The sequence below is a fragment of the Myxine glutinosa genome, unplaced genomic scaffold, assembly GCF_964187855.1.
Source record: "Myxine glutinosa unplaced genomic scaffold, kmMyxGlut1.1 SCAFFOLD_781, whole genome shotgun sequence".
NCBI classification, from domain to species: Eukaryota; Metazoa; Chordata; class Myxini; order Myxiniformes; family Myxinidae; genus Myxine; species Myxine glutinosa.
This window is the reverse complement of record NW_027616876.1, coordinates 30,714-174,892: the sequence shown is the minus strand read 5'-3', so window position 1 is coordinate 174,892 and position 144,179 is coordinate 30,714. Positions and strand designations below refer to the sequence as shown.

At 39.0% G+C, this 144,179-nt stretch overlaps 1 protein-coding gene and 1 pseudogene across 1 annotated transcript; one reads left to right on the top strand and one right to left on the bottom strand.

Annotated features, from left to right (window-relative positions):
• LOC144889098 (uncharacterized) overlaps positions 1–7,552 on the bottom strand; it is a 7,562-nt pseudogene extending 10 nt beyond the window's left edge.
• Positions 7,553–24,428: 16,876 nt separating this feature from the next.
• On the top strand, positions 24,429–86,525 carry LOC144889097 (chloride intracellular channel protein 4-like). The gene is made up of 8 exons (XM_078768967.1): positions 24,429–24,553; positions 24,678–24,748; positions 25,174–25,263; positions 25,453–25,457; positions 32,206–32,321; positions 37,716–37,841; positions 85,381–85,487; positions 86,338–86,525. The coding sequence occupies exons 1-8, from the start codon at positions 24,429–24,431 to the stop codon at positions 86,523–86,525; spliced, it is 828 nt and encodes a 275-aa protein (XP_078625093.1).
• The last annotated feature ends 57,654 nt before the right edge of the window (positions 86,526–144,179 follow it).

Genomic DNA, 144,179 nt, shown 5'->3' with positions numbered 1-144,179 from the left:
AGGAAGTTTGTGCATGAGCCATTGTTCCAAAACTCCTTATTCACTGAAATATCTACCAGCCGAGCTTTTATGGAACATCTTACGAACAATGGGATTAATAAAGTGCACGATCTTATGGAGCTATCCTTGAAGCGATGGTTGTCTGCCAGCACTGTTTCTGAAAAAATTGGCTTGCGTTCAATTAGAATAGTGAGCAGGGTCATAAATATTGTATCCCAGACTTTGTTAGATTTAAATATTGGGTGGAATGGGGTAAATGAGGAAGTAGATTTTCGTTTAACCTTCCCTGAACTCTCAGTCACTGCCCAGGAACAACATGGTGTGTTTTCCTCCAACAGCGAAGAATCCGGTGTGTTCCACATCATGGGGAAAAGGGCAATGTACAGAATTTGTCTGGAGGTGTACTTACCGGGCTGTGCAGCACCCTTAAGAAACAAGTGGAAAGAGCTTTTACCTTCAGGAGCATTTCTCACTCCAAATTGGGATGAAATGTACAGGTGTCCGACTGTCGGACGAACAGGAGACCTAAATTGGAGCCTGGTCCATCACGCCCTGGCCACACTGGTGTTAGTTCAGAAGTTTAACCCTGCTGTGTCTAATTTATGTCCTTTTTGTGGTAATGTTGAACCTTTGTATCATGTGTTTATTGAGTGCATGAGATTGTCATCTCTGTTTCTGTATCTGAGCCGAATCTTTTGCAAATTCAAAATTGTTTTTTTCTGTTACAATCTTTGTTTACGGATTTGCATGTAATACGAGGAAAAACTCTGTGATTTTGCTTTTGAATTTTTTGCTTGGAATTGCTAAGCGTGCAATTTATAAAACCAGAAAAGCGAGATTAGGTAGTGGAAATAATGAAAATGCACTTTTTTGTTTTATCCGGATGGTGTCAGCACGTATAAAGCTCGAACATGCTTATCATGTAAACATGGGGAACCTTCTTGTGTTTGAAGAGTTATGGGGCAGGGGGGGGGGGGGGTGTTTTGTGCAAATGCATTGGAAATGAGGTTGTGATTTGTATGTAAATTGGAGGTTGAATACTTTTCATTTTATACTTTTATAACAAAAAGACACCAAAGTAAAGTCTCTCTCCCTCTCTCGCCCTTTTTCCTGTTCATTTTTTCCCCTACTTGTGTCCACCTGTGGCCATCTATCACCTTGCTTTCAATGACCTTTGCAAGCAAATTTTTATCTTTATCATTTTCTGTTTATTTTAACAATGAAACATTGAAAAACAAAACAACTTTTAGTCAACTCGTGTTTTCTCAAAAATGAAAAATCTCATTGCCTCGCTCTTGTATGTTTCTGTCTGATGTGTGCAGGTTCACTCGCTTCCCAAATTCATTATCTGAGGAATCGTCCAGAAAGAGAGTTGTGGTTTCCCATGAAGCAGGTGAGCGGAAGTTGGTTTCAGCCTCAGTGTGATGTTTATGACGTGGTTTGAAATATAACACAAAGAATTGCACTCAAAATTGTAAAATCTCAACAACCACAATCTGTGTTCATGTTTGAATATTTCATCTCCTCCCTCCAGATGGCTGATGCTTTTGAGTACATGCACTCCCGGAACGTTGTGCACAGGGATATAAAGGTAACCAACTGCACCAGTGCAGACCGTGATACGTTCTGCGTAACACTGCAATGAAAACCATTTTTGGTGCACCAAAGGAAGGAATGGGAGTGGGAAGTGGAGGGGGCAGGAAAGAACAAAATTCATATTGTTGGGTAAAACCTACAATGGAGGGAAAGAGGGGCGGGATCTGTCACATATGGACCCTTTTGTGTTCATTACATAATGATTTAAACTTCAAATATAAATAGAAAGTAAGAAATCAAAATTTAATACTCATTCCAGCTCGGTTGTAGTCTGTGAAAAAGTTGGAATTTGTTTTTAATTTTGATATCTCTACTATTTACCGCGACATTGTGAAGATGTTGTTGCACATTTCCTCCTGGAAGGTTGCCCATTTCTCGGATACTGATTACAACAACAACAACATGCATTTGAAGGCCATTTTCCCTGCGAGAGCGGGGGTTAGCCTTGCGGTCCCAATGACAATCTTCTCCATTTTGCCCTATTTTCTGCATCTCTCTTTGTTAACCCCCTTGTCCGCATTTCTTCTTCCACCATCTTCAACCAAGTCTTTCTCGGTCTGCCCCGTCCTCTACTTCCTTCTACATTCATTTCCATCACTCTTCTCAACCAGTCACTTTTATCCTTCCTCAACACTAGACCAAACCACCTCAACCTGTTCCTCTTCACAGCATCAATCACAGGTTCTATTCCCATCATCTTTCGCAATTCATCATTTGTCTGCCTCTCTCTCAACGATACTCCGCACATCCACCGAACCATTCGCATTTCCATCCTTTCCAGCCTTCGTTGCTGCTCTACGTTCATTACCCATGTCTCGCTCCCATAAATCATAACACTTCTCACACATGCAGCATACACCTTTCCCTTCAGCTTCAACGACACTCCCCTCCTTGTCAGCACGCCACTCAGTTCCCGAAACTTCTTCCATGCACATCTCACTCTTGCAACCGTTGCCGAGTCTGATCCACCTTCTCCATTCAGCATGTCTCCGAGGTAGCAAAATGTTTTCACACCTTCCAGCTTCACGCCGTCTCCAAGATCCAAATCAACATTTCCTCCATCTGCAGCTCCCTCTGTGCACACCTTACATTTGAATGTAGCTGCCACACTGGTTAATGACCCTCTCAGACCACTACATTTTTGATGAACCCACTCAGCGCACATTGTACATTGAATGGAGTTCACTCCGACACCCTTCCTGCACACAGCACATGGCCACTTCCCAGTTCTTTCCACCTCACCACATGCTTTACCACTTGCCATCACCTTCGTCTTTCCGATATTCACCTTCAGACCTTTTGTCTCCATACATCCTTCCACTTGTTCATCTTTTCCTTCAGTCCATCCATACTTTCCGCAATCAACACCAGATCATCTGCATACAACAACTCCCACGGTAAACCCTCCTTTACATTCTGAGCCAGCACCTCCATCACAGCTACAAATAGTAGTGGACTTAGTACCGGCCCCTGATGCACTCCCACCTTCACCTCAAACTCACCACTGTTCCCGTCCTTCGTCCTTACAGCTGTGCGCGCTCTTTTGTACATTGCCATCACTACTCTGGTCAACCATTCCTCCACTCCTAACTTCCTCAATGCCCATGTCAATACTTTGCGTGGAACCCTATCGAATGCTTTCTCCAGATCAACAAACCCAAGAAACAACTTCTTCCTCTTCTCCATGTACTTCTCCTGCAACTGCCTCACAATAAAGAGCGCGTCTGTCGTTCCTCTTCCTGGCATAAATCCAAACTGCATTTCATCGATCTTCACCTTCTTCCTTATCCTCCTCTCCAACACCCTTTCCAATACCTTCATTCCATGCTCCAATAACTTTATCGCTCGGTACGAGCCACACTCCAGCGGGTCACCTTTCCCCTTGTATAGAGGGACGAGGATACTCAGTTCCCAATCCACTGGAATGCGGCCTTCTTTCACCACCAGATTACAGATCTCTGTAATTCTCTTCACACCCCAACTTCCTGCTGCCTTCAACATATCTCCCACAACTTCCGTCGGCCCTCCCGCTTTTCTACTCTTCATTGCTTTTGTCGCTTCCTCAACTTCCTTCTCGGTTATCTTCTCTGCCGGTCCTAAAACTGGGTTACTCTCTATGTTGCCAGCCCATTCATTCTCTGTATTCAACAGCATTTCCATATATCTTTTCCATCTTCCTTTAATTCCATCTGTGTCCACAACGATTTGTCCCACTTCATCCTTCAAGCAACTCACCCCCATCACATCACACCTCTCTTTCGCTATCTGCTTTGCAATCCTGAATACCGCTCTCTGACCCTCTTCCGAATCCAAGCGTTCTCCGATCATTTTCCTACGTTCCTCCTGCACCTTTGCTACCTCTTTCTTTGCAGCCTTCTTGGCTGCCTGATAACTTTCATGCTCGTTCTCGTTCCAAGCGCCGCTTCCCCAATGTCCTTCTGCACGCTGCAGTTCTCGGCAATGCGTGCCGCGCGCTCGCGCTTTGTAAGCTGGTTGCCACAACGCGTCTCTCCCTATCGTACTCAACTCTCGTACCAGTCCTTCTGAATGCGCTCTTTATACCACGAAGTTCTTCTGGCCAGTCCTCATATAATGAGTGCAGTTGCGTCAGTCCTTTTGAGGGCTTTGTGTCCGCGCTTTTATAAGCCAAGCCAGCGAATGCTCTCGAAGCCCCAACCACGCCCGGTCAGGCGATCTCCCCTCAGCCCTGGTTGGCTGGTGAGGGCTTACCGGCTCCGCCTTGATGGCTGCTTGACGTGGCCGCACCTCTATCCTTGCACTCCGCCCCCTTTTTCCGGGCTTCACCTCGTGGCGTTTGGGCTGCTTTGAGCGAGCCCAAGGGCAGCGAAGGCTGCTGGCCAAGGAGCGTAACAAATTGGGAGGGCCGATGGGGTATAGACTGAAGAGCGGTATAGCTCAGTGGCGTCGCTTGGAGTGAGGCTGCCAAAATGAACGAAAGGGGCCTACTCTTATTTGTTTGACACAACGCAGATGCAACTACTGGACATGGCCTTATCTAAACACATACTAAGAAATAACTACCGTCCTAATGTGACCTACGTGTTGCTTGTGGCCTATCTATGGCGTGCAACCTTTAACCTTTAATGATGTTATTTGTGTGGGTTCTCAAAACCGCAACAGTAGGTTTAATTCAGTTTTGATCTCTGGCAACACCAGTAAGAAATAATCAAGCATTGTATCAGTATTTCATAATCATGGGAGTAGCAATTAATAGCAATTAGTGCAAGCAAGCCTGGATCATCTAGATATACGCACCATTTGAGTATACACTATCACACAGAATAAATGCCACAGGAATGTCTCGGAGCGATGTTCGTCCGAGTTCATATAGAAGCCTCTCAGTGGTTGGAGACAGCATAACACCTTTGTTCAACTTAGACACAATTTCATTACATTCTCCCCGCCGTTAAAACTACACTTCCGCTAAGGCAGAAATCAAGCTAGCAGCACATAGTAGCAGAGTAATATCAGTGAGCAGCAGTTTCCAGTCCATGTCAGTCAGACCCAACCATAGTGATCAGGGCAGCGAATCTCTCTCCCGGCACGGGTCCGGTAACTACCGGGTACTACATCCCCAAGACCGGAGACCCCCGCGTCAGAGTAGCCGCCTAAATCGGGTGATGGCGGTGGCCCCACCAGGCTAGCCGGATCGGGTGCATGTAGCGGCGAGGAAACCGGCAGATACTCCATAGGCTGCTCAATGGGCGGATCAACGGAATCGTAAGCTGGTTTGTCAACTTCCCCGCATGGGGCCGGGTGGCGTACTGAGACCGTCGACTCCCGTCCATTGGGCAACAACACACGAGCGTGCTCGGGGTTAGCTTGGAGAACTTGCACCTTATCTACCAGCAGGTCATATTTACTCATGCGAACTGCCCATTTGAGAAAAGCCGGTCCCGGCTCAGCAAGCCAACCCGGTAAAGGTCGGGCACTACCCGAATACCTCGGGTAATGAAACATCCGTTGCTAGGGAGTTTGATTGGTAGCAGTACACAATAAAGTCCTGATAGAGTTTAATGCCCCGGGTAGTGACCAAGCCCATTTGTCTAGTCCTCGGCCGCGACTTAAGACTCAGAGTAACTGCCCTCCATATAATGCCATTAAAGCGTTTGACCTGTCCATTCGCCTGTGGCCTATACAGAGTAGTATAGCTTGAAGCGACATTATGCTGGAGCAAGAAGTTCCTCACGTCCTGGGACAAGAACACCGCCCCTCGATCGGTATGCACATAGGCCGGATTCCCATACATAGAAAACAAGTTCTGCAAGCACCGGATAACCGTAGCAGCCGACATATCTCCGCACGGGAAAGCAAAAGGGAATCTAGAGAACTCATCAACGATCGTGAGTAGATAACGAGAATTACTCGAAGCCGGTGACGCCGGCAGTGGTCCTTTGAAATCCATCGCCAATCTCTCCGACGGCCTGGTGGCTTGGACTAGCGTGCCCATAGGAGGGTTGTAGAAGCGAGGTTTGAGTTCAGCGCATACGGAACAAGTGCGACAGAGCTGACGAATATCCTCAACGGAATAGGGCAAGTTACGACTGCGCACGTAATGAGCGAAACGCGTCACACCGGGATGGAACAAGGTGTCATGAAGAACGCGCAGGTCCTCAACAGATGTGAGGCTCGCACACATCGCCGGCCGCGATAAAGCATCGGCAACAAGGTTATCCCGCCCTGGGCGATATTTGGTTGTGTAGCAGAAATCGGTGAGCTCGATCCGCCAGCGAGTGATTTTCTCATTCTTAATGCGTTGAGCATGCTGTGTGTCGTACATAAATGCAACGCTCTTTTGATCTGTGATAATTTGGAAACATCGTCCAAGCAAATAGGGACGCCAACGCCTGATCGACTCAACGATGGCATACGCCTCCTTTTCGACTGACGAATGTCGCTGTTCCACGGAGGAGAGAGTCCTTGAAAAGAAGGCCACAGGGCGCCCCCCTTGAGAGAGCGTCGCAGCTATCGCATGATCCGACGCATCGCTTTCCAAAACAAAGGATTTATTTTCGTCAATCATCGACACAGCGGCGCCAGCGATGTCAGACTTAAGGCCATGAAAAGCGGCCTTGGCAGCGAGACTCATGGGGAACGCATCGCAGTCCACAAGTGGGCAGAGCTTCGCGGAAAATGTTTGAACCCACTTGGAATAATGAGCAAACAGCCCGAGAGCACGCTTCAAGGAAGCACGATCGCAGGGCGGGGCCATGTCGAGCAAGGGTCGCAGATGCTCCTTATCCGGAGCAACAGAGCCATGGGTCACGGTGTACCCCAGGAGATCTATCGTGCGAGCAGAGTAGTGACATTTAGCCTCATTCATAGTCAAGTGATACCTGTGCGGTGTGCGCAACCTCGAGGAAGCGCTTCAGATTAGCATCATGATGTTCTTTGTCATACCCGCAAACCGTGAGATTATCCAGCTAAACAAAGACATCGGTTAAGTTCTCCTTAGCGATGAGGTCATCCATAGCCCTTTGAAAACACGCAACTCCATTCGTGACCCCGAAAGGTAGCCGGGTGAACTGGTACAACCTCTGGCCTAATTTGAACACAGTATAGATGCGATAGGCCGCAGAGATGGGGATCTGATGATACGCACTACGTAGATCGAGAGTGCTATAGACCGAATACTGTGCCACCTGTCGAACCAGGGAGTCCATTCCCGGGAGTGGGTAGGCATCCAATTGGGTAAACCGATTAATCGTCTGCAAATAGTCGATTACCATGCGTTTGCGATGTGATTCGGTCCGAACCACCAGAACCTGGTCCCTCCAAGGCGACCGACTAGGTTCTATGATACCTTCCTTTAGTAGCTGCACAGTCTCTTCCGCAATGAATTGCATGTCAGCTCGTGAGTAGCGTCGTGATTTAACCGCAACAGGTGTACAGTCTGTGGTCATATTGGGAAACAGCGACAGTGGCTCAATTTCCATCACTGCAAGAGCACACACAGCAAGAGTATCAGTACCACCAAATTCCATTTCCAAGTGCCCATGTCGCTAGAGAAAATCATGTCCTAACAAAACTGCATATAATGCTGGTAAGACCATTAAATGCACATCCGGAAACATTCGACCCTTAATGACAAACTTCAGTCGATATTCCCCCTTTGTGCTAAGCCATAGCCCCTGAGAAGCCATGAAGATTCTGAGTCTTGTCCCAAGAATCGGCCATCCATGTCTCTGTACAAGTCGAACATCTACATAACTATCAGTGGATCCCGTGTCAATTAAAGCATTTGCAAAAAATTCCTTCAATCATGAGTGGGATAATCGTGCGGGCCAGGCCAGTGGCCCTGTAGATGTCGAATCGTCGAGGGGAGGTGCGCGAGCCTCGCGTGTGGATCCGATGCCAGCTAATGTCTTCCGTGCCGTTGAATTTGCTTGTAGGCCAGTCCTGCCGCCTCCAGAGGGCGCTCGTGCCACCCACGAAGATCCCAGCCTTCGTGCAGTCAAAGTCGATTGGAGGTCGATCGTGCCGCCTCCAGAGGGCGCTCGTGCCACGTGCGGAGTTTCAAAGCCAGCGTTCACCGATCGGGTGGCCGATCCCGGAAGTTGGCTGGGCATCGAAAGAATTCGTGTCAAGGACGGTCGTGCTGCATACTGAAGTGATCGCGACACTTGTTTAGTCGGCGCGGCGAGTCTCATCAAGGTCGAGCGCTCAGCTCGGGGCCCACGGAGGGCGAGGCGCGCCAGGCGCCGTTCGTACTGCGGGCGCAGAGATAAGCACATTCAGCGCCCGAGTGAGCTCGCCGGCCTTGTGATGCTCGACAAACTTTAGCAAAGTGACCCGTCTTTGCGTACAAATGACACTTTGCTTCCTTAGCCGGACAAACTGACCTGAGATGGTTCCGGTTCCTGCAGAAATAGCACTTAGCGTTACTTCCTGGCTTGGGTCCGGCAGCAGCTGCCGCCGTCAAACCCGGATCGGGATCCTCGAAGGTATCCGTTGTCCCCGATTCCGGTGGAGGTGCCGGTGCTGCATCCTCAAACTCGGCGGTAGCTCTCCCCCGATAGATCTCCTGGGGTACCCTCTCCCCTCCCCTCTCCCGCTTTTCCTCCTCCTCTCTCCCTCTCCCTCCCTCTACCTCTCTCTCCCTCTCTCACCTTCTCTCCCTCTCCCTCCCTCTCTCTCCCTCTCTCCTTCTTTTTTTCTCTCTCTCTCTCTCTCTCTCTCTCTCTCTCTCTCTCTCTCCTCTCTCTACGCGTCTGCTACGCTGTGTGCTTCATACCTATGTACAGCTTGCACCTAACTGGGAGCAAGTCCAAGCAGACAACGAACAAGGTGCTTCTCCTGCTACCTTTCCTGAAGTTATTTGCAAGTTTTCTCTTGCCAACTCTCCTCCGTGTACCCCCTTTAGCATAGGATTCAATGGGTTTCCTAAACAAAAAGACCTCTATTTGGGTTGCGTAAGTTTCCTTTTGCAAGGGCAAATGACACAGCCGAGGGTTCGATGGAGAGACCTCTTACCTTGTTCCCCCCCATATTTTCCTAATTGGAAAGGATTCTATCATCCTCCTGTGCCGCCACGACATGGTGACCTCCAATGGAGACTTGCACACTGGATCCTCCCCTCTAACCACTTGCTGCACCGCTTCTCAAGTCTCCTAGCAGATGAATGTCCCTTTTGTAAAAGGCCTGAAAACCTCTTTCATATTTATGTTGAATGTCAACGGTTGGCTCCTTTATTTATCTTTCTTAAGAATTGTTTTGGCAGGATTGGCTTGGTTTTCAACACTTGTGTTTTCATTTATGGCTTAGACATCTCACACAAGAATATGAATGATGTGTTAGGTAATTTCCTGCTTGCACAGGCAAAAATGGCAGTGTATAAATCAAGAAAAAGAAAAGTTGATGATCTTGGAGCTAATGAGGAAAATGCCTTGTTCTTGTTTAAAAATCTTGTGACGAGCCGTGTAAAGTTAGACTTTGCCTTTTTCTCCATAACAGGAAGGCTGCCACAGTTTGAGACCAAATGGTGCGTGAAAGAAGTCATTTGTAAAATCCTGGAGAAACGTTTATTGTTTTGTGAAATGTTTTGTGCATAATTTTACTGTATTAATATTTTTTGTTTGTTTCTCTGCTTGAAATGAGAATGTGACCCCTATTTGGGGGTTTTATTTTTCTATTTTTATAATAAAAAGATACAAAAGTCTCTCTCTCTCTCTCTCTTTCTCTTTCTCTTTCTCTCTCTCTCTCTCTCTCTCTCTCTCTCTTTCTCTTTCTCTCTCTCTCTCTCTCTCTCTCTCTCTCTCTCTCTCTCTCTTTCTCTTTCTCTCTCTCTCTCTCTCTCTCTCTCTCTCTCGCCCCCTGCTGGTCGTTGGTGAGTCGTGCGTGGGTGTGACAATCATGGCTGCTGTGTGTGAGGAGCTGTGAGTACTGTGTTGTGTTGTTTGCCTTTCCCATCCCCCATTTCACTCCCTCTGTGTCCTTGTACGTGCTTGTGAAGTTTTCCCCGTGTTTTTCCTTCTTTGTTGAGACAAGAGAGAGAAAGAGAGCGCGCACGGTGAGTTTGGTGCGAGTCCTAAAGAACCTTGTGTTCTTCGGGCCTGTGCTCTGTTTGCCGTGTTCTTCATCATCGTCGTTTATCGGCTCCCTTATTCTATTTCTTTTCATTTTACCTTCGCCTGCAGGTTTTGCTCGCGACAGGTTCTCTTTTATATTATTTCGAAACCGTTTCTTTAGTTTCATTTATTTTTTAGCTATGGCGAACGTTCGTTTGCACAATAGCAGGTATGAGTCATTGACTCGCAAACACGGGCTTATTGCTTGCCCGCCTGACGGAGTGAGCGTCGAGGACGTGGTAACCAGTATTGGTAACATTGTCGGCCTGGATAATGTCCTCGCTGCCTCCAGGATGAACCACAGAATTGTGGTTTTTGTATCAAAGGAACACCTCGTTAATGAGGTGGTGGAACACGGTTTGTCCTTATCCCAGGGCATTTATTTAAGTGTTAGTCCGATGGACACACCGGCGGTCCGAATCATTTTGTCGAACTTACCGCCGTTTATAAAGAGCGAGCACATTGTCTCTTCGCTTAATCGTTTCGGCACCGTCGTGTCCCGGATATCGATGATCCCCCTGCGACTTCGAGCAGACGCCTCGCTCCGACACATCATGACCTTCCGGCGTCATTGTTATATTATCCTCAAAGACAATGCTCAGACGCTTAATGCGACCATGACGCTGTCGCTCAATGGTCATAACTATCAAATATATGTGTCGACCGAAACGACGACCTGTTTCATTTGCGGGCAACACGGACATGTTAAAGGTGCCTGCACGAAGGTAACTGTCCCCGTGGGCACGCCTAAACAGGCGGCACCTGGTAATGCTGTGGACGATCAGCCGTCCACATCGGCGGCAGCAGCGAGAGATACCTGCACGAAGGTAACTGTCCCCGTGGGCACGCCTAAACAGGCGGCACCTGGTAATGCTGTGGACAATCAGCCGTCGACATCGACAGCAGCAGTGAGGGATTCCTCCGTGAATGATGAAGGTTTCACTGTTGTTACTGCTCGGAAGAAGCACAAACGGCCGAACGTTAATGACGAAGCAGCAACGAGGGATTCAAAAAAGATTGTGTTGACTGGAAGCGACAATGGACCCCTCACTGAGGTGGCTCCTTGTGTTACCGGCATAGCCTTACACAATAGATTTGCATCTTTAACTCCTGATGATGATAAAGAATTAATGAATCAGAGTGAAAGAGCTGCTTGTGATGACAATAATGGACCTACAGAGCCCATTTTAGCCTCCGCCTCTGCGGGGCGTGAGGAACCTGAGGAGGTCGTGCCTCAGAATGGCCTGGGCTGTGCGGACATGGAATGCACAGTTTCTGTCTGTGCGGGGCATGAGGCACCTGAAGAGGTCGTGCCTCAGAATGCCCCGGGCTGTGCTGACATAGAATGTACAGTCTCTGTCTGTGCGGGGCGTGAGGCACCTGAGGAGGTCGTGCCTCAGAATGTCCAGGGCTGTGCGGAATGTACAGTTTCTGTCCGTGCGGGGCGTGAGGAACCTGAGGAGGTCGTGCCTCAGAATGTCCTGGGCTGCGCAGACATGGAATGCGCAGTTTCTGTATCAGCTGGGCATGACGCACCTGAGGAGGTTGTGCCTCAGGATGTCCCAGGCTGTGCCCTCAAGACATATACAAGTTCTGTCATTGAAACGCCTCATATAATTCCGGAGCGTGGCATGACCATAGCGGGTCATGAAGAGGTGAATCTCGCAACACCTGTTGCATCATTGTCTGATTTGCAGACGTGTCCAAAACCTGCAGACATTCAGGGGATGGCACGCACAGCATCTGCTGCACCGGCACCTGCTTTATCGTTAGAGGGTGAGACTCACGCTGATCAATTGGACTATGACTCCGATGGAGCCTCATCCCTCACGTCTGGCATCAGCATCGAGGCTTGGAACGAAGTGTTGTTGTCTCATGGGCCGGAGGGTGACCCGGGCATCACACCTGCAGAAATTCTAAAATTCCTGAAAGACACTTTTCGGAAGAGGCGAGTAAAGGTGAAAGATTTCTTTCCAGACCTAAAAATCTTCATAACATCCGCGAAATATCTCGTCCTGAAGTCCAGCCAGTTCGGAGTTGGGGAACGAGAAGTATTCCGCCTCAAGAAGTACATCGTCAAAGCGAAGGAAGAGCTACAAGTAGACCAACCTTCCGCTATATAACCCCTTCCCCTTCTTCTTCACATGACCTTTTCTGTAGCTACCTTGAATATCAATGGGGGGCGGTCCCCATTGCGCAAGACCCAGGTGAAATTACTCACTGAGGAAAAGCATATTGATGTCATGCTTTTACAGGAGACGAGATGCAGTCCTTCGTGCGAAAGCCAATGGCGAAGGTTGATGAACGGCCAATGGTTTTTCAGTAGCTTGGCTTGCCCTAGAGCCGGGGTAGCTATATTCTTCTCATCTTCTTTTTTCCTCCAAACTGACATTGTTTTTGAAGACATAATTAAGGGGTATCTAATTTCTGTGTCTTTCACCTTCAATGGTTACAGGCACACACTTTTTAATGTCTACTCACCCAGTGACAGCACTGACAGGGTCACCTTCTTCACACAGTTAGAAACATCACTCACTCATGCAGATTTTAATAATCTTGTTTGCTTGAGTGGGGATTTTAATTGTACTCTAGACTCTGCCATGGACCGGAACGCTAAAGAACCTCATCTAGCTAGTACCATCCCACTGGCAAGGGTTTTATCTAAATTCTCTTTCGTTGATGCGTGGAGACTTCACAACCCCCTCATACGCCAGTATACATGGTGTCGCTGTCTTGACGGTCGGCTTTCCTTCGCTCGGCTAGATCGTGTTTACATAAATAGTAACTTTCTTAACATGATGGGCAATGTGCAAATTTTACCAATCGGTTTCTCCGATCATCACATGGTCACCTTTTCTCTTCTCTCTCCGATACGGAACTATGGAGCTGCACATTGGATTTTTAATGTGGACCTTTTAGAGGATCAAGCTTTCCTTAAAGCCTTCCGGGTTTTCTGGGGTACACTGCTTTTGCGGAAACCTTCTTTTTCTTCCCTCAATCAATGGTGGGATAATGCCAAGGTGCAAATTAAAACCTTTTGTCAGCAGTATAGATTCTTTTGTACAAAAGATGAGTCTCTCTTTAAAAGTGTTATTGAAAAAGAAATTTTAGCTTTGCAAAGCCATCTGTCACCTTCCAACACAATGGAAACGAATCTTTCATTGGCCAAAAAGAAAGCTATTCTCAACAGGCTATGTGTAAAACAAGCTAGAGGTGCCATGGTTCGTCTCCGTGTGGAGAATTTGCGTCATCTGGACGTGCCTTCTAGTTTCTTCTTTCGACTTGAACACACTTCAAAGGGTAGCGAGCAGCTCACCTTGTTACGGACTGTGCAGGGCAATATGATAAAGGATCACAAGGGCATTAGAACCCTGGTTAAAGATTACTTCTCTGATCTGTATTGTAGGAAAGACATTGATGACGAAATGGTGCATTCTTTAACCGCGTCCTTGCCCACCTTGTCAGCTACTGCACGTCAAGAGCTGGACAGAAAGATAACTATGGAGGAACTGTTTGTTGCACTACAAGCCTTGCCGAATGGAAAAGCCTCTGGCTTGGATGGACTCCCCGTAGAGTTCTACAAAGCTTTCTGGGATCTCTTTGGGACGGAACTATTGGAAATATTTTCTGACAGTTTACGACTCAACCAACTGCCACTCAGCTGCCGTAGAGCGGTGCTTGCCCTAATACCCAAGAAGGGAGATCTGCATCGGGTGGAAAATTGGCGTCCGATATCCTTGCTATGCGTGGATTATAAAATCTTTTCCAAGGCTCTCACCAACCGGCTCAGAGTCGTGATTGGGGAGATCATACACCCAGATCAATCTTACTGTGTCCCTAAAAGGTCAATTCACGACAGTATCTTTATTGTACGTGACATGATTGATATCTGCTCTCTCGAACAAAGAAATGTTGGTCTGGTGTTCCTCGATCAAGAAAAGGCCTTCGATGCCATCGATCACTTTTATCTTTTCTCTGTTTTACGGGGGTTTGGTTTTGGTGAATTTTTTATCTCTCACGTACAGCTACTGTATAATAACATTTTTAGTTTAGCAAAAGTTAACAACATTTTATGTCAGCCTTTCCCGGCTAGTAGAGGCATTCGTCAAGGTTGCCCTCTTTCCGGCCTCCTGTACTCCCTCGCGATTGAGCCTTTGCTCGTTCGTTTGCGCGCACATCTTCCCGGTTTCGTTCCTCAACCAACTGCGAACCCGTTCAAGGTGATTGCTTATGCAGACGATCTTTGTGCAATCGTTCACTCGGATGAGGACGTCTTGGCCTTGGTCCAATGCGTCCATGAATTCAGTTTGGCAAGTTCGGCAAAAGTGAATTGGAAAAAGAGCAGAGCTCTCTACCTTGGTCCGCAAAATGGCGCCACTCCTCCGACTCTGCCGGAGCAACTCGAATGGGCATGGGATGGCGTTCTTTACCTTGGTGTCTTTCTTGGTACCGAAAACTTCATTTTGAGAAACTGGGAATCTCTCATAATTAAAACTGAGAGGCGGCTGCTAAAATGGAAGGGCTTACTCTGCCAACTCTCCTATCGGGGCCGAACCCTCATTATAAATAACCTTGCAGCATCGATGCTTTGGCACGTTTTTATGGCACTGCAGCCCCCGGATTTTATTCTTAAAAAACTGCAATCTATTTTTATTGACTTCTTTTGGGGGGGGAAGCACTGGCTCAAACCTGGTGTGTTAAACCTACCCGTTGCTGAAGGAGGACAGGGTCTGATTGCCATTACCAGTAAAGTTATGGCTTTTCGCCTCCTGTCGCTTCGTCGACTGCTGTACACAGACGTCCCGTGGAAGGCATTGGCTCACTGCCTGCTTCGGCAGGCAGGGAGACTCGGCTACGATCAGGAGCTGTTCCTTATTGGCAGCAAGAAAGTCGATATGGCATCAGTCCCCCTGTTCTACAGGAGTGTGCTGGAGGCATGGCAGGCGGTTACCGTTCGCCGTGATAACAGTAATTATTCTCTTGAAATGTTCTTAAACGAGCCAATTTTTTTAAACCCCATTTTTGAAGGGGTCTGCAGTGATCGTACTTTTATGCAAAAGTTTATTGATGCTGGATGCACCAAGGTTAAAGATTTTAGAACCCCTCCTCCTTACAAGTGGAAACCAGCTGCTGACGTCGCTGTTGCCACTGGAGTTAGGTCCATTCGGGTCATTGGGAGGATATTCTCTGTGATTCTGCGCTTTTTCAAGCAAACCAAGCTAAAATGGGCTCCACAGGTGGAAGCTGGCCCTCTCTCATCCCAACAACCCTTTCCAGAGCTTTTGCTTCTTTTTCAAGGTTTCACCTCCTTTAAGTTGATGGAAAAATCCTCTGTTTATGGCATGTGTGTCAAAACCCTTGTTTCTGATAGACCTGCAGAACCACAAGCGCACTGGAGGAGAATGCTCCAGACTACTCATTCTACTTCGATAAACTGGCTTGTTATGTACAAGGTACCCATTGCCAAACGCTCCGGAGACTTGCAGTGGCGATTGGCACATCACATTTTACCCTCAAACGTTTTGATACACCGAATGTGTCCACATGTCCTTGAAAAGTGCCCTTTTTGTGATGCCCAGGAAACTCTTTTTCATGCCTTTGTTGGATGCCCAAGATTGACACCACTTTTTACTGTTTTATCGCATGTCATTCAAGGGTTGGGGTTGGTTTTTACACACTGTGTTTTTATATTTGGTTTTAGTATTAAACCCAGATGTAGGCACGAATGTTTTTTAGCCAACTTTTTAATTTCTGAGGCAAAACTTGCTATATATGTGTCCAGGAAAAGGAAAATCCGGAACAGTGTTGTTCCAGTGGATGACGCTGTAGTCTTTCTTAGGTCATTGGTGTCGTCTCGGCTGAACCTGGAATTGTCTTTTGATAACTGTGGGGACTTCCAGAAACGATGGTGTGTTCGGCGTTCCTTGTGCAGTTTAACTGACGGAGTCCTTACATTAAACTTGTAATATAGCATTGCTCTCTTATTTGGTGTAATGTGAAATGCTTCGAAATGGTACCTTTTTATGACTGTATATATCAACTTTATTTGCTGTCTGTTTTGATTTGTAACCATGGTTTTCTTTTTCTCACTGTCTGTATTTGTAGAAATGCTCTCATGACCTGTAAATATTTTTTTTTGTTTTACCTGTCTGCATTGGTGGAAAAGGTTTTTTCCTTCAAAAAAAGGAATGACATCTCTCTGTCTCTCTCTCTCTCTCTCTCCCTCTCTCTCTCTCTCTCTCCCTCTCTCTCTCTCCCTCTCTCTCTCTCTCTCTCTCCCTTTCTCCCTCTCTCTCCCTCTCTCAATGTTTCGCTTAATTTAATTAAACGCTTAATTTTGCTCTTGATGTGGTCATAGCTCTTGCATGAGCATTTCCTTTGAAATTGTTTGTGGTTTTGTTTGTGTCTTCACCTTTGGTTTGTAAAATTTTTATACTTGCTGGTTTCCTTTAAATATCCTTTGCTCCTTTTGGTGAATTCATGATCCTTACGAAATGTTTCTTTAAACTGGTTGCTTTGCTTACAACCGCTTTGTGGAATTGCTTGTATTTTTATAATAAAAGGGCACAAAAGTCTCTCTCTCTCTCTCTCTTTCTCTTTCTCTTTCTCTTTCTCTTTCTCTTTCTCTTTCTCTCTCTCTCTCTCATTCTCTCATTCTCTCATTCTCTCATTCTCTCATTCTCTCATTCTCTCATTCTCTCTCTCTCTCTCTCTCTCTCTCTCTCTCTCTCTCTCTCTCTCTCTCTCTCGCGCCCCCTGCTGGCCGTTCGTGTGTTGGGCGTGGCAAGATGGCGTGCACTGGTGTTCGTGTGCTGTAGCTCCGTGCTTGTGTTGTGTTGTCCCCCTCCCCCCCCCCCCCATTCCTTCCTTTCCTATCGCGCCTTTGTCGTGTCCTTCTTTACCACCTGTGCCCCTTTCCCTCCCTTGAGACAGAGAGAGTGAGAGAAGAGCCCAAAGGTGAGAGCAGGCCCGTTCGGTTCAGTTTACCTGCTCCGTCGGTGCTGTTTACCTTACTCGCGTCGTGTGAACTTTATTATTCATTATTTCATTTTCGACTTTATTTATTTTGTGTCCTTTCCGCCTGGTCAAGGTGGAAAGGTGAGACATCGCCGTTATGGCGAGTGTTCGTGCACGGCAGGAAGGGTTTGAAACCCTAACAAGGAAGCATGCTTTTGTGTGTGTCCCTCCCGAAGGTGTTCCTACCGAGGACATTATCCTAGCTGTAGGGAATGTTATCGGCGATGAAAATGTCCGCGCCGCGTCGCGGATGAACCAAAAGTTTGTTGTTTTCGTGTCGGACGAGAAGTTCGTGCATGATGTTGTTAGTACCGGTCTGTCATTGAAAGGTGGGCAGTTCGTCATGGTTTCCCCGATGGACACACCGGCGATTAAAGTTATTATTTCAAATGTCGCTCCGTTTATCACAGATGATAAATTAATGGCTGTTCTGACCCGGTATGGAACTGTTGTTTCCCGAATCTCGATGATTCCCCTGGGATGTCGGGATGAACGAATGAAACATGTTATGAGTTTCCGGAGACAAGTATTCATGGTGCTTCCTGATCGCGGAGACGATACAGGACTAAACATCTCGTTTAAAATTTCGGTAAATGATCGTCAATATCAAATGTACGCTTCGTCAGGCACCTTAACGTGCTTCCTTTGTGGAGCCTTCGGACACGTTAAAAGGTTTTGTCCCAAAGCATCTTGTACGAAGTGCGGCAAATTGGGACACACCAATGTGGGCTGTAAAAAAGAAAACGCCCCGACCGTGCTTCCTCATGCCTCGACCGTGCTTCCTCGCGCCTCGACCGTGCTTCCTCACGCCTCGACCGTGCTTCCCCACGCCTCGACCGTGCTTCCTCACGCCTCGACCGTGCTCCCCGACGCTCAAACCGTGCTCCCCGACGCTCAAACCGTGCTTCCTGGCGCTCAAACCGTGCTACCTGAAGCCCCGACCGTGCTTCCCGACGCCCCGACTGTGCTTCCTGATGTCCCAACTGTGCTTCCCGAGGTCCCGACTACGCTTCCCGAAGCCCCAACCGTGCTACCTGAATCCCCAACCGTGCTACCCGAAGCCCCAACCGTGCTTCCCGAAGCCCCGACTGTGCTTCCCGACGCCACGACTGTGCTTCCCGACGCCCCGACCGTGCTTCCCGACGCCCCGGTGCTACCCAAACCCAGTGAGATGGCACTTGGTGATGCTAGTACTGCTGACGAACCCATGAATGAAGAACTTGTCATACTGACCAAAAAACGGAAAGCACCACTAACAAATAGCCCCGATGGTGCGATAAAGAAGGCTGTCTTGGGCAGAGACACTGCCTCTGCAAAAGAGGGCAAAACGTTTACAGCAAACGAAAATATCGAACGCCAAAGTGGTAAAAAAGATGTTACTGATTTCCCAAGCTCTGAGAATAAAGCCGACATTGATCCGAACAATGCGGCCATTTTTGAGCCTGAACGCGAAGCCCCACCGGTCCCCCCTCCAGTAGCTGAGCGGACTGGTGACCAAACAAATTGCTCTGTCTCACAAACAGAAATCGTAACCCCGGCTACGCAGAGATCTGCAGCCATTTGCCAAAACACACATAAAGAAAGTAAGCACCAGTCTGCTCGTGAGTGTGTACCAGAGTACCCAACGAAATCTCAGGAGATGCCTCCAGAGGAGCTCGTGAGAGCTGCAAGTAAGGCCCAAGATCCAGGTGGGACATTATCAGACCTGTCAGAGTCTGAGGACGAGGTGGAAGTGACTGAGCTGTCACAGTCATCAGCATCTCAGTCACAGATACCCCCCCAACACATCGTGTCGTTTCTAGCCGAAACGTACAGACAGCGTAACATAGTCATTAAAGACCATTTTGACGATTTGGCTGCATTCATCCACACTGCAAAATCCATAATTAAGACGCCTGAACAATTTGACCTGAATAAGTCACAATACCACAGGTTAAGAAAATTCATCACACGTGCAGGTGTAGAGTGTTCCCAGCCACAGGCTGATTTCATCAATACAGGATGAAAACTATAAAACTCGCAACCTTAAATATTAACGGTGGTGGTGCTAGACACCTCCGCCAGGTTCAAGTAAAAAACATATTTCAACGGAAAAAGGTGGATGTGATCTTACTTCAAGAAACTCACATCACACCAAATGTGGAACATAACTGGCATCAACTTTTCAAGAGCCAATGCTATTTCAGCAATTTATCAGCTTCATCTGCTGGAATCGGCTTCTTGCTGAAGCCAGGCCTCGTGTGTGAGTCATGCCATTTTCAGGAGGTAATAAATGGTCGGCTTAGCTCTCTCAAACTAGTAAGCCATAACTTCCATTACACCATTTTTAATGTGTATGCGCCAAGTGATAGCGTAGAGCGTAAGTCCTTCTTCACCGCAATGATAAATCACTTAAGATCAGTTGATTTTGATCATTGTGTGTGTGTCGGAGGTGATTTCAATTGCACCTTCGACCCATCGGTTGACAGAAATTCTGCCGAACCCCATCCTGAGTCCCATGTACACTTATCCAATTTTTTTAGCACAATGGGCCTCGTTGATGTTTGGCGGTTGCACCACCCAAGCACATCCCAGTACACCTGGTGTCGATGCGCCAATAGTCGAGTATCCTTGGCAAGGCTTGACAGATGGTACATCAACGTACCCTTTAAAAATACTGCGGTTTCTTCAAATATTTTTCCTTCCGTGTTTTCAGACCATCATATGGTAACCCTAAACCTTTCCTTTCCTCAACCCGCAAGTAGGAGCGCTTATTGGAAGTTTAATGTTAGACTTCTAGAAGATGGTATGTTTAAGGAAGCCTTTCGTGTTTTCTGGGCAAGTCTAGTAGCAAAGAAATCTTCCTTTTCTTCATCCAGCATATGGTGGGATAACATGAAATCTCAAATTCGGGTTTTTTGTCAATGTTTCCAATCACACAGCACAAACGACAAGCACATTACAATGGCCCGGTTGGAATTGGATATTCTATATTTGGAGAATAAATTGGCTCATGAAAACAATGACGCCAATTACCGGTTATTGCTTGTAAAGAAAGCTCTTTTAAGGGAGTTAGTTCAAGAGAAAGCAGCCGGAACATTAATTAGACTTAGAATACAGAATGTAAAGTTATCAGACACCCCAAACAAGTCTTTCTTTCATTTAGAATCCTTAAGCAAGCCATCACGGCTAATCTCTTCTGTTTTGGACTCAAGAGGCAACGTTGTTGTCAACGAGGATGATGTTAGAATAAACATTATTGAATTCTTTACAAAACTTTTTGAGGAGCAGACTGTTTGTAATGATACAATGATGGATTTAACCTCTCACCTCCCCTCCCTAACTGAGGCTCAACGGTTGGAGCTTGACCTACCAATCACCCTCCTTGAGCTAACCTGTGCTCTTGCTGCCATGGATTCAGGGAAAGCTCCGGGTATTGACGGTCTACCTCCCGAATTCTTTCTGACATTTTGGGACCTTTTAGGCCCTGAGTTGCTGAATGTTTTGGACACTTCTATACAGACTGGTATAATGCCGCTGAGTCTAAGAAGAGCCGTAGTGTGCTTGCTCCCGAAAACAGAAGATCCCCGACTTTTGGTGAACTGGCGACCGATCTCCCTGCTGTGCACGGACTACAAGCTTTTTTCAAAAGTACTAGCTAATCGACTAAAAAAGGTTATTGGTGATCTAGTACTGCCAGAACAGAGTTACTGTGTTCCTGGAAGATCCATCCATGATAATATTTCTTTAATCAGAGATCTCATTGATGGTAACCGTGTTAAAGAAGACTTTGGAATGATGTCGCTTGATCTTGAAAAGGCATTTGACAGTATCGACCATAAGTTTATGCATCATGTGTTACAGGCATGCGGCCTCGGAGCAAACTTTCGTTCCTACATTTCCTTGCTATACACGGATGTATTTAGTTTAATTAAGATTAATAATGTGCTGGCTCCCCCCATCAAGGTTCGGAGAGGGGTCCGGCAAGGGTGCCCAGTCTCTGGTTTATTGTTTGCTCTTTCTTTAGAGCCTCTTCTCAATCTACTGAGAAAGAAGATTTCTGGAATAGCACTCACTCCCATGAGTGCACCGCTAACCCTATGTGCTTATGCGGATGACGTCTGCATCTTTGTAAAAGATAAGGATGATATTGATATCGTTGTTGAGTGCCTGTCAAAGTTTCACGCTGCCTCCTCTTTAAAAATCAATTGGAACAAGAGCAAGACGTTATGGATACCCTCCCTTTATCGCAACCTTCTTCAGCCTGTACCACAGCCGCCCCCATCCCTCCCCGCAGGGTTGCTGTGGGGAAGTGAGGGAATTAAGTACTTGGGCATATTCCTTGGTTCCCCACAGTATGCTCAAAGAAATTGGGACGGGGTAATTGAGCAAGTGGGAGAAAGATTGAACCGATGGAAAAGGGTTTTACCTCATTTGTCCTTCAAGGGCCGTGTGCTAGTGATCAACAACTTAGTTGCCACAATGTTGTGGCATAGGTTCATCTGCCTGCAACCGCCGGAGGCCCTACTCAAAGCACTCCAGGGCAAACTGGTGGACTTCTTCTGGGGAGGCTACCACTGGCTACGACCCGATGTGATATGTCGCCCCTCGGCTGAGGGTGGCCACAACCTCGTCGACATCAAAGCCCGCCTAATGGCCTTCCGGCTGCGGTCCATTCAACGTCTCCTCTACATGGAACATCTGCCAGGCCGGCTCCCTGCACGCCTTGTACTGCAGCGAGCGGGTAGGCTCGGGTACGGGTTTGAACTCTTTCAAATGAACCTCCAGCATGTCGACATATCGGTTCTCCCTGCTTTTTACCAAAGCCTCTTAAATGCCTGGCAGAGCCTTTCTGTGAGTCGTCAGGCGGACACATATGTAACGAAAATGCTGGCACACGAGCCTTTGTTCTATAACCCTCTCTTTCCCGACATTCCAAAGAGTCGAGATTTTTGCCAACACTTTATAGCAGCTGGTATTGTGAAGGTGCGGCATCTCTGACATGACTCAGGGTATGGTTGGAAATCCGTAAGTGAAATCGCCGACCTGACAGGGATTTGGTCCCATAGGATGATTGCAAAAATTTTGAGGAAAATGATTCAGTTGGGACGGCAACTTGGCCTAACTTGGACTCGAGGTACAGGAGAAGATCTAAATGAGCCGACAGTGCCTAAATTAATTGTTGAACCCATTCAAAACGATTTGCCCCCTGTTAGCGATGGGTCAAAGCTTTTCCAGACAATGGACAGCAAGGGCATCTACAAGATGTGCCTCAAGTTGTTAAATGGGAACCCTTCGTTAAATGGAGTTACCCGATGGAAAGGATTGTTACCCGGAGGACCCCCCTCCGAACCTATCTGGGAAGCCATGTACAGTGAGCCCACATCCAAAAGAACAGGTGATCTCCAGTGGCGTTTGGCCCACTGGATTGTTCCCTCTAACACGTTTATTAGACATTTTTCTCCTGTATCTGTTTGTTGTCCCTTCTGTACAGTCAATGAGGACTTGTTTCACGCATTCATAGACTGTATCCGATTATTTCCTTTGTTTCATTGGTTGAATTACATTGCACATGAAATGCATGTTACCTTTTCTTTGAGAAGTTTCGTCTTTGGTTTTGCCCCTAAACAGAATCCTGCATCTAAACTGTTTAGTTTCCTAATAGCAACTGCGAAGCTTGCTGTTTATTTAACAAGAAAAGACAAACTATCTGGCAAACCGATAGAGCACTGCAATATCATGTCGTGTTTGAATGCATTAATCTCAGCAAGATTGAAACTGGAATTTACCCTGTCCAACGAGTCCGGAAATTTTCATAACTTTGTTGATACTTGGTGTGTTGGTGGGTTTTGTGAGGTTAAAGAAAATGAATTTAGAATACTGTTGTGAAATACTGATTGTTTTTTATTTGATGATCATTGGGTGCTTCTTCTTTTTCTTTTTTTCTTTTTGTTGGCATTATTGATTTTATTGCAAAACGTGTATATTGTTACTTTTATATTTTTGTAATAAAAGGACTAAAAAGTCAAAGTCTCTCTCTCTCTCTCTCTCACTCCTCTCTCCCTCCCTCCCACCCCTCTCTCTCCTTCTCTCCCTCTCTCCCACCTCTCTCTCTCTCATTCTCTCTCTCTCTCTCTCTCATTCTCTCTCTCTCTCTCTCTCTCACTCCTCTCTCCCTCTCTCCCACCCCTCTATCTCCTTCTCTCCCTCTCTCCCACCTCTCTGTCTCTGTCTCTGTCCCACCCCTCCTTCCCTCTTTATCTCTCTCTATCTCTCTCTCTCTCTCTCTCTCTCTCTCTCTCTCTCTCACTCTCACTCTCTCTCTCTCTCTCTCTCTCTCTCTCTCTCTCTCTCTCTCTCTCTCTCTCACGGAGGACGTGTTCCACGCCTTCATTAATTGTGTGAGATTGGTTCCTTTGTTTCGGTGCTTTAATCTTGTGGCACACAGAATGAGGGTTGTTTTCTCGTTGCGTTCTTTTATTTTCGGCTTTAATGCCAAGTCAAGCAAGGAGAATATGTTAATGAGGTTTCTGGTCGCAACAGCCAAGCTGGCAATATATCTCTCAAGAAGGGAGAAATTGAACGGAAAACCTGCCGGGGAATGCAATGTAATGTTGTTTTTCAATGCCCTTGTGTCAGCAAGACTTAAACTAGAGTTTTTTTTCTATAAGGATGCAAACAATCTTGAGGAATTCACCAATACTTGGTGTCATGAAGGGTTGTGTGAGGTTCGTGAGAACCAACTGGTAATATTTTTGTAGGTTGTATAAAGTTAATGTTTTAATTTGGCAAATTGTGTGCCGTGATATTTGTGTAACCCTTTCATTTCATTGCTTTTTCTTGCATTTATGATTGGTGTAAAGATATGAATAACAATTTTTTTGTATTATTTTGATAATAAAAGGACTCAAAAGTCTCTCTCTCTCTCTCTCTCACTCTCACTCTCACTCTCTCTCTCTCTCTCTCTCTCTCTCTCTCACTCTCTCACTCTCTCACTCTCTCACTCTCTCACTCTCTCTCTCTCTCTCTCTCTCTCTCTCTCTCTCTCACACTCTCTCTCTCTCTCTCTCACTCTCACTCTCACTCTCACACTCACACTCTCACACTCTCACTCTCACTCTCTCTCTCTCTCTCACCCATATCAAGCCAATGAATCCTTTGTCACCCCTGTGTGAAGCGGGGCCATCGCCGTGAAATATAAAACACACAGGAAATGGTACATTGTACCGAGGCGCGGCGGTGATGGTCATGGTTAACCCTTGGCCATCCAAAGATCCCTGGAGGGTTAAACAGCACGGTGAAGTCTGCATGGCCGTTTTGTACGTTGCTCTTGTGGGGATGGTAGCCTTCGTGAGGATGGTCACTGTGGAAATGTAACTCATTGATTAGAACTGGTAAATCATTGATTGGAACTGGTAACGAGGAAGAACCAACGACTTGAAATGAATGTCAGGAATGTGCACGAAAGTAGTAATGACTTGTTCACCCTGGTCACAGCCCCAGGCTAGAGCACTCTCCTATTGTAAGGCAAATAGAATTCACAGCAGGAGGGGAGCGAGTTGGTGCCAGTAAGGCGAGCGGGGATGACAGAGCAACCTTTCAGCGGAGAAGGATTAACTCAAGCGTGCCGATATAAACCAGAACAGACTTTGATTCAGGAGCACTTGTCCTCAGAAGCCCTGCCCGACGAACGAACGAATAACCAACGAGTACGGCGCTACGGAGAAACATCGGCTGAGAAAGAGGGACTATGCGGATAGAGCTATCTGGTCCATTGAGTTAACGGTAGTTATTAGTATTTGAATGAATGTGAACAACTAGTTAATAAAGTCTGGATCTTTGTAAACCTGTTTTCCGGTCATTGGTCTTGAGTCCCAAACCACTTCCACGACAATATGGAGGCACCGCTGGCATCAATTGGACACAAAACAAGATCTTTAAAAGGTAAGTGTGTCTTGTTTTTGTCCAGTATGATTTCCGAACCTGGGAATAGTTTTTGTACATACATGGTGGAGGGACATGGTGTGGGGCTTCCTTGCGCACCGATGCCTGCGATATAGGTGGTGTAACGAAGTCACGGATGGTAAAATGTAACATCGACAAACGATTGTAGCTATTATTCGATGTTTTTTCTAAATGATTTCTGTGAATAACGTATTTTTTTGCACTGTCTAAATAAAATGCGCCAGGTCGGCGCTGGTCATTAAGGGCCTTACTGTGACCTGGGAGCAAACGGGGGCATGAGTGCACCATGCGACCATTTTGCTTCCAGGTCGTGTAAGGCCGGTACACTCATTTACATACCCGTACACGTGTAAAGTAGTTTACACTTGTTTTTTTGCACTTGCTCAAAGCACGCGACTTGCTCGGCGTGCGACAGGGAGCAGGGAAATGGAGTTATATTTATATATAATATATATATTTTCCCCTCATTCCAATTTATGGTATTGCAACAAAACGGCTTATATCTTTGGAACGGCTGGTCGGATGTAGACAAATTAAACGGAATTGTGTAGGACGAAAGCCGTGGGTCCAAAGTAAAAAAAAAAAAAAAAAAAAAAAAAAGGGGGGGGTGGAGGAGAGGGAAAATTTTCGCCAATTTTTTCCCACCATTTTATAACACCTAAAAATCGTTCTGATCAACATATAAATTAATGACAGACAACGCCATCTCATGCCGGTCCAGAATTATTATGAAAGATGGCGATTGGATGAAAATTGCATAACTGACACTCCCTCACTGTCCACCTCATTGTCCCTCATGTCCATTCGGCTACCTGTCTCTTGCTCCCAGCTCCTTCCCCCCTCCCTCTAGTTCCCATTGGCGGACGTTTTGCGAGAAGCAAAGCGTTTTGCAGGAAGCTTCCAGGAAGCAAAACCAGTGCTGTTGTTTTTTGATGAAATTTGTCAGACAGATAGCATGGGTTGTTGTGGTTGGGTCGATTTTACGAAATGAACGTTCTTTGAACAAATTAAATGGTGAATCGGATGAAAATTGAGGATTTTTGAACTTGCTGTTGGAACTTGTTGGAACTTGTTGTTGGAACTTGTTGTTGGAACTTGTTGTTGGAACTTGTTGTTGGAACTTGCTGTTGGAACTTGTTGTTGGAACTTGCTGTTGGAACTTGTTGTTGGAACTTGTTGTTGGAACTTGCTGTTGGAACTTGCTGTTGGAACTTGTTGTTGGAACTTGTTGTTGGAACTTGTTGTTGGAACTTGTTGGAACTTGTTGTTGGAACTTGTTGTTGGAACATGCCGTTGGAACTTGTTGTTGGAACTTGTTGTTGGAACTTGTTGTTGGAACTTGCTGTTGGAACTTGTTGTTGGAACTTGTTGTTGGAACTTGTTGTTGGAACTTGCTGTTGGAACTTGTTGTTGGAACTTGTTGTTGGAACTTGTTGTTGGAACTTGTTGTTGGAACTTGCTGTTGGAACTTGTTGTTGGAACTTGTTGTTGGAACTTGTTGTTGGAACTTGCTGTTGGAACTTGTTGTTGGAACTTGTTGTTGGAACTTGTTGTTGGAACTTGTTGTTGGAACTTGTTGTTGGAACATGCCGTTGGAACTTGTTGTTGGAACTTGTTGTTGGAACTTGTTGTTGGAACTTGCTGTTGTAACTTGTTGTTGGAACTTGTTGTTGGAACTTGTTGTTGGAACTTGTTGTTGGAACTTGCTGTTGGAACTTGTTGCTGGAACTTGTTGTTGGAACTTGTTGTTGGAACTTGTTGTTGGAACTTGTTGTTGGAACTTGCTGTTGGAACTTGTTGTTGGAACTTGTTGTTGGAACTTGTTGTTGGAACTTGTTGTTGGAACATGCCGTTGGAACTTGTTGTTGGAACTTGTTGTTGGAACTTGTTGTTGGAACATGCCGTTGGAACTTGTTGTTGGAACTTGATGTTGGAACTTGTTGTTGGAACTTGTTGTTGGAACTTGCTGTTAGAACTTGCTGTTGGAACTTGTTGTTGGAACTTGTTGTTGGAACTTGCTGTTGGAACTTGTTGTTGGAACTTGTTGTTGGAACTTGTTGTTGGAACTTGTTGTTGGAACTTGTTGTTGGAACATGCCGTTGGAACTTGTTGTTGGAACTTGCTGTGGAACTTGTTGTTGGAACTTGTTGTTGGAACTTGTTGTTGGAACTTGTTGTTGGAACGTTTTGGGAACATTCAAAGTTGGGTTTTGCTAATGTTTCCACAACGTCGCTACAACGTTTCACTTTCGTTGTTGCAACGTTTTGCTCCAACGTTTTGGGAACATTCAAATGTTGGGTTTTGCTAACGTTTCCACAACGTCGCTACAACGTTTCACTTTCGTTGTTGCAACGTTTTGCTCCAACGTTTTGGGAACATTCAAATGTTGGGTTTTGCTAACGTTTCCACAACGTCGCTACAACGTTTCACTTTCGTTGTTGCAACGTTTTGCTCCAACGTTTTGGGAACATTCAAATGTTGGGTTTTGCTAACATTTCCACAACGTCGCTACAACGTTTCACTTTCGTTGTTGCAACGTTTTGCTCCAACGTTTTGGGAACATTCAAATGTTGGGTTTTGCTAACGTTTCCACAACGTCGCTACAACGTTTCACTTTCATTGTTGCAACGTTTTGGGAACACTCAAATGTTAAGTGAATCGGATGAGAATTCACGAGTTATTTAATTATTAGAAATTAATGAAGTACTTATTTAATTAATTACATTTTTTCTCTTCTGACCATGAACTTGGTGTCGACCTGCAGGCCAAACCGTTGGTCAGATGAGCTTGATACCCTGACCAATCATCGTAAGTCACTTGATTGGATGCATATATTAATTATGACATCATAAGTCACGTGACATGGCGGCCATGGTGGATTTCTTGAAAACCTTTAAAATGCATCCCTGCGTTCATTTTCCGATCAATTGAGTTGAAATTTTGAACAATCGGATCTGCACTGTCGTTGTTAACGACTCTGGCATGCACCCGTCCAATCAGGATGGAGCGGTATGGTCCCCGGATCATCACTGCCCGCAGTTTGAATTCGTTTTACTTTTACATTTCACTCTTTCTGTTCATTGTTGTTGTGGTCATACAATTTTTTGAAGACATGCACATGTCATGATATAGGAAATGTTTGTTCTGTTGAACGGAAGAAATGTTTATGGGTAATTTAATTCAATGTGGTAGGTGGGCAACACCACAAAGCATACCTCTTTTAAGGTGTGTATAAACCCTGGAACATTCCAGCAATCAATACGATGCTAAAATGGTGTAATTTAATTAAATGTGGTAATTTAATTCAATGTGGTAGGTGGGCAACACCACAAAGCATACCTCTTTTAAGGTGTGTATAAACCCTGGAACATTCCAGCAATCAATACGATGCTGAAATGGTGTAATTTAATTCAATGTGGTAATTTAATTAAATGTGGTAGGTGGGCAACACCACAAAGCATACCTCTTTTAAGCTGTGCATAAACCCTGGAACATTTCAGCAATCATGACGATTTTCTCATGTCACCTGAAATGGTGTAATATTGTGTAATATGGTCGACCTTGGGTTTGTTTGGGTTTGTTGTTTATTTTTGTGGGTATATATTTTTGTATATTTTGTATATATTTTCACGACAAATTCCAGTTAACATCCTGCAAAATTTGCTCGTTTTTCTGGCCGAATCGAAATTGCGTTGAGTTCCTATGGCATGCGCCATTAAAAGCGCCGTGTAATGGTTGAGCTCCCTTTATTTCGTTTTGGTCACGCGAATGAGCAGACAAAATGACGAATGCTGCGGCTGGAGCAGTAGAAGCGATTTTTCTTTTAATTGTTTAATGATTATTCGATATTGTTATGACTTATTGTCAATAGGAATACTAAGTGGTCAGGAGGTAGCCTTTTGCTATGTACAGTTTATTTATTGTTGAGTATACCACATAGCTGTGGTGATAAAGGAAATGTTTGTTTTTCAAATAGATGATTATGATATGACCATGATTATAAAATCATGATGATTATTATGAATGATATCATAGGGTTCCGATGCAGAATGATTGCACGAACTTGGGAAAGAACTTTCAAGCCCTATGGGATAAATTGGGTATTACAAGTGATGGAGTTTCAAAATTTAGCATGATTGAAGGAATTTGACAGTCCCATTTCAGGAGTTTTACGAAATGTATATTGCCAAGAGATTTTGGGTACTATTAAAAGAAAAATGATGAGATCTTTTTCCCAAAGAACTTTAATATCTGCCATCCATTTTGGCTGTCTCACGAATGAAGGATGAGTTGCCTTTAGTGGTTGCAAAGAAAATTTGTGGAGACCAGACAAAATGGGAAAATATGTCAGATATGACCCTAGGACAGAACAGTGATTCGTCAATTGACATGAGGTATGAACTAGAGGTGACGACCGATGATCTTCAATCTCAGTCAATAGATGGACCTGTCCTGACATCATTGGGGAAAGGGCTTATGCAAGGAGTCATCCAAAATGATTAATTTGATTTATTGATGAATATTGAGAAATTAATTGAAATTGAATAATTGAATTAAACTGAATAAATTTAATTGAATAAATTTAACTGAATAAATTGAACTGAATAAATTTAATTGAATGAATTTAATTGAATAAATTGAACTGAATAAATTGAATTGAATATATTGATTGTTTGATTGATGAAAATGCGGCCTCAAGAAAGAAGTTTTGATATCTTTGTGAGATATTATCAATGTGAAGACAACCTTGGAAAATTGAGCAAGGTGGTGAGTTTATATATAGATATATATGTGCGGTTACCATTGTGTGATTTCCCCTTCAACAGAGCGGACACCTGAGGATTCACCCATTTCATACTGACCCTCTGGCTCATCTGCAAATACTGATCTGTGAGATTGGATTGTGCAAAAGCCACAGGTGAGAGAGATTCTCTGGAAATCACCGTTTGAACAGGTGGAGAGATCCTTCCTGGAGGTACGAGTGAAGCTTTAGAGGAACAAGCTACAACACATCCAACGCTACTTTGATAAAAGGCAGAATGGGAAATGGAACCTGCAAGAATACACAAGGACAACCAGAGATTCCACAAAAAGGTACTTGTACATATCATATGTATGACCGTTATGGTGCCGAAGCTATAAGGCAGGTCGAGAATTGGTATTTGTGGACAAAGGGAAATGCTGAGGAGTTTCCAAGAGATGGTACATTTGAGCGAAGTCGATTGGAAAGATTGGGACAAAGATTGAAAGCCAGGGAGAGACAGAATCTAACGGTAGACTGGCTTGCATTCCATCTTTGGGATGGTGAATCCAGACAACGGGAACAGCAAGAACGGATAACGGATCTAGAATTTAAAATAAAAAGGATACAGGATACAGTGGAGGAGACAAATGCACAACTGCCCTCGAAATTAGGAATGAAAATGACAGTTGTCCCATCTGATTTCCAGTTGTCTCCCCAAAAAGGACGATACAGAGAATTTTTTCGTGTTTCAGGAGATAACGAGAGATTGCAGTGGCAACTCAGGGATGTAGAGATGCAGCCCAGCAATACAAGTGCACAGGTGCACAGACCAGGCAACGACAGAAACCGGTGTTTCAAGTGTGGACGGATGGGACATTGGAAAAGAGGATGTCCGTATTCCAAAAGGAAGACAAGTTCATAGGGTAAACCAAGATCAAGGGTACCAGTGCTGACCGATACCTCAGACAACGATTAGGCCTTCATTGCGACAAATCCCAAATGACGATTGGCCTCAACAAATTAGATTACTGGACAAACATGAATAACTGTCGATGATTCTTGTGTCTGAAAAGTTTTCGGAGCAAGAATTATTCATTTTTTCTTTTGCTTGTAAGCAAATTGATAATTAATTGATCAAATGCTGAAATTGGATCTTTTATGTTGGGCACAAAATTTTAAATTTACAAAGTTTGGAACAATTGCTTTGCAATTTTTTTTTGGCAAACCAAGTGACAAGAGTCACATGATGATCAGGTGGGAATTTCGGACTATTGTTCCGCACGATTGATAGGTCAGTAGTCGACTGACATACAAATGGGTGGGTAGTCAAATTTGGATAAATTATTGTGGAAACTGAAAGGGTGTTTTTCAATGTGACATCATAGGGGTTTTCTAAGAATAGACTTTTAGTCTATTTGTGTATTAGCATTTTAAATTTGATGGACAAATTTTATGAAATTGAAATAAAATTGACACCCATCTTGATCTGTAAATAATGGTTCCAACGCAAACAAATATGCATAATGCATGTGTGTGTGTGTTTTTATGTATCAATCTTACAAGATTGTTGACACCGACAGTGTGCCTTGTCTGAAAATAGATAGTTCCATGTGGATGGGATCACATATCGAGAGAATTCGTAAAATAAAATAGAAATATAATTTGATTATGAACATTATCATTTTTGTCAAGGGAGATGGAATATAAAAAAATTTGATTTGCTGAGTTATGAGCAGCCATTCATTGATAGTAAATTCATTGATAGTAAAAATTGGGAGTAATCTTGAGATTCCATTTTGATAGAATTTATATGAGAATCAAAGCTATTTATGGATATGAGCTTCATAAAAATGTGGGAGTACACAATTAGCCAAATTTGGGAGAGGTCTTACACTGACTTCCCAGAGTACTCTGCTCATGGATTTTTATATATATAAACTTGAATTTTATCAGCATATAAATTGTGCTGTATGTATGGATGTGTATTAGGCATAGATGATATGGGAAAATAGTAAAGAAAATTTTGCTGGTTTGAACTATTGTGAGTTTTGAGTTCTGGAGTTCAAACAAAGTCACTGGTTAACAGATGAGAAAGGATAGTAAATAAATTATTCGATGCTGGGTAAATTAAGTACGATATTACTAAGACTTATGAGAGCTATTGTTCTTCCTTGCAGCAGTGGAAAATTATTGAAAAATTAGATCCAACATAATGAATCTATAAATGAATGTGATAGGGATAATATCCTCAATTTGTACTAATTATTTGATTCTGGGTAAAGGAATTAATTTATCATAGTGGATTGTTAACAGCAGCCTGAAAATGTCCTGAGAGTGCATCCATGTAATCAGAAATCCCAGATTTGTTTTTACAAACAACATTTTGGTAGAGGTCTTGTGTGGACGAGCACTTCCTTGGTAGATAAAAAACGGTACTGCATGCTGGCAGCCACTTTTGCGGCCAGTTAGGCCAAACAAATTGAGAGGATATTGTAGTTAAATACGTAAGTTACACATGGCTATTTGTAAAAAGGAAATTTGTTGAGATGGGAAACATTTTTCGAAAGTTTATTAAAGTGTTATAATATGGCATGTGGCAAGGCAAACTATTGGATGGGAAAATTAGATCTGGTTATAGAATAAATTTATTGACCCCTTGAAGATAATTATTGGAATCATTGTTTCACTGGCATTTTTGTTCACATTGGAAATAGTTTGGTAGAGCTTTGGTTAAAACCTTTGGTTGTGGTATCTTGGAACAAATTGATAAACCATAGGAGATTGATAAGAATAGGAACAAATATGGACCCAAAATAGAAAGTTGGATTCATGCCTCTCATTGCAAGCAAGCACATGGGGCTAAGATGGACGATCCCACAGAAAATGAGGCTGCACCTAGCAGCCTAGCAGAACATTCAGTGGCGGATAAATGATAGTCGTGATTTACATTCATTTGAATTACATTTTAACACCTCTTGCATTGATAAACATTACATTTTCAACATTTAATATTCCGACTTGAATTAGGGAAGATAGTGACATTTATTTGCCTACATGACATACCATTATCTACTGATATTAGCGCAACATGAGGGATAATGTATCACAACTACACTCATGATTAGGGGATTTAGTTCGACCACGGGAGATAGGGGGATCAGGGTAAGACAAATAATCTGATTTATGTTACATATTAAGGGATTTTCTTTATTTACCTTTTAGGAAGCTTGTTAGTTTGGTATATAATGTTGAATGTCATCGACATATAATTATGTCATAGGTATGAATATATACAAGGAGTAGCAGACTTGTTTGTGGGTTTAGTAGTTATATTGGCAATTGTTTTAGTGGTGGCTTGCTTGAAAGCCTTAGTGACGGTGTGTTTGAATAAGGTAACCAACAACACGATGATAACGCATGAAGTTACAAATGAGGAAAGAAATGTGGAACCAGAAAAGGTAGACTTTTATGGCGACATAAATACTGAGATTAAAAGATTAAATCAAGTGATGTTGCAAATGAATACAGTAGAATTAAGATAATGGCATAACGACAATGTTATGAGTTGTGTCAATTACAAGACCAGTGAACTCATATCACCACGACTGACACACTGTTAGAAAAGAAAAAAAAAAAGGGAAAAGAAAAAGTGGAGAGGAATTATGGTAATAATACATTATGCTTAATTTGTTGGTTTGGGAAAATTGTTGTTGGGAATTAGATATTCCCGTTTGTGATTGTAATCATATACAATTTATTTTCTTAGAGTAGTGCTAAAATACCTGCATGAGTTAATTTTTGAACTATATTAACCTGAAAGCATTTGTGGATGCTATTCTTAGTTTAGTAGTGAAATACATACCTGATTGAATATTATTTGTGTGACGCATATAAATGAATATAACTTTTAAATGTTTTAAGGAAAAACAACAAATTGTTGAATGTGAAACTGTCGGAAGACATACATGATTATGCTGATTTCATGGTAAGATGTACCCTGTCTGATTCAGTGTGTGTGGAAAGCAGATTCAGATGTGACTGAGCATAAGGATAAGACGAGATCACATTTTGAAGGGAGTGCTAACGGAAGTGGGAAGAAGTTCGAGAAAGAAAATTTGTGGCTAAAATGAAGTTAATCGCGGCATACACCCTCTTTCTCAAAGAATGATGAAGACATTCTCCCATGTAACTTGGAGATGGATGCTTACCTTCACCAAGGAAATTTATGTGACCATTTGCCTGGATCACACTGCAACATATGAAAGGAAGGCGATCACTTACTCTTGCTTGAAGGCTTCGAACATTCATCACATCAGAAGTTGCAGGACAACGACATTTTACCTGCAACCTCTGTGAAATGCGGGGACATATGTTATTACTTCACCAACTTCCGGGGAACCAGCATGGAGCTGCAAACAAACGGCTGTGCCCTTGTCACAACAGCTGTGCGCGATTCTGCTGGTTGCTCCTGGTATGGACCATGAATGACCTGAACACCATGGTCCAAACATCATTGTGGATGCATCCGGCATCCCTGTTCCACATCTTGCTGGCCAATCAACGTCACACCAATACTTGCTGCCCACTCACAATGAGGGAGGAGGCAAGTCGACTACAACTGGGCAAGGGCCTTGTTCAGGAAATTACTATGCTACAGCAAGAGTGGCAAGAATGCTACATGGAGAGCAGGGTCAGTCTATGACTCCGTGCAGTTATTACAACAGCAAGACCCTACACGAAGTAGTGCAGGTGCTATGAAGACATTAGGAGAAAATGTTTCATACCTGGATTCAAACACAAGTGATCAGCCCTTCCTTTCAAACAAAGAGTCAACATTTGTGTAGAGGCAAACATTTTTGCCAGATGTTGCAGATGCTTTACAAAACTTGAAGATGAAGTGAAATTGTTGTATCTTGGTGATGGTGAAGTGTTGTTTTGAAAAGATATTTGTGATGCAAATGCAATAGATCGAACAATATGGAAGGAGTCAATGACCAACGAAATGTTTTGTGATTCTTGCAGGAGGACGGTGTATGCCTAAGGGAAGTGGATTACCAAAGTTATGGTTTGAATACTTGTATTGATATTTACTTGTAGTGATTGATTATTTACTTATACTTGTATTGATGTTTACATGGAGTGATTGATTCTTTACTTATATTGATGTTTAGATTAATGGTTAATATAAACAAAAACAAAAAGATGAGGGAATTGTGGAAATGTAACTCATTGATTAGAACTGGTAACTCATTGATTGGAACTGGTAACGAGGAAGAACCAACGACTTGAAATGAATGTCAGGAATGTGCACGAAAGTAGTAATGACTTGTTCACCTGGTCACAGCCCCAGGCTAGAGCACTCTCCTATTGTAAGGCAAATATAACTCACAGCAGGAGGGGAGCGAGTTGGTGCCAGTAAGGCGAGCGGGATGACGGAGCAACCTTTCAGCGGAGAAGGGATTAACTCAAGTGTGCCGATATAAACCAGAACAGACTTTGATTCAGGAGCACTTGTCCTCAGAAGCCCTGCCCGACGAACGAACGAATACCAACGAGTACGGCGCTACGGAGAAACATCGGCTGAGAAAGAGGGACTATGCGGATAGAGCTATCTGGTCCATTGAGTTAACGGTAGTTATTAGTATTTGAATGAAGTGAACAACTAGTTAATAAAGTCTGGATCTTTGTAAACCTGTTTTCCGGTCATTGGTCTTGAGTCCCAAACCACTTCCACGACATCACCCTGGAGGTAGAAATCTAACCAGCGATATTCATTTTGAGGCCACTCTAGTTAGACCTTTGCGATTATTGTCAGTTGTTCCTCCCTGTTTATAAGCTATAATTCTGCACAGTGCACTTTATTCTTCCAAAACTAAACCATAAGAGTGTATTTTTAAGTGACATCATAATTTTGTTGCACACTGTGGCGTGTGGCAGTTGAGTGGTCATTATATGTAATTCATCCTGTATTATTATGTTTATTGTCAGTATTTTTGTTTTGGCATAAGTGTTTTCTTCTGCAGGAGAATGGACTTTTAAAAATACAATACTGTTGTGAATTTTGGGGTAGAGTAATATATAGATCAGGTAGATCTGTGTCGATATCATGCTCCCGATTGTTGTGAAGAAGATCAAGCATTTTGATGTACATAAGTAGAGGACTTGTCTAGCCCGGATGTCGGATTAAGCTCGTACATTTGTGGTCATACAAGGATGGCCTCGTGTTCACTCGAGTAGGGATTATGCTAATTCCCCTGTGTGTGAGACCTTGTGATTTATCCATTGTCCCTTATGGCACTGCACCAACAGACACTAGGTATGCCCAATAGCAGCACACACACTAATACAATTCCCCCCACAATAAAACTCACCGGAAGTGCAGGCAGGAAGCGCCCACGCATTGCGCCAACATGGCGATAAAACATTGAGCAAGCAGGCAATAGACATGCCCAGAGGGCAGCTATTGGACGAGACACCACTAATAGGGAGACGAGGCAGGATGAAGCCCGCCGATTGGTAGAGGGTGGGGCAAGAAGCTTCCCTCTGATTGGTGGAAGGAAGGCTGAGAAGGAAGCCGAGGACCGATTGGCTTTATTTTTTATAATTATTATTTTATTTTTTGGGGGAAAATCTTTTTTTTCAACTTAAGTTTTCAACTTCAATTGTTTATAAAATGTGATATCACGTATATTACAAATACATTTGAATATTGAATATTTTGAATTATTGTTTGAATTATGATTGGTTTAAACCATGACAAAACGGCAACTCGGGTACAGTCATTTGTCTATATATCTACACATCTGGGCAGTGTCTGTGTTCTCACTTAACGACTCCCTAAAACTTTTGTTTCCATGGTTGTGAAGTGTTTTTAATAACGTTGTGGTGGTTTTGAATCATGTGGTGGTGAGGTATTTTGAATTGTGTGGTGGTGAGGTGTTTTTAAATGACGTGGTGGTGAGGTGTTATTAAATCACATGGTGGTGAGGTGTTTTTAAATCACATGGTGGTGAGGTGTTTTGAATTACGTGGTGGTGAGGTATTTATAATTACGAGGTGGTGAGTTGTTTTGAATTATGTGGTGGTGAGGTGTTTATAATCACGTGGTGGTGAGGTGTTTTTAAATCACATGGTGGTGAGGTGTTTTGAATTACGTGGTGGTGAGGTATTTATAATTACGTGGTGGTGAGGTGTTTTGAATTATGTGGTGGTGAGGTGTTTATAATTATGTGGTGGTGAGGTGTTTATAATTATGTGGTGGTGAGGTGTTTTTAATTATGTGGTGGTGAGGTGTTTTGAATTATGTGGTGGTGAGGTGTTTTTAATTATGTGGTGGTGAGGTGTTTTTAATTATGTGGTGGTGAAGTGTTTTTAATTATGTGGTGGTGAGGTGTTTTGAATTACGTGGTGGTGAAGTATTTATAATTACATGGTTGTGAGGTGTTTTTAATTATGTGGTGGTGAGGTATTTATAATTACGTGGTGGTGAGGAGTTTATAATCACGTGGTGGTGAGGTGTTTTTAAATCACATGGTGGTGAGGTGTTTTTAAATCACATGGTGGTGAGGTGTTTTTTAATTATGTGGTGGTGAGGTGTTTTTCTGCATGGTGTGTCTCACAGCATGGATGTGTGTATTTTCTGAACATGACGAGCACATCTCAACTTTAATGTTCCACTTTGTTATTGAACGACCAATTCAGTTTTGAGCTTTACCCATTGAAATTTGTCATCAAGGGAAGAAGGGATGTGTGTGGGGACAAAGCAAAAAAATAAATAAATAATTGCTCTAGAGATTTCAAAACTGTTTTTTTAATTACTCTTCCAGAAAATCTGCTAATCTTGCCAACTTAGCACCTGGTACCCAGCCACCTTTCCTGACCTTCAATGGTGGAGTCAAAACAGACACACTCAAGATTGAAGAGTTCCTTGAAGATATCCTTTGCCCTCCAAGGTTTGTTTGTCTCTGTCTCTGTCTCTGTCTCTCTCTCTCTGTAACATACCTGCTTGAATGTTTGGCTACCATGGTGTATTCCCTTATGGAGAATGCAACAACTTTCATAAACAATGCAATGGAAGCAGTTATGTCGAGCATATATGACAGCAGTCAGTCATACATGCCTGGCATCGTATGAAGTAATTTGAGCAATACGTAACTTTAGCATCCTAGTTATGATAACACTTCAAAGTCGAGATACAAAGACTACACAACATGTAACATGAATTTATTCATTGTAATATCAATGTTATTATTACTCCCGCCAGGGAGTAATGCATTCGATCGTGTCCGTGTCCGTGTGTGCGTGTGTGTGTTCGTGTGTTTGTGAACAAGATATCTGCAAAGGTTCTGAACTGATTTGGATGAAAGTTGGTGGGATGATTGCCCTTGGGATAAGAAAGAATTGATTAGTTTTTGGTGAAGCTCAGGATATTATTCCGGATCCAGGAATTTTTTGAAGGATTGTTTACCATTGGAAGACAGGGCTCATTTTTTTTTAACATTATCAGTAGTGTATATATGTTGCTTCTGGGACACTCTCATTTTCCCATTGACTTACATGTTAATTTTTCCCCTCCCTCATTGCCCCTAAACACCTCTATTTCTCTCACCCTGTTCTTTACGAACCTTCTCACCTTTTGACATGTTATCCTTATTCATTAGACCACTTAAACAATGGTCCTTCTGTGTGAACCTGTGATCCTTCTGACCTTATGGACCTTTTAACCTTTTACTCTTAATATCATCTGGTGAATCATCTTTGGCCCACTCAAACAACGACCCTACAAATATTTGTTTATGTGTGGGAAATAATTTAATTCTCCTACAACTCTCCTCACCGTCTAATACATTAACAAAAAATATGTTTGAGTTTGGTTCTTTCTCAAGATATTTTAACTGAGCTAAGATAAAATGGTAAACCTCCCTCAATGTTCTTGTTTGAGCACCTCCAGTGCCACACACTTTTTGGTAGGCTCTGCCCACTTTTTGTTAAGCCCCGTCCACTTTTTGGTAAGCCACGCCCACTTTTTGTTAGGCCACGCCCACTTTTACTAAGCCCCGCCCACTTTTGTGAAGCCCCGCCCACTTTTTGCTAAGCCCCACCCACTTTATAAACTCTTCAGCATTGTATCATTTCCAGGTAATACATTACATCATTTTCAGGGAATTTCCATCACATCATTTCCAGTTAAGACACGCCCAGGGAATTTCCACAGGAAATGACACACCCAGTCCTTATAAAAGGCACCGACCACACAGGCTTTTTCAAACACGCTTTCTGCTTCACTTGAGAATGGACTACTATGCCGAAATGGAATGGGATAACTTTGCTATTCCTTGGAGTCCTACTACCTGTGTAGAACTCAACCTTCAGATTGATGAACTGGACTCGAACCTCTTATCAATGGAGGTAAGTTTGTTTATTTATTTATTTATTTATTTATTTAATTAATTATTAATTTAATTATTTATTTTAATTTTTTTTTTTTTTAGATGAGACTCGTGTAAGAGTTAACAAAGTTTATTTTAATATTCATAGAGCTTGATTTATACAAATAAAAATATTGTATTAAATTAATACATTGTTATTTTCTTTCACAGGAAATTGTATCTGAGATACGAAATGAAAATTCTGCTTTTAACACAACTTGGGATGAAGTTATTTTTTTGTTTGAAGACATTTTGAACAACCAAGACCCCCAGAACGAGTTCTACCTTGATGACCCAGCCAAAGAGTTATACCTTGGAGATCCACAAAATCCTGAAAAAGAGTTTTACCATGATGATACTTGTTGTGAGTTATCAAAACAAAACCCAATGAACAAGTTCTACCTTGATGAGCCAGAATACAAGTCATACATTGGAGACCCACAAATTTCTGAAAATTGGGAATGGGGAGTTCTCCCTGATGGTCCGCAGTTATACTATGTGAGACACATCATAGAAACCCTAAAAAATTGGGCAAGGAGAGTTCTCCCTGATGGTCCGCAGTTATACTATGTGAGACACATCATAGAAACCCTAAAAAATTGGGAAACGGGAATTCTCCCTGATGGTCCGCAGTTATACTATGTGAGACACATCATAGAAACCCTAAAAAATTGGGCAAGGAGAGTTCTCCCTGATGGTCCGCAGTTATACTATGTGAGACACATCATAGAAACCCTAAAAAATTGGGAAACGGGAATTCTCCCTGATGGTCCGCAGTTATACTATGTGAGACACATCATAGAAACCCTAAAAAATTGGGCAAGGAGAGTTCTCCCTGATGGTCCGCAGTTATACTATGTGAGACACATCATAGAAACCCTAAAAAATTGGGAAAGGGAAGTTTTCCCTGATGGTCCGCAGTTATACTATGTGAGACTTATCACGGAAACCCCCAATATTTCTGAAAATTGTGGTTCTACCTTGGGGACTTGGAAAGATGGTTATATTTTTGGAGACTCGGAATGGGGGTTTTGTTTTGATGACTCGGAATGTGATACCTATCTTGGAGGCTCAACAGGAATGTGGTTATACCTTGGGAACTTGGAAAGTTGGTTTTATTTTGGAGACTCTACCTGTGGGGTCCATCTTGGAGACTCTTTGGATTCTAAAGCAATGAACAATGTTATTTGTTTAATGACGCTTGATTTAAGCAATATCAAGAAAGTTCGAGGAAGAAAATGCTGGAAAATTCTTTCTTCCCATTTCTACTTCTTCAAACTTGAAAGCCTTGAAAGACAGAATTGGAAGAAGAGGAAAAAAAAAAAATGAAATACATATTTTTTAAAAAGAAGAAAAAAAAGATTAGGTTAGTGTTTGGGTGGGATTTTGAATGTGAGGGTTAGGGATGGGGTTGGGTTAGGGATGGGGTTGGGTTAGGGTTGGGATTTTGAATGTGAGGGTTAGGGTTGGGGTTGGGTTAGGGATGGGGTTGGGTTAGGGTTGGGATTTTGAATGTGAGGGTTCGGGTTGGGGTTGGGTTAGGGATGGGATTGGGTTAGGGTTGGGATTTTGAATGTGAGGGTTAGGGATGGGTTGGGGTTGGGTTAGGGATGGGGTTGGATTAGGGATGGGGTTGGGTTGGGGATGGGGTTGGGTTAGGGATGGGGTTGGGTTAGGGATGGGGTTGGGTTAGGGATGGGGTTGGGTTAGGTATGGGGTTGGGTTGGGGATGGGTTGGGTTGGGGATGGGGTTGGGTTAGGGATGGGGTTGGGTTTGGGATGGGGTTGGGTTGGGGATGGGTTTGGGTTAGGGATGGGGTTGGGTTAGGGATGGGGTTGGGTTAGGGTTTGTATATTATTATGACTCACTCACACATTCACAAAAGTTAAGCCCCAACTGGAAAGTTGAGGGATTCTGTGTTTGGGGTTCACAGATTTAAAAACGTATCCCCATTATACACACACAAAAGTTAAGCCCCAACTGAAAAGTTGTGGGATTCTGTGTTTGGGGTTCACAGATTTAAAAACGTATCCCCATTATACACACACAAAAGTTAAGCCCCAACTGAAACGTTGTGGGATTCTGTGTTTGGGGTTCACAGATTTAAAAACGTATCCCCATTATACACACACAAAAGTTAAGCCCCAACTAAAAAGTTGTGGGATTCTGTGTTTGGGGTTCACAGATTTAAAAACGTATCCCCATTATACACACACAAAAGTTAAGCCCCAACTAAAAAGTTGTGGGATTCTGTGTTTGGGGTTCACAGATTTAAAAACGTATCCCCATTACATTTTATTTATTTATTTATTATTTTCAAGGGTATTATCTGCTTACTTGTGTTTTTTGTAATTCTTGCGAGTAAAATGAACCCAAGATTTCTTCTCCATTTAAATCATATAATTTGTAGGTCCAAGGGTTTGTAGCCATTACATCAACGATTTTAAATAATTCATTAGTCCATCTCTTTGTATAACCTTTCTCAAAATGGCTTTTCCATTTGTATATTCTTACAATATCACCAACTTTGAACTTGGGCTTTCTCAAATTAATCTCCTTTTCATATTCTAATTTTGTAAATGTTTCTGATGGTTTTGATTTTGTTGATGAATGAACTGTATTATTGTAATTATCTACAATATCCTGAATTAAATACACCCATTTTTGAGAACCGAGTTGTGTGAATTTTTTATATAATTTCTCTTTTAAAGTACGATTAAAACGCTCAATAACAACTGCCTTTCCTTCATTAAAGGTGCTGTATAATTTAATACCCTTCCCCTTAAGAAATTTCATGAATATTTTGTTATAGAACTCTGTTCCCTCATCAGTCCATAACTTCTTTGGTTTCCTTTTATCCCGATCAAATATTAGCTTAAAGGATAACATTAAAGTATCACCCCTTTTATTTTTTAAAGGGACAACCCAGGCAAATCTACTCCTCAAATCAATAACGGTTAAAGCATACCTGTATCCCCTGTCATTATTCAATTCAATTAAATCAGCGGACCATATGTGGTCGGTGTATTTAGAATAAACCTTCCTTCTTTTAAACTTTGTGATTATAGGTTTGTGTAATTCTTCAGCCAAAAGCTCCTCAGTCTTGATGACATCATTAGAGCCTAATAGTTTTTTGAGGAATAACCAAGACCAAGTTTCAATTTAGCATTTATCAAATTTCTCACAATAAACCTATCAACTTTCTCTCTCAACGTTGGATTTTGTATCAAAGACAAATTATACAACATTTCGCTGTCGGCTTTATGTTTTTCAGTCAACGTAGTGGTTTTCCCATAAGCAATATCATGCTTCATACACACTTCGTCAACCCTATTTGTAGGTTTAGACCAAGGTTTAGGATTGTCAGCCTCATCTAATCTTTTATCCAAGTTTGTTCCTGGACCACAGAAAGAATACCCTGGAAGGTGTAATTCCCCTGGAATTCCAGTTGTTGTAAATTTACTTCCTGACAGAAACTTTTGTATGTCTCCTCCTCTTTTAGGAGAGATGAATTGGCACTTTTTAGAGCCACATACTTGACATATTCCTTTTTGATAAACTCTATTATTTTTAGCTTTAACATAAGAGATATTTTTAGATTTAGTTTTCTTTTTACATTTGAGACAATAACTCATATTTATTTATCAGAAAAATTCCGACAGAGTATCAAAACCTTTTTGGTTTTCAACATATACATTTCAATCTTTATTTTTAAAACATAAAGAATCCTAAGGAATGCCTTCACTCTCTCCTCCATTTATTTACAAATAAAAACTAACTAAAGTCAATGACACCAACATCATCAATCACATAATCTTTTCCTTCTTCTTCTTCTTCACCACTTTCTCGTTTAAATCTCCTCCCTGAAATTGAAGACATTGACGTTGTTATTTTTGAAACCATTATCTTCATAAGAGTTGTTAATTCTTTAATTTCCTCTTCGGTGCGTTGAGATTGATTTATTTGCTGTAATACACTCAATCTTTTACGAATCTCACTGATTTCCATCTTTTTATATTTTTCCTCCCTCTCTCTTTGCTCCCTTTCCTCCCTCTCCTCCTCCTTTTTCTCCCTTTCCTCCTTCTCCTTTTTCTCTCTTTCCTCCTTCTCTTCTTTAACTCCTTCCTCATTTATCTTAGCAATTTTTGATATCAATATTTTCACAGCATTCATTCTTTCTTTATTTTCCTCTTCGGTGAGTTGAGATTGATCTTCTTGCTGTAATACATCCACTCTTTTTTGAATCGCTCTGATTTCCATCTCCCTCTCCTCCCTCTCTCTTTGCTCCCTCTCCTCCTTCTCTCTTTTCTCTCTTTTCTCCTTCTCTTCTTCAACTCCTTCCTCATCCCTTGCTACCCTTGAGTTTAAACCCCAAAGAATATTATACATATACTCATCTGGATTTTGAGATATTCTTGTATCTATAATTATTTTTCTCATAATAGGATACCAATAAGATTTGTTGACGATTTCTAAAAGAGTTTTATATTTCATAACTTTGAGAAGTTCATTTTTATTTAATACTTTAAACAAGTCTCTATTTGTGGGTTTAACAATATCAGTATAAGGCCAGTTTTTTATGACAAAATTCCCATGTATATGCTCCAAATCATAAGGTATGTAATACCGAGCACCCTTTTCTTGTAGGTATCCTTGAATACAAAAATTATAATTCTCTTGTAGTCTTCTTCCTGCCATTTATGCATCAGAAATATATGTGAGATTTATATTATGACAGGTAATACCACCCCATCTTCCCACTACCAAATCGGTTTGTATTCCTCGGCTTTCTATCCTTATCTCATGACCTTCCTTCTTTGTCATGCTAACCATCGCTATACTATCATATATTTTTCTTTTCTTAAAACCATGTATTTGTTGTTTATTAATTGTACTTCCACATAAATCCTTATCCTCACCAAGTGGATAATATTCTTCTTTACGAGACTGATTCAAATCATGTAGGTCTTCTATGTTTATTGAAAAAGACCAATTATACCCTAAATCAGGCATATCATACCCCCATTTATTAATTCGCATATTAACTATATGTCCTTCTTTATAAAATTCAATTGTAAGCAGGTAGTTAAATTCAATGAGGAAAGGTGTATGGTCAGTATAACCAGGTGTTGTGGTTGTAAATTTTACTTGTTTAACAAAACGTGCTGTTTTCTTTAAAAATATATATTGTGATAAATCACTTAATCTAATTAAGTCATTCGCATCTGTAGGGTTTGGATAATTGATTAATTTATAAGTATTCTTCATATTAATATTTTTACTTACACTATATTTTTGTCGTTCAGCCTGTGCCTTTGTATAATAATTTGATAAATCAATATCCTGAGAGGATTTTCCAAAGATAGAACCATCTTTTCCAACATAAGTCATTTATATTAGATTAAAAATGATATCATTAAAATTTTCATTAATGTTGAGTTGAAATAATACATATAAACATAATTGACCACAACATTTAGAATTAATTTCTTGAACTTGAAATGTTTGATAAACACCATTCTGTAAGAATTGTATTACTTCAACAGGTGGTGGCATACCATAACTATCAAAATAATATTTATCCTGACTATTATGAATACAAACCCAATGAGAACCATTCTGTGTGTCTAAATTCATAATAATATTCTTTGTATTCTTATTTATATGTATTAATTCATCTCTCATACAAATAACCACATTATCAATTTTTAGTGTTTTACAATACTTAGCTAGTTCTATATTTGACGTTGTATTCTTTCCAAATTGTTTAAACCATTTATCCATTTATTTATGAGAAAGATACAATCCATTACCCTGTTTAGTTAGTTTAACACCCGCTTGAGCGATAGAGGAAAGCATATCTCCAACCAACAATCTAGCTTTATCAGGTAGACTTTCAAGTTTTTGAGCAAAATCTACAATTACACCACTTCCACTAATTTGTTTCTCCAACTCCTTGTTATGTCTTTCCAATTCTTTTTGAGCTTTTAGTTGTGCCTTCCTTTTGTTAGCAGTTTTTACCGCTGCTGAAATACCACCAGTCAATGCTCCCGCCGCACTTAAACCAGCAAATAAAGGAATTAGAAACGGGAGAAATCCTCCTCTTGACTCGTCTATTGAATATTTCTTTAACATAGGTTTCGTCATTTTAATTTTAAGTGATCCAACATCATTTAGTGTTTTTACTTGTGTGTGTGTGAGTAAAACATCAATTCTTACAGCTCCTTTTCTTTGAATTGTATTAACATTAATAATACAAGGCTTTTGATTTTGAATACAAGATGTTAATTTATTAAGATTGATTTGATTAACATATACCCCAACCATTTATTTATGAGAAAAAACCTATGTGATATTAATCATAACACCATTATCTGTATTAATCTGTAATTCTGTTTCCTCCAAAAGCAAACAATATGCATTAACCTCTTCACTCTCCCCTCTTTCAATGTATAGAGAAGTATCCACTCGATTAGACTTTATAGTTTCCTTTTGAGAACTCAGGTCAATTGCGTAGATTGTATAAAGTTTTTGAAACGCAACCATATCCAAAATAGGATCATTATTACCATTACTTTCACACACCTTTTAGTAGGACTTGTAGGCTTCCGCATAATCATTTTTTTCCCAATCAATTTCCAATCTATCTCGCGGATAAAATGTGCCATCAAGAGAAACCCGAAGTTGTTTCACCTTAGCATTATCACTCAGGGCATTATTCTTATTAGTACCGTCCTCTCCATCTGGTTTTTTAAAAATGAGCCAGAGGTATCGTGGCTTTCCTTGAAGAACACCCAAATTCCAAGTGTAGGTAGTGTGTTCCAGTTTAATGAGTTGGCATCTTCTTTTAAGGTATGATACATTTAGCGGTTTCTTTGAGTTAAGTCTTCTATTTAACATCTCTTCCGTTTTAAGATTAGGAGTATATTCACTGATATACCAACACAAATCATTTATAACAAATTTATTATTTTCTCCAAAAGCATTTTCAACCCCAAAAAGCAACCTATTTACATTATCATTCCTTTGTAGTTGAAATCTAATTTTAAGACCATACAAAACTTTGTCATAATCACAAAATCCAAATATACCTTTCAGAGGTACTGCTACGGTAAAACTATTCTCTGGTTTTGTGTCATCATTATACATTGCCTTCCTTTGACTATAACCAGGGTCTGTGTTTGTACCCGTTGACATATCAGGAATAAAACCTTCAACAGCTCCCTTACCCATTCTATCACCAAACGAATATAGTGTAAATTTCATCATTTCAGATGTAGCAGAGACATAATCAACCGCTTCAACCTCTTGTGTTCCAATATACAGGCGAACACTATCAAACATTTTCCAGAAGAAATCATTTACGAGTGTAGCATTAGTATTATTCGCAGCCTTAGTGAATTTAAATTTACACAGCAAGAAACTATCAGCTATATTCAAGTAAGTTTGTTGATTATTTATTTCAAAACTTTTTGTTCCGTTTGAATTCCAGTCTGTTCCTGTTATAGCATTTACCTTAAAATAGTCTTCCTTTTTCGTGGAGTTTGAAATGATAATTGTATCATCCAAATCATAGATACTATCAATCGCTTCCATACTTGTATTTATATAGTATTAAAATCGTTGAAACCCTGACCCAAGTATTTTAATGATTTTTTGTCGTTCTTGTGAAGATAGTTGAGTTTTACCTTTTTTTATTTCTTTGATTGCTTGTAATTTATGAGACTCCTTTTGAGCATCTTTTATACTCTTTATAGCACCCGCAATGGAGCCCACGGCAGAAGCAGTTGAACCAATTAGGTCTTTATGTTTAAGGATGGTTGAACCAATACCCATTAGAGTATCAATTATCCCATCTCCTTTATTTCGAAATTGATGACCTACACCTCGTTGTCTCTTAGGTTTATAGTATCCTTTACCCACATACCTTGTATGGTATGGTGAAAGGTACATGCCCTCCCCTGTAATTATTTTATATTTTCCCAACTCATGTTTTCTCACAATAACCATTATTTATTTATTGAAAAACTTCACGTAGGTGAATTCTGATGGATATAATTTCATCATTAAAGGATATCATACGATTATCTTGGTCGGTTATCCTAAAACTTACTCTGTATATGGTTTTTCCTGACACAGGTAAATAGACAAGATTTTTTGGTTCCATATTAAATTTATAACCAATCGGGGTTGAGTATGCACTGAATGAAAATATTGTATTTGTTCTTATTCCATCGTTATAAGCACCATCAATCAAATCACAATGAATTAATACTGAATTTATACCGGAGGATATTTGGATAACATTATCACTGTAAAACGTCCCGTTATTTTCAATCTTTTTTGAAGAGAAACCCAATAGCTCTCTAAACGAATTTTCAATCGTGAAATCAACTTTATAATTATTTTTAAGTTTAATAGTTGATTTTGAAGTGTGTTTTTGAATATCTATTACAATATTTTTTGGTTCATCACCTTTTTCTTTCATAAGGCGAGAGACTTCTGAAGATATTTGAGAAATCTCGTAAGCTCCAGGTGAAACGGTTATAGTTTTATATCCACTTCCTGGATTATAACTAAACTTGTTGTTTTTCTCTGTGATATTAAACAAGGTATTATAAGTTTCCATCGACAATAAAGATGCCTCATATGAGGTAAGGGGGTCAAGTTGTAGTGGGTAAGGGAATGAAGCTGTGTAATCGCTCGTTGTGAAATTAAAACTAAGAATTGTGCTTCTCATCTTATTTAATATCTAATAAAATATCTTTGTATTGACATTTATTAATTATTTTCATATTCATCAACTGATCTAAAATGGCTGAGGATTCATTAAAACAATTGTTGTTTCCAGCCTTCTTACTACCTAACAACAATAATAGCCTATTAACTAATTGTGATGGGTCATTTGGAAGAAAACTAACACCTGAACCAAGTTTACTTAAAGCATCAATAATATGTTTCTCCTTCTCATTCTTCTTACTTTTACCAGCAACAGAAACTCCATAATCAAGTGCATTTAACAACTCAATATATACCCTATCTTCCTCTCTTTCCATATCAAGTGGTTCCTCAAAATATTTTGAACCGCTGAATCCAGGGTTTGTTAGAAGAAACATTAATCTTGGAGTTAATTTAACATTTGGTTGAGTAGAACTCAAGAACATCAATTCATCATTAAATATCAATACCTTTTCTTTCACAAGATGAAACACTGCTGGTTCTTCTGTTGGAATGAGACCTGCTCTGGTTTTTGAACCCGCCGAATATTCATTGTTTTGAAGAGCTTCGACAACATAATTAGGGGGTTGATTTACCTCCTCAAGTTTCCGAAATAATCCCTCGTCATCATATTCTAATTCACCAAGTTCTTGTTTTGTTATCTGACTAAAATCTTTGAGCATTTGAAGTTTTTTCGGAGTAAATTCTACCGTGGGAACTGTAGGTGAGTGTTGAGTTTTCAAAAGTGGTTTAAAGAATTTCTCTTGTTTTCTTTCAAAGGCTTCTTCACCAGTTAGTTTCTGTCTCCGTTTCTTCTTTATCTCTTCCTGTTGCTTTACAACTTTTGAAACCAACTCTTGATGTTCTTTAAACTTTCTTGCTCTTTCTTCGGTATTCATTTTCTGTATTTATTTATTGAAAAATATCATTTAGTATCTCATCTTGTTTCACAACAATATATTTATATTTTCCAATCGTGTGTTTCATATAATTTTCAAATTCTTTTTTACTACATAACGTAGAGCAATTATCTCTCCAAAAATTATTTACATCTATTGAATTTAACTTAAATAAAATAAAAGTATTGGCATTGTTTTCTTATTGAGCGTCGAGGGAGTTGAAAATATGATTGACTAAGATATATACAATTACAAGAAGAATGTCTCCCTCTTGTATAGTAGCTATCCATTACTGTTTGGTTTCTCTCATTAACACAATCATCAAAGATGACGAGGTTCTTTTTTGATTTATCTAAATCTTGAGGTGAAGGTATATCATCCGTATTATCACTGAGAATACAAGTTATGGGTTTCGATTTTGATTTCTGTGTATCACAAAATAATTGTATTATATCTTCAATATTATAATCATTCAGTTTGTTTTGAAGTTTAAATAAACCGATAATGTCTTCCTTTTTAAGACCTGCATTAAAACCCTGTGAGAGTAGTTGATACTCGGGTTGAAAACTTGACTTTGTAAAAATTATTAAATTATCATAATCTAAAAAATTAGGACCAAGGAGCATCTTTAAAAGTAAACAGGTTTTCCCACATCCGCTTGAACCAACTATTAGACATCTCAATGAATTTGGAATGTTTTTATGGTTATTAAATTTTATCTTATTTTCCCAAACGGGTAAAAAATCATTCATTTATATATTTGGAAAACAAGTCATCTAACTTTTTTTGAGCTATTTTAGAAACTCTATATTTTATCCTGAGTTCGTGTTTAATTTCAAAATAATTCATTATTTTATTTATATAGTATCTTGTATTAACATTTCCATTAAAATTATTTTGAATAATAAATATCATTAAACCCTTATACATTTTCTCAATACAAATAGTCTCTTCCCTTGAAAGAAATGGTGTATTATCATCACAATACTTAACATTCATCTCTCTTATTAATCTTGTAAAGTAATTCATTTTTGGTTCTAATTTAAAAGAGTTATATATTTTTTTATATTTTTTATTATCATTAATTAAAATTAAATCACAGAATAAACATTGTTTATATGAATCCTCATCATTAAGCCCCACTCTATCACAAGCCGGACAATTCTCTAATTTATCATATGGAGAGTCTGGAAATTCTAAATATCCTTCAGAACTTATCATATTTATGTGGTAAATTTTTACTTAAACTAAATGCAAGTTTATTCATTAATAAATACAATGTTTCAAAGCACAAAAGACAAATTTCAATCAATCTCTACTTCGGTGGAAGATATAGAAAAATATGTCAAAGATGTTAAATTGAACAAAGATAAATATGGAAATTTTTGGGTAAAACCAGTTATGGAAAATAACATGAGCCCCTCTATTTCATTTAAAGGAAGAGCTCTAACTATACCTGGAAAGACATCCATCTATCTATAATTCCAGTAATCTCTGTACGTCTGTACGTCTGTACGTTTGTCTGTGACCGCTGTTTCTCGACAACCACGGGTCCGATATACTTTTAACTTGCCAGGTATATTGCTGGGGACCCGAGGATGTGCCTTTTCAAGGTTTCATATTAATCGGACAATTACTTACCGAGCTATGTCCAAAAAACGATTCAACCAATCAGAGAGCAGCGAACGATCGCGTGTGCCGAACGTGGCGGGCACACTCTGCCTCGGATGGCACATTTGAGAGCGTATTCATTTATTTCACGTTTGCAAACTATGTTGGCGTTAAACTATGTTTTACAACTAATAAAAACGAATTTGCGATTCATTCGCTTTCCTGCGCGTTTGTGCACGCGATGGCGATTTCTTTACCAAACTCCGGAAGCCGTTCGCTTTGGACCAAACCATTGCATGTAAATAGAGGGGGGGGATTGTCACCACTCGCAAGCCGTTCGCTTTGGACCAAACCATTTCATGTAAATAGAGGGGGGGGATATAATTTTAGATATAGATATAGTACGGGCATGCCCTAGTTAAAGTAAATCTAACAAAAGTTTCTCCTCTACTCCTGGCAATTTATTCAAAGCTTGAAAAAGTGATTGACCACGATACTTTGAAAAAGAATGATAAGACCATCAACAATACTCGTGGAGAAATTTGTATTTACTTTAATAATCCAAAGGGTGTAGATCTAAGTAAAATGAATGATGTTAATATTTCTGGTGAAATGTCATTTCGTTCTATGATAGTTAGAGATTATTTAAAGATAACTTTTGATATTAAAAATGTAGAGATTGAATCCGTTAATGAAAGAAAGTATATTGGTATAGATGGAAAGGTTTTTTCTGCTAATTAAATATGAGTCATTACAGCAGTGAAGATTTTACTATTTCATTGAACTCGGACGATAGTGATGATAGTATTTCATTGAACTCGGACGATGGTGATGATAGTATTTCATTGAACACAGATGATAGTTATGATACTAATAGTTTGTGCTCAAATGATAGTTATGAGAGTAGCTTTATTGATGACTCTGAGTATGATTCTGAGTATTCATGTGATAGTTATGACTTAGATGATTCTGAGTGAAAAAGTGTTTTAGTTGAAGCACAGCGATATATATAAAACGGAGCTGTAAAGCTCAAAAGTGTTTTATTTTAAGCACAGCGATATATATAAAACACCACGTTTTCTCACGCTATAAATATGGTTTATTGTGATACTTGCGAGAAGGAAGTAAAATATTATAAACAACATATTCTCACCGCAAAACATACATACAACATTCTTAACAAACTTTCCCCTCTTCCACCTAAAACAAAACATTGTAAGGTCTGTAAAACAACCATCCTCAAGAAGGGGTTTAAAGCCCATCTTAAAACTAACAAACACTTGTCAAAATTGTTTACTATTAAAAATACTGATGGTGCTTTCAAAAGACATATCAGGATTCGAATCTTTAACTTCAAACCTCCCGAACCAAAGTCTATAGTTGATGCTGTTGAAATAGTCAAACCTGCTGTTCAAACATTGATTGAAAAAACACTGAAAGAAATGAAACCACTTAAATTTTATATGGGGGTAAAATTAGAAATGACAAAGGATAAAGGAGTTATAGATACACCATACATGAGAACTGAGCCACACTTTATATCTTCATATCAAGATTTTAAAACATCAGGAGTCTATGATGAACTTATTAAACAAGAGCAAGATGTGGATAATTCAATCGTAGGAAGTGGATTCAATATAGGAAAAATTATTTACATAGACATTCATATTCTTAAATCAGATCCTCTAAAAGCTTCTTCTTACATTGATTTACCCAGTGTTATCAAAAATAGAAAAGCAGTTATCAATATCAAAAATAAAGACAATAAATGTTTTCTCTGGTCTATTTTAGCACACTTACATCCTCCACATTTTCATGATGAAAGAGTATCTCATTATAAAAAATATGAGAATACATTAAATACGAAAGATCTAAAGTTTCCGATGACTTTAAATGATATTCCTAAATTTGAAAAGATGAATAATTTATCAGTTAATGTTTATGGTCTAACAGAAACAAACAACATTCAGGTTTTAAAGCTTTCTGACAATTGTAAACAAACTCATATTAATCTTCTATATTTTAATTCAGAGGAAAATTCACATTATACATACATCAAAGATATTGCTAAATTAATAAAACCACAAGTATGTAAAAGAACAAATAAAATATATATTTGTATGCGTTGTCTTAACTTCTTCCATACACAAGAAAGATTAGATAAACATTCAAATTATTGTGGTGAACATAAATCAACGGTAATCAACATGCCTAAAAAAGACTCAAAGATCACATTCAAAGATGAAAAGAAAACAATAAAACATCCATTTGTTATATATGCTGATTTTGAAAGTATTTTAGAAAAAATTGATACTGCTTCTCCAGATCCAAAAGAATCATACACAAATAAATATCAAAAACATACTCCTTGTGGTTTTTGTTATTATATCAAATCATCCGTTGGTGATAAATATAACAAGTTAGAGATGTATAGAGGCTCAAATACCCCAGAGGAGTTTGTGAAACGACTAGAAAAAGACTGTGTTCGATTAACCAAGATAATGAGAGAAACCAATAAACCAATGTCCTTAACAAGTAAAGAAAAAAGGGAATTTATAAAAAACAATGTCTGTCATATTTGTGAGGAGAAAATTGGTAAAGGTCTAAAGGTTAGAGACCATTGTCATCTCACTGGTAAATATAGAGGTCCGGCTCATCAAAGTTGTAATATTAATTATCAACTCCCCTCTTTCATTCCTGTCTTTCTTCATAACAACGCTCATTATGATACACATCTATTTATCAAGGAACTCTCAAAGACTTCTGGAAGTATCTCAGCAATTCCAAACACGGATCAGAAATACATTTCATTCACAAAAACAATTCACACATCTCCTATTACTCATATCAGATTTCTTGATACATTTAAATTCATGGCAAGTCCATTGGCTAACTTGGTTCAAAATCTAAAAGAGTTTCCATGTCTTTCAGAGTATTTTTTAGATAAAGATTTTCTAACACAAAAGGGAATTTACCCCTATGACTATATGGACTCATTTGAGAGATTCAATGAAACACAACTTCCTTTAAAAGAAAATTTCTATAACAAATTAAATAATAGTCATATATCTGATAAAGATTATGTACACGCACAAAATGTTTGGAAAAAATATAACATTAAGAATCTTGGTGAGTATCACGATTTGTACCTCAAAACTGATGTGCTTTTGTTGGCTGATGTGTTTGAGGCTTTCAGAACAATCTGTCATTCTGGATATGGATTGGATCCTGCTCACTATTACACTGCTCCTGGATTGGCTTGGAGCGCGATGTTAAAAATGACAAAACAAGCTTTGGATTTGATAACCGATGTTGATATGCTTTTGATGATTGAAAAGGCAAAGAGAGGAGGAATTTCACAAGTCTGTTCAAAGAGATATGCTAAAGCAAATAACAAGTACATTCCAAATTATGATCCATCGGTAGAGAGCTCCTACTTGATGTATTATGATGCGAACAACCTGTATGGCTGGGCAATGTCTCAGGCTCTTCCTTATGGAAAACTTAGATGGGTAAAGGAAAAAGATTACAAAAAGGTTTTACAAGATGTATGTATCTCTACACAAAAAGAATTGGATGATTCAAAGGTTGGTTATTATTTTGAGGTCGATTTGAAATATCCAGAGGAACTTCATAACCTACACAAAGATCTCCCATTTGCTTGTGAAAAGGAAAGTCCAAAGAAGGAGTGGTTAAGTGATTATCAACAATCATTTAATATAGATGAATCAACAGAAAAATTACTTACTACATTATATAACAAGAAAAATTATGTTCTACACCAAAGAAATTTGCGACAATATTTATCAAAAGGTCTAAGAGTAGAGAAGATCCATAGGGTTCTAAAGTTCAATCAAAGTCATTGGTTGAAGGGGTACATTGATTTTAATACACAAAGAAGAACAGAGTCAAAAACAGATTTTGAGAAAGACTTTTATAAATTGATGAATAATGCGGTCTTTGGTAAGACCATGGAGAATGTGAGGAAAAGACAAAATATCAGACTATCAACATCTTGGGAACAAGCATCAAAATTAATTAATAGACCGAGTTTTACTAGAGCTGAGGTCTTTACTGAGAACTTTTGTGCGATCCATTTGATTAAAGAGAGTATTGAAATGAACAAACCTATTTATATTGGAACATCAATTCTTGATTTATCAAAGTCATTAATGTATGATTACTTTTATAATAACTTGAGGAAGAAATATCAAAATGATGTTAATCTACTTTATATGGATACAGATAGTTTTATTTTGCAAATTAATACTGATGATGTTTATTCAGACATGAAAAAGGACATTAATATCTATGACACTAGTAATTACAATCCAGAGAGTGAGTTGTTCTCTTCTAAAAATAAAAAGGTGATTGGAAAGTTTAAGGATGAATTAGGAGGAAATGTCATGAGTGAATTTGTGGGATTGAGGTCTAAGGCTTATGCTTATAAATACATTGTGAATAACGTTGAAAAAACTGATAAGAAGTTAAAAGGCATAAAGAAAAATGTCATTAAAGAAACAATAAACTTTAAGGATTATTATAACTGTTTAACAACAAAGAAAGAAGAGTTTAGAAAGATTAATGGAATAAGAAGTTATAAACATAGATTATATTCAGAAGAGGTGAATAAGAAAGCATTGGGGGCTTTTGATGATAAGAGGTTTATTTTAGAAAATGGAATTGATAGTCTCCCTTATGGTTATATAAGTATATAAGTGATAAGTTAAAAAGGGGGGTTAGGGATTTTAACGGGCTACCGCCGCCTTTTTACTATTATATAAATGATAGAACCAAGTACCAACCAGACTAAAGAGTGGAGGTGTAATCAACCTTGGTATATAAATGGTAAACATAACGAATGTGAAAAATATCAAATAGGTATAATTGAAAAGACAACTGGTAAAAAAATTTACAAAACAAATAAGAGAATTAATTTAAATACCGGTGAATTGGGTAAAAAAGATGGAAATATTTTTGAGTGGACGGAAAACTTTGATGGTTGCCAGGAAAATATATACTTTAATTTAAAAATGGTATGTGGCACTGGAGGCGCTCAAACAAGAACATTGAGGGAGGTTTACCATTTTATCTTAGCTCAGTTAAAATATCTTGAGAAAGAACCAAACTCAAACATATTGTTTGTTAATGTATTAGACGGTGAGGAGAGTTGTAGGAGAATTAAATTATTTCCCACACATAAACAAATATTTGTAGGGTCGTTGTTTGAGTGGGCCAAAGATGATTCACCAGATGATATTAAGAGTAAAAGGTTAAAAGGTCCATAAGGTCAGAAGGATCACAGGTTCACACAGAAGGACCATTGTTTAAGTGGTCTAATGAATAAGGATAACATGTCAAAAGGTGAGAAGGTTCGTAAAGAACAGGGTGAGAGAAATAGAGGTGTTTAGGGGCAATGAGGGAGGGGAGAAATTAACATGTAAGTCAATGGGAAAATGAGAGTGTCCCAGAAGCAACATATATACACTACTATTATCTTCTATATATTCTATATTTAACATTGTGATATGAAAATAGTTTTCATATTTGTTGTAAATGTCGTTTAAACTCGTGGTTACGCATTAGAGCGGTGTATTTTGTTAGCAGCGTCGTCTTCAAGGTTCTTTTTTTTTCTTTTCTAATAAAGACATATTCTGTCATTTTAAAACCACCAAAGTGTGTATTAGGTTTCCCCGTTTCATAAAATGTATCGTTTGATACGTATAATGCTTTAAAACTGTTTTTTTTAACCTCAGAAGAGATATCAACATTTATCTCAGCGAATTTCATTCACGGTGTCAGTATTTGATGAACTTATAAAGACTTAGTTCCAGATTTGTCAATGGCTGAGGTATATTAACAAACGAATAAAACAGATTTGGCAAAATTCCAACTCTTTTTTAAAAGATCGCATATTCACCCAGGGTTGTTAGAGGCTGAAGAAGAAGGAACCTCGCATGGCCTTCCCAGGCCAAAGAAATCATTCTGGTTCTGGCTCTGCGGTTTTCGGGTTTATTACTCCTGCCAGGGAGTAACGCATTCGATCCTGTCCGTCCGTGTGTGTGTGTGTTTGTGTGTTTGTGAACAAGATATCTGGAAAAGTTCTGAACGGATTTGGATGAAAGTTGGTGGGATGATTGCCCTTGGGATAAGGAAGAATTGATTAGTTTTTGGTGAAGCTCAGGATATTATTCCGGATCCAGGAATTTTTTTGGGAAATATTTTTTTCTGTTTTACTGCATTAAAGCTTTTATTCTTATTCTTAAATGATGTTTTTCTCCTCTAATCCCGAGATATATCAAAACAAATTCTCTGACCATTAGGGCTTACTTTCTTTTTCATTTATTGTTTTGGGGAGAGGGGATGTTAGACAAAACGTATTGTTGCGGATCTCGGATTACGGCGCTCCCCTTACCGAGGGGGGTTTAATCCCCTCGTCTATTAAGCTGGCCGTCCGAGTCCTAGAAGATATCGCGCTCCTTTGCGGGGTTGAGGTTGATCAGGGTGACTGGTCAACGGGTTCCCAGATACCTTTGCCGACCTCTTCGCAAAGCAGGGCGATACTTCTGCTCGAGCCACGGACAAGATGGAAGATTGCCGAGTGGTTTAGCAATCCGAAGCTCGAGCCGTTAGCAATAAAATTAACCCGATCCTGAGCGTTGGCCAAATCGTGCCATGTATATCAATGGAGAAATCACTAAAGCGACTGGATGAGAGGAAACCCAAAAGAATAAGAAGGAAGAACACAGGTTTATTAATTATGTACAAAACCAAGGAAGAAACAAAAGGTAAGACTGTACAGGAAGAGGAAGAAGCAGATACACAGGGCAATCCTTAAACACTCTTATTTTATCACACGCCCAGTACAGTACAAACACACTTACACGAATGGGGAATAGCAGGGATGAAAGTTCCAGGCGATGGGGTCCGGTCCAGGCTCCGGATCCGCTGCAAAGAATGGCAGGCAGCTTCGCGTGTCGTAGGCGCGCGACTGGACCTTATAATTATGCGAGGGACTGGGACGCCACGTACATAATCTTCGTGCCAACTCTCTCTCGCCCAACGTTCATCTCAGAGGGTACCCTCGCGCAGATCGCTCAATGCAGTGACAATCAATCGAGTGCTCCCCACGCAGTTAGTTCACAATTACCTCCCCTCGCGCAGTCCATCAAAGGGCTTGGCGCTCGCACTTATATGATCGCGCGTTGAAATCAAGCTGCCCTCATAGGGCTACGCCCACTAACGAGCTCACCTCAGCCCTGGTTGGCTGGTGGGGGCTTACCGGCCACACCCTGGTGGTGAGTTGACGTGGCCACACCTCGTTCTTGCCGCTCCGCCCCCTTCTTCTCCAAGCCTGACCTCATGTTCAATGGCATTTGGAGCCAGCGCTAAGGCAGCGATGACGGCTCAATGCAGCGAACGCTGCTAACCCAGCCACGTGATAATTTGGAGAGAGAGAGAGAGAGTGCATAATGAGCGAAATGGGGCCTATCTTATTTGATTAATGCAATGCAGATTCAACTATTGGGAACAGATCCTTAACTAGAACAAATACTAATGAGATAACTAAAGAAGAAGCCTATGGTGTCCTTCGTGTTGCAATATGACCTAACTAGGGTGCGACCTTTGACCTTTACACAAAAATGGGAATATTTACAGGGGATTATTTATAAGGGATATTACAATATTTACAAAGTGGAGGGTTCTAAAAACCACAACACTGCACCCTCATTACCTCCAGGGCCGTCCCGGCCCGACAGAACTTTAACTTAGTGTGACACTCAGGTGTGGTAACCCTCTACTATTAACTTCACCCTGAGTGCGACATTTTTAAAAACAACTAAGTATGTCCCGCCTGCTGCATTGCATTCTGTCTATCAGACTCATGCCCACAGAATAACAGAATCACGGAATTAATTTTCAAACTACACATTGACGGTGGGGAGCATTATTTACAAAGACACTAGTTGGTATTTACACGCGAACCCAGGACCTGTGTTTTTGGAAACAAAAAGAAGATCTTTTGAGAAGAGGAAAGGCATACACCGCACTGCACCGATACCACCAGCACCAATAAGCACCAAAGCACCAAAATGCCAAAAAGCACCATCCGGTGCACAGTCATCACAGTTCAAATAATAATCAGCAGATGACGTGCGATGTCTTCTCTGCTGGGCCGATGTTTTTGGCTGCTGGGCCGATGTTCCTGGACGACTTCTTGCTTGCTGCCTAGTTGGTACTAAAAAGAAGGCACAAAACATGTCCATTTCTTTAATTATGGCCAGCAGGGGCCAACTAAGGTGGTCCACCTGCATGGCTTAGGTGCCACCTTTACCGTGGTCCGCAAGCAAGCTCTCCCTGGCCACAATAGCCGGTCCCCAGCAGAGGTGCCAGGCCCCAAAATGTGGGGTCCATGAATGTGGTACTTGGCCACAGACCTGTGGTCCATATGGTGGTGCTTGGCCACAACAACGTGCGGTCCATACGTGTGGTACCGGTCCAGGCAGGCAGCAGTGAGGGCGCGGGCACACAACTGCGACACCTGCACACTTTCCCCTCTGCACACAAAGACCACGGTCCATGAGTGAGGAAAGACGACAGAGCAGGGTTAGTGGGGTGCAAGGGCGCAAGAGTACACATCAACACAAGGTAATGCAGAGGTGAGGTGCGCAGGAGAGCGAGCCGAGAAAGCTCGTCCCTACCATACGTTCCCCCCCTGTCACCTAATCTACCCTTGCCCTTACCCCGTATTTACACAATTTACAAATTCGTCGCTACGTCTTGTCTTCCCCATATCTCCCCTCTATACCAAATTCGTCATCAATCCCAATTTCTCATTAATCCCTCTATTCCAAATTTACCATCAATCTCTCATAAGGAGGAAGAGATGGAACAATGAGCAATGTCACACCCACGTCATGATGCGTCTTACATACCAGACATTTGCACAAACCGGTGGTGGGGAGTCCTGTCACCCTGGTGAGTGGATGCAGATGGTGCCAAGAGACTTCCAATCCTAACTACCTTCTAAATGACTTTAAAACTTTTACTCTAGCCGGGTACTTTCCCTGCAAAACCATTGGCCATTTTACACTATGTGGTTCTAAGAACCGAACTCCCATTGACCAAACTGTGGTGCTCACCAATTTGGGGTCTCACTCCCCCGATCCTACTCCCTGTGCCCTCACACAATTTCAGGGCTGGGTCATGTGGCGCTCCCAGCAGGTCTGCTCACCTGCATACCTCCGCCACTGTAGTTGTCTCCCGAGCTTACCTGCTCCTTACCCTAACCTACATGGGGAAGGCCCTCTGGCACTCTCACCCCACTACCGCCCTCTCTGGCGTCGGGCTACCCGGGTCCGTCCTCCGGATCCTCAGGCCCCATTGAACTCTACTGGCTCCCAGAGCCTACCTGCGGCCTCACCTGGCCGACAGACTAACAGTGGCGGAGTGCCCATTTAACCATACGTACTAACAGGCCACACGCCCAGCCAATTTACTCCACTAATGCACCCCTCAAAGCAGTACTCTGCTTCTCTCGCACCACAGATGTCAATATCCAACCACAATTTACCTACTCCCTCTACCTACTTTTAAACTACCCTCCCCGGGTATTCGTGAAGGGGTCCATCTTCCCACATCCACTCTTCCGCACCATGCACTCCACTCCACATATTCCACACTACTCACTCCACACCATCGATTCCATACTCCATTTATTCCATACCATCTATTCCATACAACCATTCTCCATACACCTGTACTTTCACTTGCACACCTTGTGCACACACACCTGGTGGCACTTGCACCCTCCTTTCCTCCAGGCACATTCACTCAATCCAAGCAATGACACACATCTCTCACGAGCATTGCCTCACTTCATCACCCTCACCACAAACACACAGCATCATCTAAGCTGACTACTCCCTTCTGAAACTCGTGCTCCCCATCTTCCCTTATACTAATCACTCCCTCATCGTTATCATCCAAACTAAGCTATTCTGCGTCCCCACTACAGGTATAAATGTCGCTACTTAAAGCTACAGTTACCTATTGTCAGCTATTTCCCGAATCATTCACCTAACCCTCCCGGGCTAGTTTACACAGCCAATCCCCATAAAAATATAGCTCCTTTGCCCCAGGCGTGTGAGGGATGGTAGGGATATCACCCCCCGACACTGGATATCAATTTCCAACCATCACTATTCCGAATTTCGAATCACTAGTAATTTCAAGCCAATTCCCTATCAATTCCAAACAATAACACCATCATCATCACAGTCCGCTATATCTGAGCCTCCTCGGTATGTCCATGCATTCTTTACAGCTCGGCTTCGCAAAGCTGAGCAATGCATGCGGGTGGTTTGGGTCTACTGTAGGTTGAGTCCGTCCGGCATTCGATTCAGGGGAGGAGGTTTCGTCGGGCCAAGGCTCAAGGCACCATCCCGGTGCAAGGCTTTGTGCTGCCACGCGCGATGGCCCAGCCTTCCCCGGGTGGAGCGCCACCACCACAAGGGGGCGCCGCGCCGGCCCCTCCTACCTCCCCTCAAATCGGGCCGCCCGCTTTGCCTGGCAAAGCGCGGAACCGACCGTGCAGGGCAGGGCCCGGCGCGGATCGCGCACGGCGGTTCTTTTGAAACCGCCGTGATTACGACCCTCGCCGGTTCCCCCAGTACACAACGAACACCGTGCACCGAGGGCTCGCGTCGGCTATACGTCGGCCTAAACGCTGTCCCGGTCAACGTCGATGCTTGACTTGCATGCTCACATGCATACGCGACCCCTTTTACAATCACACATCCAGGTGTCTCCATACACTCCGTACATTTCGTCACCGCCCTCTCTCTCCGTGCACACCACCCAGGCACACTCATTCCGCTCACAGACTCCATTCCACACCTCTCCTCCGTTACGTCCTCCGTAACACTCGTGGGTGTGCACTCTTACCACTCACTCGTGGGTGTGCACTCTTACCACTCACTCGTGGGTGTGCACTCTTACCACACTCACGGTGTGCACTCTTACTCTTGCACATACCCACTCACGCGCTCTGATGTGCCCTCCCGCACATGCGCCACAACCAACTCAGGTGTGCGTTCTCGCACACCCGCCACAACCAACGCACCCTCTGTATCACAATCACTCCCACTATCACACTCTGCCGTGCATTCTCCCTCGCACTCGGTATCACACTTGCGCTTCGGCGCCGTTCGCACACGCGCGCCATTGCCATTCATAACGCGCACCACGGACCTTTTACGAGCTCCCGGGTTACGCCTGCACCCCAAGCACGCGAAAATTGTTTTTGCACCAAACACAACCCGACTCACCTGGGCGCTTCCTCTTCTTTGTTCCTCCACCACCTGCAAACTTTCATTGGGGTTAATAAGCACGGCATCATGATGCGAACATGGACCTTGGGCACATTCCATTTCTCCCTGTCGCGAGTGCTTTTCTACGTCCGGCGTCTTTTCTAACCCAATTTCCACTATTTCTTTTCCAATTTGAATTAATTATTTTTCCTTGTGAAGCCCGACGACCGCTGGCGCGCTTACAATTTTTTCTACTTCGGCGGTCGCCGGCTTCCCCATACCCCAGGTCGCGATCTCTATCCCGGTCATTTTAACTGCGCTCTGCTCTGCCTCGCTCAACCCCGCGCTCCTCGAGTCGCGTTACCTCGCTGCGTACCGATGCGCCTCTCCCGCCTGCCATGTGGTCTCGGTTCTCCCCACATTTTTGTATGCGGTCACTCATTCTGTTTCCAAACCCCTCAATTTAGTTTCCTAATCCCCCCAATCTGCTTCCTAATCCCCCCAATTTGCTTCCTAATCCCCCCAATTTGCTTCCTAATCCCCCCAATTTGCTTCCCAAATCATTTTTTAGTCTGCCAATTTGGTCTGCCATATCATTCCTCAATTCATTTCTCAATCCCATATTCCCCATTTGTATGGCTGCATGAATCTGCGCCATGAGGTCCTGCACATTCATCCCCCCGATTTGTGCAGCGGGCGCGGCCCTCGTTGCCACGTGTGAGGCGTCGCCATCTTGTGCACCTGCAACCCCCGCTACCGCACCTTCTTTGCTTTCCTCCTGCATTACTCCCACCTCTTCCCTGGGGTCCTGGGTCGATTCTACCTCCTCATTCTCCCCTACCGGCATCCAATCGCCTTGATTATCCATGGCACGACCTTAATTTGGGTTTTAAAAATAATTTTGGCCTCTCCTAATTTTTTCGACCAAATTTTTTAGATGAATTAAAAACTGTGGTTCGGGTCCAATCCCACTCCCCGACACCAATTGTTGCGGATCTCGGATTACGGCGCCCCCCTTACCGAGGGATGTTTAATCCCCTCGTCTTTTAAGCTGGCCGTCCGAGTCCTAGAAGATATCGCGCTCCTTTGCGGGGTTGAGGTTGACCAGGGTGACTGGTCAACGGGTTCCCAGATACCTTTACCAAACTCTCTGCAAAGCAGGGCGATACTTCTGCTCGAGCCACGGACAAGATGGAAGATTGCCGAGCGGTTTAGCAATCCGAGGCTCGAGCCGTTAGCAATAAAACAAACCCGTTCCTGAGCGTTGGCCAAATCGTGCCACGTATATCAATGGAGAAATCACTAAAGCGACCGGATGAGAGGAAACCCAAAAGAATAAGAAGGAAGAACACAGGTTTATTAATTATGTACAAAACCAAAACCAAGGAAGAAACGAAAGGTAAGACTGTACAGGAAGAGGAAGAAGCAGATACACAGGGCAATCCTTAAACACTCTTATTTTATCACATGCCCAGGACAGTACAAACACACTTACACGAATGGGGAATAGCAGGGATGAAAGGTCCAGGTGATGGGGTCCGGTCCAGGCTCCGGATCCGCCGCAAAGAATGGCAGGCAGCTTCGCGTGTCGTTGGCGCACGACCGGACCTTATAATTATGCGAGGGACTGGGATGCTGCGTACATAATCTTCGGGCCAACTCTCTCTCGCCCAACGTTCGTCTCAGAGGGTACCCTCACGCAGATCGCTCAATGCAGTGACAATCAATTGAGCGCTCCCCGCGCAGTTCGTTCACAATGACCTCCCCTCGCGCAGTCCGTCAAAGGGCTTGGCGCTCGTGCTTATATGATCGCACGTTGAAATCAAGCCGCCTTCATAGGGCTACGCCCACTAACGAGCTCACCTCAGCCCTGGTTGGCTGGTGGGGGCTTACCTGCCACGCCCTGGTGGTGAGTTGACGTGGCCACACCTCGTTCTTGCCGCTCCGCCCCTTTCTTCTCCAAGCCTGACCTCGTGTTCAATGGCGTTTGGAGCCAGCGCTGAGGCAGCGATGATGGCTCAATGCAGCGAATGCTGCTAACCCAGCCACATGATAATTTGGAGAGAGAGAGAGAGTGCATAATGAGCGAAATGGGCCTATCTTATTTGATTAATGCAACGCAGATTCAACTATTGGGAACAGATCCTTAACTAGAACACACACTAATGAGATAACTAAAGAAGAAGCCTATGGTGTCCTACGTGTTGCAATATGACCGAGCTAGGGTGCGACCTCTGACCTTTACACAAAAATGGGAATATTTACAGGGGATTATTTATAAGGGATATTACAATATTTACAAAGTGGAGGGTTCTAAAAACCACAACAGTATTATTCCAACTAAACCCACGGCGGGAATATGCGCTCTACTGAGTGGCGTTCTAGTTTACCAATGGATTTGAAAATGCTACTTGTTGCTTACTTGCTTGATGCTCAGCATTTAAAAAGGATATAGCATGGACAAACAGCCATCGGTTGGCAACCCTTGTGCAGGTGCTGATGGCCTTCTCCTGCAATGAAGTTCCTTTTGTCAGGGATCATATTATTATATAATTATGGCCACTGTCTCCCAACCATCTCTATAATAATAAAAGATAAAGTGTGCATGTGTATCAGTGTGTCTCCTCCATAACTCCAAAACCATGAAACCTAGCGGCCCCAAGCTTTGCATGCATATGAACGGACCTCCCCGGGAGTGCAGGAATGAAAACCGGATGTATGGGTGAATTTAAACACACCTTTTGAAGATAATCAGCGAGATGATCATCATCAAAATACAAAAGAAATCCTTACCAGGATTGCGGTGCGCCATCTTGGTCAGTCTACTGTCACCTCGCAGGAGTCTTAAGCCGCCATTTTGTTGCAGGCCTTTTTTCATGCCTGGTGGAACTGGTTGGGCGCATTTGGTATTCTTTAATTAAATTTATTTAATAAACATTTTTTTCATCTTTTTGTGCGATCTGCTTTCATTATATATAGATACCGATTTTAAAAAACCCCAAAATGCCCAACATCGAATCAAACCTCATGTTCGGAACTCTGCCATGTTGGTTCTAGCTGTGAACACATTTTGTGAGCTCTGTGGCTTGATAAATATTTGAATTTAATTCACCAATTTACCACTTGAATTTCACTTTTAAAGAACTCGAGAGATAAACCTTTTTGGTTGTTGTTTTGGTATACTTTGTGCCTTGCCTTTCTCTTGCTGTTCGGTCCGTGCAGCAATGCAATGGAACTTGAAACAGGCCACAACGGTTTCTGAATGATAAAGCACTCAAAATTTATTTTTGCAATGAAAGCAATATGGAGGTTACATATTGAATAAGATCCTGGGTGCATGGTGGGTATCCTTGAATATGTTGGGTAGAGATTGAATAAGATCCTGGGTGCGTGATGGGTATCCTTCATTATGTAGGGGAGAGATTGAATAAGATCCTGGGTACATGATGGGTATCCTTCATTATGTAGGGTAGAGATTGAATAAGATCCTGGGTGCATGATGGGTATCCTTGATTATGTAGGGAAGAGATTGAATAAGATCCTGGGTACGTGATGTGTATCCTTCATTATGTAGGGTAGAGATTGAATAAGATCCTGGGTGCGTGATGGGTATCCTTGATTATGTAGGGTAAAGATTGAATAAGATCCTGGGGACGTGATGGGTATCCTTCATGATGTAGGGAAGCGATTGAATAAGATCCTGGGTGCATGATGGGTATCCTTGATTATGTAGGGTAGAGATTGAATAAGATCCTGGGTACGTGATGGGTATCCTTCATTATGTAGGGTAGAGATTGAATAAGATCCTGGGTACATGATGGGTATCCTTCATTATGTAGGGTAGAGATTGAATAAGATCCTGGGTGCATGATGGGTATCCTTGATTATGTAGGGAAGAGATTGAATAAGATCCTGGGTACGTGATGTGTATCCTTCATTATGTAAGGTAGAGATTGAATAAGATCCTGGGTGCGTGATGGGTATCCTTGATTATGTAGGGTAAAGATTGAATAAGATCCTGGGGACGTGATGGGTATCCTTCATGATGTAGGGAAGCGATTGAATAAGATCCTGGGTGCATGATGGGTATCCTTGATTATGTAGGGTAGAGATTGAATAAGATCCTGGGTACGTGATGGGTATCCTTCATTATGTAGGGTAGAGATTGAATAAGATCCTGGGTATGTGATGAGTATCCTTGATTATGTAGGGTAGAGATTGAATAAGATCCTGGGTGCGTGATGGGTATCCTTGATTATGTAGGGTAGAGATTGAATAAGTCCAGGTTTACGTGATGGGTATCCTTCATTATGTAGGGTAGAGGATTGAATCAGAGCCTGGGTGCGTGATGGGTATCCTTGATTATGTGGGGAAGAGATTGAGTAAGTCCAGGTTTATGTGATGGGTATCCTTGATTATGTCGGGTATATATTGAATAAGTCCAGGTTTATGTGATGGGTATCCTTTATTATGTTGGGAAGAGATTGAATAAGTCCAGGTTGATGTGATGGGTATCCTTGATTATGTCGGGTAGATATTGAATAAGTCCAGGTTTACGTGATGGGTATCCTTGATTATGTGGGGAAGAGATTGAATAAGTCCAGGTTGATGTGATGGGTATCCTTGATTATGTCGGGTAGATATTGAATAAGTCCAGGTTTACATGATGGGTATCCTTGATGATGTTGGGAAGAGATTGAATAAGATCCTGGGTGCGTGATGGGTATCCTTGATTATGTAGGGTAAAGATTGAATAAGATCCTGGGGACGTGATGGGTATCCTTGATGATGTTGGGAAGAGATTGAATAAGATCCTGGGTGCGTGATGGGTATCCTTGATGATGTTGGGAAGAGATTGAATAAGATCCTGGGTGCGTGATGGGTATCCTTGATTATGTGGGGAAGAGATTGAGTAAGTCCAGGTTTATGTGATGGGTATCCTTGATTATGTCGGGTAGATATTGAATAAGTCCAGGTTTACGTGATGGGTATCCTTGATTATGTCGGGTAGATATTGAATAAGTCCAGGTTTACATGATGGGTATCCTTGATGATGTTGGGAAGAGATTGAATAAGATCCTGGGTGCGTGATGAGTAGTGTAATAATGTTGCTTCTGGGACACCTCCGTTTAACATGTGAAATCCCTATCTAATGTCATTTACCCCCTTGTCTTTTTCAAAAATCATAAACACCTCTATTTCTCCCACCCTCATCTTTATGAACCTTTTGTCTGTAGTACCTATCCTTAATGTTGTTCATTAGACCACTCAAACACTACAAATATTTGTTTTCTCTTATAGACCTATCATCCTTCTTCTACATATCATCTGGCAGATTAATCTTTGACCCACTCAAACATTGACCCATTCACTTCCATATTAATTCTTTCCCTCCCTCATTGCCCCTAAACACCTATATTTCTCTCACCCTGTTCTTTACGAACCTTCTAACCTTTTGACATGTTATCCTTATTCATTAGACCACTTAAACACCTGTGATCCTTCTGACCTCATGGACCTTTTAACCTTTTACTCTTAATATCATCTGGTGAATATAACCCACTCAAACAACGACCCTACAAATATTTGTTTATGCGTGGGAAATAATTTAATTCTCCTACAACTCTCTTCACCATCTAATATATTAACAAAAAATATGTTTGAGTTTGGTTCTTTATTAAGATATTTTAACTGAGCTAAGATAAAATGGTAAACCTCCCTCAATGTTCTTGCTTGAGCGCCTCCAGTGCCACATACCATTTTTTGGTAAGCTCCGCCCACTTTTTGGTAAACCACGCCCATTTTTTACTAAGCCCCGCCCACTTTTTGTTAAGCCACACCCACTTTTTACTAAGCCCCGCCCACTTTTGCTAAGCTCCTCCCACTTTTGCTAAGTCCCACCCACTTTATAAACTCTTCAGCATTGTATCATTTCCAGGTAATACATTACATCATTTTCAGGGAATTTCCATCACATCATTTCCAGTTAAGACACGCCCAGGGAATTTCCACAGGAAGACACACCCAGTCCTTATAAAAGGCACCGACCACACAGGCTTTTTCAAACACGCTTTCTGCTTCACTTGAGAATGGACTACTATGCCGAAATGGAATGGGATAACTTTGCTATTCCATGGAGTCCTACTACCTGTGTAGAACTCAACCTTCAGATTGATGAACTGGACTCGAACCTCTTATCAATGGAGGTAAGTTTGTTTATTTATTTATTTATTTATTTAATTTTTTTTTTTATTTTTATTTTTTTTTAAGATGAGACTCGTGTAAGAGTTAACAAAGTTTATTTTAATATTCATAGAGCTTGATTTATACAAATAAAAAATATTGTATTAAATTAATACATTGTTATTTTCTTTCACAGGAAATTGTATCTGAGATACGAAATGAAAATTCTGCTTTTAACACAACTTGGGATGAAGTTATTTTTTTGTTTGAAGACATTTTGAACAACCAAGACCCCCAGAACGAGTTCTACCTTGATGACCCAGCCAAAGAGTTATACCTTGGAGATCCACAAAATCCTGAAAAAGAGTTTTACCATGATGATACTTGTTGTGAGTTATCAAAACAAAACCCACTGAACAAGTTCTACCTTGATGAGCCAGAATACAAGTCATACATTGGAGACCCACAAATTTCTGAAAATTGGGAAAGGAGAGTTCTCCCTGATGGTCCGCAGTTATACTATGTGAGACACATCATAGAAACCCTAAAAAATTGGGCAAGGAGAGTTCTCCCTGATGGTCCGCAGTTATACTATGTGAGACACATCATAGAAACCCTAAAAAATTGGGCAAGGAGAGTTCTCCCTGATGGTCCGCAGTTATACTATGTGAGACACATCATAGAAACCCTAAAAAATTGGGCAAGGAGAGTTCTCCCTGATGGTCCGCAGTTATACTATGTGAGACACATCATAGAAACCCTAAAAAATTGTGAAATGGGAATTCTCCCTGATGGTCCGCAGTTATACTATGTGAGACACATCATAGAAACCCTAAAAAATTGGGAAAGGGAAGTTTTCCCTGATGGTCCGCAGTTATACTATGTGAGACTTATCACGGAAACCCCCAATATTTCTGAAAATTGTGGTTTTACCTTGGGGACTTGGAAAGATGGTTATATTTTTGGAGACTCGGAATGGGGGTTTTGTTTTGATGACTCGGAATGTGATACCTATCTTGGAGGCTCAACAGGAATGTGGTTATACCTTGGGAACTTGGAAAGTTGGTTTTATTTTGGAGACTCTACCTGTGGGGTTCCTCTTGGAGACTCTTTGGATTCTAAAGCAATGAACAATGTTCTTTATTTAATGACGCTTGATTTAAGCAATATCAAGAAAGTTCGAGGAAGAAAATGCTGGAAAATTCTTTCTTCCCATTTCTACTTCTTCAAACTTAAAAGCCTTGAAAGACAGAATTGGAGGAAGAGGAAAAAAAAAAAAAGAAATACGTATTTAAAAAAGAAGAAAAGAAAGATTATGTTAGGGTTTGGGTGGGATTTTGAATGTGAGGGTTAGGGATGGGGTTGGGTTAGGGTTGGGATTTTGAATGTGAGGGTTAGGGTTGGGGTTGGGTTAGGGATGGGGTTGGGTTAGGGATGGGGTTGGGTTAGGGATGGGTTGGGTTAGGGTTGGGATTTTGAATGTGAGGGTTAGGGTTGGGGTTGGGTTAGGGATGGGATTGGGTTAGGGTTGGGATTTTGAATGTGAGGGTTAGGGATGGGTTGGGTTAGGGATGGGGTTGGGTTAGGGATGGGGTTGGGTTAGGGTTGGGGTTGGGTTAGGGATGGGGTTGGGTTAGGGATGGGGTTGGGTTAGGGATGGGGTTGGGTTAGGGATGGGGTTGGGTTAGGGATGGGGTTGGGTTAGGGATGGGTTGGGTTAGGGATGGGTTTGGGTTAGGGATGGGGTTGGGTTAGGGCTTGGGTTGGGTTAGGGTTTGTATATTATTATGACTCACTCGCACATACACACACACACAAAAGTTAAGCCCCAACTAAAAAGTTGTGGGATTCTGTGTTTGGGGTTCACAGATTTAAAAACGTATCCCCATTATACACACACAAAAGTTAAGCCCCAACTAAAAAGTTGTGGGATTCTGTGTTTGGGGTTCACAGATTTAAAAACGTATCCCCATTATACACACACAAAAGTTAAGCCCCAACTAAAAAGTTGTGGGATTCTGTGTTTGGGGTTCACAGATTTAAAAACGTATCCCCATTATACACACACAAAAGTTAAGCCCCAACTAAAAAGTTGTGGGATTCTGTGTTTGGGGTTCACAGATTTAAAAACGTATCCCCATTATACACACACAAAAGTTAAGCCCCAACTAAAAAGTTGTGGGATTCTGTGTTTGGGGTTCACAGATTTAAAAACGTATCCCCATTATACACACACAAAAGTTAAGCCCCAACTAAAAAGTTGTGGGATTCTGTGTTTGGGGTTCACAGATTTAAAAACGTATCCCCATTATACACACACAAAAGTTAAGCCCCAACTAAAAAGTTGTGGGATTCTGTGTTTGGGGTTCACAGATTTAAAAACGTATCCCCATTACATTTTATTTATTTATTTATTATTTTCAAGGGTATTATCTGCTTACTTGTGTTTTTTGTAATTCTTGTGAGTAAAATGAACCCAAGATTTCTTCTCCATTTAAATCATATAATTTGTAGGTCCAAGGGACTGTATCCATTACATCAATGATTTTAAATAATTCACGAGTCCATTTTTGTGTATAACCTTTCTCAAAATGACTTTTCCATTTGTATATTCTTACAATATCACCAACTTTAAACTTGGGCTTTCTCAAATTAAACTCCTTTTCATATTCTAATTTTGTAAATGTTTCTGATGGTTTTGATTGTGTTGATGAATGAACTGTATTATTGTAATTATCTACAATATCCTGAATTAAATACACCCATTTTTGAGAACCGAGTTGTGTGAATTTTTTATATAATTTCTCTTTTAAAGTACGATTAAAACGCTCAATAACAACTGCCTTTCCTTCATTAAAGGTGCTGTATAATTTAATACCCTTCCCCTTAAGAAATTTCATGAATATTTTGTTATAGAACTCTGTTCCCTCATCAGTCCATAACTTCTTTGGTTTCCTTTTATCCCGATCAAATATTCGCTTAAAGGCTAACATTAAAGTATCACCCCTTTTATTTTTTAAAGGGACAACCCAGGCAAATCTACTCCTCAAATCAATAACGGTTAAAGCATACCTGTATCCCCTGTCATTATTCAATTCAATTAAATCAGCGGACCATATGTGGTCAGTGTATTTAGAATAAACCTTCCTTCTTTTAAACTTTGTGATTATAGGTTTGTGTAATTCTTCAGCCAAAAGCTCCTCAGTCTTGATGACATCATTAGAGCCTAATAGTTTTTTGAGGAATAACCAAGACCAAGTTTCAATTTAGCATTTATCAAATTTCTCACAATAAACCTATCAACTTTCTCTCTCAACGTTGGATTTTGTATCAAAGACAAATTATACAACATTTCGCTGTCGGCTTTATGTTTTTCAGTCAACGTAGTGGTTTTCCCATAAGCAATATCATGCTTCATACACACTTCGTCAACCCTATTTGTAGGTTTAGACCAAGGTTTAGGATTGTCAGCCTCATCTAATCTTTTATCCAAGTTTGTTCCTGGACCACAGAAAGAATACCCTGGAAGGTGTAATTCCCCTGGAATTCCAGTTGTTGTAGATTTACTTCCTGACAGAAACTTTTGTATGTCTCCTCCTCTTTTAGGAGAGATGAATTGGCACTTTTTAGAGCCACATACTTGACATATTCCTTTTTGATAAACTCTATTATTTTTAGCTTTAACATAAGAGATATTTTTAGATTTAGTTTTCTTTTTACATTTGAGACAATAACTCATATTTATTTATCAGAAAAATTCCGACAGAGTATCAAAACCTTTTTGGTTTTCAACATATACATTTCAATCTTTATTTTTAAAACATAAAGAATCCTAAGGAATGCCTTCACTCTCTCCTCCATTTATTTACAAATAAAAACTAACTAAAGTCAATGACACCAACATCATCAATCACATAATCTTTTCCTTCTTCTTCTTCTTCTTCTTCACCACTTTCTCGTTTAAATCTCCTCCCTGAAATTGAAGACATTGACGTTCTTATTTTTGAAACCATTATCTTCATAAGAGTTGTTAATTCTTTAATTTCCTCTTCGGTGCGTTGAGATTGATTTATTTGCTTTAATACACTCAATCTTTTATGAATCTCAATGATTTCCATCTTTTTATATTTTTCCTCCCTCTCTCTTTGCTCCCTCTCCTCCTCCTCCATTTTCTCCCTCTCCTCCTTCTCCTTTTTCTCCCTTTTCTCCCTTTCCTCCTTCTCCCTTTTCTCCCTTTCCTCCTTCTCATTTTTCTCCCTCTCCTCCTTCTCCTCCTTTTTCTCCCTCTCCTCCTTCTCCTCCCTCTCCCTTTCCTCCTTCTCCTTTTTCTCTCTTTCCTCCTTCTCTTCTTCAACTCCTTCCTCATCCCTTGCTACCCTTGAGTTTGAACCCCAAAGAATATTATACATATACTCATCTGGATTTTGAGATATTCTTGTATCTATAATTATTTTTCTCATAATAGGATACCAATAAGATTTGTTGACGATTTCTAAAAGAGTTTTATATTTCATAACTTTGAGAAGTTCATTTTTATTTAATATTTTAAACAAGTCTCTATTTGTGGGTTTAACAATATCAGTATAAGGCCAGTTTTTAATGACAAAATTCCCATGTATATGCTCCAAATCATAAGGTATGTAATACCGAGCACCCTTTTCTTGTAGGTATCCTTGAATACAAAAATTATAATTCTCTTGTAGTCTTCTTCCTGCCATTTATGTATCAGAAATATATGTGAGATTAATATTATGACAGGTAATACCACCCCATCTTCCCACTACCAAATCGGTTTGTATTCCTCGGCTTTCTATCCTTATCTCATTACCTTCCTTCTTTGTCATGCGAACCATCGCTATACTATCATATATTTTTCTTTTCTTAAAATCACGTATTTGTTGTTTACTAATTGTACTTCCACATAAATCCTTATCCTCACCAAGTGGATAATATTCTTCTTTACGAGACTGATTTAAATCATGTAGGTCTTCTATGTTTATTGAAAAAGACCAATTATACCCTAAATCAGGCATATCATACCCCCATTTATTAATTCGCATATTAACTAAATGTCCTTCTTTATAAAATTCAATTGTAAGCAGGTAGTTAAATTCAATGAGGAAAGGTGTATGGTCAGTATAACCAGGTGTTGTGGTTGTAAATTTTACTTCTTTCACAAAACGTGCTGTTTTCTTTAAAAATATATATTGTGATAAATCACTTAATCTAATTAAGTCATTCGCATCTGTAGGGTTTGGATAATTGATTAATTTATAAGTATTCTTCATATTAATATTTTTACTTACACTATATTTTTGTCGTTCAGCCTGTGCCTTTGTATAATAATTTGATAAATCAATATCCTGAGAGGATTTTCCAAAGATAGAACCATCTTTTCCAACATAAGTCATTTATATTAGATTAAAAATGATATCATAAAAATTTTCATTATTGTTGAGTTGAAATAATACATATAAACATAATTGACCACAACATTTAGAATTAATTTCTTGAACTTGAAATGTTTGATAAACACCATTCTGTAAGAATTGTATTACTTCAACAGGTGGTGGCATACCATAACTATCAAAATAATATTTATCCTGACTATTATGAATACAAACCCAATGAGAACCATTCTGTGTGTCTAAATTCATAATAATATTCTTTGTATTCTTATTTATATGTATTAATTCATCTCTCATACAGATTACCACATTATCAATTTTTAGTGTTTTACAATACTTGGCTAGTTCTATATTTGACGTTGTATTCTTTCCAAATTGTTTAAACCATTTATCCATTTATTTATGAGAAAGATACAATCCATTACCCCGTTTAGTTAGTTTAACACCCGCTTGAGCGATAGAGGAAAGCATATCTCCAACCAACAATCTAGCTTTATCAGGTAGACTTTCAAGTTTTTGAGCAAAATCTACAATTACACCACTTCCACTAATTTGTTTCTCCAACTCCTTGTTATGTCTTTCCAATTCTTTTTGAGCTTTTAGTTGTGCCTTCCTTTCGTTAGCAGTTTTTACCGCTGCTGAAATACCACCAGTCAATGCTCCCGCCACACTTAAACCAGCAAATAAAGGAATTAGAAACGGGAGAAATCCTCCTCTTGACTCGTCTATTGAATATTTCTTTAACATAGGTTTCGTCATTTTAATTTTAAGTGATCCAACATCATTTAGTGTTTTTACTTGTGTGTGTGTGAGTAAAACATCAATTCTTACAGCTCCTTTTCTTTGAATTGTATTAACATTAATAATACAAGGCTTTTGATTTTGAATACAAGATGTTAATTTATTAAGATTGATTTGATTAACATATACCCCTACCATTTATTTATGAGAAAAAACCTATGTGATATTAATCATAACACCATTATCTGTATTAATCTGTAATTCTGTTTCCTCCAAAAGCAAACAATAAGCATCAACTTCTTCATTCTCCCCTCTTTCAATGTATAGAGAAGTATCCACTCGATTAGACTTTATAGTTTCCTTTTGAGAACTCAGGTCAATTGCGTAGATTGTATATAAACCTTTAAATGCAACCATATCCAAAATAGGATCATTATTACCATTACTTTCACACACTTTTTGGTAGGACTTGTAGGCTTCCGCATAATCATTTTTTTCCCAATCAATTTCCAATCTATCTCGCGGATAAAATGTGCCATCAAGAGAAACCCGAAGTTGTTTCACCTTAGCATTATCACTCAGCGCATTATTCTTATTAGTACCCTCCTCTCCATCTGGTTTTTTAAAAATGAGCCATAGGTATCGTGGCTTTCCTTCAAGAACACCCAAATTCCAAGTGTAGGTAGTGTGTTCCAGTTTAACGTGTTGACATCTTCTTTTAAGGTATGATACATTTAGCGGTTTCTTTGAGTTAAGTCTTCTATTTAACATCTCCTCCGTTTTAAGATTAGGAGTATATTCATTGATATACCAACACAAATCATTAATAACAAATTTATTATTGTCGCCAAAAGCATTTTCAGCCCCAAAAAGCAATCTATTTACATTATCATTCCTTTGTAGTTGAAATCTAATTTTAAGACCATACAAAACTTTATCATAATCACAAAATCCAAATATACCTTTAAGAGGTACTGCTACGGTAAAACTATTCTCAGCTTTTGCGTCATCATTATACATTGACTTCCTTTGACTATAACCAGGGTCTGTGTTTGTTCCCGTTGACATATCAGGAATAAAGCCTTCAACAGCTCCCTTACCCATTCTATCACCAAACGAATATAGTGTAAATTTCATCATTTCAGATGTAGCAGAGACATAATCAACCGCTTCAACCTCTTGTGTTCCAATATACAGGCGAACACTGTCAAACATTTTCCAGAAGAAATCATTTACGAGTGTAGCATTAGTATTATTCGCAGCCTTAGTGAATTTAAATTTACACAGCAAGAAACTATCAGCTATATTCAAGTAAGTTTGTTGATTATTTATTTCAAAACTTTTTGTTCCGTTTGAATTCCAGTCGGTTCCTGTAATAGCATTTACCTTAAAATAGTCTTCCTTTTTAGTAGAGTTTGAAATGATAATCGTATCATCCAAATCATAGATACTATCAATCGCTTCCATACTTGTATTTATATAGTATTAAAATTGTTGAAACCCTGACCCAAGTATTTGAATGATTTTTTGTCGTTCTTGTGAAGATAGTTGAGTTTTACCTTTTTTAATTTCTTTGATTGCTTGTAATTTATGGGACTCCTTTTGAGCATCTTTTATACTCTTTACAACACCTGCTACATTTCCCATGAGAGAAGCAGTTGAACCAATTAGGTCTTTATGTTTAAGAATGGTTGAACCAATACCCATTAGAGTATCAATTATCCCATCTCCTTTATTTCGAAATTGATGACCCACACCCCGTTGTCTCTTAGGTTTATAATATCCTTTACCCACATACCTTGTATAGTCTGGTGAAAGGAACATGCCCTCCCCTGTAATTATTTTATATTTTCCCAACTCGTGTTTTCTTACAATAACCATTATTTATTTATTGAAAAACTTCACGTAGGTGAATTCTGATGGATATAATTTCATCATAAAAGGATATCATACGATTATCTTGGTCGGTTATCCTAAAATTTACTCTGTATATGGTTTTTCCTGACACAGGTAAATAGACAAGATTTTTTGGTTCCATATTAAATTTATAACCAATCGGGGTTGAGTATGCACTGAATGAAAATATTGTATTTGTTCTTATTCCATCGTTATAAGCACCATCAATCAAATCACAATGAATTAATACTGAATTTATACCGGAGGATATTTGGATAACATTATCACTGTAAAACGTCCCGTTATTTTCAATCTTTTTTGAAGAGAAACCCAATAGCTCTCTGAACGAATTTTCAATCGTGAAATCAACTTTATAATTATTTTTCAGTTTAATAGTTGATTTTGAAGTGTGTGTTTGAATATCTATTACAATATTTTTTGGTTCATCACCTTTTTCTTTCATAAGGCGAGAGACTTCTGAAGATATTTGAGAAATCTCGTAAGCTCCAGGTGAAACAGTTATAGTTTTGTAGGCAGTGCCTGGATTATAACTAAACTTGTTGTTTTTCTCTGTGATATTAAAAAGGGTATTGTAAGTTTCCATTGACAACAAAGATGCCTCATATGAGGTAAGGGGGTCAAGTTGTAGTGGGTAAGGGAATGAAGCTGTGTAATCGCTCGTTGTGAAATTAAAACTAAGAATTGTGCTTCTCATCTTATTTAATATCTAATAAAATATCTTTGTATTGACATTTATTAATTATTTTCATGTTCATCAACTGATCTAAAATGGCTGAGGATTCATTAAAACAATTGTTGTTTCCAGCCTTCTTACTACCTAATAACAATAATAGCCTATTAACTAATTGTGATGGGTCATTTGGAAGAAAACTAACACCCGAACCAAGCTTACTTAAAGCATCAATAATATGTTTCTCCTTCTCATTCTTCTTACTTTTACCAGCAACAGAAACTCCATAATCAAGTGTATTTAACAACTCAATATATACCCTATCTTCCTCTCTTTCCATATCAAGTGGTTCCTCAAAATATTTTGAACCGCTGAATCCGGGGTTTGTTAGAAGAAACATTAATCTTGGAGTTAATTTAACATTTGGTTGAGTAGAACTCAAGAACATCAATTCATCATTAAATATCAATACCTTTTCTTCCACAAGATGAAACACTGCTGGTTCTTCTGTTGGAATGAGACCTGCTCTGGTTTTTGAACCCGCAGAATATTCATTGTTTTGAAGAGCTTCCACAACAGAATTAGGGGGTTGATTTACCTGCTCAAGTTTCCGAAATAATCCCTCGTCATCATATTCTAATTCACCAAGTTCTTGTTTTGTTATCTGACTAAAATCTTTGAGCATTTGAAGTTTTTTCGGAGTAAATTCTACCGTGGGAACTGTAGGGTGTTGAGTTTTCAAAAGTGGTTTAAAGAATTTCTCTTGTTTTCTTTCAAAGGCTTCTTCACCAGTTAGTTTCTGTCTCCGTTTCTTCTTTATCTCTTCCTGTTGTTTAACAACTTTTGAAACTAATTGTTGATGTTCCTTAAACTTTCTTTCTCTTTCTTCAGTATTCATTTTCTGTATTTATTTATTGAAAAATATCATTTAGTATCTCATCTTGTTTCACAACAATATATTTATATTTTCCAATCGTGTGTTTCATATAATTTTCAAATTCTTTTTTACTACATAACGTAGAGCAATTATCTCTCCAAAAATTATTTACATCTATTGAATTTAACTTAAATAAAATAAAAGTATTGGCATTGTTTCTTATTGAGCGTCGAGGGAGTTGAAAATATGATTGACTAAGATATATACAATTACAAGAAGAATGTCTCCCTCTTATATAGTAGCTATCCATTACTGTTTGGTTTCTCTCATTAACACAATCATCAAAGATGACAAGGTTCTTTTTTGATTTATCTAAATCTTGAGGTGAAGGTATATCATCTGTATTATCACTGAGAATACAAGTTATGGGTTTCGATTTTGATTTCTGTGTATCACAAAATAATTGTATTATATCATCAATATTATAATCATTTAGTTTGTTTTGAAGTTTAAATAAACCGATAATGTCTTCCTTTTTAAGACCCGCATTAAAACCCTGTGAGAGTAGTTGATACTCGGGTTGAAAACTTGACTTTGTAAAAATTATTAAATTATCATAATCTAAAAAATTAGAACCAAGGAGCATCTTTAAAAGTAAACAGGTTTTTCCACATCCGCTTGAACCAACTATTAGACATCTCAATGAATTTGGAATGTTTTTATGGTTATTAAATTTTATCTTATTTTCCCAAACGGGTAAAAAATCATTCATTTATATATTTGGAAAACAAGTTATCCAACTTTTTTTGAGCTATTTGAGAAACTCTATATTTTATCCTGAGTTCGGGTTTAATTTCAAAATAATCCATTATTTTATTTATATAGTATCTTGTATTAACATTTCCATTAAAATTATTTTGAATAATAAATATCATTAAACCCTTATACATTTCCTCAATACAATTAGTCTCTTCCCTTGAAAGAAATGGTGTATTATCATCACAATACTTAACATTCATCTCTCTTATTAATCTTGTAAAGTAATTCATTTTTGGTTCTAATTTAAAAGAGTTATATATTTTTTTATATTTCTTATTATCATTAATTAAAATTAAATCACAGAAAATACATTGTTTATATGAATCCTCATCATTAAGCCCCACTCTATCACAAGCCGGACAATTCTCTAATTTATCATATGGAGAGTCTGGAAATTCTAAATATCCTTCAGAACTTATCATATTTATGTGGTAAATTTTTACTTAAACTAAACGCAAGTTTATTCATTAATAAATACAATGTTTCAAAGCACAAAAGACAAATTTCAATCAATCTCTACTTCGGTGGAAGATATAGAAAAATATGTCAAAGATGTTAAATTGAACAAAGATAAATATGGAAATTTTTGGGTAAAACCAGTTATGGAAAATAACATGAGCCCCTCTATTTCATTTAAAGGAAGAGCTCTAACTATACCTGGAAAGACATCCATTAAAGTAAATCTAACAAAAGTTTCTCCTCTACTCCTGGCAATTTATTCAAAGCTTGAAAAAGTGATTGACCACGATACTTTGAAAAAGAATGATAAGACCATTAATAATTCTAGAGGAGACATTTGTATTTTCTTTAATAATCCAAAGGGTGTAGATCTAAGTAAAATGAATGATGTTAATATTTCTGGTGAAATGTCATTTCGTTCTATGATAGTTAGAGATTATTTAAAGATAACTTTTGATATAAAAATTGTAGAGATTGAATCTGTTAATGAAAGAAAGTATATAGATATTGATGGGAATATTTTTCTTGCTAATTAAATATGAGTCAATACAGCAGTGAAGATTTTACTATTTCATTGAACTCAGACGATAGTGATGATAGTATTTCATTGAACTTGGACGATGGTGATGATAGTATTTCATTGAACACAGATGATAGTTATGATACTAATAGTTTGTGCTCAAATGATAGTTATGAGAGTAGCTTTATTGATGACTCTGAGTATGATTCTGAGTATTCATGTGATAGTTATGACTTAGATGATTCTGAGTGAAAAAGTGTTTTAGTTTAAGCACAGCGATATATATAAAACGGAGCTGTAAAGCTCAAAAGTGTTTTATTTTAAGCACAGTGATATATATAAAACACCACGTTTTCTCACGCTATAAATATGGTTTATTGTGATACTTGCGAGAAGGAAGTAAAATATTATAAACAACATATTCTCACCGCAAAACATACATACAACATTTTAAACAAACTTTCCCCTCTTCCACCTGAAACAAAACACTGTTCTACATGTAATAAAAATATCCTCAAGAAAGGCTTCAAAATACATCTTAAAACAAATCTACATTTATCAAATTTTATCACAACTAAAAACTCTGATGGAGCATTCAAAGGACATATTAAAATAAGAGTCTTTAACTTCAAACCTCCTGAACCAGAGTCTATAGTTGATGCTGTAGAAATAGTTAAACCTGCTGTTCAAACGTTGATTGAAAAAACACTAAAGGAAATGAAACCACTTAAATTTTATATGGGAGTAAAATTAGAAATGACAAAGGATGAAGGAGTTATAGATGCACCATACATGAGAACTGAGCCACACTTTATATCTTCATATCAAGATTTTAAAACATCAGGAGTCTATGATGAACTTATTAAACAAGAGCAAGATGTGGATAATTCAATCGTAGGAAGTGGATTCAATATAGGAAAAATTATTTACATAGACATTCATATTCTTAAATCAGATCCTCTAAAAGCTTCTTCTTACATTGATTTACCCAGTGTTATCAAAAATAGAAAAGCAGTTATCAATATCAAAAATAAAGACAATAAATGTTTTCTCTGGTCTATTTTAGCACACTTACATCCTCCACATTTTCATGATGAAAGAGTATCTCATTATAAAAAATATGAGAATACATTAAATACGAAAGATCTAAAGTTTCCGATGACTTTAAATGATATTCCTAAATTTGAAAAGATGAATAATTTATCAGTTAATGTTTATGGTCTAACAGAAACAAACAACATTCAGGTTTTAAAGCTTTCTGACAATTGTAAACAAACTCATATTAATCTTCTATATTTTAATTCAGACGAAAATTCACATTATACATACATCAAAGATATTGCTAAATTAATAAAACCACAAGTCTGTAAGAGAACAAATAAAATATATATTTGTTTGCGTTGTCTTAACTTCTTCAATTCACAAGAAAGATTAGATAAACATTCAAATTATTGTGGCGAACATAAATCAACGGTAATCAATATGCCTAAAGAAGGCTCAAAGATCACATTCAAAGATGAAAATAAAAAGATCAAACATCCATTTGTTATATATGCTGATTTTGAAAGTATTTTAGAAAAAATTGATACTGCTTCTCAAGATCCAAAAGAATCATACACAAATAAATATCAAAAACATACTCCTTGTGGTTTTTGTTATTATATCAAATCATCCGTTGGTGATAAATATAACAAGTTAGAGATGTATAGAGGCTCAAATACCCCAGAGGAGTTTGTGAAACGACTAGAAAAAGACTGTGTTCGATTAACCAAGATAATGAGAGAAACCAATAAACCAATGTCCTTAACAAGTAAAGAAAAAAGGGAATTTATAAAAAACAATGTCTGTCATATTTGTGAGGAGAAAATTGGTAAAGGTCTAAAGGTTAGAGACCATTGTCATCTCACTGGTAAATATAGAGGTCCGGCTCATCAAAGTTGTAATATTAATTATCAACTCCCCTCTTTCATTCCTGTCTTTCTTCATAACAACGCTCATTATGATACACATCTATTTATCAAGGAACTCTCAAAGACTTCTGGAAGTATCTCAGCAATTCCAAACACGGATCAGAAATACATTTCATTCACAAAAACAATTCACACATCTCCTATTACTCATATCAGATTTCTTGATACATTTAAATTCATGGCAAGTCCATTGGTTAACTTGGTTCAAAATCTAAAAGAGTTTCCATGTCTTTCAGAGTATTTTTTAGATAAAGATTTTCTAACACAAAAGGGAATTTACCCCTATGACTATATGGACTCATTTGAGAGATTCAATGAAACACAACTTCCTTCAAAAGAAAATTTCTATAACAAATTAAATAATAGTCATATATCTGATAAAGATTATGTACACGCACAAAATGTTTGGGAAAAATATAACATCAAGAATCTTGGCGAGTATCACGATTTGTATCTCAAAACTGATGTGCTTTTATTGGCCGATGTATTTGAAGCCTTTAGATCTGTTTGTCGCACTGGATATGGATTGGATCCTGCTCACTACTACACAGCACCTGGATTGGCCTGGAGTGCGATGTTGAAAATGACAAAACAAGATTTGGATTTGATAACCGATGTTGATATGCTTTTGATGATTGAAAAGGCAAAAAGAGGTGGAATTTCACAAGTCTGCTCGAGTAGATACGCAAAAGCAAATAACAAATATCTTCCAAATTATGATCCAACGAAAGAGAGTTCTTACTTGATGTACTATGACGCGAACAACCTGTATGGCTGGGCAATGTCTCAGGCTCTTCCTTATGGAAAACTTAGATGGGTAAAGGAAAAAGACTACAAAAACGTTTTACAAGATGTATGTATCTCTACACAAAAAGAATTGGATGAAGAAAAAGTTGGTTATTATTTTGAAATTGATTTAAAATATCCAGAGGAACTCCATAACCTACACAAAGATCTCCCATTTGCTTGTGAGAAAGCAAGTCCAAAGAAAGAATGGTTGAGTGATTATCAACGATCGTTTGATATAGGTGAATCAACAGAAAAATTACTTACTACATTATATAACAAGAAAAATTATGTTCTACACCAAAGAAATTTGCGACAATATTTATCAAAAGGTCTAAGAGTAGAGAAGATCCATAGGGTTCTAAAGTTCAATCAAAGTCATTGGTTAAAGGGGTACATTGATTTTAATACACAAAGAAGAACAGAGTCAAAAACAGATTTTGAGAAAGACTTTTATAAATTGATGAATAATGCGGTCTTTGGTAAGACTATGGAGAATGTGAGGAAAAGACAAAATATCAGACTATCAACATCTTGGGAACAAGCATCAAAATTAATTAATAGACCGAGTTTTACTCGAGCTGAGGTCTTTACTGAGAACTTTTGTGCGATCCATTTGATTAAAGAGAGTATTGAAATGAACAAACCTATTTATATTGGAACAACAATTCTTGATTTATCAAAGTCATTAATGTATGATTACTTTTATAATAACTTGAGGAAGAAATATCAAAATGATGTTAATCTACTTTATATGGATACAGATAGTTTTATTTTGAAAATTAATACCAACGATGTTTATTCAGACATGAAAAGAGACATTAATATCTATGACACGAGTAATTACAGTCCAGAGAGTGAGTTGTTCTCTTCTAAAAATAAAAAGGTGATTGGAAAGTTCAAGGATGAATTAGGAGGAAATGTTATGAGTGAATTTGTGGGATTGAGGTCAAAGGCTTATGCTTATAAATACATTGTGAATAACGTTGAAAAGACTGATAAGAAGTTAAAAGGTGTAAAGAAAAATGTTATTAAAGAAACAATAAACTTTAAGGATTATTATAACTGTTTAACAACAAAGAAAGAAGAGTTTAGAAAGATTAATGGAATAAGAAGTTATAAACATCAATTATATTCAGAAGAGATAAATAAGAAAGCATTGGGGGCTTTTGATGATAAGAGGTTTATTTTAGAAAATGGAATTGATAGTCTCCCTTATGGTTATATAAGTATATAAGTGATAAGATATATATATAAGTGATAAGATATATATATAAGTGATAAGATATACATAAGTGATAAGATATATATAAGTGATAAGATATATATAAGTGATAAGTTAAAAAGGGGGGGGGTTGGGGATTTTAACGGGCTACCGCCGCCTTTTTTACTATTATATAAATGATAGAACCAAGTATCAACCAGACTAAAGAGTGGAGGTGTAATCAACCTTGGTATATAAATGGAAAACATAATGAATGTGAAAAATATCAAATAGGTATAATTGAAAAGGCAACTGGTAAAAAAGTTCACAAAACAAATAAGAGAATTAATTTAAATACCGGTGAATTGGGTAAAAAAGATGGAAATATTTTTGAGTGGACGGAAAACTTTGATGGTTGTCAGGAAAATATATACTTTAATTTAAAAATGGTATGTGGCACTGGAGGCGCTCAAGCAAGAACATTGAGGGAGGTTTACCATTTTATCTTAGCTCAGTTAAAATATCTTAATAAAGAACCAAACTCAAACATATTTTTTGTTAATATATTAGATGGTGAAGAGAGTTGTAGGAGAATTAAATTATTTCCCACGCATAAACAAATATTTGTAGGGTCGTTGTTTGAGTGGGTTATATTCACCAGATGATATTAAGAGTAAAAGGTTAAAAGGTCCATGAGGTCAGAAGGATCACAGGTGTTTAAGTGGTCTAATGAATAAGGATAACATGTCAAAAGGTTAGAAGGTTCGTAAAGAACAGGGTGAGAGAAATATAGGTGTTTAGGGGCAATGAGGGAGGGAAAGAATTAATATGGAAGTGAATGGGTCAATGTTTGAGTGGGTCAAAGATTAATCTGCCAGATGATATGTAGAAGAAGGATGATAGGTCTATAAGAGAAAACAAATATTTGTAGTGTTTGAGTGGTCTAATGAACAACATTAAGGATAGGTACTACAGACAAAAGGTTCATAAAGATGAGGGTGGGAGAAATAGAGGTGTTTATGATTTTTGAAAAAGACAAGGGGGTAAATGACATTAGATAGGGATTTCACATGTTAAACGGAGGTGTCCCAGAAGCAACATTATTACACTACTGTGATGGGTATCCTTGATTATGTGGGGAAGAGATTGAGTAAGTCCAGGTTTATGTGATGGGTATCCTTGATTATGTCGGGAATGTATTGAATAAGTCCAGGTTTACGTGATGGGTATCCTTGATTATGTGGGGAAGAGATTGAGTAAGTCCAGGTTTATGTGATGGGTATCCTTTATTATGTTGGGAAGAGATTGAATAAGTCCAGGTTGATGTGATGGGTATCCTTGATTATGTTGGGAAGATATTGAATAAGTCCAGGTTTACGTGATGGGTATCCTTGATTATGTCGGGTAGATATTGAATAAGTCCAGGTTTACGTGATGGGTATCCTTGATTATGTGGGGAAGAGATTGAATAAGTCCAGGTTGATGTGATGGGTATCCTTGATTATGTCGGGTAGATATTGAATATTGTCGCCACTCTACCACTGGAGTGCCTTCGTCCCCTGTTTGATGGCATTCTCCCATTTCCAGATAGATTTAAGTGCATGATTCTTTGGTGAGGATGGAAAAGTTGATGGTGGAAAGTTAGATCCGCTGTCGTGAAAAATCTTTTTCCCCACTCTGTTTTTCCACTTTTATTTTATATATATCTTTCTTCCTCATTTTCCTCCTCTCTCTCTCTCTCTCTCTCCCCTTCACATTTCTCCTTTCTGTTCTCTCCTATTTTAAATATCTATTATATTTTAATTGTTTTAGTTTATTTATTTATCATATCTATATTTCCCCCCCCCCCCCACCCCCCAAACAGCCCTGCTATAAAAAAAATTACCTTTCGTTTTTATTTAGCATTTTCAAAAACACTCAAATTAACTGCACATGTCTCTGCCTTTCACAACCCTGTTTTCCTTCAAGGTATCCCAAGCTGGCGGTGCAGTACCCAGGATCAAACTCTGCAGGTCGTGACATCTTCTCAAGATTTTCGGCATACATTCGGAACACCAGCCTGGCGAGCAATGCTGGTACAAACATTCCAGCAAACACCTCAATCCATTTATAGATGTGTATCTTATAGATAAAGCTCCATGACATAACCACTCACTCACTGATATAAATGTTTAGTGCCTTCTAGATGGGCTAGAAAGTATAAATTTCACATACTGATGTAACTCCAAAACACAATTCCAGGAGAAAAAATCACAAAACTCCATAAATGAAAATATCCGTAAATACAAATTGGCCAGTCGAGCTTCGCTCCCTCGGCTGGGAGAGTGGTGGACCTGGGACTGTGCGAGTTGTGCGTACCTCAGCCGGGAGAAAGGAGTTTGTGGGGAGGGAGAGTGGGACTTGGATTGTACACACAGTTTTTAAAGAGTACGAGTACTGCTCACGCATTCTTCAATTAATTGATTTATTTATTGAATAATTCAAGCAAAAGCCACTTTTATGTAGATTATGTGCAATGGATGTCTCTGTGTCTTTAACTGACAGCAACTAAGCCAAAAGTGCACTTTATCTTTAATATCTGCTTTCCCGCTTGAAATTCAGAAAGCCGCTTAACTATATAATTGATGCGCAAACAGGATGGACGGGTGGCAGATGTCCCACTGGTCATGATGTTTGGAGTCAAGTGTTGGTGTGGCACAGAGTCAATGCTCTCAACATTTAATGTGTCATCTATAGATATAATCTTAAGAGGGACAGGTTAGTAGCTCAATTTCTGGTAAATAAACTCTACACTGATGATGACCAGTGACCCAGAAACACATCTGTTTTCAGAGAATTTTTTCAGAGATGATAATTTCAGTCAAACATTCATTTTCACATTGTCCATTTTGGTTTTGTGTTTTCTTTCCGGTTCTATGGCTATAGCACAGCAGCGGGCACTCATGCATACCTTGGAGATCCTTGATTTGTACCTGACAAGTCCACTGCCCGGAGAACCTGGTGAAGGTCCATCAAAACGTTCGTTTCTAGATGGAAACCATCTCACACTGGCAGACTGCACTCTCCTACCCAAAGTGAATGTTATCAGGGTGAGAACACGTTTGCCTGTTTGAAGTGTAGTGTATGTACTTGTATAGGAAGTAGATTAATGAGGATTTCACTCACTCAAATCTTAGGGTTTAATATCAACTTGATTTTTGATTGAATTTCAGTATAAAATTGTATCATTATGACCATATTGTTATTACCTCCACCACCTAAGGTGGATGGACGGAGGTTATGTTTTCACCCCTGTCTGTCTGTGAGCAGGATATCTCAAAGAGTTGTGGACGGATTCGTACGAAATTTGGTCGAAAGGTTTGGTATGTTAGGACAAATTCATTAGATTTTGGTGAAGATCCAGATCTGGATACTAGAATTTACAAGTGATTCTTCACCATTTTGAGTTCGGGCCAATAATAATATGTAGCACAATATCTCAAAAAGTTATGGACGATTCGGACGAACAGGATGTGTGACAGAGAGGAATCGATTTGATTTTCATGAAGATCCAAACCTGCTCTGCATAAGAGATGTTTTAAATTTTGTAAATTAATCGACACCATTGAGTGTAAAACGATAAATAGCACGATATACCATAAAGTTATTGACGAGTTGTGACAAAACTAGGTCAATGAGTTGGGTAGGTGTCCAGAACAAGCCGATTCGATTTTTGTTCAGGTCCAGATCCAGATCCGAGCTATGTGTTCTACCGAGCGTTGTTCTAGCTGTAATTAAACGTATTTGTGCTGTCGGTGAGACAATATAATTGACATTTGCCGCATACCAACCAAATTTTTCAGGGTGGTGGTTGTGGTGGTGTGGTTTTGTAGTTGTACTTTTAAAAAACTCAACTGGACTATGTCCAGCTGAGTTTTTGTCGACACCCAGTGTCCGTCGTCCGTCTGTCTGTCTGTCTGTCTGTCGTCTGTAAACAATTTGACGTCTACGCTCTGAAAGACACAAATATTGATGAAATTTGATGAAACTTGTTATGCAGCATCTTTAAGTCATAAACTAATTTGGGATTGCATTTGGGCGTTACACGCCCAAAAATGGGCGCGGCAGGACGGCCATATTGAAAAATCAATTTTTGTCATATATTTTTAGCACATATAAACTATATAGTTTGTGGTTCTATTATGCATATTCTAACCATAGACCAGTTTTGTTCAGGTTCCCTGGAACCTCTAGTTTTTGTATACATAGTCGAGAAAATCAATTTAGGATGGATTCTTTTCATATCTGCTTGTTGTCAAAGATGGAAAGTTGTTTGTTTGGCATGGATAAATATTGTTTTGTGATTTCCTTCTTGCCATGACATGAAATATCTAACATTTTGCATAATCAATACGCATGACACAAATGACAATCAGTTATAACATTGCTGGTACAGAATCCCAACTTAATCTCTGATGCCAGTAGTAAGGTGTGGTATTAAAGCTTGCTCACGATTTCTATTGAATATCGAGAAGAAAGTCTGGTCATATTTGATGTTCTTCTTTCAAAAAAAGAAACAAAATGACGTGAAAATAATAAACAAAATTTAAATGACTTAAACAAGATGACCTATTACACAATGAAAGGTCTGAGGGACGTTTTGTACTCGGTTTTAGATAAACACTAAGGGCCAAATATATGAAAGGCGTTTAGGGAAAGTCTTGCTAACACACGCGTAACCCTTAAACGCTGAAAAAACATCATTGTACGAGCACAGCTAGTCGCATGTTTAAATAGCAATTTACAAAGGGAGATAACCAGAAATATCATGCTCACAAACAAACAAACAGGAAGATGCCATGCAGAGCACTACTTGCAAAATCCACCTCCACCCCCCAAAAAAAGTTGCCATAGTTACATCAAATTGTCCATTTCATTAAGATTAAAATTGACCATCTTGATCATAGATTGGGTCAATCAGATTAAAATTGATGATTTTTCAGATGAAAATTGATATTAGAAGTTTGACCTTGAGTTGTACTTTGACCTTTGACCTCAAAAATAGTTGGGTTCCCAATTCAATTACGAACTATGTAATTGCTGTTTAATTTCAAGTTAATAGAATAAAAATTGATGATTTTCAAATGAAAATTGATTTTAGAAGTTTGACCTTGCGTTGACCTTTGACCTTTTTACCTTAAAATAGTTGCTTTTACAATTCAGTGATGCACTATGTAATTTCTGTTTAATTTTCAATTTGATAGGATAAAAATTGATGATTTTCAAATGAAAATTGATTTTAGAAGTTTGACCTTGCGTTGACCTTTGACCTTTTTACCTTAAAATAGTTGCTTTTGCAATTCAGTGATGCACTATGTAATTTCTGTTTAATTTTCAATTTGATAGGATAAAAATTGATGATTTTCAAATGAAAATTGATTTTAGAAGTTTGACTTTGATTTGACCTTTGACCTTAAAATAGTTGGTTTCCCAATTCAGTGAGGTACTTAAACAGCAAAACAATTGCTGTTTAATTTTCAGGTCAATTGGATGAAAAATGACAATTTTAGAAATTTGACCTCAAGATGACCTTTGACCTCAAAATCAATAGGCTTCTTCCGTATGACCAACTCTACCATCTGGGGAAGTTTCGTGAAGATCGGTTTAAAATTGTGACCTGTAGGCAATTGACAGACAGACAGACAGAATAATGCACAAGACCAACCAACATACTTGAAAAATCTTCAATTTTTCAAGTAACAAACAAACAAACAGGTGAAAACTTGTGGAATTTGTGAAAAAACTTGTGAATTGTGTGGAAAAAACACTTTTTGCACTTGTGATAGTGTTGAAAAACCACTTTTCGCACTTGTGTTGGTGTTGAAAAACCACTTTCGCACTTGTGTTAGTGTTGAAAAACCACTTTTCGCACTTGTGTTGGTGCAGGAAACCACTTTTGCACTTGTATTAGTGTGGAAAAAACACTTTTCGCACTTGTGTTAGTGTTGAAAAACCACTTTTCGCACTTGCGTTAGTGTGGAAAAACCACTTTTCGCACTTGTGTTAGTGTTCAAAAACCACTTTTCGCACTTGTGTTAGTGTTGAAAAACCACTTTTTGCACTTGTGATAGTGTTGAAAAACCACTTTTCGCACTTGTGTTAGTGTTGAAAAACCACTTTTCGCACTTGTGTTAGTGTTGAAAAACCACTTTTCGCACTTGTGTTAGTGTTGAAAAACCACTTTTCGCACTTGTGTTGGTGCAGGAAACCACTTTTGCCTTTGTATTAGTGGGAAAAAAACACTTTTTGCACTTGTGATAGTGTTGAAAAACTACTTTTCGCACTTGTGTTAGTGTTGAAAAACCACCTTTCGCACTTGTGTTAGTGTTGAAAAACCACTTTTTGCAATTGTGTTAGTGCAGGAAACCACTTTTGCAGTTGTATTAGTGTGGAAAAAACACTTTTCGCACTTGTGTTAGTGTTGAAAAACCACTTTTCGCTCTTGTGTTAGTGTTGAAAAACCACTTTTCGCACTTGTGTTAGTGTTGAAAAACCACTTTTCGCACTTGTGTTGGTGCAGGAAACCACTTTTGCACTTGTATTAGTGTGGAAAAAACACTTTTCGCACTTGTGTTAGTGTTGAAAAACCACTTTTCGCACTTGTGTTAGTGTTGAAAAACCACTTTTCGCACTTGTGTTAGTGTTGAAAAACCACTTTTCGCAATTGTGTTAGTGCAGGAAACCACTTTTGCAGTTGTATTAGTGTGGAAAAAACACTTTTCGCACTTGTGTTAGTGTTGAAAAACCACTTTTCGCTCTTGTGTTAGTGTTGAAAAAACACTTTTTGCACTTGTGTTAGTGTTGAAAAACCACTTTTCGCACTTGTGTTGGTGCAGGAAACCACTTTTGCACTTGTATTAGTGTGGAAAAAACACTTTTTGCACTTGTGTTAGTGTTGAAAAACCACTTTTCGCACTTGTGTTAGTGTTGAAAAACCACTTTTCGCACTTGTGTTAGTGTTGAAAAATCACTTTTCGCACTTGTGTTGGTGCAGGAAACCACTTTTGCACTTGTATTAGTGTGGAAAAAACACTTTTCGCACTTGTGTTAGTGTTGAAAAATCACTTTTCGCACTTGTGTTAGTGTTGAAAAACCACTTTTTGCACTTGTGTTGGTGCAGGAAACCACTTTTGCACTTGTATTAGTGTGGAAAAAACACTTTTCGCACTTGTGTTAGTGTTGAAAAACCACTTTCGCACTTGTGTTAGTGTTGAAAAACCACTTTTTGCACTTGTGTTAGTGTTGAAAAACCACTTTTCGCACTTGTGTTGGTGCAGGAAACCACTTTTGCACTTGTATTAGTGTGGAAAAAACACTTTTCGCACTTGTGTTAGTGTTGAAAAACCACTTTTCGCACTTGTGTTGGTGTTGAAAAACCACTTTCGCACTTGTGTTAGTGTTGAAAAACCACATTTCGCACTTGTGTTAGTGTTGAAAAACCACTTTTCGCATTTGTGTTGGTGCAGGAAACCACTTTTGCACTTGTATTAGTGTGGAAAAAACACTTTTCGCACTTGTGTTAGTGTTGAAAAACCACTTTTCGCACTTGTGTTGGTGTTGAAAACCACTTTCGCACTTGTGTTAGTGTTGAAAAACCACTTTTCGCACTTGTGTTGGTGCAGGAAACCACTTTTGCACTTGTATTAGTGTGGAAAAAACACTTTTCGCACTTGTGTTAGTGTTGAAAAACCACTTTTCGCACTTGCGTTAGTGTGGAAAAACCACTTTTCGCACTTGTGTTAGTGTTCAAAAACCACTTTTCGCACTTGTGTTAGTGTTGAAAAACCACTTTTTGCACATGTGATAGTGTTGAAAAACCACTTTTCGCACTTGTGTTAGTGTTGAAAAACCACTTTTCGCACTTGTGTTAGTGTTGAAAAACCACTTTTCGCACTTGTGTTAGTGTTGAAAAACCACTTTTCGCACTTGTGTTGGTGCAGGAAACCACTTTTGCCTTTGTATTAGTGGGAAAAAAACACTTTTTGCACTTGTGATAGTGTTGAAAAACCACTTTTCGCACTTGTGTTAGTGTTGAAAAACCACTTTTCGCACTTGTGTTAGTGTTGAAAAACCACTTTTTGCAATTGTGTTAGTGCAGGAAACCACTTTTGCAGTTGTATTAGTGTGGAAAAAACACTTTTCGCACTTGTGTTAGTGTTGAAAAACCACTTTTCGCTCTTGTGTTAGTGTTGAAAAACCACTTTTCGCACTTGTGTTAGTGTTGAAAAACCACTTTTCGCACTTGTGTTGGTGCAGGAAACCACTTTTGCACTTGTATTAGTGTGGAAAAACCACTTTTCGCACTTGTGTTAGTGTTGAAAAACCACTTTTCGCACTTGTGTTAGTGTTGAAAAACCACTTTTCGCACTTGTGTTAGTGTTGAAAAACCACTTTTCGCAATTGTGTTAGTGCAGGAAACCACTTTTGCAGTTGTATTAGTGTGGAAAAAACACTTTTCGCACTTGTGTTAGTGTTGAAAAACCACTTTTCGCACTTGTGTTATTGTTGAAAAACCACTTTTCGCACTTGTGTTAGTGTTGAAAAACCACTTTTCGCACTTGTGTTGGTGCAGGAAACCACTTTTGCACTTGTATTAGTGTGGAAAAAACACTTTTCGCACTTGTGTTAGTGTTGAAAAACCACTTTTCGCACTTGTGTTAGTGTTGAAAAACCACTTTTTGCACTTGTGTCAGTGTTGAAAAATCACTTTTCACACTTGTGTTGGTGCAGGAAACCACTTTTGCACTTGTATTAGTGTGGAAAAAACACTTTTCGCACTTGTGTTAGTGTTGAAAAACCACTTTTTGCACTTGTGTTGGTGCAGGAAACCACTTTTGCACTTGTATTAGTGTGGAAAAAACACTTTTCGCACTTGTGTTAGTGTTGAAAAACCACTTTTCGCACTTGTGTTAGTGTTGAAAAACCACTTTTCGCACTTGTGTTAGTGTTGAAAAACCACTTTTCGCACTTGTGTTGGTGCAGGAAACCACTTTTGCACTTGTATTAGTGTGGAAAAAACACTTTTCGCACTTGTGTTAGTGTTGAAAAACCACATTTCGCACTTGTGTTAGTGTTGAAAAACCACTTTTCACATTTGTGTTGGTGCAGGAAACCACTTTTGCACTTGTATTAGTGTGGAAAAAACACTTTTCGCACTTGTGTTAGTGTTGAAAAACCACTTTTCGCACTTGTGTTAGTGTTGAAAAACCACTTTTTGCACTTGTGATAGTGTTGAAAAACCACTTTTCGCACTTGTGTTAGTGTTGAAAAACCACTTTTCACACTTGTGTTAGTGTTGAAAAACCACTTTTCGCACTTGTGTTAGTGTTGAAAAAACACTTTTCGCACTTGTGTTGGTGCAGGCAACCACTTTTGCACTTGTATTAGTGTGGAATAAACACTTTTCGAACTTGTGTTAGTGTTGAAAAACCACTTTTCGCACTTGTGTTAGTGTTGAAAAACCACTTTTCGCACTTGTGTTAGTGTTGAAAAACCACTTTTCGCACTTGTGTTAGTGTTGAAAAAACACTTTTCGCACTTGTGTTGGTGCAGGAAACCACTTTTGCACTTGTATTAGTGTGGAAAAAACACTTTTTGCACTTGTGATAGTGTTGAAAAACCACTTTTCGCACTTGTGTTAGTGTTGAAAAAACACTTTTCGCACTTGTGTTAGTGTTGAAAAACCACATTTCGCACTTGTGTTAGTGTTGAAAAACCACTTTTCGCACTTGTATTAGTGTTGAAAAACCACTTTTAGCACTTGTGTTGGTGCAGGAAACCACTTTTGCACTTGTATTAGTGTGGAAAAAACACTTTTTGCACTTGTGATAGTGTTGAAAAACCACTTTTCGCACTTGTGTTAGTGTTGAAAAACCACTTTTCGCACTTGTGTTGGTGCAGGAAACCACTTTTGCACTTTTATTAGTGTGGAAAAAAACACTTTTTGCACTTGTGATAGTGTTGAAAAACCACTTTTCGCACTTATGTTAGTGTTGAAAAAACACTTTTCGCACTTGTGTTGGTGCAGGAAACCACTTTTGCACTTGTATTAGTGTGGAAAAAACACTTTTCGCACTTGTGTTAGTGTTGAAAAACCACTTTTCGCACTTGTGTTAGTGTTGAAAAACCACTTTTCGCACTTGTGTTAGTGTTGAAAAACCACTTTTCGCACTTGTGTTGGTGCAGGAAACCACTTTGGCACTTGTATTAGTGTGGAAAAAACACTTTTCGCACTTGTGTTAGTGTTGAAAAACCACTTTTCGCACTTGTGTTAGTGTTGAAAAACCACTTTTTGCACTTGTGTTGGTGCAGGAAACCACTTTTGCACTTGTATTAGTGTGGAAAAAACACTTTTCGCACTTGTGTTAGTGTTGAAAAACCACTTTTCGCACTTGTGTTAGTGTTGAAAAACCACTTTTCGCACTTGTATTGGTGCAGGAAACCACTTTTGCACTTGTATTAGTGTGGAAAAAACACTTTTCGCACTTGTGTTAGTGTTGAAAAACCACTTTTCGCACTTGCGTTAGTGTGGAAAAAACACTTTTCGCACTTGTGTTAGTGTTGAAAAACCACTTTTCGCACTTGTGTTAGTGTTGAAAAACCACTTTTTGCACTTGTGTCAGTGTTGAAAAATCACTTTTCGCACTTGTGTTGGTGCAGGAAACCACATTTGCACTTGTATTAGTGTGGAAAAAACACTTTTCGCACTTGTGTTAGTGTTGAAAAATCACTTTTCGCACTTGTGTTAGTGTTGAAAAACCACTTTTTGCACTTGTGTTGGTGCAGGAAACCACTTTTGCACTTGTATTAGTGTGGAAAAAACACTTCGCACTTGTGTTAGTGTTGAAAAACCACTTTTCGCACTTGTGTTAGTGTTGAAAAACCACTTTTCGCACTTGTGTTAGTGTTGAAAAACCACTTTTCGCACTTGTGTTGGTGCAGGAAACCACTTTTGCACTTGTGTTAGTGTGGAAAAAACACTTTTCGCACTTGTGTTAGTGTTGAAAAACCACATTTCGCACTTGTGTTAGTGTTGAAAAACCACTTTTCGCATTTGTGTTGGTGCAGGAAACCACTTTTGCACTTGTATTAGTGTGGAAAAAACACTTTTCGCACTTGTGTTAGTGTTGAAAAACCACTTTTCGCACTTGTGTTAGTGTTGAAAAACCACTTTTTGCACTTGTGATAGTGTTGAAAAACCACTTTTCGCACTTGTGTTAGTGTTGAAAAACCACTTTTCGCACTTGTGTTAGTGTTGAAAAACCACTTTTCGCACTTGTGTTCGTGTTGAAAAAACACTTTTCGCACTTGTGTTGGTGCAGGCATCCACTTTTGCACTTGTATTAGTGTGGAAAAAACACTTTTCGAACTTGTGTTAGTGTTGAAAAACCATTTTTCGCACTTGTGTTAGTGTTGAAAAACCACTTTTCGCACTTGTGTTAGTGTTGAAAAACCACTTTTCGCACTTGTGTTAGTGTTGAAAAAACACTTTTCGCACTTGTGTTGGTGCAGGAAACCACTTTTGCACTTGTATTAGTGTGGAAAAAACACTTTTTGCACTTGTGATAGTGTTGAAAAACCACTTTTCGCACTTGTGTTAGTGTTGAAAAAACACTTTTCGCACTTGTGTTAGTGTTGAAAAACCACATTTCGCACTTGTGTTAGTGTTGAAAAACCACTTTTCGCACTTGTGTTGGTGCAGGAAACCACTTTTGCACTTGTATTAGTGTGGAAAAAACACTTTTCGCACTTGTGTTAGTGTTGAAAAACCACTTTTCGCACTTGTGTTAGTGTTGAAAAACCACTTTTTGCACTTGTGATAGTGTTGAAAAACCACTTTTCGCACTTGTGTTAGTGTTGAAAAACCACTTTTCGCACTTGTGTTAGTGTTGAAAAACCACTTTTCGCACTTGTGTTAGTGTTGAAAAAACACTTTTCGCACTTGTGTTGGTGCAGGCAACCACTTTTGCACTTGTATTAGTGTGGAAAAAACACTTTTCGAACTTGTGTTAGTGTTGAAAAACCACTTTTCGCACTTGTGTTAGTGTTGAAAAACCACTTTTCGCACTTGTGTTAGTGTTGAAAAACCACTTTTCGCACTTGTGTTAGTGTTGAAAAAACACTTTTCGCACTTGTGTTGGTGCAGGAAACCACTTTTGCACTTGTATTAGTGTGGAAAAAACACTTTTTGCACTTGTGATAGTGTTGAAAAACCACTTTTCGCACTTGTGTTAGTGTTGAAAAAACACTTTTCGCACTTGTGTTAGTGTTGAAAAACCACATTTCGCACTTGTGTTAGTGTTGAAAAACCACTTTTCGCACTTGTGTTGGTGCAGGAAACCACTTTTGCACTTGTATTAGTGTGGAAAAAACACTTTTCGCACTTGTGTTAGTGTTGAAAAACCACTTTTCGCACTTGTGTTAGCGTTGAAAAACCACTTTTCGCACTTGTGTTAGTGTTGAAAAACCACTTTTCGCACTTGTGTTGGTGCAGGAAACCACTTTTGCACTTGTATTAGTGTGGAAAAAACACTTTTCGCACTTGTGTTAGTGTTGAAAAACCACTTTTCGCACTTGTGTTAGTGTTGAAAAACCACTTTTCGCACTTGTATTAGTGTTGAAAAACCACTTTCAGCACTTGTGTTGGTGCAGGAAACCACTTTTGCACTTGTATTAGTGTGGAAAAAACACTTTTTGCACTTGTGATAGTGTTGAAAAACCACTTTTCGCATTTGTGTTAGTGTTGAAAAACCACTTTTCGCACTTGTGTTGGTGCAGGAAACCACTTTTGCACTTGTGTTGGTGCAGGAAACCACTTTTGCACTTGTATTAGTGTGGAAAAAACACTTTTCGCACTTGTGTTAGTGTTGAAAAACCACTTTTCGCACTTGTGTTAGTGTTGAAAAACCACTTTTTGCACTTGTGATAGTGTTGAAAAACCACTTTTCGCACTTGTGTTAGTGTTGAAAAACCACTTTTCGCACTTGTGTTAGTGTTGAAAAAACACTTTTCGCACTTGTGTTAGTGTTGAAAAAACACTTTTCGCACTTGTGTTGGTGCAGGCAACCACTTTTGCACTTGTATTAGTGTGGAAAAAACACTTTTCGAACTTGTGTTAGTGTTGAAAAACCACTTTTCGCACTTGTGTTAGTGTTGAAAAACCACTTTTCGCACTTGTGTTAGTGTTGAAAAACCACTTTTCGCACTTGTGTTAGTGTTGAAAAAACACTTTTCGCACTTGTGTTGGTGCAGGAAACCACTTTTGCACTTGTATTAGTGTGGAAAAAACACTTTTTGCACTTGTGGTAGTGTTGAAAAACCACTTTTCGCACTTGTGTTAGTGTTGAAAAAACACTTTTCGCACTTGTGTTAGTGTTGAAAAACCACATTTCGCACTTGTGTTAGTGTTGAAAAACCACTTTTCGCACTTGTGTTGGTGCAGGAAACCACTTTTGCACTTGTATTAGTGTGGAAAAAACACTTTTCGCACTTGTGTTAGTGTTGAAAAACCACTTTTCGCACTTGTGTTAGCGTTGAAAAACCACTTTTCACACTTGTGTTAGTGTTGAAAAACCACTTTTCGCACTTGTGTTGGTGCAGGAAACCACTTTTGCACTTGTATTAGTGTGGAAAAAACACTTTTCGCACTTGTGTTAGTGTTGAAAAACCACTTTTCGCACTTGTGTTAGTGTTGAAAAACCACTTTTCGCACTTGTATTAGTGTTGAAAAACCACTTTTAGCACTTGTGTTGGTGCAGGAAACCACTTTTGCACTTGTATTAGTGTGGAAAAAACACTTTTTGCACTTGTGATAGTGTTGAAAAACCACTTTTCGCACTTATGTTAGTGTTGAAAAACCACTTTTCGCACTTGTGTTGGTGCAGGAAACCACTTTTGCACTTGTATTAGTGTGGAAAAAACACTTTTCGCACTTGTGTTAGTGTTGAAAAACCACTTTTCGCACTTGTGTTAGTGTTGAAAAACCACTTTTCGCACTTGTGTTAGTGTTGAAAAACCACCTTTCGCACTTGTGTTGGTGCAGGAAACCACTTTGGCACTTGTATTAGTGTGGAAAAAACACTTTTCGCACTTGTGTTAGTGTTGAAAAACCACTTTTCGCACTTGTGTTAGTGTTGAAAAACCACTTTTTGCACTTGTGTTGGTGCAGGAAACCACTTTTGCACTTGTATTAGTGTGGAAAAAACACTTTTCGCACTTGTGTTAGTGTTGAAAAACCACTTTTCGCACTTGTGTTAGTGTTGAAAAACCACTTTTCGCACTTGTATTGGTGCAGGAAACCACTTTTGCACTTGTATTAGTGTGGAAAAAACACTTTTCGCACTTGTGTTAGTGTTGAAAAACCACTTTTCGCACTTGTATTAGTGTGGAAAAAACACTTTTCGCACTTGTGTTAGTGTTGAAAAACCACTTTTCGCACTTGTGTTAGTGTTGAAAAACCACTTTTTGCACTTGTGTCAGTGTTGAAAAATCACTTTTCGCACTTGTGTTGGTGCAGGAAACCACATTTGCACTTGTATTAGTGTGGAAAAAACACTTTTCGCACTTGTGTTAGTGTTGAAAAATCACTTTTCGCACTTGTGTTAGTGTTGAAAAACCACTTTTTGCACTTGTGTTGGTGCAGGAAACCACTTTTGCACTTGTATTAGTGTGGAAAAAACACTTTTCGCACTTGTGTTAGTGTTGAAAAACCACTTTTCGCACTTGTGTTAGTGTTGAAAAACCACTTTTCGCACTTGTGTTAGTGTTGAAAAACCACTTTTCGCACTTGTGTTGGTGCAGGAAACCACTTTTGCACTTGTATTAGTGTGGAAAAAACACTTTTCGCACTTGTGTTAGTGTTGAAAAACCACATTTCGCACTTGTGTTAGTGTTGAAAAACCACTTTTCGCATTTGTGTTGGTGCAGGAAACCACTTTTGCACTTGTATTAGTGTGGAAAAAACACTTTTCGCACTTGTGTTAGTGTTGAAAAACCACTTTTCGCACTTGTGTTAGTGTTGAAAAACCACTTTTTGCACTTGTGATAGTGTTGAAAAACCACTTTTCGCACTTGTGTTAGTGTTGAAAAACCACTTTTCGCACTTGTGTTAGTGTTGAAAAACCACTTTTCGCACTTGTGTTAGTGTTGAAAAAACACTTTTCGCACTTGTGTTCGTGCAGGCATCCACTTTTGCACTTGTATTAGTGTGGAAAAAACACTTTTCGAACTTGTGTTAGTGTTGAAAAACCACTTTTCGCACTTGTGTTAGTGTTGAAAAACCACTTTTCGCACTTGTGTTAGTGTTGAAAAACCACTTTTCGCACTTGTGTTAGTGTTGAAAAAACACTTTTCGCACTTGTGTTGGTGCAGGGAACCACTTTTGCATTTGTATTAGTGTGGAAAAAACACTTTTTGCACTTGTGATAGTGTTGAAAAACCATTTTTCGCACTTGTGTTAGTGTTGAAAAAACACTTTTCGCACTTGTGTTAGTGTTGAAAAACCACATTTCGCACTTGTGTTAGTGTTGAAAAACCACTTTTCGCACTGGTGTTGGTGCAGGAAACCACTTTTGCACTTGTATTAGTGTGGAAAAAACACTTTTCGCACTTGTGTTAGTGTTGAAAAACCACTTTTCGCACTTGTGTTAGTGTTGAAAAACCACTTTTCGCTCTTGTGTTAGTGTTGAAAAACCACTTTTCGCACTTGTGTTAGTGTTGAAAAACCACTTTTCGCACTTGTGTTAGTGTTGAAAAACCACTTTTCGCACTTGTGTTGGTGCAGGAAACCACTTTTGCACTTGTATTAGTGTGGAAAAAACACTTTTCGCACTTGTGTTAGTGTTGAAAAACCACTTTTCGCAATTGTGTTAGTGCAGGAAACCACTTTTGCAGTTGTATTAGTGTGGAAAAAACACTTTTCGCACTTGTGTTAGTGTTGAAAAACCACTTTTCACACTTGTGTTAGTGTTGAAAAACCACTTTTCGCACTTGTGTTGGTGCAGGAAACCACTTTTGCACTTGTATTAGTGTGGAAAAAACACTTTTCGCACTTGTGTTAGTGTTGAAAAACCACTTTTCGCACTTGTGTTAGTGTTGAAAAACCACTTTTCGCACTTGTATTAGTGTTGAAAAACCACTTTTAGCACTTGTGTTGGTGCAGGAAACCACTTTTGCACTTGTATTAGTGTGGAAAAAACACTTTTTGCACTTGTGATAGTGTTGAAAAACCACTTTTCGCACTTATGTTAGTGTTGAAAAACCACTTTTCGCACTTGTGTTGGTGCAGGAAACCACTTTTGCACTTGTATTAGTGTGGAAAAAACACTTTTCGCACTTGTGTTAGTGTTGAAAAACCACTTTTCGCACTTGTGTTAGTGTTGAAAAACCACTTTTCGCACTTGTGTTAGTGTTGAAAAACCACTTTTCGCACTTGTGTTAGTGTTGAAAAACCACCTTTCGCACTTGTGTTGGTGCAGGAAACCACTTTGGCACTTGTATTAGTGTGGAAAAAACACTTTTCGCACTTGTGTTAGTGTTGAAAAACCACTTTTCGCACTTGTGTTAGTGTTGAAAAACCACTTTTTGCACTTGTGTTGGTGCAGGAAACCACTTTTGCACTTGTATTAGTGTGGAAAAAACACTTTTCGCACTTGTGTTAGTGTTGAAAAACCACTTTTCGCACTTGTGTTAGTGTTGAAAAACCACTTTTCGCACTTGTATTGGTGCAGGAAACCACTTTTGCACTTGTATTAGTGTGGAAAAAACACTTTTCGCACTTGTGTTAGTGTTGAAAAACCACTTTTCGCACTTGTATTAGTGTGGAAAAAACACTTTTCGCACTTGTGTTAGTGTTGAAAAACCACTTTTCGCACTTGTGTTAGTGTTGAAAAACCACTTTTTGCACTTGTGTCAGTGTTGAAAAATCACTTTTCGCACTTGTGTTGGTGCAGGAAACCACATTTGCACTTGTATTAGTGTGGAAAAAACACTTTTCGCACTTGTGTTAGTGTTGAAAAATCACTTTTCGCACTTGTGTTAGTGTTGAAAAACCACTTTTTGCACTTGTGTTGGTGCAGGAAACCACTTTTGCACTTGTATTAGTGTGGAAAAAACACTTTTCGCACTTGTGTTAGTGTTGAAAAACCACTTTTCGCACTTGTGTTAGTGTTGAAAAACCACTTTTCGCACTTGTGTTAGTGTTGAAAAACCACTTTTCGCACTTGTGTTGGTGCAGGAAACCACTTTTGCACTTGTATTAGTGTGGAAAAAACACTTTTCGCACTTGTGTTAGTGTTGAAAAACCACATTTCGCACTTGTGTTAGTGTTGAAAAACCACTTTTCGCATTTGTGTTGGTGCAGGAAACCACTTTTGCACTTGTATTAGTGTGGAAAAAACACTTTTCGCACTTGTGTTAGTGTTGAAAAACCACTTTTCGCACTTGTGTTAGTGTTGAAAAACCACTTTTTGCACTTGTGATAGTGTTGAAAAACCACTTTTCGCACTTGTGTTAGTGTTGAAAAACCACTTTTCGCACTTGTGTTAGTGTTGAAAAACCACTTTTCGCACTTGTGTTAGTGTTGAAAAAACACTTTTCGCACTTGTGTTCGTGCAGGCATCCACTTTTGCACTTGTATTAGTGTGGAAAAAACACTTTTCGAACTTGTGTTAGTGTTGAAAAACCACTTTTCGCACTTGTGTTAGTGTTGAAAAACCACTTTTCGCACTTGTGTTAGTGTTGAAAAACCACTTTTCGCACTTGTGTTAGTGTTGAAAAAACACTTTTCGCACTTGTGTTGGTGCAGGAAACCACTTTTGCATTTGTATTAGTGTGGAAAAAACACTTTTTGCACTTGTGATAGTGTTGAAAAACCATTTTTCGCACTTGTGTTAGTGTTGAAAAAACACTTTTCGCACTTGTGTTAGTGTTGAAAAACCACATTTCGCACTTGTGTTAGTGTTGAAAAACCACTTTTCGCACTGGTGTTGGTGCAGGAAACCACTTTTGCACTTGTATTAGTGTGGAAAAAACACTTTTCGCACTTGTGTTAGTGTTGAAAAACCACTTTTCGCACTTGTGTTAGTGTTGAAAAACCACTTTTTGCACTTGTGTTAGTGTTGAAAAATCACTTTTCGCACTTGTGTTGGTGCAGGAAACCACTTTTGCACTTGTATTAGTGTGGAAAAAACACTTTTCGCACTTGTGTTAGTGTTGAAAAAACACTTTTCGCACTTGTGTTAGTGTTGAAAAACCACTCTTTGCACTTGTGTTAGTGTTGAAAAACCACTTTTCGCACTTGTGTTAGTGTTGAAAAACCACTTTTCGCACTTGTGTTGGTGCAGGAAACCACTTTTGCACTTGTATTAGTGTGGAAAAAACACTTTTCGCACTTGTGTTAGTGTTGAAAAACCACATTTCGCACTTGTGTTAGTGTTGAAAAACCACTTTTCGCATTTGTGTTGGTGCAGGAAACCACTTTTGCACTTGTATTAGTGTGGAAAAAACACTTTTCGCACTTGTGTTAGTGTTGAAAAACCACTTTTCGCACTTGTGTTAGTGTTGAAAAACCACTTTTCGCACTTGTGTTGGTGCAGGAAACCACTTTTGCAGTTGTATTAGTGTGGAAAAATCACTTTTCGCACTTGTGTTAGTGTTGAAAAACCACTTTTCGCACTTGGGTTAGTGTTGAAAAACCACTTTTCGCACTTGTGTTAGTGTTGAAAAACCACTTTTCGCACTTGTGTTGGTGCAGGAAACCACATTTGCACTTGTATTAGTGTGGAAAAAACACTTTTTGCACTTGTGATAGTGTTGAAAAACCACTTTTCGCACTTGTGTTAGTGTTGAAAAACCACTTTTCGCACTTGTGATAGTGTTGAAAAACCACTTTTCGCACTTCTGTTAGTGTTGAAAAACCACTTTTCGCACTTGTGTTGGTGCAGGAAACCACATTTGCACTTGTATTAGTGTGGAAAAAACACTTTTTGCACTTGTGATAGTGTTGAAAAACCACTTTTCGCACTTGTGTTAGTGTTGAAAAACCACTTTTTGCACTTGTGATAGTGTTGAAAAACCACTTTTCGCACTTGTGTTAGTGTTGAAAAACCACTTTTCGCACTTGTGTTAGTGTTGAAAAACCACTTTTCGCACTTGTGTTAGTGTTGAAAAAACACTTTTCGCACTTGTGTTGGTGCAGGAAACCACTTTTGCACTTGTATTAGTGTGGAAAAAACACTTTTCGAACTTGTGTTAGTGTTGAAAAACCACTTTTCGCACTTGTGTTAGTGTTGAAAAACCACTTTTCGCACTTGTGTTAGTGTTGAAAAACCACTTTTCGCACTTGTGTTAGTGTTGAAAAAACACTTTTCGCACTTGTGTTGGTGCAGGAAACCACTTTTGCACTTGTATTAGTGTGGAAAAAACACTTTTTGCACTTGTGATAGTGTTGAAAAACCACTTTTCGCACTTGTGTTAGTGTTGAAAAAACACTTTTCGCACTTGTGTTAGTGTTGAAAAACCACTTTTCGCACTGGTGTTGATGCAGGAAACCACTTTTGCACTTGTATTAGTGTGGAAAAAACACTTTTTGCACTTGTGTTAGTGTTGAAAAACCACTTTTCGCACTTGTGTTAGTGTTGAAAAACCACTTTTTACACTTGTGTTAGTGTTGAAAAACCACTTTTCGCAATTGTGTTAGTGCAGGAAACCACTTTTGCAGTTGTATTAGTGTGGAAAAAACACTTTTCGCACTTGTGTTAGTGTTGAAAAACCACTTTTCGCTCTTGTGTTAGTGTTGAAAAACCACTTTTCGCACTTGTGTTAGTGTTGAAAAACCACTTTTCGCACTTGTGTTGGTGCAGGAAACCACTTTTGCACTTGTATTAGTGTGGAAAAAACACTTTTCGCACTTGTGTTAGTGTTGAAAAACCACTTTTCGCAATTGTGTTAGTGCAGGAAACCACTTTTGCAGTTGTATTAGTGTGGAAAAAACACTTTTCGCACTTGTGTTAGTGTTGAAAAACCACTTTTCGCACTTGTGTTAGTGTTGAAAAACCACTTTTCACACTTGTGTTAGTGTTGAAAAACCACATTTCGCACTTGTGTTAGTGTTGAAAAACCACTTTTCGCACTTGTGTTGGTGCAGGAAACCACTTTTGCACTTGTATTAGTGTGGAAAAAACACTTTTCGCACTTGTGTTAGTGTTGAAAAACCACTTTTCGCACTTGTGTTAGCGTTGAAAAACCACTTTTCGCACTTGTGTTAGTGTTGAAAAACCACTTTTCGCACTTGTGTTGGTGCAGGAAACCACTTTTGCACTTGTATTAGTGTGGAAAAAACACTTTTCGCACTTGTTAGTGTTGAAAAACCACTTTTCGCACTTGTGTTAGTGTTGAAAAACCACTTTTCGCACTTGTATTGGTGCAGGAAACCACTTTTGCACTTGTATAAGTGTGGAAAAAACACTTTTTGCACTTGTGATTGTGTTGAAAAACCTCTTTTCGCACTTGTGTTAGTGTTGAAAAACCACTTTTCGCATTTGTGTTAGTGTTGAAAAACCACTTTTCGCACTTGTGTTGGTGCAGGAAACCACTTTTGCACTTGTATTAGTGTGGAAAAAACACTTTTCGCACTTGTGTTAGTGTTGAAAAACCACTTTTCGCACTTGTGTTAGAGTTGAAAAACCACTTTTCGCACTTGTGTTGGTGCAGGAAACCACTTTTGCACTTGTATTAGTGTGGAAAAAACACTTTTCGCACTTGTGTTAGTGTTTAAAAAGCACTTTTCGCACTTGTGTTAGTGTTGAAAAACCACTTTTTGCACTTGTGTTAGTGTTGAAAAATCACTTTTCGCACTTGTGTTGGTGCAGGAAACCACTTTTGCACTTGTATTAGTGTGGAAAAAACACTTTTCGCACTTGTGTTAGTGTTGAAAAATCACTTTTCGCACTTGTGTTAGTGTTGAAAAACCACTTTTTGCACTTGTGTTGGTGCAGGAAACCACTTTTGCACTTGTATTAGTGTGGAAAAAACACTTTTCGCACTTGTGTTAGTGTTGAAAAACCACTTTTCGCACTTGTGTTAGTGTTGAAAAACCACTTTTCGCACTTGTGTTAGTGTTGAAAAACCACTTTTCGCACTTGTGTTGGTGCAGGAAACCACTTTTGCACTTGTATTAGTGTGGAAAAAACACTTTTCGCACTTGTGTTAGTGTTGAAAAACCACATTTCGCACTTGTGTTAGTGTTGAAAAACCACTTTTCGCATTTGTGTTGGTGCAGGAAACCACTTTTGCACTTGTATTAGTGTGGAAAAAACACTTTTCGCACTTGTGTTAGTGTTGAAAAACCACTTTTCGCACTTGTGTTAGTGTTGAAAAACCACTTTTCGCACTTGTGTTGGTGCAGGAAACCACTTTTGCAGTTGTATTAGTGTGGAAAAATCACTTTTCGCACTTGTGTTAGTGTTGAAAAACCACTTTTCGCACTTGTGTTAGTGTTGAAAAACCACTTTTCGCACTTGTGTTAGTGTTGAAAAACCACTTTTCGCACTTGTGTTGGTGCAGGAAACCACATTTGCACTTGTATTAGTGTGGAAAAAACACTTTTTGCACTTGTGATAGTGTTGAAAAACCACTTTTCGCACTTGTGTTAGTGTTGAAAAACCACTTTTCGCACTTGTGATAGTGTTGAAAAACCACTTTTCGCACTTCTGTTAGTGTTGAAAAACCACTTTTCGCACTTGTGTTGGTGCAGGAAACCACATTTGCACTTGTATTAGTGTGGAAAAAACACTTTTTGCACTTGTGATAGTGTTGAAAAACCACTTTTCGCACTTGTGTTAGTGTTGAAAAACCACTTTTTGCACTTGTGATTGTGTTGAAAAACCACTTTTTGCACTTGTGATAGTGTTGAAAAACTACTTTTCGCACTTGTGTTAGTGTTGAAAAACCACTTTTCGCACTTGTGTTTGTGTTGAAAAACCACTTTTCGCAATTGTGTTAGTGCAGGAAACCACTTTTGCAGTTGTATCAGTGTGGAAAAAACACTTTTCGCACTTGTGTTAGTGTTGAAAAACCACTTTTCGCACTTGTGTTAGTGTTGAAAAACCACTTTTCACACTTGTGTTAGTGTTGAAAAACCACATTTCGCACTTGTGTTAGTGTTGAAAAACCACTTTTCGCACTTGTGTTGGTGCAGGAAACCACTTTTGCACTTGTATTAGTGTGGAAAAAACACTTTTCGCACTTGTGTTAGTGTTGAAAAACCACTTTTCGCACTTGTGTTAGCATTGAAAAACCACTTTTCGCACTTGTGTTAGTGTTGAAAAACCACTTTTCGCACTTGTGTTGGTGCAGGAAACCACTTTTGCACTTGTATTAGTGTGGAAAAAACACTTTTCGCACTTGTTAGTGTTGAAAAACCACTTTTCGCACTTGTGTTAGTGTTGAAAAACCACTTTTCGCACTTGTATTGGTGCAGGAAACCACTTTTGCACTTGTATAAGTGTGGAAAAAACACTTTTCGCACTTGTGTTAGTGTTGAAAAACCACTTTTCGCTCTTGTGTTAGTGTTGAAAAACCACTTTTCGCACTTGTGTTAGTGTTGAAAAACCACTTTTCGCACTTGTGTTGGTGCAGGAAACCACTTTTGCACTTGTATAAGTGTGGAAAAAACACTTTTCGCACTTGTGTTAGTGTTGAAAAACCACTTTTCGCACTTGTGTTAGTGTTGAAAAACCACTTTTCGCACTTGTGTTAGTGTTGAAAAACCACTTTTCGCACTTGTGTTGGTGCAGGAAACCACTTTTGCACTTGTATTAGTGTGGAAAAAACACTTTTCGCACTTGTGTTAGTGTTGAAAAACCACATTTCGCACTTGTGTTAGTGTTGAAAAACCACTTTTCGCATTTGTGTTGGTGCAGGAAACCACTTTTGCACTTGTATTAGTGTGGAAAAAACACTTTTCGCACTTGTGTTAGTGTTGAAAAACCACTTTTCGCACTTGTGTTAGTGTTGAAAAACCACTTTTCGCACTTGTGTTGGTGCAGGAAACCACTTTTGCAGTTGTATTAGTGTGGAAAAATCACTTTTCGCACTTGTGTTAGTGTTGAAAAACCACTTTTCACACTTGGGTTAGTGTTGAAAAACCACTTTTCGCACTTGTGTTAGTGTTGAAAAACCACTTTTCGCACTTGTGTTGGTGCAGGAAACCACATTTGCACTTGTATTAGTGTGGAAAAAACACTTTTTGCACTTGTGATAGTGTTGAAAAACCACTTTTCGCACTTGTGATAGTGTTGAAAAACCACTTTTTGCACTTCTGTTAGTGTTGAAAAACCACTTTTCGCACTTGTGTTGGTGCAGGAAACCACATTTGCACTTGTATTAGTGTGGAAAAAACACTTTTTGCACTTGTGATAGTGTTGAAAAACCACTTTTCGCACTTGTGTTAGTGTTGAAAAACCACTTTTTGCACTTGTGATAGTGTTGAAAAACCACTTTTCGCACTTGTGTTAGTGTTGAAAAACCACTTTTCGCACTTGTGTTAGTGTTGAAAAACCACTTTTCGCACTTGTGTTAGTGTTGAAAAAACACTTTTCGCACTTGTGTTGGTGCAGGAAACCACTTTTGCACTTGTATTAGTGTGGAAAAAACACTTTTCGAACTTGTGTTAGTGTTGAAAAACCACTTTTCGCACTTGTGTTAGTGTTGAAAAACCACTTTTCGCACTTGTGTTAGTGTTGAAAAACCACTTTTCGCACTTGTGTTAGTGTTGAAAAAACACTTTTCGCACTTGTGTTGGTGCAGGAAACCACTTTTGCACTTGTATTAGTGTGGAAAAAACACTTTTTGCACTTGTGATAGTGTTGAAAAACCACTTTTCGCACTTGTGTTAGTGTTGAAAAAACACTTTTCGCACTTGTGTTAGTGTTGAAAAACCACTTTTCGCACTGGTGTTGATGCAGGAAACCACTTTTGCACTTGTATTAGTGTGGAAAAAACACTTTTTGCACTTGTGTTAGTGTTGAAAAACCACTTTTCGCACTTGTGTTAGTGTTGAAAAACCACTTTTCGCACTTGTGTTAGTGTTGAAAAACCACTTTTCGCAATTGTGTTAGTGCAGGAAACCACTTTTGCAGTTGTATTAGTGTGGAAAAAACACTTTTCGCACTTGTGTTAGTGTTGAAAAACCACTTTTCGCTCTTGTGTTAGTGTTGAAAAACCACTTTTCGCACTTGTGTTAGTGTTGAAAAACCACTTTTCGCACTTGTGTTGGTGCAGGAAACCACTTTTGCACTTGTATTAGTGTGGAAAAAACACTTTTCGCACTTGTGTTAGTGTTGAAAAACCACTTTTCGCACTTGTGTTTGTGTTGAAAAACCACTTTTCGCAATTGTGTTAGTGCAGGAAACCACTTTTGCAGTTGTATTAGTGTGGAAAAAACACTTTTCGCACTTGTGTTAGTGTTGAAAAACCACTTTTCGCACTTGTGTTAGTGTTGAAAAACCACTTTTCACACTTGTGTTAGTGTTGAAAAACCACATTTCGCACTTGTGTTAGTGTTGAAAAACCACTTTTCGCACTTGTGTTGGTGCAGGAAACCACTTTTGCACTTGTATTAGTGTGGAAAAACCACTTTTCGCACTTGTGTTAGTGTTGAAAAACCACTTTTCGCACTTGTGTTAGCGTTGAAAAACCACTTTTCGCACTTGTGTTAGTGTTGAAAAACCACTTTTCGCACTTGTGTTGGTGCAGGAAACCACTTTTGCACTTGTATTAGTGTGGAAAAAACACTTTTCGCACTTGTTAGTGTTGAAAAACCACTTTTCGCACTTGTGTTAGTGTTGAAAAACCACTTTTCGCACTTGTATTGGTGCAGGAAACCACTTTTGCACTTGTATAAGTGTGGAAAAAACACTTTTTGCACTTGTGATTGTGTTGAAAAACCTCTTTTCGCACTTGTGTTAGTGTTGAAAAACCACTTTTCGCATTTGTGTTAGTGTTGAAAAACCACTTTTCGCACTTGTGTTGGTGCAGGAAACCACTTTTGCACTTGTATTAGTGTGGAAAAAACACTTTTCGCACTTGTGTTAGTGTTGAAAAACCACTTTTCGCTCTTGTGTTAGTGTTGAAAAACCACTTTTCGCACTTGTGTTGGTGCAGGAAACCACTTTTGCACTTGTATTAGTGTGGAAAAAACACTTTTCGCACTTGTGTTAGTGTTGAAAAACCACTTTTCGCACTTGTGTTAGTGTTGAAAAACCACTTTTTGCACTTGTGTTAGTGTTGAAAAATCACTTTTCGCACTTGTGTTGGTGCAGGAAACCACTTTTGCACTTGTATTAGTGTGGAAAAAACACTTTTCACACTTGTGTTAGTGTTGAAAAATCACTTTTCGCACTTGTGTTAGTGTTGAAAAACCACTTTTTGCACTTGTGTTGGTGCAGGAAACCACTTTTGCACTTATATTAGTGTGGAAAAAACACTTTTCGCACTTGTGTTAGTGTTGAAAAACCACTTTTCGCACTTGTGTTAGTGTTGAAAAACCACTTTTCGCACTTGTGTTAGTGTTGAAAAACCACTTTTCGCACTTGTGTTGGTGCAGAAAACCACTTTTGCACTTGTATTAGTGTGGAAAAAACACTTTTCGCACTTGTGTTAGTGTTGAAAAACCACATTTCGCACTTGTGTTAGTGTTGAAAAACCACTTTTCGCATTTGTGTTGGTGCAGGAAACCACTTTTGCACTTGTATTAGTGTGGAAAAAACACTTTTCGCACTTGTGTTAGTGTTGAAAAACCACTTTTCGCTCTTGTGTTAGTGTTGAAAAACCACTTTTCGCACTTGTGTTAGTGTTGAAAAACCACTTTTCGCACTTGTGTTGGTGCAGGAAACCACTTTTGCACTTGTATTAGTGTGGAAAAAACACTTTTCGCACTTGTGTTAGTGTTGAAAAACCACTTTTCGCACTTGTGTTTGTGTTGAAAAACCACTTTTCGCAATTGTGTTAGTGCAGGAAACCACTTTTGCAGTTGTATTAGTGTGGAAAAAACACTTTTCGCACTTGTGTTAGTGTTGAAAAACCACTTTTCGCACTTGTGTTAGTGTTGAAAAACCACTTTTCACACTTGTGTTAGTGTTGAAAAACCACATTTCGCACTTGTGTTAGTGTTGAAAAACAACTTTTCGCACTTGTGTTGGTGCAGGAAACCACTTTTGCACTTGTATTAGTGTGGAAAAACCACTTTTCGCACTTGTGTTAGTGTTGAAAAACCACTTTTCGCACTTGTGTTAGCGTTGAAAAACCACTTTTCGCACTTGTGTTAGTGTTGAAAAACCAATTTTCGCACTTGTGTTGGTGCAGGAAACCACTTTTGCACTTGTATTAGTGTGGAAAAAACACTTTTCGCACTTGTTAGTGTTGAAAAACCACTTTTCGCACTTGTGTTAGTGTTGAAAAACCACTTTTCGCACTTGTATTGGTGCAGGAAACCACTTTTGCACTTGTATAAGTGTGGAAAAAACACTTTTTGCACTTGTGATTGTGTTGAAAAACCTCTTTTCGCACTTGTGTTAGTGTTGAAAAACCACTTTTCGCATTTGTGTTAGTGTTGAAAAACCACTTTTCGCACTTGTGTTGGTGCAGGAAACCACTTTTGCACTTGTATTAGTGTGGAAAAAACACTTTTCGCACTTGTGTTAGTGTTGAAAAACCACTTTTCGCTCTTGTGTTAGTGTTGAAAAACCACTTTTCGCACTTGTGTTAGAGTTGAAAAACCACTTTTCGCACTTGTGTTGGTGCAGGAAACCACTTTTGCACTTGTATTAGTGTGGAAAAAACACTTTTCGCACTTGTGTTAGTGTTGAAAAACCACTTTTCGCACTTGTGTTAGTGTTGAAAAACCACTTTTCGCACTTGTGTTGGTGCAGGAAACCACTTTTGCAGTTGTATTAGTGTGGAAAAATCACTTTTCGCACTTGTGTTAGTGTTGAAAAACCACTTTTCACACTTGGGTTAGTGTTGAAAAACCACTTTTCGCACTTGTGTTAGTGTTGAAAAACCACTTTTCGCACTTGTGTTGGTGCAGGAAACCACATTTGCACTTGTATTAGTGTGGAAAAAACACTTTTTGCACTTGTGATAGTGTTGAAAAACCACTTTTCGCACTTGTGATAGTGTTGAAAAACCACTTTTTGCACTTCTGTTAGTGTTGAAAAACCACTTTTCGCACTTGTGTTGGTGCAGGAAACCACATTTGCACTTGTATTAGTGTGGAAAAAACACTTTTTGCACTTGTGATAGTGTTGAAAAACCACTTTTCGCACTTGTGTTAGTGTTGAAAAACCACTTTTTGCACTTGTGATAGTGTTGAAAAACCACTTTTCGCACTTGTGTTAGTGTTGAAAAACCACTTTTCGCACTTGTGTTAGTGTTGAAAAACCACTTTTCGCACTTGTGTTAGTGTTGAAAAAACACTTTTCGCACTTGTGTTGGTGCAGGAAACCACTTTTGCACTTGTATTAGTGTGGAAAAAACACTTTTCGAACTTGTGTTAGTGTTGAAAAACCACTTTTCGCACTTGTGTTAGTGTTGAAAAACCACTTTTCGCACTTGTGTTAGTGTTGAAAAACCACTTTTCGCACTTGTGTTAGTGTTGAAAAAACACTTTTCGCACTTGTGTTGGTGCAGGAAACCACTTTTGCACTTGTATTAGTGTGGAAAAAACACTTTTTGCACTTGTGATAGTGTTGAAAAACCACTTTTCGCACTTGTGTTAGTGTTGAAAAAACACTTTTCGCACTTGTGTTAGTGTTGAAAAACCACTTTTCGCACTGGTGTTGATGCAGGAAACCACTTTTGCACTTGTATTAGTGTGGAAAAAACACTTTTTGCACTTGTGTTAGTGTTGAAAAACCACTTTTCGCACTTGTGTTAGTGTTGAAAAACCACTTTTCGCACTTGTGTTAGTGTTGAAAAACCACTTTTCGCAATTGTGTTAGTGCAGGAAACCACTTTTGCAGTTGTATTAGTGTGGAAAAAACACTTTTCGCACTTGTGTTAGTGTTGAAAAACCACTTTTCGCTCTTGTGTTAGTGTTGAAAAACCACTTTTCGCACTTGTGTTAGTGTTGAAAAACCACTTTTCGCACTTGTGTTGGTGCAGGAAACCACTTTTGCACTTGTATTAGTGTGGAAAAAACACTTTTCGCACTTGTGTTAGTGTTGAAAAACCACTTTTCGCACTTGTGTTTGTGTTGAAAAACCACTTTTCGCAATTGTGTTAGTGCAGGAAACCACTTTTGCAGTTGTATTAGTGTGGAAAAAACACTTTTCGCACTTGTGTTAGTGTTGAAAAACCACTTTTCGCACTTGTGTTAGTGTTGAAAAACCACTTTTCACACTTGTGTTAGTGTTGAAAAACCACATTTCGCACTTGTGTTAGTGTTGAAAAACCACTTTTCGCACTTGTGTTGGTGCAGGAAACCACTTTTGCACTTGTATTAGTGTGGAAAAACCACTTTTCGCACTTGTGTTAGTGTTGAAAAACCACTTTTCGCACTTGTGTTAGCGTTGAAAAACCACTTTTCGCACTTGTGTTAGTGTTGAAAAACCACTTTTCGCACTTGTGTTGGTGCAGGAAACCACTTTTGCACTTGTATTAGTGTGGAAAAAACACTTTTCGCACTTGTTAGTGTTGAAAAACCACTTTTCGCACTTGTGTTAGTGTTGAAAAACCACTTTTCGCACTTGTATTGGTGCAGGAAACCACTTTTGCACTTGTATAAGTGTGGAAAAAACACTTTTTGCACTTGTGATTGTGTTGAAAAACCTCTTTTCGCACTTGTGTTAGTGTTGAAAAACCACTTTTCGCATTTGTGTTAGTGTTGAAAAACCACTTTTCGCACTTGTGTTGGTGCAGGAAACCACTTTTGCACTTGTATTAGTGTGGAAAAAACACTTTTCGCACTTGTGTTAGTGTTGAAAAACCACTTTTCGCTCTTGTGTTAGTGTTGAAAAACCACTTTTCGCACTTGTGTTGGTGCAGGAAACCACTTTTGCACTTGTATTAGTGTGGAAAAAACACTTTTCGCACTTGTGTTAGTGTTGAAAAACCACTTTTCGCACTTGTGTTAGTGTTGAAAAACCACTTTTTGCACTTGTGTTAGTGTTGAAAAATCACTTTTCGCACTTGTGTTGGTGCAGGAAACCACTTTTGCACTTGTATTAGTGTGGAAAAAACACTTTTCACACTTGTGTTAGTGTTGAAAAATCACTTTTCGCACTTGTGTTAGTGTTGAAAAACCACTTTTTGCACTTGTGTTGGTGCAGGAAACCACTTTTGCACTTATATTAGTGTGGAAAAAACACTTTTCGCACTTGTGTTAGTGTTGAAAAACCACTTTTCGCACTTGTGTTAGTGTTGAAAAACCACTTTTCGCACTTGTGTTAGTGTTGAAAAACCACTTTTCGCACTTGTGTTGGTGCAGAAAACCACTTTTGCACTTGTATTAGTGTGGAAAAAACACTTTTCGCACTTGTGTTAGTGTTGAAAAACCACATTTCGCACTTGTGTTAGTGTTGAAAAACCACTTTTCGCATTTGTGTTGGTGCAGGAAACCACTTTTGCACTTGTATTAGTGTGGAAAAAACACTTTTCGCACTTGTGTTAGTGTTGAAAAACCACTTTTCGCTCTTGTGTTAGTGTTGAAAAACCACTTTTCGCACTTGTGTTAGTGTTGAAAAACCACTTTTCGCACTTGTGTTGGTGCAGGAAACCACTTTTGCACTTGTATTAGTGTGGAAAAAACACTTTTCGCACTTGTGTTAGTGTTGAAAAACCACTTTTCGCACTTGTGTTTGTGTTGAAAAACCACTTTTCGCAATTGTGTTAGTGCAGGAAACCACTTTTGCAGTTGTATTAGTGTGGAAAAAACTCTTTTCGCACTTGTGGTAGTGTTGAAAAACCACTTTTCGCACTTGTGTTAGTGTTGAAAAACCACTTTTCACACTTGTGTTAGTGTTGAAAAACCACATTTCGCACTTGTGTTAGTGTTGAAAAACAACTTTTCGCACTTGTGTTGGTGCAGGAAACCACTTTTGCACTTGTATTAGTGTGGAAAAACCACTTTTCGCACTTGTGTTAGTGTTGAAAAAACCACTTTTCGCACTTGTGTTAGCGTTGAAAAACCACTTTTCGCACTTGTGTTAGTGTTGAAAAACCAATTTTCGCACTTGTGTTGGTGCAGGAAACCACTTTTGCACTTGTATTAGTGTGGAAAAAACACTTTTCGCACTTGTTAGTGTTGAAAAACCACTTTTCGCACTTGTGTTAGTGTTGAAAAACCACTTTTCGCACTTGTATTGGTGCAGGAAACCACTTTTGCACTTGTATAAGTGTGGAAAAAACACTTTTTGCACTTGTGATTGTGTTGAAAAACCTCTTTTCGCACTTGTGTTAGTGTTGAAAAACCACTTTTCGCATTTGTGTTAGTGTTGAAAAACCACTTTTCGCACTTGTGTTGGTGCAGGAAACCACTTTTGCACTTGTATTAGTGTGGAAAAAACACTTTTCGCACTTGTGTTAGTGTTGAAAAACCACTTTTCGCTCTTGTGTTAGTGTTGAAAAACCACTTTTCGCACTTGTGTTAGAGTTGAAAAACCACTTTTCGCACTTGTGTTGGTGCAGGAAACCACTTTTGCACTTGTATTAGTGTGGAAAAAACACTTTTCGCACTTGTGTTAGTGTTGAAAAACCACTTTTCGCACTTGTGTTAGTGTTGAAAAACCACTTTTTGCACTTGTGTTAGTGTTGAAAAATCACTTTTCGCACTTGTGTTGGTGCAGGAAACCACTTTTGCACTTGTATTAGTGTGGAAAAAACACTTTTCACACTTGTGTTAGTGTTGAAAAATCACTTTTCGCACTTGTGTTAGTGTTGAAAAACCACTTTTTGCACTTGTGTTGGTGCAGGAAACCACTTTTGCACTTATATTAGTGTGGAAAAAACACTTTTCGCACTTGTGTTAGTGTTGAAAAACCACTTTTCGCACTTGTGTTAGTGTTGAAAAACCACTTTTCGCACTTGTGTTAGTGTTGAAAAACCACTTTTCGCACTTGTGTTGGTGCAGGAAACCACTTTTGCACTTGTATTAGTGTGGAAAAAACACTTTTCGCACTTGTGTTAGTGTTGAAAAACCACATTTCGCACTTGTGTTAGTGTTGAAAAACCACTTTTCGCATTTGTGTTGGTGCAGGAAACCACTTTTGCACTTGTATTAGTGTGGAAAAAACACTTTTCGCACTTGTGTTAGTGTTGAAAAACCACTTTTCGCACTTGTGTTGGTGCAGGAAACCACTTTTGCAGTTGTATTAGTGTGGAAAAATCACTTTTCGCACTTGTGTTAGTGTTGAAAAACCACTTTTCGCACTTGTATTGGTGCAGGAAACCACTTTTGCACTTGTATAAGTGTGGAAAAAACACTTTTTGCACTTGTGATTGTGTTGAAAAACCTCTTTTCGCACTTTTAGTGTTGAAAAACCGCTTTTCGCACTTGTGATAGTGTTGAAAAACCACTTTTCGCACTTCTGTTAGTGTTGAAAAACCACTTTTCGCACTTGTATTGGTGCAGGAAACCACATTTGCACTTGTATTAGTGTGGAAAAAACACTTTTTGCACTTGTGATAGTGTTGAAAAACCACTTTTCGCACTTGTGTTAGTGTTGAAAAACCACTTTTTGCACTTGTGATAGTGTTGAAAAACCACTTTTTGCACTTGTGATAGTGTTGAAAAACCACTTTTCGCACTTGTGTTAGTGTTGAAAAACCACTTTTCGCATTTGTGTTTGTGTTGAAAAACCACTTTTCGCAATTGTGTTAGTGCAGGAAACCACTTTTGCAGTTGTATTAGTGTGGAAAAAACACTTTTCGCACTTGTGTTAGTGTTGAAAAACCACTTTTCGCACTTGTGTTAGTGTTGAAAAACCACTTTTCACACTTGTGTTAGTGTTGAAAAACCACATTTCGCACTTGTGTTAGTGTTGAAAAACCACTTTTCGCACTTGTGTTGGTGCAGGAAACCACTTTTGCACTTGTATTAGTGTGGAAAAAACACTTTTCGCACTTGTGTTAGTGTTGAAAAACCACTTTTCGCACTTGTGTTAGCGTTGAAAAACCACTTTTCGCACTTGTGTTAGTGTTGAAAAACCACTTTTCGCACTTGTGTTGGTGCAGGAAACCACTTTTGCACTTGTATTAGTGTGGAAAAAACACTTTTCGCACTTGTTAGTGTTGAAAAACCACTTTTCGCACTTGTGTTAGTGTTGAAAAACCACTTTTCGCACTTGTATTGGTGCAGGAAACCACTTTTGCACTTGTATAAGTGTGGAAAAAACACTTTTCGCACTTGTGTTAGTGTTGAAAAACCACTTTTCGCTCTTGTGTTAGTGTTGAAAAACCACTTTTCGCACTTGTGTTAGTGTTGAAAAACCACTTTTCGCACTTGTGTTGGTGCAGGAAACCACTTTTGCACTTGTATAAGTGTGGAAAAAACACTTTTCGCACTTGTGTTAGTGTTGAAAAACCACTTTTCGCACTTGTGTTAGTGTTGAAAAACCACTTTTCGCACTTGTGTTGGTGCAGGAAACCACTTTTGCACTTGTATTAGTGTGGAAAAAACACTTTTCGCACTTGTGTTAGTGTTGAAAAACCACATTTCGCACTTGTGTTAGTGTTGAAAAACCACTTTTCGCATTTGTGTTGGTGCAGGAAACCACTTTTGCACTTGTATTAGTGTGGAAAAAACACTTTTCGCACTTGTGTTAGTGTTGAAAAACCACTTTTCGCACTTGTGTTAGTGTTGAAAAACCACTTTTCGCACTTGTGTTGGTGCAGGAAACCACTTTTGCAGTTGTATTAGTGTGGAAAAATCACTTTTCGCACTTGTGTTAGTGTTGAAAAACCACTTTTCGCACTTGGGTTAGTGTTGAAAAACCACTTTTCGCACTTGTGTTAGTGTTGAAAAACCACTTTTCGCACTTGTGTTGGTGCAGGAAACCACATTTGCACTTGTATTAGTGTGGAAAAAACACTTTTTGCACTTGTGATAGTGTTGAAAAACCACTTTTCGCACTTGTGTTAGTGTTGAAAAACCACTTTTCGCACTTGTGATAGTGTTGAAAAACCACTTTTTGCACTTCTGTTAGTGTTGAAAAACCACTTTTCGCACTTGTGTTGGTGCAGGAAACCACATTTGCACTTGTATTAGTGTGGAAAAAACACTTTTTGCACTTGTGATAGTGTTGAAAAACCACTTTTCGCACTTGTGTTAGTGTTGAAAAACCACTTTTTGCACTTGTGATAGTGTTGAAAAATCACTTTTCGCAATTGTGTTAGTGCAGGAAACCACTTTTGCAGTTGTATTAGTGTGGAAAAAACACTTTTTGCACTTGTGTTAGTGTTGAAAAACCACTTTTCGCTCTTGTGTTAGTGTTGAAAAACCACTTTTCGCACTTGTGTTAGTGTTGAAAAACCACTTTTCTCACTTGTGTTGGTGCAGGAAACCACTTTTGCACTTGTATTAGTGTGGAAAAAACACTTTTCGCACTTGTGTTAGTGTTGAAAAACCACTTTTCGCACTTGTGTTTGTGTTGAAAAACCACTTTTCGCACTTGTGTTTGTGTTGAAAAACCACTTTTCGCAATTGTGTTAGTGCAGGAAACCACTTTTGCAGTTGTATTAGTGTGGAAAAATCACTTTTCGCACTTGTGTTAGTGTTGAAAAACCACTTTTCGCACTTGTATTGGTGCAGGAAACCACTTTTGCACTTGTATAAGTGTGGAAAAAACACTTTTTGCACTTGTGATTGTGTTGAAAAACCTCTTTTCGCACTTGTGTTAGTGTTGAAAAACCACTTTTCGCACTTGTGATAGTGTTGAAAAACCACTTTTCGCACTTCTGTTAGTGTTGAAAAACCACTTTTCGCACTTGTATTGGTGCAGGAAACCACATTTGCACTTGTATTAGTGTGGAAAAAACACTTTTTGCACTTGTGATAGTGTTGAAAAACCACTTTTCGCACTTGTGTTAGTGTTGAAAAACCACTTTTTGCACTTGTGATAGTGTTGAAAAACCACTTTTTGCACTTGTGATAGTGTTGAAAAACCACTTTTCGCACTTGTGTTAGTGTTGAAAAACCACTTTTCGCACTTGTGTTTGTGTTGAAAAACCACTTTTCGCAATTGTGTTAGTGCAGGAAACCACTTTTGCAGTTGCATTAGTGTGGCAAAAACACTTTTCGCACTTGTGTTAGTGTTGAAAAACCACTTTTCGCACTTGTGTTAGTGTTGAAAAACCACTTTTCACACTTGTGTTAGTGTTAAAAAACCACATTTCGCACTTGTGTTAGTGTTGAAAAACCACTTTTCGCACTTGTGTTGGTGCAGGAAACCACTTTTGCACTTGTATTAGTGTGGAAAAAACACTTTTCGCACTTGTGTTAGTGTTGAAAAACCACTTTTCGCACTTGTGTTAGCGTTGAAAAACCACTTTTCGCACTTGTGTTAGTGTTGAAAAACCACTTTTCGCACTTGTGTTGGTGCAGGAAACCACTTTTGCACTTGTATTAGTGTGGAAAAAACACTTTTCGCACTTGTGTTAGTGTTGAAAAAACACTTTTCGCACTTGTGTTAGTGTTGAAAAACCACTCTTTGCACTTGTGTTAGTGTTGAAAAACCACTTTTCGCACTTGTGTTAGTGTTGAAAAACCACTTTTCGCACTTGTGTTGGTGCAGGAAACCACTTTTGCACTTGTATTAGTGTGGAAAAAACACTTTTCGCACTTGTGTTAGTGTTGAAAAACCACATTTCGCACTTGTGTTAGTGTTGAAAAACCACTTTTCGCATTTGTGTTGGTGCAGGAAACCACTTTTGCACTTGTATTAGTGTGGAAAAAACACTTTTCGCACTTGTGTTAGTGTTGAAAAACCACTTTTCGCACTTGTGTTAGTGTTGAAAAACCACTTTTCGCACTTGTGTTGGTGCAGGAAACGACTTTTGCAGTTGTATTAGTGTGGAAAAATCACTTTTCGCACTTGTGTTAGTGTTGAAAAACCACTTTTCGCACTTGGGTTAGTGTTGAAAAACCACTTTTCGCACTTGTGTTAGTGTTGAAAAACCACTTTTCGCACTTGTGTTGGTGCAGGAAACCACATTTGCACTTGTATTAGTGTGGAAAAAACACTTTTTGCACTTGTGATAGTGTTGAAAAACCACTTTTCGCACTTGTGTTAGTGTTGAAAAACCACTTTTCGCACTTGTGATAGTGTTGAAAAACCACTTTTCGCACTTCTGTTAGTGTTGAAAAACCACTTTTCGCACTTGTGTTGGTGCAGGAAACCACATTTGCACTTGTATTAGTGTGGAAAAAACACTTTTTGCACTTGTGATAGTGTTGAAAAACCACTTTTCGCACTTGTGTTAGTGTTGAAAAACCACTTTTTGCACTTGTGATAGTGTTGAAAAACCACTTTTCGCACTTGTGTTAGTGTTGAAAAACCACTTTTCGCACTTGTGTTAGTGTTGAAAAACCACTTTTCGCACTTGTGTTAGTGTTGAAAAAACACTTTTCGCACTTGTGTTGGTGCAGGAAACCACTTTTGCACTTGTATTAGTGTGGAAAAAACACTTTTCGAACTTGTGTTAGTGTTGAAAAACCACTTTTCGCACTTGTGTTAGTGTTGAAAAACCACTTTTCGCACTTGTGTTAGTGTTGAAAAACCACTTTTCGCACTTGTGTTAGTGTTGAAAAAACACTTTTCGCACTTGTGTTGGTGCAGGAAACCACTTTTGCACTTGTATTAGTGTGGAAAAAACACTTTTTGCACTTGTGATAGTGTTGAAAAACCACTTTTCGCACTTGTGTTAGTGTTGAAAAAACACTTTTCGCACTTGTGTTAGTGTTGAAAAACCACTTTTCGCACTGGTGTTGATGCAGGAAACCACTTTTGCACTTGTATTAGTGTGGAAAAAACACTTTTTGCACTTGTGTTAGTGTTTGAAAAACCTCTTTTCGCACTTGTGTTAGTGTTGAAAAACCACTTTTCGCACTTGTGATAGTGTTGAAAAACCACTTTTCGCACTTCTGTTAGTGTTGAAAAACCACTTTTCGCACTTGTATTGGTGCAGGAAACCACATTTGCACTTGTATTAGTGTTGAAAAACCTCTTTTCGCACTTGTGTTAGTGTTGAAAAACCACTTTTCGCACTTGTGATAGTGTTGAAAAACCACTTTTCGCACTTCTGTTAGTGTTGAAAAACCACTTTTCGCACTTGTGTTGGTGCAGGAAACCACTTTTGCACTTGTATTAGTGTGGAAAAAACACTTTTTGCACTTGTGATAGTGTTGAAAAACCACTTTTCGCACTTGTGTTAGTGTTGAAAAAACACTTTTCGCACTTCTGTTAGTGTTGAAAAACCACTTTTCGCACTTGTGTTGGTGCAGGAAACCACATTTGCACTTGTATTAGTGTGGAAAAAACACTTTTTGCACTTGTGATTGTGTTGAAAAACCTCTTTTCGCACTTGTGTTAGTGTTGAAAAACCACTTTTCGCACTTGTGATAGTGTTGAAAAACCACTTTTCGCACTTCTGTTAGTGTTGAAAAACCACTTTTCGCACTTGTATTGGTGCAGGAAACCACATTTGCACTTGTATTAGTGTGGAAAAAACACTTTTTGCACTTGTGATAGTGTTGAAAAACCACTTTTCACACTTGTGTTAGTGTTGAAAAACCACTTTTTGCACTTGTGATAGTGTTGAAAAACCACTTTTTGCACTTGTGATAGTGTTGAAAAACCACTTTTCGCACTTGTGTTAGTGTTGAAAAACCACTTTTCGCACTTGTGTTTGTGTTGAAAAACCACTTTTCGCAATTGTGTTAGTGCAGGAAACCACTTTTGCAGTTGCATTAGTGTGGCAAAAACACTTTTCGCACTTGTGTTAGTGTTGAAAAACCACTTTTCGCACTTGTGTTAGTGTTGAAAAACCACTTTTCACACTTGTGTTAGTGTTAAAAAACCACATTTCGCACTTGTGTTAGTGTTGAAAAACCACTTTTCGCACTTGTGTTGGTGCAGGAAACCACTTTTGCACTTGTATTAGTGTGGAAAAAACACTTTTCGCACTTGTGTTAGTGTTGAAAAACCACTTTTCGCACTTGTGTTAGCGTTGAAAAACCACTTTTCGCACTTGTGTTAGTGTTGAAAAACCACTTTTCGCACTTGTGTTGGTGCAGGAAACCACTTTTGCACTTGTATTAGTGTGGAAAAAACACTTTTCGCACTTGTGTTAGTGTTGAAAAAACACTTTTCGCACTTGTGTTAGTGTTGAAAAACCACTCTTTGCACTTGTGTTAGTGTTGAAAAACCACTTTTCGCACTTGTGTTAGTGTTGAAAAACCACTTTTCGCACTTGTGTTGGTGCAGGAAACCACTTTTGCACTTGTATTAGTGTGGAAAAAACACTTTTCGCACTTGTGTTAGTGTTGAAAAACCACATTTCGCACTTGTGTTAGTGTTGAAAAACCACTTTTCGCATTTGTGTTGGTGCAGGAAACCACTTTTGCACTTGTATTAGTGTGGAAAAAACACTTTTCGCACTTGTGTTAGTGTTGAAAAACCACTTTTCGCACTTGTGTTAGTGTTGAAAAACCACTTTTCGCACTTGTGTTGGTGCAGGAAACGACTTTTGCAGTTGTATTAGTGTGGAAAAATCACTTTTCGCACTTGTGTTAGTGTTGAAAAACCACTTTTCGCACTTGGGTTAGTGTTGAAAAACCACTTTTCGCACTTGTGTTAGTGTTGAAAAACCACTTTTCGCACTTGTGTTGGTGCAGGAAACCACATTTGCACTTGTATTAGTGTGGAAAAAACACTTTTTGCACTTGTGATAGTGTTGAAAAACCACTTTTCGCACTTGTGTTAGTGTTGAAAAACCACTTTTCGCACTTGTGATAGTGTTGAAAAACCACTTTTCGCACTTCTGTTAGTGTTGAAAAACCACTTTTCGCACTTGTGTTGGTGCAGGAAACCACATTTGCACTTGTATTAGTGTGGAAAAAACACTTTTTGCACTTGTGATAGTGTTGAAAAACCACTTTTCGCACTTGTGTTAGTGTTGAAAAACCACTTTTTGCACTTGTGATAGTGTTGAAAAACCACTTTTCGCACTTGTGTTAGTGTTGAAAAACCACTTTTCGCACTTGTGTTAGTGTTGAAAAACCACTTTTCGCACTTGTGTTAGTGTTGAAAAAACACTTTTCGCACTTGTGTTGGTGCAGGAAACCACTTTTGCACTTGTATTAGTGTGGAAAAAACACTTTTCGAACTTGTGTTAGTGTTGAAAAACCACTTTTCGCACTTGTGTTAGTGTTGAAAAACCACTTTTCGCACTTGTGTTAGTGTTGAAAAACCACTTTTCGCACTTGTGTTAGTGTTGAAAAAACACTTTTCGCACTTGTGTTGGTGCAGGAAACCACTTTTGCACTTGTATTAGTGTGGAAAAAACACTTTTTGCACTTGTGATAGTGTTGAAAAACCACTTTTCGCACTTGTGTTAGTGTTGAAAAAACACTTTTCGCACTTGTGTTAGTGTTGAAAAACCACTTTTCGCACTGGTGTTGATGCAGGAAACCACTTTTGCACTTGTATTAGTGTGGAAAAAACACTTTTTGCACTTGTGTTAGTGTTTGAAAAACCACTTTTCGCACTTGTGTTAGTGTTGAAAAACCACTTTTTACACTTGTGTTAGTGTTGAAAAACCACTTTTCGCAATTGTGTTAGTGCAGGAAACCACTTTTGCAGTTGTATTAGTGTGGAAAAAACACTTTTCGCACTTGTGTTAGTGTTGAAAAACCACTTTTCGCTCTTGTGTTAGTGTTGAAAAACCACTTTTCGCACTTGTGTTAGTGTTGAAAAACCACTTTTCGCACTTGTGTTGGTGCAGGAAACCACTTTTGCACTTGTATTAGTGTGGAAAAAACACTTTTCGCACTTGTGTTAGTGTTGAAAAACCACTTTTCGCAATTGTGTTAGTGCAGGAAACCACTTTTGCAGTTGTATTAGTGTGGAAAAAACACTTTTCGCACTTGTGTTAGTGTTGAAAAACCACTTTTCACACTTGTGTTAGTGTTGAAAAACCACTTTTCGCACTTGTGTTGGTGCAGGAAACCACTTTTGCACTTGTATTAGTGTGGAAAAAACACTTTTCGCACTTGTGTTAGTGTTGAAAAACCACTTTTCGCACTTGTGTTAGTGTTGAAAAACCACTTTTCGCACTTGTATTAGTGTTGAAAAACCACTTTTAGCACTTGTGTTGGTGCAGGAAACCACTTTTGCACTTGTATTAGTGTGGAAAAAACACTTTTTGCACTTGTGATAGTGTTGAAAAACCACTTTTCGCACTTATGTTAGTGTTGAAAAACCACTTTTCGCACTTGTGTTGGTGCAGGAAACCACTTTTGCACTTGTATTAGTGTGGAAAAAACACTTTTCGCACTTGTGTTAGTGTTGAAAAACCACTTTTCGCACTTGTGTTAGTGTTGAAAAACCACTTTTCGCACTTGTGTTAGTGTTGAAAAACCACTTTTCGCACTTGTGTTAGTGTTGAAAAACCACCTTTCGCACTTGTGTTGGTGCAGGAAACCACTTTGGCACTTGTATTAGTGTGGAAAAAACACTTTTCGCACTTGTGTTAGTGTTGAAAAACCACTTTTCGCACTTGTGTTAGTGTTGAAAAACCACTTTTTGCACTTGTGTTGGTGCAGGAAACCACTTTTGCACTTGTATTAGTGTGGAAAAAACACTTTTCGCACTTGTGTTAGTGTTGAAAAACCACTTTTCGCACTTGTGTTAGTGTTGAAAAACCACTTTTCGCACTTGTATTGGTGCAGGAAACCACTTTTGCACTTGTATTAGTGTGGAAAAAACACTTTTCGCACTTGTGTTAGTGTTGAAAAACCACTTTTCGCACTTGTATTAGTGTGGAAAAAACACTTTTCGCACTTGTGTTAGTGTTGAAAAACCACTTTTCGCACTTGTGTTAGTGTTGAAAAACCACTTTTTGCACTTGTGTCAGTGTTGAAAAATCACTTTTCGCACTTGTGTTGGTGCAGGAAACCACATTTGCACTTGTATTAATGTGGAAAAAACACTTTTCGCACTTGTGTTAGTGTTGAAAAATCACTTTTCGCACTTGTGTTAGTGTTGAAAAACCACTTTTTGCACTTGTGTTGGTGCAGGAAACCACTTTTGCACTTGTATTAGTGTGGAAAAAACACTTTTCGCACTTGTGTTAGTGTTGAAAAACCACTTTTCGCACTTGTGTTAGTGTTGAAAAACCACTTTTCGCACTTGTGTTAGTGTTGAAAAACCACTTTTCGCACTTGTGTTGGTGCAGGAAACCACTTTTGCACTTGTATTAGTGTGGAAAAAACACTTTTCGCACTTGTGTTAGTGTTGAAAAACCACATTTCGCACTTGTGTTAGTGTTGAAAAACCACTTTTCGCATTTGTGTTGGTGCAGGAAACCACTTTTGCACTTGTATTAGTGTGGAAAAAACACTTTTCGCACTTGTGTTAGTGTTGAAAAACCACTTTTCGCACTTGTGTTAGTGTTGAAAAACCACTTTTTGCACTTGTGATAGTGTTGAAAAACCACTTTTCGCACTTGTGTTAGTGTTGAAAAACCACTTTTCGCACTTGTGTTAGTGTTGAAAAACCACTTTTCGCACTTGTGTTAGTGTTGAAAAACCACTTTTCGCACTTGTGTTAGTGTTGAAAAAACACTTTTCGCACTTGTGTTCGTGCAGGCATCCACTTTTGCACTTGTATTAGTGTGGAAAAAACACTTTTCGAACTTGTGTTAGTGTTGAAAAACCACTTTTCGCACTTGTGTTAGTGTTGAAAAACCACTTTTCGCACTTGTGTTAGTGTTGAAAAACCACTTTTCGCACTTGTGTTAGTGTTGAAAAAACACTTTTCGCACTTGTGTTGGTGCAGGAAACCACTTTTGCATTTGTATTAGTGTGGAAAAAACACTTTTTGCACTTGTGATAGTGTTGAAAAACCATTTTTCGCACTTGTGTTAGTGTTGAAAAAACACTTTTCGCACTTGTGTTAGTGTTGAAAAACCACATTTCGCACTTGTGTTAGTGTTGAAAAACCACTTTTCGCACTGGTGTTGGTGCAGGAAACCACTTTTGCACTTGTATTAGTGTGGAAAAAACACTTTTCGCACTTGTGTTAGTGTTGAAAAACCACTTTTCGCACTTGTGTTAGTGTTGAAAAACCACTTTTTGCACTTGTGTTAGTGTTGAAAAATCACTTTTCGCACTTGTGTTGGTGCAGGAAACCACTTTTGCACTTGTATTAGTGTGGAAAAAACACTTTTCGCACTTGTGTTAGTGTTGAAAAAACACTTTTCGCACTTGTGTTAGTGTTGAAAAACCACTCTTTGCACTTGTGTTAGTGTTGAAAAACCACTTTTCGCACTTGTGTTAGTGTTGAAAAACCACTTTTCGCACTTGTGTTGGTGCAGGAAACCACTTTTGCACTTGTATTAGTGTGGAAAAAACACTTTTCGCACTTGTGTTAGTGTTGAAAAACCACATTTCGCACTTGTGTTAGTGTTGAAAAACCACTTTTCGCATTTGTGTTGGTGCAGGAAACCACTTTTGCACTTGTATTAGTGTGGAAAAAACACTTTTCGCACTTGTGTTAGTGTTGAAAAACCACTTTTCGCACTTGTGTTAGTGTTGAAAAACCACTTTTCGCACTTGTGTTGGTGCAGGAAACCACTTTTGCAGTTGTATTAGTGTGGAAAAATCACTTTTCGCACTTGTGTTAGTGTTGAAAAACCACTTTTCGCACTTGGGTTAGTGTTGAAAAACCACTTTTCGCACTTGTGTTAGTGTTGAAAAACCACTTTTCGCACTTGTGTTGGTGCAGGAAACCACATTTGCACTTGTATTAGTGTGGAAAAAACACTTTTTGCACTTGTGATAGTGTTGAAAAACCACTTTTCGCACTTGTGTTAGTGTTGAAAAACCACTTTTCGCACTTGTGATAGTGTTGAAAAACCACTTTTCGCACTTCTGTTAGTGTTGAAAAACCACTTTTCGCACTTGTGTTGGTGCAGGAAACCACATTTGCACTTGTATTAGTGTGGAAAAAACACTTTTTGCACTTGTGATAGTGTTGAAAAACCACTTTTCGCACTTGTGTTAGTGTTGAAAAACCACTTTTTGCACTTGTGATAGTGTTGAAAAACCACTTTTCGCACTTGTGTTAGTGTTGAAAAACCACTTTTCGCACTTGTGTTAGTGTTGAAAAACCACTTTTCGCACTTGTGTTAGTGTTGAAAAAACACTTTTCGCACTTGTGTTGGTGCAGGAAACCACTTTTGCACTTGTATTAGTGTGGAAAAAACACTTTTCGAACTTGTGTTAGTGTTGAAAAACCACTTTTCGCACTTGTGTTAGTGTTGAAAAACCACTTTTCGCACTTGTGTTAGTGTTGAAAAACCACTTTTCGCACTTGTGTTAGTGTTGAAAAAACACTTTTCGCACTTGTGTTGGTGCAGGAAACCACTTTTGCACTTGTATTAGTGTGGAAAAAACACTTTTTGCACTTGTGATAGTGTTGAAAAACCACTTTTCGCACTTGTGTTAGTGTTGAAAAAACACTTTTCGCACTTGTGTTAGTGTTGAAAAACCACTTTTCGCACTGGTGTTGATGCAGGAAACCACTTTTGCACTTGTATTAGTGTGGAAAAAACACTTTTTGCACTTGTGTTAGTGTTGAAAAACCACTTTTCGCACTTGTGTTAGTGTTGAAAAACCACTTTTTACACTTGTGTTAGTGTTGAAAAACCACTTTTCGCAATTGTGTTAGTGCAGGAAACCACTTTTGCAGTTGTATTAGTGTGGAAAAAACACTTTTCGCACTTGTGTTAGTGTTGAAAAACCACTTTTCGCTCTTGTGTTAGTGTTGAAAAACCACTTTTCGCACTTGTGTTAGTGTTGAAAAACCACTTTTCGCACTTGTGTTGGTGCAGGAAACCACTTTTGCACTTGTATTAGTGTGGAAAAAACACTTTTCGCACTTGTGTTAGTGTTGAAAAACCACTTTTCGCAATTGTGTTAGTGCAGGAAACCACTTTTGCAGTTGTATTAGTGTGGAAAAAACACTTTTCGCACTTGTGTTAGTGTTGAAAAACCACTTTTCGCACTTGTGTTAGTGTTGAAAAACCACTTTTCACACTTGTGTTAGTGTTGAAAAACCACATTTCGCACTTGTGTTAGTGTTGAAAAACCACTTTTCGCACTTGTGTTGGTGCAGGAAACCACTTTTGCACTTGTATTAGTGTGGAAAAAACACTTTTCGCACTTGTGTTAGTGTTGAAAAACCACTTTTCGCACTTGTGTTAGCGTTGAAAAACCACTTTTCGCACTTGTGTTAGTGTTGAAAAACCACTTTTCGCACTTGTGTTGGTGCAGGAAACCACTTTTGCACTTGTATTAGTGTGGAAAAAACACTTTTCGCACTTGTTAGTGTTGAAAAACCACTTTTCGCACTTGTGTTAGTGTTGAAAAACCACTTTTCGCACTTGTATTGGTGCAGGAAACCACTTTTGCACTTGTATAAGTGTGGAAAAAACACTTTTTGCACTTGTGATTGTGTTGAAAAACCTCTTTTCGCACTTGTGTTAGTGTTGAAAAACCACTTTTCGCATTTGTGTTAGTGTTGAAAAACCACTTTTCGCACTTGTGTTGGTGCAGGAAACCACTTTTGCACTTGTATTAGTGTGGAAAAAACACTTTTCGCACTTGTGTTAGTGTTGAAAAACCACTTTTCGCACTTGTGTTAGAGTTGAAAAACCACTTTTCGCACTTGTGTTGGTGCAGGAAACCACTTTTGCACTTGTATTAGTGTGGAAAAAACACTTTTCGCACTTGTGTTAGTGTTTAAAAAGCACTTTTCCCACTTGTGTTAGTGTTGAAAAACCACTTTTTGCACTTGTGTTAGTGTTGAAAAATCACTTTTCGCACTTGTGTTGGTGCAGGAAACCACTTTTGCACTTGTATTAGTGTGGAAAAAACACTTTTCGCACTTGTGTTAGTGTTGAAAAATCACTTTTCGCACTTGTGTTAGTGTTGAAAAACCACTTTTTGCACTTGTGTTGGTGCAGGAAACCACTTTTGCACTTGTATTAGTGTGGAAAAAACACTTTTCGCACTTGTGTTAGTGTTGAAAAACCACTTTTCGCACTTGTGTTAGTGTTGAAAAACCACTTTTCGCACTTGTGTTAGTGTTGAAAAACCACTTTTCGCACTTGTGTTGGTGCAGGAAACCACTTTTGCACTTGTATTAGTGTGGAAAAAACACTTTTCGCACTTGTGTTAGTGTTGAAAAACCACATTTCGCACTTGTGTTAGTGTTGAAAAACCACTTTTCGCATTTGTGTTGGTGCAGGAAACCACTTTTGCACTTGTATTAGTGTGGAAAAAACACTTTTCGCACTTGTGTTAGTGTTGAAAAACCACTTTTCGCACTTGTGTTAGTGTTGAAAAACCACTTTTCGCACTTGTGTTGGTGCAGGAAACCACTTTTGCAGTTGTATTAGTGTGGAAAAATCACTTTTCGCACTTGTGTTAGTGTTGAAAAAACACTTTTCGCACTTGTGTTAGTGTAGAAAAACCACTTTTCGCACTTGTGTTAGTGTTGAAAAACCACTTTTCGCACTTGTGTTGGTGCAGGAAACCACATTTGCACTTGTATTAGTGTGGAAAAAACACTTTTTGCACTTGTGATAGTGTTGAAAAACCACTTTTCGCACTTGTGTTAGTGTTGAAAAACCACTTTTCGCACTTGTGATAGTGTTGAAAAACCACTTTTCGCACTTCTGTTAGTGTTGAAAAACCACTTTTCGCACTTGTGTTGGTGCAGGAAACCACATTTGCACTTGTATTAGTGTGGAAAAAACACTTTTTGCACTTGTGATAGTGTTGAAAAACCACTTTTCGCACTTGTGTTAGTGTTGAAAAACCACTTTTTGCACTTGTGATAGTGTTGAAAAACCACTTTTTGCACTTGTGATAGTGTTGAAAAACCACTTTTCGCACTTGTGTTAGTGTTGAAAAACCACTTTTCGCACTTGTGTTTGTGTTGAAAAACCACTTTTCGCAATTGTGTTAGTGCAGGAAACCACTTTTGCAGTTGTATTAGTGTGGAAAAAACACTTTTCGCACTTGTGTTAGTGTTGAAAAACCACTTTTCGCACTTGTGTTAGTGTTGAAAAACCACTTTTCACACTTGTGTTAGTGTTGAAAAACCACATTTCGCACTTGTGTTAGTGTTGAAAAACCACTTTTCGCACTTGTGTTGGTGCAGGAAACCACTTTTGCACTTGTATTAGTGTGGAAAAAACACTTTTCGCACTTGTGTTAGTGTTGAAAAACCACTTTTCGCACTTGTGTTAGCGTTGAAAAACCACTTTTCGCACTTGTGTTAGTGTTGAAAAACCACTTTTCGCACTTGTGTTGGTGCAGGAAACCACTTTTGCACTTGTATTAGTGTGGAAAAAACACTTTTCGCACTTGTTAGTGTTGAAAAACCACTTTTCGCACTTGTGTTAGTGTTGAAAAACCACTTTTCGCACTTGTATTGGTGCAGGAAACCACTTTTGCACTTGTATAAGTGTGGAAAAAACACTTTTCGCACTTGTGTTAGTGTTGAAAAACCACTTTTCGCTCTTGTGTTAGTGTTGAAAAAACACTTTTCGCACTTGTGTTGGTGCAGGAAACCACTTTTGCACTTGTATTAGTGTTGAAAAAACACTTTTCGAACTTGTGTTAGTGTTGAAAAACCACTTTTCGCACTTGTGTTAGTGTTGAAAAACCACTTTTCGCACTTGTGTTAGTGTTGAAAAACCACTTTTCGCACTTGTGTTGGTGCAGGAAACCACTTTTGCACTTGTATAAGTGTGGAAAAAACACTTTTCGCACTTGTGTTAGTGTTGAAAAACCACTTTTCGCACTTGTGTTAGTGTTGAAAAACCACTTTTCGCACTTGTGTTAGTGTTGAAAAACCACTTTTCGCACTTGTGTTGGTGCAGGAAACCACTTTTGCACTTGTATTAGTGTGGAAAAAACACTTTTCGCACTTGTGTTAGTGTTGAAAAACCACATTTCGCACTTGTGTTAGTGTTGAAAAACCACTTTTCGCATTTGTGTTGGTGCAGGAAACCACTTTTGCACTTGTATTAGTGTGGAAAAAACACTTTTCGCACTTGTGTTAGTGTTGAAAAACCACTTTTCGCACTTGTGTTAGTGTTGAAAAACCACTTTTCGCACTTGTGTTGGTGCAGGAAACCACTTTTGCAGTTGTATTAGTGTGGAAAAATCACTTTTCGCACTTGTGTTAGTGTTGAAAAACCACTTTTCACACTTGGGTTAGTGTTGAAAAACCACTTTTCGCACTTGTGTTAGTGTTGAAAAACCACTTTTCGCACTTGTGTTGGTGCAGGAAACCACATTTGCACTTGTATTAGTGTGGAAAAAACACTTTTTGCACTTGTGATAGTGTTGAAAAACCACTTTTCGCACTTGTGATAGTGTTGAAAAACCACTTTTTGCACTTCTGTTAGTGTTGAAAAACCACTTTTCGCACTTGTGTTGGTGCAGGAAACCACATTTGCACTTGTATTAGTGTGGAAAAAACACTTTTTGCACTTGTGATAGTGTTGAAAAACCACTTTTCGCACTTGTGTTAGTGTTGAAAAACCACTTTTTGCACTTGTGATAGTGTTGAAAAACCACTTTTCGCACTTGTGTTAGTGTTGAAAAACCACTTTTCGCACTTGTGTTAGTGTTGAAAAACCACTTTTCGCACTTGTGTTAGTGTTGAAAAAACACTTTTCGCACTTGTGTTGGTGCAGGAAACCACTTTTGCACTTGTATTAGTGTGGAAAAAACACTTTTCGAACTTGTGTTAGTGTTGAAAAACCACTTTTCGCACTTGTGTTAGTGTTGAAAAACCACTTTTCGCACTTGTGTTAGTGTTGAAAAACCACTTTTCGCACTTGTGTTAGTGTTGAAAAAACACTTTTCGCACTTGTGTTGGTGCAGGAAACCACTTTTGCACTTGTATTAGTGTGGAAAAAACACTTTTTGCACTTGTGATAGTGTTGAAAAACCACTTTTCGCACTTGTGTTAGTGTTGAAAAAACACTTTTCGCACTTGTGTTAGTGTTGAAAAACCACTTTTCGCACTGGTGTTGATGCAGGAAACCACTTTTGCACTTGTATTAGTGTGGAAAAAACACTTTTTGCACTTGTGTTAGTGTTGAAAAACCACTTTTCGCACTTGTGTTAGTGTTGAAAAACCACTTTTCGCACTTGTGTTAGTGTTGAAAAACCACTTTTCGCAATTGTGTTAGTGCAGGAAACCACTTTTGCAGTTGTATTAGTGTGGAAAAAACACTTTTCGCACTTGTGTTAGTGTTGAAAAACCACTTTTCGCTCTTGTGTTAGTGTTGAAAAACCACTTTTCGCACTTGTGTTAGTGTTGAAAAACCACTTTTCGCACTTGTGTTGGTGCAGGAAACCACTTTTGCACTTGTATTAGTGTGGAAAAAACACTTTTCGCACTTGTGTTAGTGTTGAAAAACCACTTTTCGCACTTGTGTTTGTGTTGAAAAACCACTTTTCGCAATTGTGTTAGTGCAGGAAACCACTTTTGCAGTTGTATTAGTGTGGAAAAAACACTTTTCGCACTTGTGTTAGTGTTGAAAAACCACTTTTCGCACTTGTGTTAGTGTTGAAAAACCACTTTTCACACTTGTGTTAGTGTTGAAAAACCACATTTCGCACTTGTGTTAGTGTTGAAAAACCACTTTTCGCACTTGTGTTGGTGCAGGAAACCACTTTTGCACTTGTATTAGTGTGGAAAAACCACTTTTCGCACTTGTGTTAGTGTTGAAAAACCACTTTTCGCACTTGTGTTAGCGTTGAAAAACCACTTTTCGCACTTGTGTTAGTGTTGAAAAACCACTTTTCGCACTTGTGTTGGTGCAGGAAACCACTTTTGCACTTGTATTAGTGTGGCAAAAAACACTTTTCGCACTTGTTAGTGTTGAAAAACCACTTTTCGCACTTGTGTTAGTGTTGAAAAACCACTTTTCGCACTTGTATTGGTGCAGGAAACCACTTTTGCACTTGTATAAGTGTGGAAAAAACACTTTTTGCACTTGTGATTGTGTTGAAAAACCTCTTTTCGCACTTGTGTTAGTGTTGAAAAACCACTTTTCGCATTTGTGTTAGTGTTGAAAAACCACTTTTCGCACTTGTGTTGGTGCAGGAAACCACTTTTGCACTTGTATTAGTGTGGAAAAAACACTTTTCGCACTTGTGTTAGTGTTGAAAAACCACTTTTCGCACTTGTGTTAGTGTTGAAAAACCACTTTTCGCACTTGTGTTAGTGTTGAAAAACCACTTTTCGCACTTGTGTTAGTGTTGAAAAAACACTTTTCGCACTTGTGTTGGTGCAGGAAACCACTTTTGCACTTGTATTAGTGTGGAAAAAACACTTTTCGAACTTGTGTTAGTGTTGAAAAACCACTTTTCGCACTTGTGTTAGTGTTGAAAAACCACTTTTCGCACTTGTGTTAGTGTTGAAAAACCACTTTTCGCACTTGTGTTAGTGTTGAAAAAACACTTTTCGCACTTGTGTTGGTGCAGGAAACCACTTTTGCACTTGTATTAGTGTGGAAAAAACACTTTTTGCACTTGTGATAGTGTTGAAAAACCACTTTTCGCACTTGTGTTAGTGTTGAAAAAACACTTTTCGCACTTGTGTTAGTGTTGAAAAACCACTTTTCGCACTGGTGTTGATGCAGGAAACCACTTTTGCACTTGTATTAGTGTGGAAAAAACACTTTTTGCACTTGTGTTAGTGTTGAAAAACCACTTTTCGCACTTGTGTTAGTGTTGAAAAACCACTTTTCGCACTTGTGTTAGTGTTGAAAAACCACTTTTCGCAATTGTGTTAGTGCAGGAAACCACTTTTGCAGTTGTATTAGTGTGGAAAAAACACTTTTCGCACTTGTGTTAGTGTTGAAAAACCACTTTTCGCTCTTGTGTTAGTGTTGAAAAACCACTTTTCGCACTTGTGTTAGTGTTGAAAAACCACTTTTCGCACTTGTGTTGGTGCAGGAAACCACTTTTGCACTTGTATTAGTGTGGAAAAAACACTTTTCGCACTTGTGTTAGTGTTGAAAAACCACTTTTCGCACTTGTGTTTGTGTTGAAAAACCACTTTTCGCAATTGTGTTAGTGCAGGAAACCACTTTTGCAGTTGTATTAGTGTGGAAAAAACACTTTTCGCACTTGTGTTAGTGTTGAAAAACCACTTTTCGCACTTGTGTTAGTGTTGAAAAACCACTTTTCACACTTGTGTTAGTGTTGAAAAACCACATTTCGCACTTGTGTTAGTGTTGAAAAACCACTTTTCGCACTTGTGTTGGTGCAGGAAACCACTTTTGCACTTGTATTAGTGTGGAAAAACCACTTTTCGCACTTGTGTTAGTGTTGAAAAACCACTTTTCGCACTTGTGTTAGCGTTGAAAAACCACTTTTCGCACTTGTGTTAGTGTTGAAAAACCACTTTTCGCACTTGTGTTGGTGCAGGAAACCACTTTTGCACTTGTATTAGTGTGGCAAAAAACACTTTTCGCACTTGTTAGTGTTGAAAAACCACTTTTCGCACTTGTGTTAGTGTTGAAAAACCACTTTTCGCACTTGTATTGGTGCAGGAAACCACTTTTGCACTTGTATAAGTGTGGAAAAAACACTTTTTGCACTTGTGATTGTGTTGAAAAACCTCTTTTCGCACTTGTGTTAGTGTTGAAAAACCACTTTTCGCATTTGTGTTAGTGTTGAAAAACCACTTTTCGCACTTGTGTTGGTGCAGGAAACCACTTTTGCACTTGTATTAGTGTGGAAAAAACACTTTTCGCACTTGTGTTAGTGTTGAAAAACCACTTTTCGCTCTTGTGTTAGTGTTGAAAAACCACTTTTCGCACTTGTGTTGGTGCAGGAAACCACTTTTGCACTTGTATTAGTGTGGAAAAAACACTTTTCGCACTTGTGTTAGTGTTGAAAAACCACTTTTCGCACTTGTGTTAGTGTTGAAAAACCACTTTTTGCACTTGTGTTAGTGTTGAAAAATCACTTTTCGCACTTGTGTTGGTGCAGGAAACCACTTTTGCACTTGTATTAGTGTGGAAAAAACACTTTTCACACTTGTGTTAGTGTTGAAAAATCACTTTTCGCACTTGTGTTAGTGTTGAAAAACCACTTTTTGCACTTGTGTTGGTGCAGGAAACCACTTTTGCACTTATATTAGTGTGGAAAAAACACTTTTCGCACTTGTGTTAGTGTTGAAAAACCACTTTTCGCACTTGTGTTAGTGTTGAAAAACCACTTTTCGCACTTGTGTTAGTGTTGAAAAACCACTTTTCGCACTTGTGTTGGTGCAGGAAACCACTTTTGCACTTGTATTAGTGTGGAAAAAACACTTTTCGCACTTGTGTTAGTGTTGAAAAACCACATTTCGCACTTGTGTTAGTGTTGAAAAACCACTTTTCGCATTTGTGTTGGTGCAGGAAACCACTTTTGCACTTGTATTAGTGTGGAAAAAACACTTTTCGCACTTGTGTTAGTGTTGAAAAACCACTTTTCGCTCTTGTGTTAGTGTTGAAAAACCACTTTTCGCACTTGTGTTAGTGTTGAAAAACCACTTTTCGCACTTGTGTTGGTGCAGGAAACCACTTTTGCACTTGTATTAGTGTGGAAAAAACACTTTTCGCACTTGTGTTAGTGTTGAAAAACCACTTTTCGCACTTGTGTTTGTGTTGAAAAACCACTTTTCGCAATTGTGTTAGTGCAGGAAACCACTTTTGCAGTTGTATTAGTGTGGAAAAAACACTTTTCGCACTTGTGTTAGTGTTGAAAAACCACTTTTCGCACTTGTGTTAGTGTTGAAAAACCACTTTTCACACTTGTGTTAGTGTTGAAAAACCACATTTCGCACTTGTGTTAGTGTTGAAAAACAACTTTTCGCACTTGTGTTGGTGCAGGAAACCACTTTTGCACTTGTATTAGTGTGGAAAAACCACTTTTGCACTTGTATTAGTGTGGAAAAACCACTTTTCGCACTTGTGTTAGTGTTGAAAAACCACTTTTCGCACTTGTGTTAGTGTTGAAAAACCAATTTTCGCACTTGTGTTGGTGCAGGAAACCACTTTTGCACTTGTATTAGTGTGGAAAAAACACTTTTCGCACTTGTTAGTGTTGAAAAACCACTTTTCGCACTTGTGTTAGTGTTGAAAAACCACTTTTCGCACTTGTATTGGTGCAGGAAACCACTTTTGCACTTGTATAAGTGTGGAAAAAACACTTTTTGCACTTGTGATTGTGTTGAAAAACCTCTTTTCGCACTTGTGTTAGTGTTGAAAAACCACTTTTCGCATTTGTGTTAGTGTTGAAAAACCACTTTTCGCACTTGTGTTGGTGCAGGAAACCACTTTTGCACTTGTATTAGTGTGGAAAAAACACTTTTCGCACTTGTGTTAGTGTTGAAAAACCACTTTTCGCTCTTGTGTTAGTGTTGAAAAACCACTTTTCGCACTTGTGTTAGAGTTGAAAAACCACTTTTCGCACTTGTGTTGGTGCAGGAAACCACTTTTGCACTTGTATTAGTGTGGAAAAAACACTTTTCGCACTTGTGTTAGTGTTGAAAAACCACTTTTCGCACTTGTGTTAGTGTTGAAAAACCACTTTTTGCACTTGTGTTAGTGTTGAAAAATCACTTTTCGCACTTGTGTTGGTGCAGGAAACCACTTTTGCACTTGTATTAGTGTGGAAAAAACACTTTTCACACTTGTGTTAGTGTTGAAAAATCACTTTTCGCACTTGTGTTAGTGTTGAAAAACCACTTTTTGCACTTGTGTTGGTGCAGGAAACCACTTTTGCACTTATATTAGTGTGGAAAAAACACTTTTCGCACTTGTGTTAGTGTTGAAAAACCACTTTTCGCACTTGTGTTAGTGTTGAAAAACCACTTTTCGCACTTGTGTTAGTGTTGAAAAACCACTTTTCGCACTTGTGTTGGTGCAGGAAACCACTTTTGCACTTGTATTAGTGTGGAAAAAACACTTTTCGCACTTGTGTTAGTGTTGAAAAACCACATTTCGCACTTGTGTTAGTGTTGAAAAACCACTTTTCGCATTTGTGTTGGTGCAGGAAACCACTTTTGCACTTGTATTAGTGTGGAAAAAACACTTTTCGCACTTGTGTTAGTGTTGAAAAACCACTTTTCGCACTTGTGTTGGTGCAGGAAACCACTTTTGCAGTTGTATTAGTGTGGAAAAATCACTTTTCGCACTTGTGTTAGTGTTGAAAAACCACTTTTCGCACTTGTATTGGTGCAGGAAACCACTTTTGCACTTGTATAAGTGTGGAAAAAACACTTTTTGCACTTGTGATTGTGTTGAAAAACCTCTTTTCGCACTTTTAGTGTTGAAAAACCGCTTTTCGCACTTGTGATAGTGTTGAAAAACCACTTTTCGCACTTCTGTTAGTGTTGAAAAACCACTTTTCGCACTTGTATTGGTGCAGGAAACCACATTTGCACTTGTATTAGTGTGGAAAAAACACTTTTTGCACTTGTGATAGTGTTGAAAAACCACTTTTCGCACTTGTGTTAGTGTTGAAAAACCACTTTTTGCACTTGTGATAGTGTTGAAAAACCACTTTTTGCACTTGTGATAGTGTTGAAAAACCACTTTTCGCACTTGTGTTAGTGTTGAAAAACCACTTTTCGCATTTGTGTTTGTGTTGAAAAACCACTTTTCGCAATTGTGTTAGTGCAGGAAACCACTTTTGCAGTTGTATTAGTGTGGAAAAAACACTTTTCGCACTTGTGTTAGTGTTGAAAAACCACTTTTCGCACTTGTGTTAGTGTTGAAAAACCACTTTTCACACTTGTGTTAGTGTTGAAAAACCACATTTCGCACTTGTGTTAGTGTTGAAAAACCACTTTTCGCACTTGTGTTGGTGCAGGAAACCACTTTTGCACTTGTATTAGTGTGGAAAAAACACTTTTCGCACTTGTGTTAGTGTTGAAAAACCACTTTTCGCACTTGTGTTAGCGTTGAAAAACCACTTTTCGCACTTGTGTTAGTGTTGAAAAACCACTTTTCGCACTTGTGTTGGTGCAGGAAACCACTTTTGCACTTGTATTAGTGTGGAAAAAACACTTTTCGCACTTGTTAGTGTTGAAAAACCACTTTTCGCACTTGTGTTAGTGTTGAAAAACCACTTTTCGCACTTGTATTGGTGCAGGAAACCACTTTTGCACTTGTATAAGTGTGGAAAAAACACTTTTCGCACTTGTGTTAGTGTTGAAAAACCACTTTTCGCTCTTGTGTTAGTGTTGAAAAACCACTTTTCGCACTTGTGTTAGTGTTGAAAAACCACTTTTCGCACTTGTGTTGGTGCAGGAAACCACTTTTGCACTTGTATAAGTGTGGAAAAAACACTTTTCGCACTTGTGTTAGTGTTGAAAAACCACTTTTTGCACTTGTGTTAGTGTTGAAAAACCACTTTTCGCACTTGTGTTGGTGCAGGAAACCACTTTTGCACTTGTATTAGTGTGGAAAAAACACTTTTCGCACTTGTGTTAGTGTTGAAAAACCACATTTCGCACTTGTGTTAGTGTTGAAAAACCACTTTTCGCATTTGTGTTGGTGCAGGAAACCACTTTTGCACTTGTATTAGTGTGGAAAAAACACTTTTCGCACTTGTGTTAGTGTTGAAAAACCACTTTTCGCACTTGTGTTAGTGTTGAAAAACCACTTTTCGCACTTGTGTTGGTGCAGGAAACCACTTTTGCAGTTGTATTAGTGTGGAAAAATCACTTTTCGCACTTGTGTTAGTGTTGAAAAACCACTTTTCGCACTTGGGTTAGTGTTGAAAAACCACTTTTCGCACTTGTGTTAGTGTTGAAAAACCACTTTTCGCACTTGTGTTGGTGCAGGAAACCACATTTGCACTTGTATTAGTGTGGAAAAAACACTTTTTGCACTTGTGATAGTGTTGAAAAACCACTTTTCGCACTTGTGTTAGTGTTGAAAAACCACTTTTCGCACTTGTGATAGTGTTGAAAAACCACTTTTTGCACTTCTGTTAGTGTTGAAAAACCACTTTTCGCACTTGTGTTGGTGCAGGAAACCACATTTGCACTTGTATTAGTGTGGAAAAAACACTTTTTGCACTTGTGATAGTGTTGAAAAACCACTTTTTGCACTTGTGATAGTGTTGAAAAACCACTTTTTGCACTTGTGATAGTGTTGAAAAACCACTTTTCGCACTTGTGTTAGTGTTGAAAAACCACTTTTCGCATTTGTGTTTGTGTTGAAAAACCACTTTTCGCAATTGTGTTAGTGCAGGAAACCACTTTTGCAGTTGTATTAGTGTGGAAAAAACACTTTTCGCACTTGTGTTAGTGTTGAAAAACCACTTTTCGCACTTGTGTTAGTGTTGAAAAACCACTTTTCACACTTGTGTTAGTGTTGAAAAACCACATTTCGCACTTGTGTTAGTGTTGAAAAACCACTTTTCGCACTTGTGTTGGTGCAGGAAACCACTTTTGCACTTGTATTAGTGTGGAAAAAACACTTTTCGCACTTGTGTTAGTGTTGAAAAACCACTTTTCGCACTTGTGTTAGCGTTGAAAAACCACTTTTCGCACTTGTGTTAGTGTTGAAAAACCACTTTTCGCACTTGTGTTGGTGCAGGAAACCACTTTTGCACTTGTATTAGTGTGGAAAAAACACTTTTCGCACTTGTTAGTGTTGAAAAACCACTTTTCGCACTTGTGTTAGTGTTGAAAAACCACTTTTCGCACTTGTATTGGTGCAGGAAACCACTTTTGCACTTGTATAAGTGTGGAAAAAACACTTTTCGCACTTGTGTTAGTGTTGAAAAACCACTTTTCGCTCTTGTGTTAGTGTTGAAAAACCACTTTTCGCACTTGTGTTAGTGTTGAAAAACCACTTTTCGCACTTGTGTTGGTGCAGGAAACCACTTTTGCACTTGTATAAGTGTGGAAAAAACACTTTTCGCACTTGTGTTAGTGTTGAAAAACCACTTTTCGCACTTGTGTTAGTGTTGAAAAACCACTTTTCGCACTTGTGTTGGTGCAGGAAACCACTTTTGCACTTGTATTAGTGTGGAAAAAACACTTTTCGCACTTGTGTTAGTGTTGAAAAACCACATTTCGCACTTGTGTTAGTGTTGAAAAACCACTTTTCGCATTTGTGTTGGTGCAGGAAACCACTTTTGCACTTGTATTAGTGTGGAAAAAACACTTTTCGCACTTGTGTTAGTGTTGAAAAACCACTTTTCGCACTTGTGTTAGTGTTGAAAAACCACTTTTCGCACTTGTGTTGGTGCAGGAAACCACTTTTGCAGTTGTATTAGTGTGGAAAAATCACTTTTCGCACTTGTGTTAGTGTTGAAAAACCACTTTTCGCACTTGGGTTAGTGTTGAAAAACCACTTTTCGCACTTGTGTTAGTGTTGAAAAACCACTTTTCGCACTTGTGTTGGTGCAGGAAACCACATTTGCACTTGTATTAGTGTGGAAAAAACACTTTTTGCACTTGTGATAGTGTTGAAAAACCACTTTTCGCACTTGTGTTAGTGTTGAAAAACCACTTTTCGCACTTGTGATAGTGTTGAAAAACCACTTTTTGCACTTCTGTTAGTGTTGAAAAACCACTTTTCGCACTTGTGTTGGTGCAGGAAACCACATTTGCACTTGTATTAGTGTGGAAAAAACACTTTTTGCACTTGTGATAGTGTTGAAAAACCACTTTTCGCACTTGTGTTAGTGTTGAAAAACCACTTTTTGCACTTGTGATAGTGTTGAAAAACCACTTTTCGCAATTGTGTTAGTGCAGGAAACCACTTTTGCAGTTGTATTAGTGTGGAAAAAACACTTTTCGCACTTGTGTTAGTGTTGAAAAACCACTTTTCGCTCTTGTGTTAGTGTTGAAAAACCACTTTTCGCACTTGTGTTAGTGTTGAAAAACCACTTTTCGCACTTGTGTTGGTGCAGGAAACCACTTTTGCACTTGTATTAGTGTGGAAAAAACACTTTTCGCACTTGTGTTAGTGTTGAAAAACCACTTTTCGCACTTGTGTTTGTGTTGAAAAACCACTTTTCGCACTTGTGTTTGTGTTGAAAAACCACTTTTCGCAATTGTGTTAGTGCAGGAAACCACTTTTGCAGTTGTATTAGTGTGGAAAAATCACTTTTCGCACTTGTGTTAGTGTTGAAAAACCACTTTTCGCACTTGTATTGGTGCAGGAAACCACTTTTGCACTTGTATAAGTGTGGAAAAAACACTTTTTGCACTTGTGATTGTGTTGAAAAACCTCTTTTCGCACTTGTGTTAGTGTTGAAAAACCACTTTTCGCACTTGTGATAGTGTTGAAAAACCACTTTTCGCACTTCTGTTAGTGTTGAAAAACCACTTTTCGCACTTGTATTGGTGCAGGAAACCACATTTGCACTTGTATTAGTGTGGAAAAAACACTTTTTGCACTTGTGATAGTGTTGAAAAACCACTTTTCGCACTTGTGTTAGTGTTGAAAAACCACTTTTTGCACTTGTGATAGTGTTGAAAAACCACTTTTTGCACTTGTGATAGTGTTGAAAAACCACTTTTCGCACTTGTGTTAGTGTTGAAAAACCACTTTTCGCACTTGTGTTTGTGTTGAAAAACCACTTTTCGCAATTGTGTTAGTGCAGGAAACCACTTTTGCAGTTGTATTAGTGTGGCAAAAACACTTTTCGCACTTGTGTTAGTGTTGAAAAACCACTTTTCGCACTTGTGTTAGTGTTGAAAAACCACTTTTCACACTTGTGTTAGTGTTAAAAAACCACATTTCGCACTTGTGTTAGTGTTGAAAAACCACTTTTCGCACTTGTGTTGGTGCAGGAAACCACTTTTGCACTTGTATTAGTGTGGAAAAAACACTTTTCGCACTTGTGTTAGTGTTGAAAAACCACTTTTCGCACTTGTGTTAGCGTTGAAAAACCACTTTTCGCACTTGTGTTAGTGTTGAAAAACCACTTTTCGCACTTGTGTTGGTGCAGGAAACCACTTTTGCACTTGTATTAGTGTGGAAAAAACACTTTTCGCACTTGTTAGTGTTGAAAAACCACTTTTCGCACTTGTGTTAGTGTTGAAAAACCACTTTTCGCACTTGTATTGGTGCAGGAAACCACTTTTGCACTTGTATAAGTGTGGAAAAAACACTTTTCGCACTTGTGTTAGTGTTGAAAAACCACTTTTCGCTCTTGTGTTAGTGTTGAAGAACCACTTTTCGCACTTGTGTTAGTGTTGAAAAACCACTTTTCGCACTTGTGTTGGTGCAGGAAACCACTTTTGCACTTGTATAAGTGTGGAAAAAACACTTTTCGCACTTGTGTTAGTGTTGAAAAACCACTTTTCGCACTTGTGTTAGTGTTGAAAAACCACTTTTCGCACTTGTGTTAGTGTTGAAAAACCACTTTTCGCACTTGTGTTGGTGCAGGAAACCACTTTTGCACTTGTATTAGTGTGGAAAAAACACTTTTCGCACTTGTGTTAGTGTTGAAAAACCACATTTCGCACTTGTGTTAGTGTTGAAAAACCACTTTTCGCATTTGTGTTGGTGCAGGAAACCACTTTTGCACTTGTATTAGTGTGGAAAAAACACTTTTCGCACTTGTGTTAGTGTTGAAAAACCACTTTTCGCACTTGTGTTAGTGTTGAAAAACCACTTTTCGCACTTGTGTTGGTGCAGGAAACCACTTTTGCAGTTGTATTAGTGTGGAAAAATCACTTTTCGCACTTGTGTTAGTGTTGAAAAACCACTTTTCGCACTTGGGTTAGTGTTGAAAAACCACTTTTCGCACTTGTGTTAGTGTTGAAAAACCACTTTTCGCACTTGTGTTGGTGCAGGAAACCACATTTGCACTTGTATTAGTGTGGAAAAAACACTTTTTGCACTTGTGATAGTGTTGAAAAACCACTTTTCGCACTTGTGTTAGTGTTGAAAAACCACTTTTCGCACTTGTGATAGTGTTGAAAAACCACTTTTTGCACTTCTGTTAGTGTTGAAAAACCACTTTTTGCACTTGTGTTGGTGCAGGAAACCACATTTGCACTTGTATTAGTGTGGAAAAAACACTTTTTGCACTTGTGATAGTGTTGAAAAACCACTTTTCGCACTTGTGTTAGTGTTGAAAAACCACTTTTTGCACTTGTGATAGTGTTGAAAAACCACTTTTCGCAATTGTGTTAGTGCAGGAAACCACTTTTGCAGTTGTATTAGTGTGGAAAAAACACTTTTCGCACTTGTGTTAGTGTTGAAAAACCACTTTTCGCTCTTGTGTTAGTGTTGAAAAACCACTTTTCGCACTTGTGTTAGTGTTGAAAAACCACTTTTCGCACTTGTGTTGGTGCAGGAAACCACTTTTGCACTTGTATTAGTGTGGAAAAAACACTTTTCGCACTTGTGTTAGTGTTGAAAAACCACTTTTCGCACTTGTGTTTGTGTTGAAAAACCACTTTTCGCACTTGTGTTTGTGTTGAAAACCCACTTTTCGCAATTGTGTTAGTGCAGGAAACCACTTTTGCAGTTGTATTAGTGTGGAAAAAACACTTTTCGCACTTGTGTTAGTGTTGAAAAACCACTTTTCGCACTTGTGTTAGTGTTGAAAAACCACTTTTCACACTTGTGTTAGTGTTGAAAAACCACATTTCGCACTTGTGTTAGTGTTGAAAAACCACTTTTCGCACTTGTGTTGGTGCAGGAAACCACTTTTGCACTTGTATTAGTGTGGAAAAAACACTTTTCGCACTTGTGTTAGTGTTGAAAAACCACTTTTCGCACTTGTGTTAGCGTTGAAAAACCACTTTTCGCACTTGTGTTAGTGTTGAAAAACCACTTTTCGCACTTGTGTTGGTGCAGGAAACCACTTTTGCACTTGTATTAGTGTGGAAAAAACACTTTTCGCACTTGTTAGTGTTGAAAAACCACTTTTCGCACTTGTGTTAGTGTTGAAAAACCACTTTTCGCACTTGTATTGGTGCAGGAAACCACTTTTGCACTTGTATAAGTGTGGAAAAAACACTTTTTGCACTAGTGATTGTGTTGAAAAATCACTTTTCGCACTTGTGTTAGTGTTGAAAAACCACTTTTCGCATTTGTGTTAGTGTTGAAAAACCACTTTTCGCACTTGTGTTGGTGCAGGAAACCACTTTTGCACTTGTATTAGTGTGGAAAAAACACTTTTCGCACTTGTGTTAGTGTTGAAAAACCACTTTTCGCTCTTGTGTTAGTGTTGAAAAACCACTTTTCGCACTTGTGTTAGAGTTGAAAAACCACTTTTCGCACTTGTGTTGGTGCAGGAAACCACTTTTGCACTTGTATTAGTGTGGAAAAAACACTTTTCGCACTTGTGTTAGTGTTGAAAAACCACTTTTCGCACTTGTGTTAGTGTTGAAAAACCACTTTTTGCACTTGTGTTAGTGTTGAAAAATCACTTTTCGCACTTGTGTTGGTGCAGGAAACCACTTTTGCACTTGTATTAGTGTGGAAAAAACACTTTTCGCACTTGTGTAGTGTTGAAAAATCACTTTTCGCACTTGTGTTAGTGTTGAAAAACCACTTTTTGCACTTGTGTTGGTGCAGGAAACCACTTTTGCACTTATATTAGTGTGGAAAAAACACTTTTCGCACTTGTGTTAGTGTTGAAAAACCACTTTTCGCACTTGTGTTAGTGTTGAAAAACCACTTTTCGCACTTGTGTTAGTGTTGAAAAACCACTTTTCGCACTTGTGTTGGTGCAGGAAACCACTTTTGCACTTGTATTAGTGTGGAAAAAACACTTTTCGCACTTGTGTTAGTGTTGAAAAACCACATTTCGCACTTGTGTTAGTGTTGAAAAACCACTTTTCGCATTTGTGTTGGTGCAGGAAACCACTTTTGCACTTGTATTAGTGTGGAAAAAACACTTTTCGCACTTGTGTTAGTGTTGAAAAACCACTTTTCGCACTTGTGTTAGTGTTGAAAAACCACTTTTCGCACTTGTGTTGGTGCAGGAAACCACTTTTGCAGTTGTATTAGTGTGGAAAAATCACTTTTCGCACTTGTGTTAGTGTTGAAAAACCACTTTTCGCACTTGTATTGGTGCAGGAAACCACTTTTGCACTTGTATAAGTGTGGAAAAAACACTTTTTGCACTTGTGATTGTGTTGAAAAAACTCTTTTCGCACTTGTGTTAGTGTTGAAAAACCACTTTTCGCACTTGTGATAGTGTTGAAAAACCACTTTTCGCACTTCTGTTAGTGTTGAAAAACCACTTTTCGCACCTGTATTGGTGCAGGAAACCACATTTGCACTTGTATTAGTGTGGAAAAAACACTTTTTGCACTTGTGATAGTGTTGAAAAACCACTTTTCGCACTTGTGTTAGTGTTGAAAAACCACTTTTTGCACTTGTGATAGTGTTGAAAAACCACTTTTTGCACTTGTTGAAAAACCACTTTTCGCACTTGT

Coding starts and splice junctions, on each gene's coding strand:
- LOC144889097 (XM_078768967.1), top strand. CDS start 24,429: ATGGTTAACCCTTGGCCATCCAAAGATCCCTGGAGGGTTAAACAGCAC. Junction 24,749..25,173: donor AGGGGAGCGAGTTGGTGCCA/GTAAGGCGAGCG, acceptor ACCTGGGAATAG/TTTTTGTACATACATGGTGG. Junction 37,842..85,380: donor GATATCCTTTGCCCTCCAAG/GTTTGTTTGTCT, acceptor TTTTCCTTCAAG/GTATCCCAAGCTGGCGGTGC.